General features: G+C 47.2%; 1 protein-coding gene across 2 annotated transcripts; it reads left to right on the top strand.

Annotated features, from left to right (window-relative positions):
* The first annotated feature begins 35,317 nt into the window (after positions 1–35,317).
* SLC15A2 (solute carrier family 15 member 2) lies at positions 35,318–118,447 on the top strand. 2 transcript variants are annotated; one of them, XM_069732627.1, is made up of 23 exons: positions 35,318–35,433; positions 43,416–43,477; positions 69,611–69,698; positions 74,739–74,880; positions 75,044–75,136; positions 75,815–75,914; positions 76,000–76,090; positions 76,185–76,262; positions 78,264–78,346; positions 81,213–81,299; positions 83,111–83,200; positions 83,284–83,328; positions 84,333–84,365; positions 84,687–84,775; positions 84,867–84,948; positions 87,726–87,860; positions 94,175–94,312; positions 113,975–114,021; positions 114,242–114,346; positions 115,087–115,180; positions 115,557–115,709; positions 116,590–116,694; positions 116,779–118,447. In XM_069732627.1, the coding sequence occupies exons 1-23, from the start codon at positions 35,406–35,408 to the stop codon at positions 116,980–116,982; spliced, it is 2,172 nt and encodes a 723-aa protein (XP_069588728.1). In that variant the 5' UTR covers positions 35,318–35,405; the 3' UTR covers positions 116,983–118,447. The 2 variants fall into 2 exon arrangements, with proteins under 2 accessions (XP_069588728.1, XP_069588727.1); XM_069732626.1 differs by lacking the exon at positions 35,318–35,433 and adding an exon at positions 41,059–41,212.
* Positions 118,448–144,179: the final 25,732 nt, after the last annotated feature.

The following is a 144,179-nucleotide window of genomic DNA, read 5'->3' as shown; positions in this document are numbered from 1 at the left end:
CCAAGACGATCGCCAAGGAATTGGTACAAGTGTTTAGTCGGGTGGGAATTCCAAAACAGATACTCACCGACCAGGGGACTCCCTTTATGTCGAGGGTAATGAAGGAGCTCTGCAGGCTCTTACAAATAGACCCGTTGCGTACGTCTGTCTATCACCCTCAAACAGATGGCCTGGTTGAGCGCTTCAACAAAACCTTAAAACAGATGCTCCGGAAGGCGATAGACAAAGATGGGAAGAACTGGGATTACTTGTTACCCTATTTGCTGTTTGCCATTAGGGAAGTTCCCCAGTCTTCCACAGGGTTTTCGCCTTTCGAACTGTTGTACGCCCGTCGTCCCCGGGGACTGCTGGACGTCGCAAAAGAAACCTGGAAGGTCAAGTCACTCCCTTTAAAACGGTGATCGACCATGTAACACAAATGCAGGATCGTATTGCCGCTGTCATGCCCATTGTTAGGGACCATATGTTACAGGCCCAGGGAGCCCAGAGGCAAAGTTATGATAGAGGCGCTAAGGTCCGTACATTTGCACCCGGCGATAGGGTGTTGGTCCTAATCCCTACGGTGGATAGTAAATTCCTGGCGAAATGGCAGGGCCCATTTGAGGTCCGAGAAAGAGTTGGTGAAACATGAGATTGTCACAGAGCCTGGCGTCACTGTTCATGTGAAGCCCTACCGGATTCCGGAAGCCCGCCGTGAAGCCGTCTCCCGGGAAGTGATGGCAATGTTGGACTTAGGAGTCATTGAGGAGTCACACAGCGCCTGGTCCAGTCCAATTGTGTTGATACCTAAACCGGATGGCTCCATCCGGTTTTGTAATGACTTTAGGAAACTGAATGCAGTTTCTAAATTTGATGCGTACCCTATGCCCCGGGTCGATGAGTTGATCGACCGGCTTGGTAAAGCCCGATACATTACGACCCTGGATTTAACAAAGGGGTACTGGCAGATTCCTCTGGCCGAGGCGGCCAGAGAGAAGACGGCATTTGCTACACCGGAAGGTCTGTTCCAGTATGTCTATATGCCGTTTGGACTTCACGGAGCTCCCGCAACGTTCCAGAGATTGATGGATCGAGTCTTGAGGCCTCACAGACAGTACGCTTCTGCCTACCTGGATGACATCGTAATTTACAGCATGGACTGGGAAACTCATCTCCAGAAGGTACAAGCCGTGATTGATGACCTGCGAGATGCAGGTTTAACGGCAAACCCCAAGAAATGCCACATCGGGCTTGAAGACGCCCGATACTTGGGCTACGTGATTGGCCGAGGAGTGGTTAAACCCCAGATCGACAAAATACAGGCAATTCAGGGCTGGCCACAACCAGTGAACAAGAAACAAGTGCAGGCTTTCCTGGGGATTGCCGGCTATTATCGCCGGTTCATACCCAATTTTGCAGCCATGGCTACTCCCTTGACGGATCTTACCAAGGGGAAGGGTTCCGTCATGGTAAAATGGACCTCAGCTGCTGAAGAGGCCTTCCACAGCCTGAAACGGGCTTTGTGCTCTCAGCCCGTACTAGTGACTCCTGATTTCAGCAGCGAGTTTGTGGTACAAACTGATGCCTCTGATACTGGTGTCGGAGCTGTACTTTCCCAGGTGAGGGACGGAGTCGAACACCCGGTCCTCTATCTCAGTCGGAAACTGAATGTACATGAGCAGAGGTATGCGGTGGTTGAAAAAGAGTGCCTAGCCATTAAATGGGCTCTCGACTCCCTCAAGTGTTACCTGGCTGGTAGGAAGTTTAGGCTGGTCACCGACCATGCCCCTCTCAAGTGGATGCACCTCCACAAGGACCGTAATAGTCGGGTAACCCGGTGGTTCCTTGCCCTGCAGGCTTACTCTTTTACGGTGGAGCACCGACCTGGGGTGCAGATGGAGAACGCCGATGCCCTATCCCGAGTGCACTGTTTCAAAAGTGTTCTTGCTCGACCAGAGTGGTCTGAGCAAGGGGGGGGGATATGTAAGACTCATGCTGGTGTGGTAGATGGAGGCAGGTATATCTCGCCCAGGTGTTTGTCCTATGTGAATTAGGCCACTCAGTATCTTCAGGGTGCTAATGGGTTAATGATTGCAGGAATAAAAGATGACCAGCTGGGTGTTTCCAGTGTCTGCCTGGGGCACACAGATTGCCTGCCTGTGTGAGACAAACGTGAGTGAAGAGCTCTGCTCAAGATCTGTGTGATGTTAGCTGGGTGGGAGAAGCCCCCCCAGTTGTTGAGATAGCAACGTATTTGTTTAGTTAGTGCCGGACAGGCTAGGATTTATTTTTATGTTTTGTTTTTTTGTGTTGCTTTCACGTTAATAAATCTGACCTGAGGTCAGCCTGCTCAGAAACCTGCTGTACGCCTCAGATTCAATGCACAAACCACGTGTCCTTTGACCCCAGCAAAGGCGATCCCAGAGTGTTTTGTCACAGCACATACCCTAAACCTCCGTGTGCACGTACCCTAAACATCTGTGTGTAGATACCCTAAACCTCCATGTGCATGTGTCATAAACCTCTGTGTGCATACTGAGGTCAGTAATGTAAAACTAGAGTGTTTTTGCCGCCAGCACGCTAAGTGCTGATTTTAGTGGCCTACATAGAGCAGGTGGGTGGAGGACCACTGTATCTCCACATGCAGAGTCCTGACAGGACCTGTGTGAGGTCAAGGTCATGTGATCATCACATGGGTGTTAAATACCCGGCCATGAGAGTCAGTGTGTGTGGTGTATTGGGAGAGCAGGGACTCCCACATGGCTCCAGGAGGAGCTAAGGACTGTGCGGGATAATTGCAGGTGAACCCTGCAGGGAATGGACTCAGAAGGACTGTGTTTTGTTTGTTTTACCATTATGCCAGCAAGGCTCACTTTATTTTGCTGAACCTGCCAAGGTTTATGTCATCTGCAATAAACCAGCAGGAGATTCTCTACCAGAACGGTTCCTGCGTCTACCTGAGGAACCAGCTAAGTGAGTCAACCTCTCAAAACGCACATACCCTAAACCTCTGTCTGCACGTACCCTAAACCTCCGTGTGCGCATACCCTAAACCTCCGTGTGCGCGTACCCTAAACCTCTGTGTGCACATACCCTAAACCTCTGTCTGCGCGTACCCTAAACCTCCGTGTGCGCGTACCCTAAACCTCCGTGTGCGCGTACCCTAAACCTCCGTGTGCGCGTACCCTAAACCTCCGTGTGCGCGTACCCTAAACCTCCGTGTGCGCGTACCCTAAACCTCCGTGTGCGCGTACCCTAAACCTCCGTGTGCGCGTACCCTAAGAGCTGCTGTCCCTTTAAGATGATAGTCTGCGCCGTCTATTGCAGCAATCACAGAGATGTAGAATCGTAATCGCAGGCTGTTATACGCCGCCCTGCTGACCCCGGGAGAAAGTGCGCACGTAGTGTAAACGTGGATGGCAGCGCTATACTGTGAGTTTGGCAGAGATCTCTGGGAATTGTATTTTCTGACCTGTGATCTCTGAACCCGATGATCCGGGGTTATTATTGTTGATGGTATCGATGCCTCCATTACCACATGTAATAATATGGGCACGAAATGTCGCACGTTATTAGCACCGATAACGCAGACGCCGGATACACACAGAGTTCAATGTTGTAAACTGATAAAACTGACCAAACATTATGGCATATTGTATCAAAATGTGGCCTAGAAAAGTAGAGTGCAAAAGTATTCACTCCCTTCCTCAGGATATCGGGGATGCGGACAGCCGTGTCCTGATCTTCACTTATCGTGTCTGGTCTTCCCTCCGCTCCTTACTGCGCTATAAGGCTATGTGCACACATTGCAGATTCTCTGCGGATCCGCAGCGTTTTTTTGCGGTACAGAAACGCTGCAGATCCGCAATTGATTTACAGTACAATGTAAATCAATGAGAAAAAAAAATGCAATCCATTATAGAAAACTGCAGGGGTAAAAAACGCAGCAAATTAGCAAGAAAACTGCAGCAAAAACGCACAAAAAACGCTGCGGAACCGCACAAAAAAACGCGACAAATCCGCAGGTGCGTTTTCTGCCAGGAGAGGCAGAATCCGCACCAGAAATTCCTAAGGCTAATCTGCAACGTGTGCACAAAGCCTAACCATTTTTTATTTTTATTTTTAACATTACTATTGATAATGCATATGCAGGAGTAAAACCTGCAGCAGAAACCGCAGGACAAAACGTGATAAATCTGCAGGGATAACCGCAGCGGTTTTGCCCTGCAGATTTATCATATCCGCAGGGACTCGAACCTACGTGTGCACAGAGCCTAAATCCTCTCTCTGCACGGACTCCGAGCTTGGGCTTATACACAATATACATCTTGCAGCCGCAGTGTAAAGAATGGGGGATAACTGCGGAGCTCAAATTTTAGACTCCAACAGACAATGTTGAACAACGTAAAGAGGTTGTCCACGTTCAGGAAAGAAAAGAATAATCTCATCAGTAATTCGCACTCTCCGGGTTCAGCGCCATTTCCCTGTCTCATTGATTTCGCTGCAGCGGTGATCTCGGGATATACGGCGCTCCTGATCTCGGGATATACGGCGCTCCTGATCTCGGGATATACGGCGCTCCTGATCTCGGGATATACGGCGCTCCTGATCTCTGGTTATACGGCGCTCCTGATCTCTGGATATACGGCGCTCCTGATCTCGGGATATACGGCGCTCCTGATCTCGGGATATACGGCGCTCCTGATCTCTGGTTATACGGCGCTCCTGATCTCTGGATCCTGATCTCGGGATATACGGCGCTCCTGATCTCGGGATATACGGCGCTCCTGATCTCGGGATATACGGCGCTCCTGATCTCGGGATATACGGCGCTCCTGATCTCGGGATATACGGCGCTCCTGATCTCGGGATATACGGCGCTCCTGATCTCTGGTTATACGGCGCTCCTGATCTCTGGATCCTGATCTCGGGATATACGGCGCTCCTGATCTCGGGATATACGGCGCTCCTGATCTCGGGATATACGGCGCTCCTGATCTCGGGATATACGGCGCTCCTGATCTCGGGATATACGGCGCTCCTGATCTCTGGATATACGGCGCTCCTGATCTCGGGATATACGGCGCTCCTGATCTCGGGATATACGGCGCTCCTGATCTCGGGATATATACGGCGCTCCTGATCTCAGTATATATGGCGCTCCTGATCTCGGGATATACGGCGCTCCTGATCTCGGGATATATGGCGCTCCTGATCTCGGGATATACGGCGCTCCTGATCTCGGGATATACGGCGCTCCTGATCTCGGGATATATACGGCGCTCCTGATCTCGGGATATATACGGCGCTCCTGATCTCGGGATATATGGCGCTCCTGATCTCGGGATATATACGGCGCTCCTGATCTCAGTATATATGGCGCTCCTGATCTCGGGATATACGGCGCTCCTGATCTCTGGATATACGGCGCTCCTGATCTCGGGATATACGGCGCTCCTGATCTCGGGATATACGGCGCTCCTGATCTCGGGATATACGGCGCTCCTGATCTCGGGATATCCATTTTATTCAGGTAGCAGTTCATCATTATCACATTTCCTTCCTACTGACCCAGTAATATCAGTAGTGATTGGTGATAAGACCTGGCTCTGCTCCCGGCCCCAGTAATTATCAGGATTATTAATCACTTTTTGGGCACCGCTCGGTCACGTGGGCGGCCGTGTGGCATTCCTGCCTCAGTGCTGTATACGGAGAGCGCAGGGCGGCACACGGGGCCTCAGAAATGAATTATCGGAACAATTATCAGCCGGAAATCACCGGGCGAAAGAGCAAAACCCCCGATAGTCAGTGGTGAGGAGCTGTAAACCGGCATAAAGTCATCGATAACATGATGGTCTGAGCTCATAGAAGTGCGGACGACCAAACCGCCGCTAAACCACCGCCGCCCGGCAAACACGTAGCCGGAAGAATGTCGGCGAATGGTCCTGGTGGGCATCTCTCCACAGAAGGGGCGTCAGTGATAGTGTGTGATGGAGGAGACGGGCGGTCACCAGATACTGATGATGGAGGAGACGGGCGGTCACCAGATACTGATGATGGAGGGGACGGACGGTCACCAGATACTGATGATGGAGGAGACGGGCGGTCACCAGATACTGATGATGGAGGAGACGGGCGATCACCAGATACTGATGATGGAGGTGAGGGGCGGTCACCAGATACTGATGATGGAGGAGACGGGCGGTCACCAGATACTGATGATGGAGGAGACGGGCGTTCACCAGATACTGATGATGGAGGAGACGGGCGGTCACCAGATACTGATGATGGAGGAGACGGGCGGTCACCAGATACTGATGATGGAGGAGACGGGCGGTCACCAGATACTGATGATGGAGGGGACGGACGGTCACCAGATACTGATGATGGAGGAGACGGGCGGTCACCAGATACTGATGATGGAGGTGAGGGGCGGTCACCAGATACTGATGATGGAGGAGACGGGCGGTCACCAGATACTGATGATGGAGGTGACGGGCCGTCACCAGATACTGATGATGGAGGAGACGGGCGGTCACCAGATACTGATGATGGAGGAGACGGGCGGTCACCAGATACTGATGATGGAGGAGACGGGTGGTCACCAGATACTGATGATGGAGGAGACGGGCGGTCACCAGATACTGATGATGGAGGAGACGGGCGGTCACCAGATACTGATGATGGAGGGGACGGACGGTCACCAGATACTGATGATGGAGGAGACGGGCGGTCACCAGATACTGATGATGGAGGTGAGGGGCGGTCACCAGATACTGATGATGGAGGAGACGGGCGGTCACCAGATACTGATGATGGAGGTGACGGGCCGTCACCAGATACTGATGATGGAGGAGACGGGCGGTCACCAGATACTGATGATGGAGGAGACGGGCGGTCACCAGATACTGATGATGGAGGAGACGGGTGGTCACCAGATACTGATGATGGAGGAGACGGGCGGTCACCAGATACTGATGATGGAGGTGACGGGCCGTCACCAGATACTGATGATGGAGGAGACGGGCGGTCACCAGATACTGATGATGGAGGAGACGGGCGGTCACCAGATACTGATGATGGAGGAGACGGGCGGTCACCAGATACTGATGATGGAGGGGACGGACGGTCACCAGATACTGATGATGGAGGAGACGGGCGGTCACCAGATACTGATGATGGAGGGGACGGACGGTCACCAGATACTGATGATGGAGGAGACGGGCGGTCACCAGATACTGATGATGGAGGTGAGGGGCGGTCACCAGATACTGATGATGGAGGAGACGGGCGGTCACCAGATACTGATGATGGAGGTGACGGGCCGTCACCAGATACTGATGATGGAGGAGACGGGCGGTCACCAGATACTGATGATGGAGGAGACGGGCGGTCACCAGATACTGATGATGGAGGAGACGGGTGGTCACCAGATACTGATGATGGAGGAGACGGGCGGTCACCAGATACTGATGATGGAGGAGACGGGCGGTCACCAGATACTGATGATGGAGGTGACGGGCTGTCACCAGATACTGATGATGGAGGAGACGGGCGGTCACCAGATACTGATGATGGAGGTGACGGGCGGTCACCAGATACTGATGATGGAGGAGACGGGCGGTCACCAGATACTGATGATGGAGGAGACGGGCGGTCACCAGATACTGATGATGGAGGGGACGGGCGGTCACCAGATACTGATGATGGAGGTGACGGGCGGTCACCAGATACTGATGATGGAGGAGACGGGCGGTCACCAGATACTGATGATGGAGGTGACGGGCGGTCACCAGATACTGATGATGGAGGGGACGGGCGGTCACCAGATACTGATGATGGAGGAGACGGGCGGTCACCAGATACTGATGATGGAGGAGACGGGCGGTCACCAGATACTGATGATGGAGGAGACGGGTGGTCACCAGATACTGATGATGGAGGAGACGGGCGGTCACCAGATACTGATGATGGAGGAGACGGGCGGTCACCAGATACTGATGATGGAGGAGACGGGCGGTCACCAGATACTGATGATGGAGGAGACGGGCGGTCACCAGATACTGATGATGGAGGAGACGGGCGGTCACCAGATACTGATGATGGAGGAGACGGGCGGTCACCAGATACTGATGATGGAGGAGACGGGCGGTCACCGGATACTGATGATGGAGGAGACGGGCGGTCACCAGATACTGATGATGGAGGAGACGGGCGGTCACCAGATACTGATGATGGAGGAGACGGGCGGTCACCAGATATTAACAGGATTTACATTTCTCTTTTTGGTGCACATCTATCTATCTACCCATACACGCACCAGTTGGGAAAGTATTCAGATCCCTTTAAATTTTTCACTCTTTTTTTCATTGCAGCCATTTGGTAAATTAAAAAAAAAAAATTCATTTTTTTTCTCATTACTTTGCACCCCATCTTGACTAAAAAAAACAAACAGAAATGTAGAAATTTTTGCAAATATATTAACCCCTTCCCGACCTTTGACGCATACGCTGCGTCATGAAAGTCGGTGCCAATCCGACCCATGACGCAGCATATGCGTCATGGAAAGATCGCGTCCCTGCAGATCGGGTGAAAGGGTTAACTCCCATTTCACCCGATCTGCAGGGACAGGGGGAGTGGTAGTTTAGCCCAGGGGGGGTGGCTTCACCCCCCCCCCGTGGCTACGATCGCTCTGATTGGCTGTTGAAAGTGAAACTGCCAATCAGAGCGATTTGTAATATTTCACCTATTATAACGGGTGAAATATTACAATCCAGCCATGGCCGATGCTGCAATATCATCGGCCATGGCTGGAAACAATAATGAGACCCCACCCCACCGATCGCCCCCCCAGCCCTCCGATCTGGCCGGTACACTGCTCCGGCTCCCCTCCGTCCTGTGCTCCGGCTCCCCCCGTGCTTTTGTCCGCTCCCCCCGTGCTCCAATCACCCCCCCCTGCACTCCGATCCACCCCCCCCGTGCTCCGTTCCACCCCCCCGTGCACCGTTCCACCCCCCCCCCCCGTGCTCCGTTCCACCCCTCCCGCGCTCCGATCCACCCCCCCATGCTCCGATTTCCCCCCCCCCCCGTGCTCTCCCCCACCCCATCATACTTACCGATCCTGCCGGGGTCCGTCCGTCTTCTCCCCGGGCGCCGCCATCTTCCAAAATGGCGGGCGCATGCGCAGTGCGCCCGCCGAATCTGCCGGCCGGCAGATTTGTTCCAAAGTGCATTTTGATCACTGAGATAGATTATATCTCAGTGATCAAAATAAAAAAAATAATACATGACCCCCCCCCCTTTGTCACCCCCATAGGTAGGGACAATAAAAAATAAAGATTTTTTTTTTTTTTCCACTAATCTTAGAATAGGGGTAGGGTTAGGGGTAGGGTTAGGGCTAGGGGTAGGGTTAGGGGTAGGGTTAGGGCTAGGGGTAGGGTTAGGGTTTCGGTATGTGCACACGTATTCTGGTCCTCTGCAGATTTTTCCGCTGCGGATTTGATAAATCCGCAGTGCTAAACCGCTGCGTATTTATGGCGGATTTACCGCGTTTTTTCTGCGCATTTCACTGCGGTTTTACAACTGCGATTTTCTATTTGAGCAGTTGTAAAACCGCTGCGGAATCCGCACAAAGAAGTGACATGCTGCGGAATGTAAACCGCTGCGTTTCCGTGCAGGTTTTCCGCAGCATGTGTACAGAGATTTTTGTTTCCCATAGGTTTACATTGAACTGTAAACTCATGGGAAACTGCTGCGGATCCGCAGCGTTTTCCGCAGCGTTTTCCGCAGCGTGTGCACATACCTTTAGAATTAGGCTATGTGCACACGGTGCGGATTTGGCTGCAGATCCGCAGTGGATTGGCCGCTGCGGATCCGCAGCAGTGTTCCATCAGGTTTACAGTACCATGTAAACATATGGAAAACCAAATCCGCTGTGCCCATGGTGCGGAAAATACCACGCGGAAACGCTGCGTTGTATTTTCCGCAGCATGTCAATTCTTTGTGCGGATTCCGCAGCGTTTTACACCTGTTCCTCAATAGGAATCCGCAGGTGAAATCCGCACAAAAAATACTGGAAATCCGCGGAAAATCCGCAGGTAAAACGCAGTGCCTTTTACCCGCGGATTTTTCAAAAATGATGCTGAAAAATCTCACACGAATCCGCAAAGTGGGCACATAGCCTTAGGGTTAGGGTTTGAATTAGGGTTGTGGTTAGGGGTGTGTTGTGGTTAGGGTTGTGATTAGGGTTATGGCTACAGTTGGCATTAGGGTTAGGGGTGTGTTGGGGTTAGTGTTGGAGGTAGAATTGAGGGGTTTCCACTGTTTAGGCACATCAGGGGTCTCCAAACGCAACATGGCGCCACCATTGATTCCAGCCAATCTCGTATTCAAAAAGTCAAATGGTGCTCCCTCAATTCCGAGCCCCGACGTGTGCCCAAACAGTGGTTTACCCCCACATATGGGGTACCAGCATACTCAGGATAAACTGCGCAACAATTATTGGGGTCCAATTTCTCCTGTTACCCTTGTGAAAATAAAAAAATGCTTGCTAAAACATCATTTTTGAGGAAAGAAAAATGATTTTTTATTTTCACGGCTCTGCGTTGTAAACGTCTGTGAAGCACTTGGGGGTTCAAAGTGCTCACCACATATCTAGATAAGTTCCTTGGGGGGTCTAGTTTCTAAAATGGGGTCTCTTGTGGGGGGTTTCTACTGTTTAGGCACACCAGGGGCTCTGCAAACGCAACGTGACGCCCGCAGACCATTCCATCAAAGTCTGCATTTCAAAAGTCACTACTTCCCTTCTGAGCCCCGACGTGTGCCCAAACAGTGGTTTACCTCCACACATGGGGTATCAGCGTACTCAGGAGAAACTGGACAACAACTTTTGGGGTCCAATTTCTCCTGTAACCCTTGGGAAAATAAAAAATTCTGGGCTAAATAATTATTTTTGAGGAAAGAAAACGTATTTATTATTTTCACGGCTCTGCATTATAAACTTCTGTGAAGCACTTGGGGGTTCAAAGTGCTCACCACACATCTAGATAAGTTCCTTTGGGGGTCTAGTTTCCAAAATGGGGTCACTTGTGGGGGGTTTCTACTGTTAAGCCACATCAGGGGCTCTGCAAACGCAACGTGACGCCCACAGAGCATTCCATCAAAGTCTGCATTTCAAAACGTCACTACTTCACTTCCGAGCCCCGACATGTGCCCAAACAGTAGTTTACCCCCACATATGGGGTATCACCGTACTCAGGAGAAACTGGACAACAACTTTTGGGGTCAAATTTCTCCTGTTACCCTTGGGAAAATAAAAAATTGCAGGCTAAAAGATCATTTTTGAGAAAATAATTTTTTATTTTTTATTTTCATGGCTCTGCGTTATAAACTTCTGTGAAGCACTTGGGGGTTCAAAGTCCTCACCACACATCTAGATTAGTTCTTTTGGTGGACTAGTTTCCAAAATGGGGTCACTTGTGGGGGATCTCCAATGTTTAGGCACACAGGGGCTCTCCAAACGCAACATGGTGTCCGCTAACAATTGGAGCTAATTTTCCATTCAAAAAGTCAAATGGCGCGCCTTCCCTTCCGAGCCCTGCCGAGTGCCCAAACAGTGGTTTACCCCCACATATGAGGTATCAGTGTACTCGGGAGAAATTGCCCAACAAATTTTATGATCCATTTTATCCTATTGCCCATGTGAAAATGAAAAAATTGAGGCGAAAAGAATTTTTTTGTGAAAAAAAAGTACTTTTTCATTTTTACAGATCAATTTGTGAAGCACCTGGGGGTTTAAAGTGCTCACTATGCATCTAGATAAGTTCCTTGGGGCGTCTAGTTTCCAAAATGGGGTCACTTATGGGGGAGCTCCAATTTTTAGGCACACGGGGGCTCTCCAAACGTGACATGGTGTCCGCTAAAGAGTGGAGCCAATTTTTGATTCAAAAAGTCAAATGGCGCTCCTTCCCTTCCAAGCCCTGCCGTGCGCCCAAACAGTGGTTTACTCCCACATATGTGGTATCAGCGTACTCAGGACAAATTGGACAATAACTTTCGTGGTTCAGTTTCTCCTTTTACCATTGGGAAAATAAAAAAATTGTTGCTAAAAGATAATTTTTGTGACTAAAAAGTTAAATGTTCATTTTATCCTTCCATGTTGCTTCTGCTGCTGTGAAGCACCTGAAGGGTTAATAAACTTCTTGAATGTGGTTTTGAGCACCTTGAGGGGTGCAGTTTTTATAATGGTGTCAATTTTGGGTATTTTCAGCCATATAGACCCCTCAAACTGACTTCAAATGTGAGGTGGTCCCTAAAAAAAAATGGTTTTGTAAATTTCGTTGTAAAAATGAGAAATCGCTGGTCAAATTTTAACCCTTATAACTTCCTAGCAAAAAAAAAATTTGTTTCCAAAATTGTGCTGATGTAAAGTAAACATGTGGGAAATGTTATTTATTAACTATTTTGTGTCACATATCTCTCTGGTTTAACAGAATAAAAATTCAAAATGTGAAAATTGCGAAATTTTCAAAATTTTCGCCAAATTTCCGTTTTTATCACAGATAAACGCCGAATTTATTGACCTAAATTTATCACTAACATGAAGCCCAATATGTCACGAAAAAACAATCTCAGAACCGCTAGGATCCGTTGAAGCGTTCCTGAGTTATTACCTCATAAAGGGACACTGGTCAGAATTGCAAAAAACGGCAAGGTCTTTAAGGTCAAAATAGGCTGGGTCATGAAGGGGTTAAAAAAAGAAAAACTGAAATATCACATGGTCATAAGTCTTCAGCCCCTTTGCTCAGACTCTCATATGTAAGTCCCATGCCGTCCATTTCCTTGTGATCCTCCTTGAGATGGTTCTCCTCCTTCATTGGAGTCCAGCTGTGTGTAATTACACTGATAGGATGTGATTTGGAGCGGCGCACACCTGTCTATATAAGACCTCACCGCTCACAGTGCATGTCAGACCAAATGAGAATCATGAGGCCAAAGGAACTGGCCAAGGAGCTCGGAGAGAGAATTATGGCACAGATCTGGCCAAGGTTACAACAGAATTTCTGCAGGACTCAAGGTTCCTAAGAGCACAGTGGCCTCCATAATCCTTACTTGGAAGAAGTTTGGGACCACCAGAAGTCTTCCTAGACCCGGCTGTCCAGCCAAACTGAGCAATCGTAGTAGAAGAGCCTTGGTGAGAGGTAAAGAAGAACCCCAAGATCACTGTGGCTGAGCTCCAGAGATGCAGGAGGGAGATGGGAGAAAGTTCCACAAAGTCAACTATCACTGCAGCCTCCACCAGTCGGGCCTTCATGACAGAGTGGCCGGACGGAAGCCTCTCCTCAGTGTAAGACATATGAAAGCCGCATAGAGTTTGCTAAAAAACACATGATTTACTCCCAGACTATGAGAAATAAGATTCTCTGGTCTGATGAGATGAAGATAGACCTTTATGATGATAATTCTAAGCGGTATGTGTGGAGAAAACCAGGCACTGCTCATCACCTGCCCAATACAATCCCAACAGTGAAGCATGGTGGTGGCAGCATCATGCTATGGGGGTGTTTTTCAGCTGCCGGGACAGGACAACTGGTTGTCATTGAAGGAACCATGAATGCGGCCAAGTACAGAGATATCCTGGATGAAAACCTCTTCCAGAGTGCTCTGGACCTCAGACTTGGCCGAAGGTTCACCTTCCAACAAGACAATGACCCTAAGCACACAGCTAAAATAACAAAGGAGCAGCTTCAGAACAACTCTGTCACCATTCCTGACCGGCCCAGCCAGAGCCCCGACCTAAACCCAATGGAGCTTCTCTGGAGAGACCTGAAAATGGCGTCCACCAACGTTCACCATCCAACCTGACGGAACTGGAGAGGATCTGCAAGGAAGAATGGCCGAGGATCTCCAAATCCAGGGGGGAAAAACTTGTGGCATCATTCCCAAGAAGACTCATGGCTGCACTAGCTCAAAAGGGGCTTCTACTATGATTGCAAACACAAATTCCTTGGTATTATTATCTTTATTTAATTCGTCTTAAATGAAAAAACACAAAAAGAATTGTCCTAAAGCCAAATTGGATATAATTCCACACCAAACATGAAAAAGGGGGTGGACAAAAGTATTGGCACTGTTGGAAAAATCCTGTGATGCTTCTGTAATTAGTGTAATTAACAGCACCTGTAACTTACCTGTGGCACCTAACAGGTGTTGGCAATAACTAAATCACACTTGCAGCCGGTTGACATGGATTAAAGTTGACTCAACCTCTGTCCTGTGTCCTTGTGTGACCACATTGAGCATGGAGAAAAGAAAGAAGACCAAAGAACTGTTTGAGGACTTGAGAAACCAAATTGTGAGGAAGCCTGAGCAATCTCAAGGCTACAAGTTCATCTCCAAAGACCTGAATGTTCCTGTGTCTACCGTGCCCAGTGTCATTAAGAAGTTTACAGCCCATGGCACTGTGGCTAACCTCCCTAGATGTGGACGGAAAAGAAAAATTGACAAGAGATTTCAACGCAAGATTGTGCGGATGTTGGATAAAGAACCTCGACTAACATCCAAACAAGTTCAAGCTGCCCTGCAGTCCGAGGGTACAACAGTGTCAACCCGTACTATCCATTGGCGTCTGAATGAAAAGGGACTGTATGGTAGGAGACCCAGGAAGACCCCACTTCTTACCCCGAGACATAAAAACCCAGGCTGGAATTTGCCAAGAGTTACCTGAAAAAGCCTAAATGTTTTGGAAGAATGTTCTCTGGTCAGATGAGACAAAAGTAGAGCTTTTTGGGCAAAGGCATCAACATAGAGTTTACAGGAGAAAAAAAGAGGCATTCAAAGAAAAGAACACAGTCCCTACAGTCAAACATGGCGGAGGTTCCCTGATGTTTTGGGATTGCTTTGCTGCCTCTGGCACTGGACTGCTTGACCGTGTGCATGGCATTATGAAGTCTGAAGACTACCAACAAATTTTGCAGCATAATGTAGGGCCCAGTGTGAGAAAGCTGGGTCTCCCTCAGAGGTTATGGGTCTTCCAGCAGGACAATGACCCAAAACACACTTCAAAAAGCACTAGAAAATGGTTTGAGAGAAAGCACTGGAGACTTCTAAGGTGGCCAGCAGTGAGTCCAGACCTGAATACCATAGAACAACTGTGGAGAGATCTAAAAATGGCCGTTTGGAGAAGGCGCCTTCAAATATCAGGGACCTGGAGCAGTTTGCCAAAGAAGAATGGTCTAAAATTCCAGCAGAGCATTGTAAGAAACTCATTGATGGTTACCGGAAGCGGTTGGTCGCAGTTATTTTGGCTAAAGGTTGTGCAACCAAGTATTAGGCTGAGGGTGCCAATACTTTTGTCTGGCCCATTTTTGGAGTTTTGTGTGAAATGATCAATTTTTTGCTTCATTCTCTTTTGTGTTTTTTCATTTAAGACAAATTAAATGAAGATAATAATAACAAATAATTTATGATTGCAATCATTGTCAGGAAGAAACGGAGTATTATCTGACAGGATTGCAGGGTGTCAATACTTCTGGCCATGACTGTAGCTGTGTGTGCACATTGGATACATTGTATATATCTGCGTTTAGATAAACACACAATAAACATTTCTATCTTTAGTATATACGGTAATTGTGGCACAAAGTTCACTTTCTTATCTATTTTTCTTAGCAAAAGTGCAAAACAACCAAAGATGCCGGAGAATCGAAAACGTGCGTGGAAAGTCCTGGGACCACCGGCGACTGATCCCTGGTCTCTGATTGGTGGAGCTCAGCCGGAGCCTGCTGATCAGTACGGCTATCGGTCACTACCTAATACTCCTCACAGCTGAGGGATTGTCACCATTGCATCCAGTGTAGACAATCCTCTGTGAGCTAAACACAAGTTTGTTACAATGTATCAGTGTCATGTATCAGTTTTACGTGCAGGCAGTTAAGCTCGCAGAGGATTGTCTGGATTGGATGCAATGTAACAAACTCTCAGCTGTGAGAAGTATTATGTCTCGGGAGTGGAGCGTTAAGTATTTAGGCTCCTCCTCCACACACTTCCAGCTCCTCCCACAGACCTGCAGCTCCTCCCCCGCAATTCTCAAGCCGCATAGATAAGTTCTGACCTCACTCGCGGCTATGACCCTGCTCGGACCGTAGATTGGTCACACTCTATGTATATACCACATGATCCCGCGTAGCCCCCGTATCAGCCTGTGGGGGCTCCGGGTGGGCTGGACTGTATCTGTGAGTCTCTATTGATCTCACTAGACAGGCCCTGTCCATTATCTCACGTTTGTCATCAGCTCTAACCTGTTGGCTGTAAATTAGTCAGATGAATGGTGCGTGTGCACTAATCCCCGGCGATCTTCTCATGTGACGCACTGTGTGCAGGGTATTTATTTATTTTACTCACTTATATAACGCAATTACCGACATCATCACCGCTGTCCCCAGTGGGGCTCACAAGCTGTGCTCCTCATCAGTCTACAAACACGAGGAGAACATACAAAATCTATCCAGATGTTTTCTTAGTGGGATTTAAGCCCATGATCCACGTGCTTAGAAATAACAATGCTAACCACTGAGCCATCATGCTACTCTATATATAATGCAGTGCTAACCACTGAGCCATCATGCTACACTATATATAATGCAGTGCTAACCACTGAGCCATCATGCTACACTATATATAATGCAGTGCTAACCACTGAGCCATCATGCTACACTATATATAATGCAGTGCTAACCACTGAGCCGCTCTGCTGCCCTATATATAGTACAGTGCTAACCACTGGGCCGCTGTGCTGCCCTATATATAGTACAGTGCTAACCACTGAGCCATTGTGGTGCCCTATATATAGTACAGTGCTAACCACTGAGCCACCGTGCTGCTGTTTATATAGTACAGTGCTGACCACTGAGCCACAATACTGAATCATATATAGTACAGTGCTAACCACTGCACCACTGTGCTACCCTATATATAGTACAGTGCTAACCACTGAGCCACAATGCAGAACCATATATAGTACAGTGCTAACCACTGAGCCACAATACTGAATCATATATAGTACAGTGCTAACCACTGCACCACTGTGCTACCCTATATATAGTACAGTGCTAACCACTGAGCCACAATGCAGAACCATATATAGTACAGTGCTAACCACTGAGCCACAATACTGAATCATATATAGTACAGTGCTAACCACTGCACCACTGTGCTACCCTCTATATAGTACAGTGCTAACCACTGAGCCACAATGCAGAACCATATATAGTACAGTGCTGACCACTGAGCCACAATACTGAATCATATATAGTACAGTGCTAACCACTGCACCACTGTGCTGCCCTATATATAGTACAGTGCTAACCACTGAGCCACAATACTGAATCATATATAGTACAGTGCTAACCACTGCACCACTGTGCTGCCCTATATATAGTACAGTGCTAACCACTGAGCCACAATACTGAATCATATATAGTACAGTGCTAACCACTGCACCACTGTGCTGCCCTATATATAGTACAGTGCTAACCACTGAGCCACAATGCAGAACCATATATAGTACAGTGCTAGCCACTGAGCCACCATGATGCCCTATGTACAGTGCTAACCACTGAGCCACTGTATGCTTGGTATGTTTTATATTTGCAGCATCACTAGCTACAGTGAGAAAAAAAAATATTAGTCAGCCCCCAATTGTGCAAGTTCTCCCCCATGCAGATGAGAGGCCGGTAACTGACATCATTGGCAGACCACAACTATGAGGCTCTGTGCACACGGTGCGGATCCGCAGCAGTTTTCCATGCAGTGTACAGTACAATGTAAACCTATGGAAAACCAAATCTGCAGTGCCCATGCTGCGTAAAAAAACGCGCGGAAACGTAGCATTGTTTATTCCGCAGCATGTCAATTCTTTGTGCGGATTCTGCAGCGGTTTACACCTGCTCCACAATAGGAATCCGCAGGTGTAATCCGCACAAAAACCGCGGTAAAACCACGGTAATTCCGCAGGAAATACCACAGTGCGGTTTACCTGCAGATTTACCAAAATCAGTCTGGAAAAATCCGCAGAGTAATCCGCAGCGTGTGCACGTACCTTAGAGCAGTGTTCCCCAACTCCGGTCCTCAAGAGCCACCAAGAGGTCGTGTTTTCAGGATTTCCTTGGTATGGCCCAGATGATGGAATTGTTGCCTTTCTAGATGATGGAATTCTCACCTGGGCAATACTAAGGAAATCCTGAAAACATGACCTGTTGGTGGCTCTTGAGGACCGAACTTGGGAAACATTTCTTTAGAGTCACAATGAGAAAACAAATCCAGAAAATCACCTTGTCTGATTTGGAAGACTTATTTTGCTAAATATGGTAGAAAATAAGGATTTGGTCATTAACAAAATTTCATCTCAATACTTTGTAATATATCCTTTGTTGGCAATGACAGAGGTCAAACGTTTTCTGTAAGTCTTCACAAGGTTGCCACACACTGTTGTTGGTATGTTGGCCCATTCCTCCATGCAGATCTCCTCTAGAGCAGTGATGTTTTTGGCTTTTCGCTTGGCAACACGGACTTTCATCTCCCTCCAAAGGTTTTCTATGGGGTTGAGATCTGGAGACTGGCTAGGCCACTGCAGGACCTTGAAATGCTTCTTACGAAGCCACTCCTTCGTTGCTCTGGTGATGTGCTTGGGATCATTATCGTGCTGAAAGACCCAGCCACGTTTCATCTTCAATGCCCTTTCTGATGGAAGGAGGTTTGCACTCAAAATCTCACGATACATGGGCCCATTCATTCTTTCATGTACACAGATCAGTCGTCCTGGCCCCTTTGCAGAGAAACAGCCCCAAAGCGTGATGTTGCCACCCCCATGCTTCACAGTAGGTATGGTGTTCTTTGGATGCAACTCAGCATTCTGTCTCCTCCAAACACGATGAGTTTTATTTCTACCAAACAGTTCTACTTTGGTTTCATCAGACCATATGACATTCTCCCAATACTCTTCTGGATAATCCAAACGCTCTCTAGCAAACTTCATATGGGCCCGGACATGTACTGGCTTAAGCAGGGGGACACGTCTGGCACTGCAGGATCTGAGTTCCTGGCGGTGTAGTGTGTTAGTGATGGTAGCCTTTGTTACGGTGGTCCCAGCTGTATGCAGTTCCTTCACTATTTTTCCCCCGTGTAGTTCTGGGATTTTTGCTCACCGTTTTAGTGATCATTTTGACTCCACGGGGTGAGATCTTGTGTGTGGGAGCCCCAGATCGAGGGAGATTATCAGTGGTCTTGTATGTCTTCCATTTTGCCTTCCTCTGGATCAACATGTTAGGGCATGTTAGGTTAGGCTATGGGTTGAACTAGATGGACATATAGTCTTCCTTCAACCTTAATAACTATATAACTATATAACTATTTTCTTATTATTGCTCCCACCGTTGATTTCTTCACTCCAAGCTGCTTGCCTATTGCAGATTCAGTCTTCCCAGCCTGGTGCAGGGCTACAATTGTGTTTCTGGTGTCCTCCGACAGCTCTTTGGTCTTCACAATAGTGGAGTTTGGAGTGTGACTGTGGTTGTGGACAGGAGTCTTTATAATGATAACAAGGTCACACAGGTGCCATTACTACAGGTAATCAGTGGAGGACAGAGGAGCCTCTCAAAGAAGAAGTTACAGGTCTGTGAGAGCCAGAAATCTTGCATGTTTTTTAGGTGACCAAAAATAAATCTTCCAAATCAGACAAGGTGATTTTCTGGATTTGTTTTCTCATTGTGACTCTCATAGTTGTGGTCTGCCTATGATGTCAATTACAGACCGCGCTCATCTTTATAAGTGGGAGAACTTGCACAATTGGAGGCTGACTTAATACTTTTTTCCCCACTGTGTATATTCACCACATTTTCAACTTTAATGCCGGATCTTCATCTTATGGCTCAGAAGTTGTTATTGTCAAATGACATTTTCCTGTAAGTTTCATAATTCAAAATGTTGAGGTTCATTGTAAAGGATGGATAATTCTAGCAGCATTCTCAGCCTCTGACTCCAACGATCAATGCCGCTCCAAAATTCCCTGATCATAGTGTAACTGTGAATCCTTAGCCTTATCTATAGTGTAGCTTTTGGATGAGATCAATCATTCACTAGAAGTTGCCGCAAGGAGGACATTATACAGCAGTACTGAGAAGTGTAGATGTGCATACAGTTCAGGGGTGACTTACAATACTTACTAGGAGCAGATGTACAAAGGACATTTGCAGTAGTACTACTGCACAGTGTAGTTGTGATTCTCAGTAGAGATAAAACACTTACAAGAAACAGCGGCTTTGAAGATATTACCCAGCAGTTATGCACAGTGTAGCTGGGAATCCAACAATAGTGTGATTAAAAAAACACTTATTAAAATCAGTAGCCGCATAATATATTATATGGCAGTAATAAGTCTAGCACTGATGTGTTTGGATGTTATTATACAGCAGTATTAAGCAGTGTACATGTAAACCAGCACCAGGGTAAGATTAAACAATTATTAAAAGCAGCAGCATGAAGGGCATTATACAGCAGTACTGAACAGTATAGCTGTGAATCTAGCACAGGTCAGATAAAACATTTACTACAAGCTGCAGCAGAATGGAAAACAATTTACAACAGTGTTAAGCGCACTAGCTATGAATCCATTATTAAACTAAAATGAAACTGTTACTAAAAGCAGTGGTATAAAGGACAGCACATACTAATACTGAGCAGTGTAAATGGTAATCCAGCACGAAACTGAGATGTAAAACTTTATAAAAGCAGCAGCATGGTGTGCATGATATAGCAGAATTGAGCAGTATAGCTGTGAAACTAGCACTGATGTAGCATAAGTGTCACGGGTGAGTCAGAGGCTGCAGTCACGCTTCATCTGGCTTCAGAAGGTCTTAGCAATTTGCTTTGCTGACTTCTTCCTGGTCCTTCTGACTCTGACCCAGTAGCAGCCCCCCCCCCCCCTTCCTGCACCCCTGGACCTGGGTGTTTATAACTCCCAGCTTGCTGCTGGGAGTTACTGGTGATATTTCCATTTCCCCCTGTTGAGGCTTGGAGCTATAACAGTCGGCTATCTTCCTCCTTGGTGTTGCTGGAGGACGTCTGTGTTACATCTGTGTGTCTACTCAAGTTAAGTGTTCTCCTTGTTCGTCTATCCTCTTCTGTCTTTAGTTGTAGTGGGGAGTAACTAGAGCACATCCTATTCTTCCCTTTGCAGGGCTTACTGCTGGGCCAGGCAGGGATTAGGTGCAGAACCTATATAAGGATGTTAGGGCAGACAGGGTGACGTTAGATCTGCCAAGGGGTCTCCACTCCCCCCTTCTCTAGTGTTGGATTCCCGTCCCCTTATCCCTTCAGTATTGAACAGTTCAGCTATAAATCAAGCACCATAGTGAAATGAAACATTTACCAGAAGCAGCTGCATGGGTCATATTACACAGTAGCACTGATTAGTGTAGATGGGAAATCATCCCTGAGGTGAGATAAAACACTTACTAGAAGCAGCAAGGGAGGTAGTATACAGCATTATCGAGCAGTGTAGATGGGAAATCAACACTGATGTGAGGTAAGACGTACTAGAAGCATGAAGAGCTGCATAGATGACATTATACAACAGTATAAATAAAATTACAAGAATGCTAATAGGGTAATATACAACACTAAAAGCAGCAACATAAAGGACAGCACACAGCAGTTATGATCATTGTAGATGGGAATTCAGCACATGAAATAAAATGTATCTCGAAGCAGCTGCATGGAGGGCATGACATAACAGAATTGAGCAGTGCAGCTGTGATTCTAACAGTGAGGTAGGATAAAACACTTACTAGAAGCAGCATCAGCATGGAGGACTTTATACAGTAGTATTGAGCAGTGTAGCTATGAATCCAGCACTAGAGTGAAGTAAAACACTGGAAGAACAGTCTGTCTACCTATTTCTCTGTCAAATTATGTTCCTTTCCTTCCTCCCTTGCCATCTCTATAAACTTTAAAGGGGTTGTCACTCTGTGTGACTGCAGACTTATGAATCCCCCCCAGCGCGCGCACTGTTTCTGAGCGGACCGGAGGGTGTGTATGAGTTATACATGCTCCCGACACTGAACGGCGTGTTGTCACGCGGGTCCTCCCATGTCACTGCTGACGGCCTCTGACACTTTGTGACAAGCTGTAATATTGGTGAACATGTCACTTTGTACCACCCTCCTCTCACCGCAGAATCAGGACACATCCGGGGCTGGCACTGCAAGAGTTAACTGTCATTAGCATCCGCAGGGACTTTGCTTTATGTCTGCAGTAATCATAAATGTTGTTCTTAAAAATTAACAGTCCCATATAAAGTAACTGCAGCCAGATGCTAAGAAAACACCCAGAAAACACAGTGAGCCTGACGAGCGGACTCCGCCACCACCGCTATAAAGGGACGGGTGATTATAAAGGGACTGGTGATTATAAAGGGACAGCTGATTACAAAGGGACAGGTGATTACAAAGGGACAGGTGATTATAAAGGGACAGGTGATTATAAAGGGACAGGTGATTATAAAGGGACAGGTGATTATAAAGGGACAGGTGATTATAAAGGGACAGCTGATTATAAAGGGACAGGTGATTATAAAGGGATAGCTGATTATAAAGGGACTGGTGATTATAAAGGGACAGCTGATTATAAAGGGACAGGTGATTATAAAGGGACAGGTGATTACAAAGGGACAGGTGATTATAAAGGGACAGGTGATTATAAAGGGACAGGTGATTATAAAGGGACAGGTGATTATAAAGGGACAGCTGATTACAAAGGGACAGCTGATTACAAAGGGACAGGTGATTATAAAGGGACGGGTGATTATAAAGGGACGGGTGATTATAAAGGGACAGCTGATTATAAAGTGACAGCTGATTATAAAGGGACGGGTGATTATAAAGGGATAGCTGATTATAAAGGGATAGCTGATTATAAAGGGACAGGTGATTATAAAGGGACAGGTGATTATAAAGGGACAGGTGATTATAAAGGGACAGGTGATTATAAAGGGACAGGTGATTATAAAGGGACAGCTGATTATAAAGGGAAGGGTGATTATTAAGTGACAGGTGATTATAAAGGAACAGCTGATTATAAAGGGACAGCTGATTATAAAGGGATAGCTGATTATAAAGGGATAGCTGATTATAAAGGGACTGGTGATTATAAAGGGACTGGTGATTATAAAGGGACTGGTGATTATAAAGGGACAGCTGATTATAAAGGGACAGCTGTTTATAAAGGGACGGGTGATTATAAAGGGACGGGTGATTATAAAGGGACAGGTGCTTATAAAGGGACAGGTGCTTATAAAGGGACAGGTGATTATCAAGAGACAGGTGATTATAATTAGAGATGAGCGAATTTGCTCGGGTTCCCTCTTATTTGGCAAGCTGCAGAGAGAACCCGGCCTCCTGGAGCGCACATAGAGAACCCGGCCTCCTGGAGCACGCTGATCAGCTGTTCGGCTCCGCAGCTCATGTGTCGCGGGTGTGTGACAGCACATACATGGAGAGCCCAACACACAGACTCTCACTGTCACACGGCCGCGACACATGAGCTGCGGAGCCGAACAGATGATCAGGCGGTGCACTCCAGGAGGCCGGGTTCTCTCTGCGCGCTCCAGGAGGCCGGGTTCTCTCTGCGCGCTCCAGGAGGCCGGGTTCTCTCTGCGCGCTCCAGGAGGCCGGGTTCTCTCTGCGCACTCCAGGAGGCCGGGTTCTCTCTGCGTGCTCCAGGAGGCCGGGTTCTCTCTGCGCGCTCCAGGAGGCCGGGTTCTCTCTGCGCGCTCCAGGAGGCCGGGTTCTCTCTGCGCGCTCCAGGAGGCCGGGTTCTCTCTGCGCGCTCCAGGAGGCCGGGTTCTCTCTGCGCGCTCCAGGAGGCCGGGTTCTCTCTGCGCGCTCCAGGAGGCCGGGTTCTCTCTGCGCGCTCCAGGAGGCCGGGTTCTCTCTGCGCGCTCCAGGAGGCCGGGTTCTCTCTGCGCGCTCCAGGAGGCCGGGTTCTCTCTGCGCGCTCCAGGAGGCCGGGTTCTCTCTGCGCGCTCCAGGAGGCCGGGTTCTCTCTGCGCGCTCCAGGAGGCCGGGTTCTCTCTGCGCGCTCCAGGAGGCCGGGTTCTCTCTGCGCGCTCCAGGAGGCCGGGTTCTCTCTGCGCGCTCCAGGAGGCCGGGTTCTCTCTGCAGCTTGCCGAATAAGAGGGAACCCGAGCAAATTCGCTCATCTCCAGTTATAATGATGCAGTTGCCGGGGGTCCGTTCTGTAACTCCTCGGTGCGGAGGATGGTGAGAGTCTCGGTCCAGCATTGCAGCGGGTCATGCTCCTCCTGGCGGTGCGGCTCTTGCAATGATGTCCTGTGCGGGGCCATTTTATAATGCATCATATGGTTCCCGGGTAGATGACAGTGCGATGTCCCGGAGCCAGGGAGGAATAATCCGTACTTATAATATTATTATTATTATTATTATTATTATTAATCCGTACTTATATATTATTATTATTATTAATCCGTACTTATATAGTATTATTATTATTAATAATAATAATACGTACTTATATATTATTATTATTATTATTATTATTATTAATAATAATAATCCGTACTTATACAGAATCGGGGTATCGCGTTCTATAGAGAAACTTCCCGCGGTGTCTCCATCTCTGACAAGTGCTGCACGTTTCCATTTTGGGCTCCAAGTCTTTCTGTAATTCAGCGGCTGCTTTTGTCTGGAGTCTAGAACTCCTCCTGACCTGGTCCTGCTCACACAGCTGAGGGCGGAAACCCCTCTGAGAGCGGCAGCACACGGGGGGCAGCACACGGGGGGCAGCACACGTGAGCAACACACAGGAGGCAGCACACGGGGGGCAGCACACAGGGGGCAGCACATAGGGGCAACACACAGGGGGCAGCACACGGGAGTGCAGCGCCCCAGAGTCCTGGTCGTTGCAGTAATGTTATTCTTCCACCAGGGGGAGTGATGTTACGTTGAAGGCAATGAAGGAGATCTTCTGTCCAGATATCACAACCACAATACACACTTCACAATCCAGGCCGCCAGGGGGAGCCATGCTTCTATATATTAGGGCACTCCTCACAATTAGGTAAAACTGGTAGTCTGGGCAGAAAGTGAGGAGGAGAGGAGAGCAGACGGAGGTCTGTGGGAGAACGAGGGTTCACGGAGCTGCGCCTGCCCCACGTGCGGCAGCATCCAAAGAAAGAGACATTGAAAGGAATTGTGTTGCAGTGAGTGAGAAACGAAGTCATAACAAAAGGAGAGGAACATCAGGGGGAGACCAGCTAGAAGCAGGCTGCCTCCTTCTGAAGCGCAGTACCGGTAGCCAGAACACCGAGGGAGTAAGGATCTCTATGCTTTACTTCAGAGATTGGCAGGACAGTTGATTCCACGTTGGCTGCCTGACCATACACCCAGGAGGCACTGTGGCAACTTGTGGGGGCCAGGGCGTCTCTAGGGCACCTGTAAAAAGCCTCAGGCCACCAGTCATACGGGTTTGTCCTATCCTATCCATCAGGGGGACAGAGAGAAAGAGACATTACATCTACGATAGTTGTGAGGACCTCACCGAGGAGCTCAGCAGGGAGGAACTACAACACTCAGGCGCTAGAGGAAGGCTACTGATTTCCACCTGGATAAGAGGACTCTGGATTTGCCTTCAGACCGGCCAAACTCTGCCTGTCCTGTGGTCCCTACCCTGGACTGTGGACGCTGAAGTCTTCAGTAAAGGTAAAGAGACTGCAACCTTGTGTCTTCGTTATTCACTGCACCTTACATCATCCACCATCCACCATCTACACTCTGGGAAGCCCTGAGGACATACTTCACCTGTGGGAAGGTATACCATCTAGCTGCCATAACATCACCCCAGCGGACCCTTAAGCAGCGTCGGTCACCCTGACTGAATACCACAGGTGGCATCACAAACATTATCCCTTTAAAGACCTTTTCCCCTATTTATCAACGGACATCCCCTAGGGCCACGGACCGGGTCAGCCACAGTGACATCCCCAACAAGAACCTAAGGGCCCGGCTCCGAGTACCCCATTGCCCTAACGTGGGGGCGAACCAGGAGCAACACACAGGGGGCAGCACATGGGGGCAGCACACAGGGGGCAGCACACGGGGGCAACACATGGGCAGCACACAGGGGGCAGTACACAGGGGGCAGCACATGGGGCAACATACAGGGCGCAGCACATGGAGGCAACACAGGGGGCAGCACTCGGGGCAACACACAGGGGGCAGCACATGGCAACACACAGGGGGCAGCACATGGGGGGTTGCTGCACACGGAGCTGCACAGTATTGAGGAGAAACACCTTTTCAGCTCGTACAGCCATGAGTCTTCTTGGGAATGATGCCACAAGTTTTTCACCCCAGGATTTGGGGATCCTCGGCCATTCTTCCTTGCAGATCTTCTCCAGTTCTGTCGCCCAAGTTGGTCGCATACAGCACACAAGCTGTTCCACACAGGTTCCACTCTGGCATCCAGGCAACGTCATTCTCTCCGGGAATACTAATACACTACAAGATTCCTATATGTGGAATATTGAAACTCATCTAGTCTACTGAACCAGCTAGTTCTGATGAAGGTCCTCCTGTGGACCAAAAATGTTTAACGTGTTTTTTTTGGATGCACAATAAATGGAACTTTCTTTTTCTCACTTCAATTGCTCCCTGAGTGCCGAGTTTTTTGAACAATAGATACAATGGCTTGGATACCCTACTTGTGCACCGATGATTTTTGTATAAGAGCCGTGTTTTTGCTTGATTCAGAAGGGCCTGTTTGGTCGTGGGACTTGTCTGCTACGTTGTTAACAGAATCTGTGTTCTCAAGAAATCCATACTGTAACGAGTTCTGAGGGCGCAGAAAGCTGCTGACTCCGTCACTTACCCCAGCAGCCACGGGTATCATTAGTATATTGGTCTTGTAGTAAATCTCCCTTTTCTCCAACCAGGGTAATATTAGAAATATATGACATCTGGTTCTTGGGGATGGGGAAAACATGGCCCTGTGTGATTGCAAATGCCAGGACTGAATTTCAGCCCCAGCCCGTACCCGGGCTGCGCCCATGGTCTAGGAGCACTAGCTGTGATTGCTGCAATGTGAGGGGCTGTGCCCATAGTCTAGGAGCACTAGCTGTGATTGCTGCCATGTGAGAGGCTGTGCCCATGGTCTAGGAGCACTAACTGTGATTGCTGCCATGTGAGAGGCTGCGCCCATGGTCTATGAGCACTAGCTGTGATTGCTGCCATGTGAGGGGCTGTGCCCATGGTCTATAAGCACTAACTGTGATTGCTGCCATGTGAGAGGCTGCGCCCATGGTCTATGAGCACTAACTGTGATTGCTGCCATGTGAGAGGCTGCGCCCATGGTCTATGAGCACTAGCTGTGATTGCTGCCATTTGAGGGGCTGCGCCCATGGTCTAGGAGCACTAGCTGTGATTGCTGCCATGTGAGGGGCTGCGCCCATGGTCTATGGGCACTAGCTGTGATTGCTGCCATGTGAGGGGCTAAGCCTAAGGTCTAGAAGCACTAACTGTGATTGCTGCCATGTGAGAGGCTGCGCCCATGGTCTAGGAGCACTAGCTGGGATTGCTGCCATGTGAGGGGCTGCGCCCATGGTCTAGGAGCACTAGCTGTGATTGCTGCCATGTGAGGGGCTGCACCCATGGTCTAGGAGCACTGTTGAGGAGAGCCATAAGATCAAATACTTAATTAACCTCAAGACATAAGAGGCTGAGAGAAGTGACCCATAACGTGTATTGTTTAACCTTACGTAAGCTTTCTCAGATCAAAGTGAGACCCTAAATATGGCTGCCATTTCCTGTATCAGCAGACCATGTGCTGATATCCAAGATAACGCCCACCTTGATGACCTCATGGACCAACCCACACTGATGACCTCATGGATCCGCCCATGGACTTGCTCATTGCCCAACCCACTAACCAATGGAATGCATCTGATCACTCCCATATTAAAGCTAACCGAGCCCCCCTTACAGGGGATATATAAACTTGTGTCCTGACTGAATAAAGCCCCTTGGAGCTGAGCCATAGATTGATCAAGGAGAATTTATATCTGACTGTGTGTGTCATATGTTTATTTCTTTAGTGCGCACCTGATCCATATCCATTAGGCCAGGAGTAGGCAACTAGAGAGTGAACATCAACCCAACATATTTGGCGCCCAACGTGGGGCCAGCAGAGGAAAAGCCCTGAACCCTGAGGACTGGCGAGTGGAACAGCAGGACGCGCTGAATACCCCGAACCTGGCGACTGATCACCTCCTTATCAGAACACGGTAAGTCTGCTGATTTTTATAATCTGTAGTCTTTACCTGTGTCCTTTGGGGTAAACTGTGCAGATTGCCTGACCGTGTCCGGTTTTCACGGTATCTAAGATGGCAGAAGGGTCTCTCCGCTGCTGGTCATTTAATTGCAAGAACCGTCACATGTTTAATTCCCTACTGCCTGTTACGTGTTGTGAAGAGGGGAGATGACTAGTAGTTAAGAGAGCAAGCGGATTTTTCAGCATTTAAAAAAAAAAAAAAAGTTATTGTCTGTGGTACAGTACATGGTTTGTCGCCTGTGATACGATTTTCAGTTCTGTATAGGAGAGACTAGGACCTGGAGTGAATTGACTCAGCCTAGGAGGGGCCCGTTAAACTTGGAGTGAGATTACTCAGTTTGGCGCCTAATAAATTGTGTAGTGGCTCGTTAAACTTGGAGTGAGATGACTCAGTTCGAGCCAAATATATAAATGTAGTTTTGTCTTGTGACTTCGAGTGAAATGACTCAGCACGGGGCCTGGTAATTTAGGAATAATTTGATTAAGTAGGGAATAATTGGTTGCAAAGTACAGAAAACGGAAGTCAGACAGGGACCACATGACAAGAAGGAATAGGAACTGAGCGCTGCAGACTCAGTTCTCTTTAGAATCTCAGGTTTGAGTCATCTCCCCGTCTTATTGTTTGTTTGGTGTTTGTTATCTTGATAGAGATATAGATATCTATAGAAAGATGGAGGAATTAATGCAGTTTTGCCGTATTTTCACTAAGCCAAATTCAGATGGCAAGTTAGACCCGTGTACATTAGTAGCGACTCGTGAAGTGAAGTCATGATAAACAGCACGGCAGCACGGTGGCGCAGTGGTTAGCACTGCAGCCTTGCAGCGCTGGGGTCCTGGGTTCTAATCCCACCCAGGACAACATCTGCAAAGAGTTTGTATGTTCTCTCCGTGTTTGCGTGGGTTTCCTCCAGGCACTCCGGTTTCCTCCCACATTCCAAAGACATATTGATAGGGATTCTAGATTGTGAGCCCCATCGGGGACAGCGATGATAATGTGTGTAAAGCGCTGAGGAATATGTTAGCGCTATATAAAAATAAAGATTATTATAAAAAACAATGTAAAAAGCTTATGAAGTTGTGTGGAATGTCAGAAGGGGGAGGTTACAGCCCCTGGAGTGGAAGATTGTCTTAAAAAAAAAAAAAAAAAGGTATCCTAGAAGATAATGGATTGTTGTCTATTGCTAGGGCAGGGGAAAGAGTCTCTGAAAGTTTGTATAGAGAAAATTGGGTAGCTCTTCTACCCAAATAATAATAAAAAGAAGAGTTTTGAGTTATGTGTATTACAAAAATATATCCTGTGAGCGGCCACCACCGTATAATGGTGGCCCAGAGCCATGTGCTAACTCTGGCGGCAGCCATTTTGTTGATGGGCCATGTGCTAATTCTAATGGCAGCCATTTTGTTGATGGGCCATGTGCTAATTCTAATAGCAGCCATTTTGTTGATGGGCCATGTGCTTATTCTGATGCAGCAGCCATTTTGTGGATGGCAAATGTGGTAATGATGGCAGCAGCCATTTTGTGGATGTGAAATGTGCTAATTCTGGCAGTAGCCATTTTGTGGATGGCAAAAGTGTTAATTCTAATGGTGGCCATTTTGTGGATGTCAAATGTAATTCTGATGGCGGCCATTTTGTGGATGGCAAATGTGTTAGTTCTAAAGGTGGCCATTTTGTGGATGGCAAATGTAATTCTGGCGGTAGCCATTTTGTGGATGGCAAAAGTGCTAATGCTGGCAGCAGCCATTTTGTGGATGGCAAATGTGTTAATGCTGGCAGCAGCCACTTTGTGGATGTCAAATGTGCTAATTCTGGCGGTAGCCATTTTGTGGATGGCAAATGTGTTAATGCTGGCAGCAGCCATTTTGTGGATGGCAAAATGTGTTAATGCTGGCAGCAGCCATTATGTGGATGGCAAATGTGTTAATGCTGGCAGCAGCCATTTTGTGGATGGCAAATGTGTTAATTCTAATAGCAGCCATTTTGTGGATGGCAAATGTGTTAATTCTAATAGCGGCCATTTTGTGGATGGCAACTGTAATTCTGACTGCGGCCATTTTGTGGATGAGAAATGTGCTGCTCCTGGTGGTGAACATCTTAGACTAAGGCTACACACCACATCACTAAATCCTTGTTACCCAGTAATGACCACTAACGGCCAATACTATATTCCTTCGGGAAGTGAACAGGCTTTACCCTTGTTTCCTGTCTCAGTGGTTTCTAATGGGGCACCGACCCTTTCCCCAATCACTCCTGTCGTGAATCCAGTTATCATCCGACCTGGATCGTTCCCGGAACCGACACTTTCTATTGTCACTTCCACTGCCGCACGCCCATATGAGATGCTCCAAGCAACGACCTCTCCTCCCAATGCTTTTAGTGCAACAGCATTCTCACGCAGTCTACCTAACCCTATACCCGATACCACACAGGCTCTCTCGCAGCCAAGCGCACACCTGTATGGGACGGTGGCAACTGTAACAAGGGGGGGCTCAATCTGGGAGGGGGATACCAATAGCACAGGAAGCACAAAGGGGAGGGAATGTTGGCAACCTATTTTTGAACAAGAACTTCCTGAGGGACCCTTGTTAGTGGTGGGAAAGGGTGACATAACAACAATGGAGACAGACACCATTGTTAATGCTGCCAATTCTCGATTAGAGCATAATGAAGGTGTAGCTAGAGTTATAGTGTAAGTAGGAGGGGCGACTATTTAAGCTGACAGTCGAATCATTGTTGAGTCACGTGGTCAGATAGCTGTTGGGGACATAGCGGTGACTAAAGCTGGCAATCTTCCGTGTAGAATGATCATACACGCTGTGACCTCTACTTTTGACCCTATTCATCAAGACATTACTGCTCAACATCTTCGTGCAGCAATAACTCGCATTTTAGAGTATGCGAATATTAGTTAGCAGATTGAGACCTTGAAAATTCCCGCCATTGGTGTTGGCATTTTCCCTGTTTCCCTGGTTTCCCTGTTCATGCATGTACAAGGGAAATCGTTGGAATTATAATGAACAAGTGTAGTCCCCCAAGAATTTGCTGCCTCTCTGAAATCAGGTTAATTAGTAATGAGGACAGGACTGTTTAAAGCTTTTAAGACTGCCTGCGTCACCTGGACCCCACACCATGATACTGGAGCTGCTTAAATAGAGCCCCTCATTCCAGGACTGTTACCTCCTCCTGCGCCTCATACACAAGGGATTACATCTGTACTCCCGGTGCCATCTCTACTCCCGCCTCAGGTGCCACCACCAACAGTGCCAATGCTCATGTCTGAGGAGCCCACCCTCTATGTCAAGTTTACACCCCAGCAAGGTGCTACTCTGTTGAACCAACTTCCAGATCCAGAAAAACATCCGATGCCTTTCTACAGAAGCATGCTTCAAATCCAAAGGAATTACTCAGCCACGTGGCAAGATCTCATTTCCCTGGCAAATCTTAAAGCAGGGAATGCATATTGTCCTGTTATGGAGATCGCGTTCAATGATGCCTCACTTGCCAGTGACACCACATGGGACTCTGGTGTTGAGTTCTGCCAACAATCTGACTGTGTGTGTCATATGTTTATTTTTTTAGTGCACACCTGATCAATATCCATTAGGCCAGGAGTAGGCAACTAGAGAGTGAACATTTTTATTAATTGTTCAACCCAACAGCACTAGCTGTGATTGCTGCCATGTGAGGGGCTGTGCCCATGGTCTAGGAGCACTGGCTGTGATTGCTGCCATGTGAGGGGCTGCGCCCATGGTCTAGGAGCACTGGCTGTGATTGCTGCCATGTTAGGGGCTGTGCCCATGATCTAGGAGCACTAGCTGTGATTGCTGCCATGTGAGGGGCTGCGCCCATGGTCTATGAGCATTAGCTGTGATTGCTGCCATGTGAGGGGCTGCGCCCATGGTCTAGGAGCACTAGCTGTGATAGCTGCCATGTGAGGGGCTGCGCCCATGGTCTAGGAGCACTAGCTGTGATTGCTGCCATGTGAGGGGCTGCGCCCATGGTCTAGGAGCACTAGCTGTGATTGCTGTCATGTGAGGGGCTGTGCCCATCGTCTAAGAGCACTAGCTGTGATTGCTGCCATTTGAGGGGCTGCGCCCATGGTGTAGGAGCACTAGCTGTGATTGCTGCCATGTGAGGGGCTGCGCCCATGGTCTAGGAGCACTAGCTGTGATTGCTGCCATGTGAGGGGCTGTGCCGATGGTCTAGGAGCACTGGCTGTGATTGCTGCCATATGAGGGGCTGCGCCCATGGTCTAGGAGCACTGGCTGTGATTGCTGCCATGTTAGGGGCTGCGCCCATGATCTAAGAGCACTAGCTGTGATTGCTGCCATGTGAGGGGCTGCGCCCATGGTCTAGGAGCTCTAGCTGTGATTGCTGCCATGTGAGGAGCTGCGCCCATGGTCTAGGAGCACTACCTGTGATAGCTGCCATGTGAGGGGCTGCGCCCATGGTCTAGGAGCACTAGCTGTGATTGCTGTCATGTGAGGGGCTGCGCCCATGGTCTATGAGCATTAGCTGTGATTGCTGCCATGTGAGGGGCTGCGCCCATGGTCTAGGAGCACTAGCTGTGATTGCTGCCATGTGAGGGGCTGCGCCCATGGTCTAGGAGCACTAGCTGTGATTGCTGTCATGTGAGGGGCTGTGCCCATGGTCTAGGAAAATTAGCTGTGATTGCTGCCATGTGAGGGGCTGCCCATGGTCTAGGAGCATTAGCTGTGATTGCTGTCATGTGAGGGGCTGCGCCCATGGTCTAGGAGCACTGGCTGTGATTGCCATGTTAGGGGCTGCGCCCATGATCTAAGAGCACTAGCTGTGATTGCTGCCATGTGAGGGGCTGCGCCCATGGTCTAGGAGCTCTAGCTGTGATTGCTGCCATGTGAGGAGCTGCGCCCATGGTCTAGGAGCACTACCTGTGATAGCTGCCATGTGAGGGGCTGCGCCCATGGTCTAGGAGCACTAGCTGTGATTGCTGTCATGTGAGGGGCTGCGCCCATGGTCTATGAGCATTAGCTGTGATTGCTGCCATGTGAGGGGCTGCGCCCATGGTCTAGGAGCACTAGCTGTGATTGCTGCCATGTGAGGGGCTGCGCCCATGGTCTAGGAGCACTAGCTGTGATTGCTGTCATGTGAGGGGCTGTGCCCATGGTCTAGGAAAATTAGCTGTGATTGCTGCCATGTGAGGGGCTGCCCATGGTCTAGGAGCATTAGCTGTGATTGCTGTCATGTGAGGGGCTGCGCCCATGGTCTAGGAGCATTAGCTGTGATTGCTTCCATGTGAGGGGCTGCCCATGGTCTAGGAGCATTAGCTGTGAATCCCTGTACTGCCAGTGATTTTGCAGTGATGTTGAATTGTAGTTCTTATGATGACTCATGCAAAGAAAATGTACCTCCTGTTTTTAGATAGAGCTTAGAAGGATTTAACTTGATGTCTTAGACGTAATGTAAAAGAGAACAATTAGCTGGGTAGAAAAGCAAAATGAGCAATTGTAAGTGCAAGTGCACAGTGCTGTATAATATTGCCATATACTAAGATGATAAAAGCTTTGATGGGGAGGATGGTGAGAAGGAGGAGGACGGTGAGGAGGAGGAGGGCTTCTACAGTGAATGATTTGATGTTGCCGGCCTGGAAGGTTTTTAAACTCTGTTTCTCCATTTCTTCTTATGCTGTGACTAAGGGCCAGTTGTGCCTGAAATGCGTCAGTGATATTTATCTCCTGTCAGTGGAAACTTACTGGATATATAATGACTGATAGAATAATTCTAAAGGTTTTATCGGTTTTGGACGCTGCTTTCAGTGTTCCCTTTTTTACTTGCCTAAAAAGTAGGTGTCCGTTATCAGGAGGGAGCGGCCCAACAAATTCAGGATTCTGCTGTGAGAAGTTGGCAGTAATTAATCTGACCCATTTTGTAGCTTCATGAACCTCTGTCCCTTCCAATGTGCAAGAAAAGTCTCCAGCGACCACAGGAGATAGGATTCTTAAAACTTGACGTTTATTGATCATTATATTAAAAAGCACCGATGTGCAGATATGAGCAATCCAAAATTTCATTGAGTCAGGGCTCTGACTAATTAACTCCAATTAATTATCTTACCTCTCCCTTTGACCTTCTGCTTTGCATATATGTCTGTCTGTCACTAGATGTAATCCATGAATAAGACCGTCCAGGCTCGGACTGGCCCATAGGATAACAAGGGAATCCCCCGGTGGGCCCCTGTGTAGATCTGGCCCCCCAACCCCACTGTATGAGCAGTACTTGGCATAATTCAATTGATTCTGTACAGAAAAAAGCAACATCTCATCATTCATTAACCAAACTACCCAGTTTATTATTATATGTAGGTAAATTTGTGAACGAGGGTAGTGTAATATTTGCATGCAGGTGAACAGTGGCCCCCCAAAGTCAATGTTACTGGTGGACCCTTGGCATCCCAGTCCGACACTGAGACCGTGTAGGTGAAAACATGTAGGATTCATTCATTGCACTGGGATTGCTCATATCGGTGCTTTTTAATTTGATGATAAATGTCAAGTTTTAGAATCCTATCTCCTGTTGTCGCTGGAGACTTTTCTTGCACATTGGATTTCGGGACCAGCCAAGAACCTGCACATAACGATGTGAGCTGAACTTTTTTCTTTTTATTTATGTCCCTTTATAACTCATTTGCTGAGGTTCCTTTTGGGGCTTTTTATTGATGCATTCGTTTCCTGGTTGATGTCGAGATAGTCGCGATCACATGTGATCAGACACTTTGTATCTGCACATCATTAAGATCCTCAGATGTCACAGGTTCCTCCAGGTTCTCCTGACCTTCATCCTTTACATCTGGGCCAGTCTAAAGGTTCCTGATAATTACCCCTCACATCTCCTCTAATGAGTGGAAGCCTCCTGGGGTTGGTATTGGCCCCTGGTGGAGGGCAGGACCCTGCGGGTGAATCATTCACCAGAATTTGGGTGCTGAAAAGTGTGGTGATCGGTGGGGTCGGGGCACATTCTGCCAGGAGATCGCAGCGCACAGGATCCAGCCATGGGTGAAGGAGGCGACGTGTCCTCAGGTAGATCCCTCTCCTTCTCCTCCCTCCCCCGCGCAGTCAGCCTTAGGACTCTCATGATTTAGACTTTGGGACAAACTTCCCAGAACTTTCTGCGTCTTTGCTGACGATTGTCACATCGGATATGTGTAGGGGGTGTTGGTTGCTGAGCGCATTGTAATAAGTTCATGTGTTGATTTGGGGGTGTTCTATTGACTGGGGGGTCTCTGACTCTTTATTTTTTTACAATATATTGAGAAATATTGTGAATTTTTTGCAGATTTTGTTCATGTCAGTCGGCTATGTCTCTGCCCAGAAGCAGTTGTCATTCAGCTTTCCCAGGCTTCTGACATACAAGACCCAGGGAAGGATTAGTCATAGTCACACATGATCCCCAGTGCCCCCAGTTCCAGGGTGGCATTGGTGGGGTCTTCCTGACACTGGTGGTGACCTGGGATGAGGGGTTGCTTCCATTAGTCTGGAGCTGTAGAATATCATTACAATCTTATTCCATATCTGGGTTCATCCTAATGGACGATCAGCGCCAAGAGCCGGGGCCAGGAAAGTGTCTGATTATCAGGGGGCACCTGAGCGTTCGCACCCCTCATACAGACAGGAGTCTCCGGGCAGAAACGCTACAAATTGTGATGTGAGACCCTGATCCCCCAGCGGCCTTCTCATAGCTTTGCCTGGTTTTGGTGATATTGGGGGGCTACTGATCCAGATCGTTAGGGTGTTCATGCTCCTTTGTCAGTTGTCTGAATGGCAGATTTGACAGTGAGATGCCCCCATATTCCTTCGTCACCAGGAGGGGCTTCCATATCCACAGACTATGTCAGAAATGCCTGACAGGTGCCACCCCCAACAGGAAGCACGGGGGTCTGGGGCGACCACCCCCCATTTACTTACTCTTTATTTAAGAGCTGAGTCCTGCTTGTGCCGGACCCCCGTCCTCTCATTAGTGAGGGTCCTAGATGCGTCACACGTGTCAGTATAGGGGGTGACCCGCACGATAAAAGCCAATATTTAATAAAGTAATTTGCCCGACGATCTCCCCCCCCCCCCCCTGTAATCTGTAACGTACGTCTGATCCCCTCCTGGGACCACACACGGGGGTTATGGGGAGATTTATGCGCCTGATTCACAGCTTTTGCCCACGTACAGAGCACATTAATGGTCGTTCAATTCCTGGTTTACAACCTGATAAACTGCAGATTATGGATTATTCTGTATAACCGCTCCATAACCTGTTATTATAGGTCGCCGTCAGTACACTCTCCCAGCAGCAGGGGGCGATCACAGGCGACTGCAAATACACAGGGGGCTCCCAGGGGATAAGGAACCATTAAGGGTCATGCAGACGTCTGTATTTTCGGGCATAACATCAGATTGCACTCGGACCAATGTTATTCTATGTGACCGCGCACCGGACCGAGTCTCCCCGGGGATGGGAAATCGCAGCGTGCACAATTTGCATCTGTAAATCGGATCGCACTCGACCGTGCAAGTCAATGGGTCAAACAAATCAGACTTCACTCTGATGACATCGGAGAACAGTCTGATATTTACGGGCTGGCGGAATGGAGAAGATGCAGAAAACGTTGTTCCATGTTCTCCTCGGCTGAGAAAATCGGATCACACGGTGATTAGCATAATCGTCCCGATTCTCTCGCACCGCTGTGCCCCGGCCTTAGTACACTGGACCCTCATTATCTGCTGCCGCAAAGATCATCCGCTCCTCGTGCTCCAGCGACAACGATGGGAAATCCTGGTGGATTCGGGGCAGATCGACCCCAGAATATTTGATGTCTGTAGGGGCTCGTGCCCACCATCGTTCTCTCTGTATAAATACTGACGTCACGCCAACAACTGTCGGCAATGTTATCCTATGGGGCACATGACTTGTTTATCACAGACGAAATCTGAACCCATTTGAGTCTATGGGACTGCAGAAAAAAACGGATCCCACCCGGATGACACGTATAAGATCCAGTGTATGACAGATACATTGCAATTCTACATGGGAAATGGTACTTGGTCTTATAAGCGTTAACTAGAAAGAGATTGTGCGCGGATTGTATCCTGACCACTGTATGGATGGTAATCAGACATACATACGTTCGTGTGAACCCATCCTGAGATCCAAATTACTACAATAAGATACAATATGCGCAAATATATACAGATAGATACAATGTAGATACAATATAGACAGATACAATGTAGATACAATATACACAGATACAATGTAGATACAATATACACAGATAGATACAATATACACAGATAGATACAATGTAGATACAATATACACAGATACAATGTAGATACAATATACACAGATAGATACCATATATACAGATAGATACAATAAAAACAAATAGATACAATGTAGATACCATATATACAGATAGATAAAATGTAGATACAATATATTCTGATGATACAATGTAGATACAATATACACAGATATCATATATATACAGATAGATACAATATAGATACAATAAAAACAAATAGATACAATGTAGATACCATATATACAGATAGATACAATGTAGATACAATATACACAGATACAACGTAGATACAATATATTCTGATGATACAATATACACAGATAGATTCAATGTTGATACAATGTATACAGATAGGTACAATGTGAATAAAATATATAAATATATACAATGTAGATACAATATCTTCAGATAGATATACAGTAATATAGATACAATATATATACAGATAGATACAATATATACACACACACAATGCAATATAGATACAATATACAGATAGATACAATGTAGATACATTACAGATTGATACAATTTATACAGATAGATACAATGTCGATACAACATAGTTAGATACTTTGTATATACAATATATTCAGATAGATACAATATACAGATATATACAGATAGATACAGTGCAATATAGATACAATATATACACATAGATACAATAAAATCAGATTGATGCAATATATACAGATTGATGCAATATATACAGGTAGATACAATGCAATAGAGATACAATATATTCAGATTGATACAATATATACAAATAGATACAATGTTGATACAATATACACAGATGGATACAATGTAGATACAATATAGTTAGACTGTGGAGACCTGGGTGTCGTAACCAGTGCCTTCCCCCCTCCCATCAGTCCCGTAATCAAACACACACAGTCCTAGGTGGGTTGAACAGGTCGGTTACAGTTTATTAATTAAATAAGCAGAGAAAGGGCAATTACATATCGTAACGAGCGGCTCGCGCCGAGCTCCTGTCCGTGATCGACAGGGGAATTGGCCCAACGAGCGGTTACGACCTTTGCCCTCCTCTGCTTCTTCCGCTGTGACTTAATAAAGGTTACCAGGGTTAGTTATATCGCATACGTAACGTATATAGAATTTTTTTTAAATATTACAACATAATTCACACATTTACATTATCCTGCGGGTTAGTTTCATCATTAGCCTTTAAAAGGGAGGGTGGGTGGGACAAAAGCTTCCAGGTGTCCGCCGAGAGGAAAACAGAAAGTTCCCGGCCGGACACCTGGATTTAACCCCTGTAGGAGCGTCCGTAGGACCCTCCCCTCTAGTGCCCACTGGCCGGCTGGGGGTCTTCTAATTAGTGCATCACTAAAGGGGGAGTGATGCTAGGGGGGATCTGGCACTGACAACCTTTATGTGCAGCTCTCTATGTGCTCCCCAGTCAGAGACGCGCACCTTACACAGTACCGCGTCTGCCAGATACTATGTAGATACAATATATACAGATAGATAAAATGTAGATACAATATACACAGATAGATACAATGAAACTTATAGAAAGAACACGTATTTATGAACAAGTAGCAAACTTTATTAAATTGTATAAAAACAGACAATTAAAAATAGCCAACAGTGCTACAAGTGAGCCAAGAAAAAACAAACAGGCATTACCAATAGATGGGTAAATTGATCGCTAAAGTAACAGACTGCAGGTCAATTCCTCAGTACATAAATCATGGGCACCGGGGTATAGTATAACACTATGCATAAACAATAATATACTATTACAAAACCCTAATCCTCGGATCCCTTGGTCCCCAGTACAAAAATATATCTATGGGTGAACAACTACAGGGTTAAAGTAAATAACAAGCTACATACATGCACTAGTGCCGTCAGTAGGGCCACAGGAGACCCATAATGCTGAAACCCCTAAATCATTAGTATATACCCAAGAAGATATATGCAGAAGGTTGTAAAGTTACATCAAATAACACTTACCAACATCCAAATGGTGATGCCACATGGAAAAAACTGACTGTCACATCCAGAGCAGTGTGAACAGGAGCAAACCAGGAGCGGCCGCCTCCATATACAATATACCAGAGAGGCTGCCCTCTGCCAGCATGTCAATATGAATACACAGTGGCATAAACTCCCGGGCCCCCATGTGAAAGCTCCAACGGGCCCCCAAATATTTTCAATCTTTAATAGCAATAGTCTTTTCTATAGGCCAAAGGGACATTTAGGGCCCCCTAGGCTCCAGGGCCCGGGTGCGATGGCGACCCCTGCACCTGCTGTAGTTACACCCCTGGCAATACGGCTTCTGAATATTAGGAAAAAAATGAGACGCTTAGCTTAAAATTTGGCCAAATTATATCAGATATTCATCCGTGTCATCGTCTCGCCAAATATTTATTATGGGCAATTTGCGCCGCAGTACAAGAAGGGCGTGAACGCGGAATAAGTCCAATGTGACCTTCTCCTGTCTCTTATCTCTGAACCTGAAGAAGCCTCAGCGATATGGAGAGGTCACAGGACATTATCTCTTAAAGGAGCCACGCACTATAAAATGAGTCACCCCCAAGTCAACAGCTGAGCCTCATCTCATTTACCTGTGTCAGAAATGTCAGAATCTTCACTACATCTGGGTGGGAAGGACGGTTCTTATTTCTGTAAGATTTACATGTGGCCTCTAGGGGGCGCAAAATCACTGGAGAGAGAGATTTAAAGGGCCAGGAGACTGAGGTTTATCAGCTGATATCTGTGCTCTGTATGGAGCCTGGAAATCCAGCTGTCAGCTGTAGGACACAGACATACAAGCTGTTGTTCTGTGTTATCAGCCCTGTGGCCATCACATCTCTGAATCCCGCTGCACATGTGAGACACAGGAGCTGCAGGGGTTAACAGTGGGGTATAGCATCTAATGTGGGACAACTGGTCCATGATGGGAGGCCTGCAGCACCAGATATTATGTGTCGCAGGTCCTCACAGACGATCCTAGGAGATAGTACTAAATCTTCAAGACCCCTGACAGCCGATATTGGGGGTCCACCAGCAGCTGTAACTGTTCGGCTACATTCCCACCATGAGCTTTTGGTGAGTTTTTGATGTTGCAAATTTTCTGCACCTATGAAGTACAACAGGTTACTTGCAACTTGTGAACGTAGCCTTAGTACTGTCAGACATCTGCAATCTCCTGTCTGGGGTCAGCATGCCTAAAATAGAGGCAGCAGGGAGGAGGTGGAGGCCTGAAGGGTTAATGGTGCAGGACCCAGGAGGTGAGGCAGCAGGGAGGAAGAGGAGACCTGAAGGGTTAATGGTGCAGGACCCAGGAGGTGAGGCAGCAGAGAGGAGGAGGAGGAGACCTGAAGAGTTAATGGTGCAGGACCCAGGAGGTGAGGCAGCAGGGAGGAAGAGGAGGAGACCTGAAGAGTTAATGGTGCAGGACCCAGGAGGTGAGGCAGCAGAGAGGAGGAGGAGGAGACCTGAAGAGTTAATGGTGCAGGACCCAGGAGGTGAGGTAGCAGGGAGGAGGAGACCTGAAGGGTTAATGGTGTAGGACCCAGGAGGTTAGGTAGCAGGGAGGAGGAGACCTGAAGGGTTAATGGTGCAGGACCCTGGAGGTGAGGTAGCAGGGAGGAGGATACCTGAAGGGTTAATGGTGCAGGACCCAGGAGGTGAGGTAGCAGGGAGGAGGAGACCTGAAGGGTTAATGGTGCAGGACCCAGGAGGTGAGGTAGCAGGGAGGAGGAGACCTGAAGGGTTAATGGTGTAGGACCCAGGAGGTGAGGCAGCAGGGAGGAGGAGACCTGAAGGGTTAATGGTGCAGGACCCTGGAGGTGAGGCAGCAGGGAGGAGACCTGAAGGGTTAATGGTGCAGGACCCAGGAGGACCCAGGAGGTGAGGCAGCAGGGAGGAGACTTGAAGGGTTAATGATGCAGGACCCTGGAGGTGAGGCAGCAGAGAGGAGGAGGAGACCTGAAGGGTTAATGGTGCAGGACCCAGGAGGTGAGGTAGCAGGGAGGAGGAGACCTGAAGGGTTAATAGTGCAGGACCCAGGAGGTGAGGCAGCAGGGAGGAGGAGGAGACCTGAAGGGTTAATGGTGCAGGACCCAGGAGGTGAGGCAGCAGGGAGGAGGAGGAGACCTGAAGGGTTAATGGTGCAGGACCCTGGAGGTGAGGCAGCAGAGAGGAGGAGGAGGAGACCTGAAGGGTTAATGGTGCAGGACCCAGGAGGTGAGGCAGCAGGGAGGAGGAGGAGACCTGAAGGGTTAATGGTGCAGGACCCTGGAGGTGAGGCAGCAGGGAGGAGGAGGAGACCTGAAGGGTTAATGGTGCAGGACCCTGGAGGTGAGGCAGCAGGGAGAAAGAGGAGACCTGAAGGGTTAATGGTGCAGGACCCTGGAGGTGAGGCAGCAGGGAGGAAGAGGAGACCTGAAGGGTTAATGGTGCAGGACCCTGGAGGTGAGGCAGCAGGGAGGAAGAGGAGACCTGAAGGGTTAATGGTGCAGGACCCTGGAGGTGAGGCAGCAGGGAGGAGGAGGAGACCTGAAGGGTTAATGGTGCAGGACCCTGGAGGTGAGGCAGGAGGGAGGAGGAGGAAACCTGAAGGGTTAATGGTGCAGGACCCTGGAGGTGAGGCAGCAGGGAGGAGGAGGAGACCTGAAGGGTTAATGGTGCAGGACCCTGGAGGTGAGGCAGCAGGGAGGAAGAAGAGACCTGAAGGGTTAATGGTGCAGGGCCCTGGAGGTGAGGCAGCAGGGAGAAAGAGGAGACCTGAAGGGTTAATGGTGTAGGACCCAGGAGGTGAGGCAGCAGGGAGGAGGAGGAGACCTGAAGGGTTAATGGTGCAGGGCCCTGGAGGTGAGGCAGCAGGGAGGAAGAGGAGACCTGAAGGGTTAATGGTGCAGGGCCCTGGAGGTGAGGCAGCAGGGAGGAAGAGGAGACCTGAAGGGTTAATGGTGCAGGACCCTGGAGGTGAGGCAGCAGGGAGGAGGAGGAGACCTGAAGGGTTAATGGTGCAGGACCCTGGAGGTGAGGCAGCAGGGAGGAGGAGGAGACCTGAAGGGTTAATGGTGCAGGACCCTGGAGGTGAGGCAGCAGGGAGGAAGAGGAGACCTGAAGGGTTAATGGTGCAGGGCCCTGGAGGTGAGGCAGCAGGGAGGAAGAGGAGACCTGAAGGGTTAATGGTGCAGGACCCTGGAGGTGAGGCAGCAGGGAGGAGGAGGAGACCTGAAGGGTTAATGGTGCAGGACCCTGGAGGTGAGGCAGCAGGGAGGAGGAGGAGACCTGAAGGGTTAATGGTGCAGGACCCTGGAGGTGAGGCAGCAGGGAGGAGGAGGAGACCTGAAGGGTTAATGGTGCAGGACCCTGGAGGTGAGGCAGCAGGGAGGAAGAGGAGACCTGAAGGGTTAATGGTGCAGGACCCTGGAGGTGAGGCAGCAGGGAGGAGGAGGAGACCTGAAGGGTTAATAGTGCAGGACCCTGGAGGTGAGGCAGCAGGGAGGAGGAGGAGACCTGAAGGGTTAATGGTGCAGGACCCTGGAGGTGAGGCGGCAGGGAGGAGGAGGAGACCTGAAGGGTTAATGGTGCAGGACCCTGGAGGTGAGGCAGCAGGGAGGAGGAGGAGACCTGAGGATGAAGTTGGAGGAGTTTGGAGAGCGCAGCTCCGCACCATGTCTGGCCACATAGATGACTTGTTCCTTCTTTCACCCCCAGGACAAAAGAGCGGAGTGAAGAAGTTCTTCTCCAAAGAGTCCAGTCCCACCAAGAAAGTTCCGGTAAGTGGTTGACTGATGTCCAGAGAGTATGAGAGCATTCAAGGGTTAAACTGTAGTTGCCCCTAAACTGTGACCCCCGAGAGTGGACACCCTGCTGCGCCCGGACCACCACACATTTCTGCCTTTACTTCCTATATCTGATTCATCACAAAGAGTAAGAGGATAAAGGGATCAAATACAGAGAATGTCTGAAAACCGAGAGAACAGAACGTTCTCCATCTGCTACTCCTGGGAGCGCACTCATCATTGCATCTACTACTACTCCTAGGAGTACTCTCATCATTGTATCTACTACTACTCCTGGGAGTACTCTCATCATTGCATCTACTACTACTCCTAGGAGTACTCTCATCATTGCATCTACTACTACTCCTGGGAGTACTCTCATCATTGCATCTACTACTACTCCTGGGAGTACTCTCATCATTGTATCTACTACTACTCCTGGGAGTACTCTCATCATTACATCGACTACTACTACTACTACTACTCCTGGGAGTACTCTTATCATTGCATCTACTACTACTCCTAGGAGTACTCTCATCATTACATCGACTACTACTACTACTACTCCTGGGAGCACTCTCATCATTGCATCTACTACTACTCCTAGGAGTACTCTCATCATTGTATCTACTACTACTCCTAGGAGTACTCTCATCATTGCATTGACTACTACTACTACTCCTGGGAGCACTCTCATCATTGTATCTATTACTACTCCTGGGAGTACTCTCATCATTGTATCAGCTACTACTCCTGGGAGTACTCTCATCATTGTATCTACTACTCCTGGGAGTACTCTCATCATTGTATCTACTCCTACTACTCCTGGGAGTACTCTCATCATTGCATTGACTACTACTACTACTCCTGGGAGCACTCTCATCATTGTATCTATTACTACTCCTGGGAGTACTCTCATCATTGTATCAGCTACTACTCCTGGGAGTACTCTCATCATTGTATCTACTACTCCTGGGAGTACTCTCATCATTGTATCTACTCCTACTACTCCTGGGAGTACTCTCATCATTGCATCTACTACTCCTGGGAGTACTCTCATCATTGTATCTACTACTACTACTCCTGGGAGTACTCTCATCATTGTATCTACTACTCCTGGGAGTACTCTCATTGTTGTATCTACTACTCCTGGGAGCACTCTCATCATTGTATCTACTACTACTCCTGGGAGCACTCTCATCATTGTATCTACTACTACTCCTGGGAGCACTCTCATCATTGTATCTACTACTACTCCTGGGAGCACTCTCATCATTGTATCTACTACTACTCCTGGGAGTACTCTCATCATTGTATCTACTACTCATGGGAGCACTCTCATTATTGTATCTACTACTACGCCTGGGAGCACTCTCATCATTGTATCTACTACTCCTGGGAGCACTCTCATTATTGTATCTACTACTACTCCTGGGAGCACTCTCATCATTGTATCTACTACTACTCCTGGGAGCACTCTCATCATTGTATCTACTACTCCTGGGAGTACTCTCATCATTGTATCTACTACTCATGGGAGCACTCTCATCATTGTATCTGCTACTACTCCTGGGAGTACTCTCATCATTGTATCTACTACTCCTGGGAGTACTCTCATCATTGTATCTACTCCTACTACTCCTGGGAGTACTCTCATCATTGTATCTACTACTACTACTCCTGGGAGTACTCTCATCATTGTATCTATTACTACTCCTGGGAGTACTCTCATCATTGTATCTATTACTACTCCTGGGAGTACTCTCATCATTGTATCTACTACTCCTGGGAGTACTCTCATCATTGTATCTACTACTCCTGGGAGTACTCTCATCATTGTATCTACTCCTACTACTCCTGGGAGTACTCTCATCATTGTATCTACTACTACTACTCCTGGGAGTACTCTCATCATTGTATCTACTCCTACTACTCCTGGGAGTACTCTCATCATTGTATCTATTACTACTCCTGGGAGTACTCTCATCATTGTATCTACTACTCCTGGGAGTACTCTCATCATTGTGTCTACTACTCATGGGAGCACTCTCATCATTGTATCTGCTACTACTCCTGGGAGTACTCTCATCATTGTATCTACTACTCCTGGGAGCACTCTCATCATTGTATCTACTACTCCTGGGAGTACTCTCATCATTGTATCTACTACTCATGGGAGCACTCTCATCATTGTATCTACTACTACTCCTGGGAGTACTCTCATTATTGTATCTACTACTACTCCTGGGAGCACTCTCATCATTGTATCTACTACTACTCCTGGGAGCACTCTCATCATTGTATCTACTACTACTCCTGGGAGTACTCTCATCATTGTATCTACTACTCCTGGGAGCACTCTCATTATTGTATCTACTACTACTCCTGGGAGTACTCTCATCATTGTATCTACTACTCATGGGAGCACTCTCATCATTGTATCTGCTACTACTCCTGGGAGTACTCTCATCATTGTATCTACTACTCCTGGGAGTACTCTCATCATTGTATCTACTACTACTCCTGGGAGCACTCTCATCATTATTTCTACTACTACTCCTGGGAGTACTCTCATCATTGTATCTACTACTCATGGGAGCACTCTCATCATTGTATCTACTACTCCTGGGAGCACTCTCATTATTGTATCTACTACTACTCCTGGGAGTACTCTCATCATTGTATCTACTACTCATGGGAGCACTCTCATCATTGTATCTGCTACTACTCCTGGGAGTACTCTCATCATTGCATCTACTACTCCTGGGAGTACTCTCATCATTGTATCTACTACTACTACTCCTGGGAGTACTCTCATCATTGTATCTACTACTCCTGGGAGTACTCTCATCATTGTATCTACTACTCCTGGGAGCACTCTCATTATTGTATCTACTGCTACTCCTGGGAGCACTCTCATCATTGTATCTACTACTACTCCTGGGAGCACTCTCATCATTGTATCTACTACTACTCCTGGGAGCACTCTCATCATTGTTTCTACTACTACTCCTGGGAGTACTCTCATCATTGTATCTACTACTCCTGGGAGCACTCTCATCATTGTATCTACTACTCCTGGGAGTACTCTCATCATTGTATCTACTACTCCTGGGAGCACTCTCATCATTGTATCTACTACTACTCCTGGGAGCACTCTCATCATTGTATCTACTACTACTCCTGGGAGCACTCTCATCATTGTATCTACTACTCCTAGGAGTGCTCTCATCATTGTGTCTACTACTCCTACTCCTGGGAGTACTCTCATCAGTGTATCTACTACTCCTGGGAGTACTCTCATCATTGTATCTACTACTACTCCTGGGAGTACTCTCATCATTGTATCTACTACTACTCCTGGGAGTACTCTCATCATTGTATCTACTACTCCTACTCCTAGAAGTACTCTCATCATTGTATCTACTTCTACTACTACTACTACTACTACTACTATTACTACTGGGAGTACTCTCATCATTCTATCTACGCTACTCATACTGTACAGCTCAGGTGGGACAGTCTGTCCATAGGACAACAATCAGTCGTACGCTGCACAAATCTGGCCTTTATGGAAGAGTGGCAAGAAGAAAGCTATTTCTCACAGATATCCATGAAAGGTGTTGTTTAAAGTTTGCAACAAGCCACCTGGGAGACACCAAACATGTGGAAGAAGGTGCTCTGGTCAGATGAAACCAAAATCAAACTTTTTGGCAACAATGCCAAACGATATGTTTGGTGTAAAGGCAACACAGCTCATCACCCTGAACACACCATCCCCACTGTCAAACATGGTGGTGGCAGCATCATGGTTTGGGCCTGCTTTTCTTCAGCAGGGACAGGGAAGATGGTTAAAATTGATGGGAAGATGGATGGAGCCAAATACAGGACCATTCTTGAAGAAAACTTGTTGGAGTCTGCAAAAGACCTGAGACTGGGACGGAGATTTGTCTTCCAACAACACAATGATCCCAAACATAAAGCAAAATCTACAATGGAATGGTTCACAAATAAACGTATCCAGGTGTTAGAATGGACAAGTCACAGTCCAGACCTCAATCCAACCGAGAATCTGTGGAAAGAGCTGAAAACTGCTGTTCACAAACGATCTCCATCAAACCTCACTGAGCTCGAGCTGTTTGTCAAGGAAGAACGGGCAAGAATTTCAGTCTCTCCATGTACAAAACTGATAGAGACAAACCCCAAGAGTGTTATCTAGGATGTGGGATTTTAGTGTTCCCTTTATTTTTTTGAGCAGTATATATATATATATAGTCAGTATATAGTATATATAATCAGTATATAGTATATTTAATCAGTATACAGTATATATAGTCAGTATATAGTCAATATATAGTATATATAATCAGTATACAGTATATATAATCAGTATATAGTCAGTATACAGTATATATAATCAGTATATAGTATATATTGTCGGTATATAGTGTATATATAGACAATATGTATAGTCAGTATATAGTGTATATATAGTCAGTATACAGTATATATAGTCAGTATATAGTGTATATAGTGTATATAATCAGTATACAGTATATATAGTCAGTATATAGTATGTATAGTCAGTATACAGTATATATAATCAGTATATAGTATATATAGTCAGTATATAGTATGTATAGTCAGTATATAGTATATATTGTCAGTATATAGTGTATATATATATAGACAGTATATAAAGTCAGTATATAGTATATATATATATATAGTCAGTATACAGTATATATAGTCAGTATATAGTGTATATAATCAGTATATAGTGTATATAATTAGTATACAGTATATATAATCAGTATATAGTATGTATAGTCAGTATACAGTATATATAATCAGTATATAGTATATATTGTCGGTATATAGTGTATATATAGACAATATGTATAGTCAGTATATAGTGTATATATAGTCAGTATACAGTATATATAGTCAGTATATAGTGTATATAATCAGTATATAGTGTATATAATCAGTATACAGTATATATAGTCAGAATAAAGATAGGAGAACCCGGAGCATAATATAAACAATTGCTTTATTAATACAAACATTAAAAACAACATACATCAGTAATATTTAAGGTGCAGATATTTCCACGATTAACATAGACAAGGGGAGAACCACCCCTCTAGAGTCCCTAAATCGCACATAAAGAACATGGAAGAAAAAGAATGTAGAGAGCCTTCCTATGCAATGTGACCTAGTGCAAAGCGGCAGGCTGACCAGTAATACGATGCCAATCCAAATAGCCAAAGTGCAAGTATAGTAGGTCAACGCAAGTCAGCTTACCGGCTCAAAGGGGCAACAGAGGAGGGGAATCCCGCCAGGATAACGTCCCCGACGCGCGTTTCGCGGCTAAAACACGCCGCTTCTTCAAGGGAGTACTGAGTGAAGGGCGACCAGGACCTGCTAATAACCTAGCTGACCTCCGTCACATGTCCATATCCGGCCAATGATGGCGGCACCAGCGGCGCATGCGCACGGCGACGGACAGGTCTCCCATGGGGGCTGGGCGTCAGGTCCAGGGCGCACGCGCCGGGAAACATCCCGGAGCGCCCGCACAAAGCACACAGACGCCCGCCCACATGGGAGAGCCGCCCATCAGCCGGGCGATGCGCACGGCTGCCAAGAGAGGACAGCAATAGCTGCCACAAATACTGGCCGGCAATGGGAGCATAATAACCCCAAATGTCATAAAGAAGTGAGACGAGAGGGGGTGCGGCAAAGTATTACCAGACCCCAGGTAGAGAGGTGCCGCTGGTATGTACTATATGATGCTAAAGTGCTAGTGACAAATGGATAGATATCCGAAGAAAAAAAGGGGTCATGGCTTAAAGAGGGTTGCAATGCATGGACACATACATTTTGCAAATATGGAAAATACAACTGAAATTCATATCGTATAATACAGCAGTGTGCACATATGTAAATACCATCCTACAGTTATATACCATAATACAAAGAAAAAAAGGTCCATTAATAGTAATCAGATAGCACACATCCAGCTTCAGTTCACATAGGCATTAACGTCTCAATAGATGATGTAAGTAATGACGTGATGAATCCAAACGACCAGAGGGGGAAGGAGGCAGCGGTCAGTAGAGAGCCCACAGGTAGAAACAATTACTGATAATAGAAACGAAAAAACAAAGATTAAAAATAGAGACAAAACTTTAAAAACAGAAAAATTAATCCGGCAGGTAAATGATGGAAACCCATATATACAGAGCCTAAAAGATGACAAATGGCTAGAGATACGGAGCAAAGCTCAAGGACTCGTTGAGACCTCTAGGAGTCATACAATCCAGCATAACAATCCATTTTGTTTCGATCTGTGCGAGCCGTTTTTTATTATCCCCGCCCCTCACGCCCAGATGTAATGCATCAATCCCCCGAACAGAAAGTAATTTTGAGTTACAATTGTGATGCAACTGAAAATGTCGGGGGAGCGTTTTTAATTCAGTCCCTGTGGGCACCGTCCTGGCCGCGTCAATGTCCCGCACATGCTCACGTACTCGAACCCTAAATTCACGTGTAGTGAGACCCACGTAAATCTTCGGGCAAGGACAGGTGGCATAATATATGATGTTCGTAGTCCCGCAAGAGATGCGTTGTCTGATTTGGAAGATTCTAGAGCCATCACTAGACTTAAAATCGGAGCAGCGCAGGACATTGGCGCAGGCAAGACAGCGCCCACACGGGATGCAACCTGGGCGCGGACCAGTGGTACCAAAAGGGTTTGCCAGAGTGGGGATGTAATGGCTCCTGACCAACATGTCACCAAGATTCATCCCCCTTCTTGGAGTCATAGAGGGTAGGTCACCCAGGGCGACACGCAGGGACGGTTCAGTCTTAAGGACAGGCCAGTGCTTTATGAGGATTGAACGCATGCTCTCCCACTCATGATTGAAGGTGGAAATGAATCTAATTTGTCCACCTCCATCTTCAGCCCGACGTCGAGTGGTACAGTGCAATAGGTCACTCCGTGGGGTTCTGCGGGCACGATCATAGCCGGCTTTAATAGATCTGCGGCTATAGCCACGAGCTAAAAACCTGTTTTAGATCGTTCGCCTGTGATTCGAATTTAACCTCAGAGGAGCAAATTCGCCGCATCCTGAGGAACTGTCCGACCGGGACGGCCCTCACGGTGGCAGGATAGTGAGCAGAAGTAGCGTGCAATAAAGAGTTGACAGAGGTGGACTTCCTGAAGACATCCGTCTGGATGCGCCGGTCGGAATCGATCTCCAGACGGACATCCAGGAAGTCCACCGCAACCTTACTAGAAGTATATGTAAGCCGTATATTTAATCTGTTGTTGTTTAAAGTCTGCATAAAATCCCCGAGCTGGCGGGCAGACCCCCCCCCACAAAAACAAAATATCGTCAATATAACGATACCAGCACAGCACATGGGCTGCGGCAGGTGGGCCCTCGTCACCAAAAATCCCCCTCTCCCAGGCGCCAAGGAAGAGGTTGGCGTACGAGGGCGCACAAGCCGCGCCCATGGCCGTGCCACGTATCTGTAAATAAAAATTATCCTTAAAGACGAAAAAATTGTGGGTGAGGATGTACTCCACCAGCTCGAGGATAAGCTCACACAGAGGGCCGCCCAGGTCGGAGGCCCCCAGAAAGCGGCGAACAGCATCTAGCCCATGGGAGTGATCTATGCACGTATATAAACCCTCGACGTCGGCTGTAACTAGAATTGTATCATGATCCACAAGGATGCCATCAACCCTCGACAGGACGTCCGTAGTGTCTTTAATGTATGACGGTAGAGTTTCAACGAATGGTTTGAGATAAAAGTCGATGAATTGACACACAGGATCACAAATGCCATCAATACCTGACACAATTGGACGTCCCGGAGGGTTAAGGGCATCCTTGTGGATCTTAGGCAATAAATAGAATGTGGGGACCCTAGGTGACTTGACGGTTAATCCGTCAAGTACCTGTTTGGTAATGATGTTGGCTTCAAAGGCCCCCACCAATATTTTTTGTAGCTCCCGTGAGAAAGAGACCATGGGATTGGAGGAGAGCTTGAGGTAAGTATTAGAGTCCTTAAGTTGTTGGAAAACTTCCCGCTCGTATTTCACACAAGGCCAAACCACCACGTTCCCCCCCTTGTCCGCCGGTTTAAATACTACGTCTTTCATTTCTTTCAATTGTTTGATGGCATGGCGTTGTTGTGACGTTAGATTATCATATGTACGCCGTGAAGATAGTTTTTTGAAATCATCACCCACCAGTTTGGTGAAGATTTCAATCGCTGGCGACAAGGACAAGGGGGGGAACCTGGCGGATTTAGGATGAGTGGAAGGTGGAAACTTACTTGGGCTAGATATTCGTTGTTCCTCAAGCAAATCCTCCAAATCACGAAGGGTCTCTCTCTCACTTTCGCTCATCTCAACGTCGCTGTATCTACTAGTATGAAGTTTCTTGAGAATCAGCTTACGTGAGAACAAATGAAGATCTTTTAATGCTGAAAAATAATTAAAAGTATTAGTGGGGGAGAATGTCAAGCCTCTACTGAGAACATCCACCTGGTTCACTGAAAGAATATGTGTAGACAAATTCACTACCTGCAATTGCCCCTGCGTATTTACCTGGGCGGCCCTCCCTCCAGTAGTCTTGGTTTTGGCAAGTTGTCTTGTAGCCATTCTTTTATTATCAATAGATCCCACAGGGGTTGAACCACTGGGTTGCGGCATGATGGTTAGATCATCATCACAAGTGGATCTATTGGACCGTGTGGAGGTGGATCTAGATCTGGACTGATAGTTATTCCTAGATCTGACACGAGACCGTCCAAAGGAGTTCTGCCATCTATATACTCGGCATAGTTGTTTGTCCTGGGCATCTCGCTGAAATTTCTTGGCCTTGGTAGACTGAATATCACTAGCCCATCTCTGAAGCTCGATGTCAACCTCATCATTCAACTTTTTGAGAGACTCCCCTGTCATGTCTTTATGTAGGGTGGCTTGTAAGCCATCAATCTCAGCCTCCATACTTTCCAATGATTTCTGGTTCATTTGTTTGAGAAGAATCATAAAGCCCTTAGAGCAATTATTGGTTAGATCCTCCCATTTCCCCTTGAATTCCTCATCCTCTATAGGAAATGAGGGGAACACCTGTATCCGGAGTCCCCTTGGAATGAGATCTTTTTGGATGTATTTATCCAGGAATTCGTGGTTCCACCAGATGCGCGTTCTTTTGCGCAGAAGTATATATAGTCAGTATATAGTATGTATAGTCAGTATACAGTATATATAATCAGTATATAGTATATAGTGTATATAGTATATATAGTCAGTATATAGTATGTATAGTCAGTATATAGTATATATAGTCAGTATATAGTATGTATAGTCAGTATATAGTATATATTGTCAGTATATGGTATATATATAGACAGTATATAAAGTCAGTATATAGTATATATATATATATATATATATATATATATATATATAGTCAGTATACAGTATATATAGTCAGTATATAGTGTATATAATCAGTATATAATGTATATAATTAGTATACAGTATATATAATCAGTATATAGTATGTATAGTCAGTATACAGTACTGTTGTGAATTCTGTGGCAGAGCTCCCTCCTGTGGTCACAAGTGGTGCTTCGGCTGATTCTCTCTGGGAGCTTCCGTTTGTGGAGGAAAGTGGTACTGCGGCTTCTGAGTTTCCTCCGTCAGGTGATCTGGTGAGGTCGTTAGGTGCTTCTCTACTTAACTCCACCTAATGCTTTGATCCATGTGTGACGCCCAAGAGACCGGGGTACCCAGCACCGGACCAATGGGGTCTGTCTCTTGAGGGGGGTGTCACGGGTGGCTTGACCCGGTGCTGTGGCCTCAGGCAATGCACAGTGTAAAGGGTATCGTGAGGGAACAGGCACTTACTTGATCAGCAGCAGGTTCTCCCAGCGGCGATGATCCCAATCCTGGATAGATGGCTATTGTCCAAATGAAAGACTGAGGCACTGAAACGTTTAACCAGTTTACTTTAACAAAAAAGGATTTACAACCAGTCCTGTCACCGGAGTCTGTATGGGAACTCTGAGTTACTTTGACCCTGCCGGGGTCTTCGCCTCTTATTGTACGCAATATCTGTGTGGCCCTGCTGCTGTATGTGAACTGGCTGCCGGCCCAATCTGTCCCCTCCGGGTCCTGGTTCGACGGGCAACCCGAGTCCTTTTATCGGCTTACCCCCTCCAGGAGTACCGCTGAACTCTGTGTCTGTTGCTGCGTCCGACCCTAGTGAAGCTGATATCACCTCACGTTTTTCCGGTTGCTGTATTATATGTAATGAATACAGCCACGGATCCGGTATCCGTCTTTGCGCCTGTTCTGGGTAGTGATTAATGCTACCCGGTTCTCACAATGTCCTTTTTCTCTATCCCTCTTCTCCTCAGGCCGGTGATTTAGGCCTGGTAACAGTCACAGGGCTGTTAGAGATTCAACTGTATGACCTCTCACTTTCAGCTCCTTAGCCCAACTGCCAGTTCTTCTCTCAGACCAGAATGGATCAAGGGGAGTCTCTGGAGCTCCCCCTTCTGGCCGGAGGTGGTAGTGCAGTCTTGCTATTTTAGTATTTGCTTTTACTGTCAGTAACTATTTTTGTGGCAAATACCCCTAGGGGTGCCACATTCCCCCTTAGTTAAGAACAGTACTCCGGGACTGTGGGACAATAACATTTTGAAATAACAATTAATATGTACAGAGTCTTAAAAATGAAAAGTTACAAAAACCACTCAAGGAAACAAAAATAGAGTTCTGTAAAAAGTCACTTCAAATAGCGTCCATTAATACAGTTCTATCCTTGAAGGTATTAGGAACGGCACTGTACTTAGTGTCCAGGAATTTAGTTCCATTTTTCCAACGGAGTTATCAATATAAAGTCTAAAGAAAGTTCAAAAAGAGCAAAAAGCAAAGTTCAAAAAGCAGTCTTTCCGGAGCTTTGATTTAGTGCCTCCGGGCTGATAAAAAGTTCAAGAATATGCAATAAGTTCATACAGACAAGTCTCTGTAGGCACTGGGCTTAAACGTTGCAGACTGATAGCAATGACTATACTACATTTTCTGTTTAACTATATACGGCATAACATATATACAATTCACATTATGAGCTTTATAGTTGGTAATCTGCATACCTGGCCGGTAATTGACCCTGGGTACTACGCTGTGATCTACGTAATAGCGGTGTCTCTTCATGTGGTGTACTACTGTCTACTGCGGATGTAGTATCTGCCCGCTCTGCTAAAGATAATTCCACGACTATGGAGTTGGCAAGTCCACCGTGAATGGGATTACTCTGACCAGGAATCTGTTCTTCCTGGCCTGGAACCTCCTGTAGTACGGGGTCAGCCTCTTCCTGTCTTGGGACTTCTGGTATTGGGTTCGGTGTTGGGTAAAAGGCCACCATGGGAACCACTACTGCACCATGGTATGTTAGTAGGGTTTTGGGAAAGTCTCCTATACAGGTGTGATACACTTCCTCTTCTTTTTCCTTTACTGGTTGAACCTGTATGGGTTGAATAACTTCTGGTTCTGGCTGGACAACGTCTGGCTCTTTCAATGCTTCCGGACATAATTTAAGTTTGTCTCTTGACACTAGTACAGATGTTAAGCCTCCGTTTTTGCTAATGAGACACATTTTAGGATTATCCACTCTTGTTGGTAAAACTGTGTAGGGTACGGCTTCCCACTGATTGTCCAGTTTATTGGTTCGACGATTTCTCTTGAGCACTTGGTCACCTGGTCTTAATGGGGTCGCTAGAGCATTCTGGTTGAAAGTTCGCTCTTGTCTTTCTCTAGTTTGCTGAAGGCTTCTTTCCACACTCTCTTGCACTTGGCGATACTGCTTTTGCCGTATGATATCCCAATTGGAGTCTTGGACTTCTGCGTCTGGTTTCAGAATTCCCATTTCTAGATCGATTGGTAATTGGCCGGGTCTTGCACGCATAAGGTAAGCTGGGGTGCAGTTGGTGGAGCTCACCGGGACATGATTATACAGATCCACCAAGTCAGGCAATTTCTCTGGCCATTGATTCCTTTCTGCCTCAGGTAAAGTCTTTAGTAGTTCTATTACAATATACAATAACCAAGAAAAATTATCTTTCACAATTGGTGCAGAATCCAACCAGAGGAGCAGCACTTTTAGACCTAATACTATCTAATAGACCTGACAGAATAACAAATCTGCAGGTGGTTGGGCATTTAGGAAATAGCGACCACAATATTGTGCAGTTTCACCTGTCTTTCACTAGGGGGACTTGTCAGGGAGTCACAAAAACATTGAACTTTAGGAAGGCAAAGTTTGAACAGCTTAGAGATGCCCTTAATCTGGTAGACTGGGACAATATCCTCAGAAATGAGAATACAGATAATAAATGGGAAATGTTTAAGAACATCCTAAATAGGCAGTGTAAGCGGTTTATACCTTGTGGGAATAAAAGGACTAGAAATAGGAAAAACCCAATGTGGCTAAACAAAGAAGTAAGACAGGCAATTAACAGTAAAAAGAAAGCATTTGCACTACTAAAGCAGGATGGCACCATTGAAGCTCTAAAAAACTATAGGGAGAAAAATACTTTATCTAAAAAACTAATTAAAGCTGCCAAAAAGGAAACAGGGAAGCACATTGCTAAGGAGAGTAAAACTAATCCCAAACTGTTCTTCAACTATATCAATAGTAAAAGAATAAAAACTGAAAATGTAGGCCCCTTAAAAAATGGTGAGGAAAGAATGGTTGTAGATGACGAGGAAAAAGCTAACATATTAAACACCTTCTTCTCCACGGTATTCACGGTGGAAAATGAAATGCTAGGTGAAATCCCAAGAAACAATGAAAACCCTATATTAAGGGTCACCAATCTAACCCAAGAAGAGGTGCGAAACCGGCTAAATAAGATTAAAATAGATAAATCTCCGGGTCCGGATGGCATACACCCACGAGTACTAAGAGAACTAAGTAATGTAGTAGATAAACCATTATTTCTTATTTTTAGTGACTCTATAGCGACAGGGTCTGTTCCGCAGGATTGGCGCATAGCAAATGTGGTGCCAATATTCAAAAAGGGCTCTAAAAGTGAACCTGGAAATTATAGGCCAGTAAGTCTAACCTCTATTGTTGGTAAAATATTTGAAGGGTTTCTGAGGGATGTTATTCTGGATTATCTCAATGAGAATAACTGTTTAACTCCATATCAGCATGGGTTCATGAGAAATCGCTCCTGTCAAACCAATCTAATCAGTTTTTATGAAGAGGTAAGCTATAGACTGGACCACGGTGAGTCATTGGACGTGGTATATCTCAATTTTTCCAAAGCGTTTGATACCGTGCCGCACAAGAGGTTGGTACACAAAATGAGAATGCTTGGTCTGGGGGAAAATGTGTGTAAATGGGTTAGTAACTGGCTTAGTGATAGAAAGCAGAGGGTGGTTATAAATGGTATAGTCTCTAACTGGGTCGCTGTGACCAGTGGGGTACCGCAGGGGTCAGTATTGGGACCTGTTCTCTTCAACATATTCATTAATGATCTGGTAGAAGGTTTACACAGTAAAATATCGATATTTGCAGATGATACAAAACTATGTAAAGCAGTTAATACAAGAGAAGATAGTATTCTGCTACAGATGGATCTGGATAAGTTGGAAACTTGGGCTGAAAGGTGGCAGATGAGGTTTAACAATGATAAATGTAAGGTTATACACATGGGAAGAGGGAATCAATATCACCATTACACACTGAACGGGAAACCACTGGGTAAATCTGACAGGGAGAAGGACTTGGGGATCCTAGTTAATGATAAACTTACCTGGAGCAGCCAGTGCCAGGCAGCAGCTGCCAAGGCAAACAGGATCATGGGGTGCATTAAAAGAGGTCTGGATACACATGATGAGAGCATTATACTGCCTCTGTACAAATCCCTAGTTAGACCGCACATGGAGTACTGTGTCCAGTTTTGGGCACCGGTGCTCAGGAAGGATATAATGGAACTAGAGAGAGTACAAAGGAGGGCAACAAAATTAATAAAGGGGATGGGAGAACTACAATACCCAGATAGATTAGCGAAATTAGGATTATTTAGTCTAGAAAAAAGACGACTGAGGGGCGATCTAATAACCATGTATAAGTATATAAGGGGACAATACAAATATCTCGCTGAGGCTCTGTTTATACCAAGGAAGGTGACGGGCACAAGGGGGCATTCTTTGCGTCTGGAGGAGAGAAGGTTTTTCCACCAACATAGAAGAGGATTCTTTCCTGTTAGGGCAGTGAGAATCTGGAATTGCTTGCCTGAGGAGGTGGTGATGGCGAACTCAGTCGAGGGGTTCAAGAGAGGCCTGGATGTCTTCCTGGAGCAGAACAATATTGTATCATACAATTATTAGGTTCTGTAGAAGGACGTAGATATGGGTATTTATTATGATGGAATATAGGCTGAACTGGATGGACAAATGTCTTTTTTCGGCCTTACTAACTATGTTACTATGTTACTATGTTAATATGGTTCATCTTCTCGCATAAGCCGTTTGTTTGTGGATGATAGGCCGTCGTCTGGATCTTTTTGCAACCATACATATTACAGAATTCTCTGAAGATCTCTGATTCAAAGGCTGTACCTTGGTCGGTGAGAACCTGTTCCGGATATCCATGGGGTCTACAAAAGTACGTTTGGAACGCTTTGGCTGCTGTTTTTGCTGTCAGATCTTTTATGGGTACTACTACCAAGAAGCGTGAATAATGGTCCACGATGGTCAAGGCATAGACATAGCCAGACCGGCTTGGTGTCAACTTCACGTGGTCCATGGCTACAAGTTCAAGTGGTTGTTTGGTGATTATGGGCTGCAGTGGTGCTCTTTGGTTCTTTTGATCGTTTCTTCTGAGGTTGCACGGGCCACAATTTCTGCACCACTATTCGATTGATTTTCTCATCCCGACCCAATAAAATCTTTCTCTTAGAAGTACTTCTAACTTTTTCCAACCAAAGTGACCAGCACCATTATGGTAAGCTTCGAGGACCATCTTGACATCTTGTTTAGGCACGATAATCTGCCAACCCAATTCATGTGTTTTCGGATTGGTGTACCTTCTACAGAGCTTCCCTTGATACAGGAACATTTTGCCTCTCTCTTTCCAGAGTTGATGCGTCTCTTCTGGGGCATCCTCATCGGGATATGCACTTTGCTCAGTTAACAGTTCCTTCACCAACTTCACAGCCGGATTGCTGTCTTGGGTGTCAGCCCATCTATGGTGTGCTAACGGATTTAAATTCACCTCTTGTTGTTTCTGATAGGTACTTGACTGATGATGTTTTGCCTTGGGATGATGGAAGGCTGGTAGTTCAATTTCTTCAAGCTCCCCCATTTCTTCTTCTACATCTCTCAAGTGTGGCATCCGGGATAGGGCATCGGCATTTCCATTCTTGCGACCTGCTCGATACTTGATCTTGAAGTTGTAATTAGATAACCGGGCTATCCATCGCTGTTCTAACGCACCTAATTTGGCTGTGTCCAGGTGGGTCAACGGATTGTTGTCAGTATAGACAATAAATTCTGCAGCGGCCAGATAGTGTTTGAAACGTTCAGTCACAGCCCAAACTACTGCCAGTAGTTCCAATTTGAAGGAGCTGTAATTTTCTGAATTTCTTTCAGTAGGCCGGAGCTTTCTACTTGCAAAGGCGATGACTTTCTCCCGACCTTCTTGCTTTTGTGACAGCACCGCTCCTAGTCCCACATTACTGGCATCGGTGTAGAGGATGAAAGGTTTATGGTAATCTGGGTATGCCAGAACCTCTTCTCCGGTTAGTGCCTTCTTTAGTTGTTCAAAGGAGTCTTCCCTTTCGTCGTTCCACTGAAAAGGAGGGTTTCGGTTTGAAGGTTTCTTCGTCTGCCCTACCAAGGTGTCTTGCAAGGGTGCTGCCAACTTGGTAAATCCTTTTATAAATCTGCGATAGTAACCCACCAATCCCAGGAATTGTCTCACTTCTTTTGCGCTGGTAGGTCTTGGCCAATCCCTTATGGCGCTTATTTTCTCGGGATCTGGTGCTACTCCCTCCGAACTCACGATGTGTCCCAGGTACTGTACCTTTGGCTTGAGAAGGTGACATTTGGATGGCTTGACTTTCATGCCATACCTGGATAAGGCTTCGAACACTTCTGCCAGGTCTATTAAGTGTTGTTCGTAAGTCTTTGAGTAGACGATCACATCATCTAGGTACAGGAGGACGGTCTCGAAGTTCTTGTGTCCGAGGCAGCATTCCATCAGCCGCTGGAAGGTACCGGATGCGTTGCAGAGTCCGAACGGCATGCGATTAAATTCACATAGACCCATTGGTGTGGTGAATGCCGTCTTTTCCTTATCTCGCTCAGCCACAGGGACTTGCCAATACCCGCTTGTTAAGTCTAAGGTGGAAAAATAATTAGCAGATTTCAAAGCAGTTAAGGACTCTTCTATCCTAGGCAAGGGGTAGGCGTCTTTATGGGTGATGTTATTAATCTTCCGGTAGTCTACGCACATTCTCATGGTTCCGTCCTTTTTTTTGACAATCACTAGAGGGGCCGCCCAGGGGCTACAGCTGTCTCTTATTACCCCGGCCTGTTTCATCTCCCTCAGCATATCTTTTGCACATTGATAGTGAGCGGGCGGTATGGGTCTATATCTTTCTTTTATTGGGGGATGGTCACTGGTGGGGATTGTGTGTTCTACCCCTTCTATCCGTCCGAAGTCCAATGGGTGTTTACTGAAGACTTGTTCATATTCCGTCACTAGCCTATACACCCCTTGTTTTTGATGGGTAGGTGTTGAATTTATGCCCACGTGTAGCTGTTGGCACCAATCCTCCATTTCTCCATCTGAGCCATTGCCTTCCACCTGACAGGTTGGTTCTAAGGGCTCAATGGTTGTGATGGCATTGTTGTCAACAGTATATAGCTTTGCCATTGTAGCATACCTTGGCAAAGTGACCTCTTCCTCTCCACAGTTCAAAAGTCGTACCGGCACTCGTCCCCGGTGTACCTCGACTATCCCTCGTGCTGTGAGTATAGTGGGCCTGCTGTCGGTGTACACTGGTTCTATTAAGGCTTGATAATCTCGTCCCTTAGTACCAATGGCTGCTCTACACCATACCAGCATTTCTGTTTTTGGTGGGATTACAATAGATGTTGGATCACTTACCCTCACACTGCCGATTTCTCCACCTGCAACTTCTACCTGTTGCCTTAACATCAATACTTTTATTTCCCTCCGGAGAACTCTCTGCTGGCAGGATTGGGCAGTTTCAGCAATTTGCTGTAAGACAGAAATGACTTCGGAAAAGCAGTTCTCTAACACATTCATTCCTATCAATACAGTTGGTTCACAGTTCCGCCGGTCAACATCAACAACAATTATACCCTGTTTCTTCAATTCTACTTTACCAATCTTTATGGTCATCTCCCTGAATCCTAGTTTCGGTACCAACTTACCATTACTGGCCCATATATCTAGTTCAACATCAGAGGGCCCTTTATCAATATCTGCATCAGCCCAGTACCTCTTATAAAGGATATACGGTATAGATGAAATCTGGGAACCTGTGTCCAGCAAAGCGTTGAGGGGAATTCCGTCCAGCACGATAGGGATAATGGGTCGTCCTCCGATGTACCTGTCGTGCCAGGGTGTTGGGCCTTGAAAGTTCATTCCTGCGAAGCGGCCCGCATTCCCAGGGGATTCCCGTTTAAATCACAATCTCGTGCAAAGTGGCCTGGCTGCTGGCAACGGCGGCAAATGGGCTGTCCATCCGGTTGGTAGCGGTCGCGGGGTCGTCCTCTCCATGTCGGGTATCTCCGGGGTCTCATCCATGGAACACCTTCTCTACGGTTTGACAACTCCATCTTGGGTCCTCTCATCTCCTGCATGGTTTTAGCCATTGAAGCAACAACATCAGTTAAAGAGTCAAGCTTTTGTTGAAGAGCCTCATTAGTACTGGGCCCCAGGGGCTTAGCAATGGCCCCAGACATAGCTGATGTCACTGGCACTCCATGTTGTTGAGGAGCCTCTGCCATGAGTTGCGCAGGATCCTGATCCCGAGGTGCCTCTGCCAGCTGGAGACGTATAGCGCTCTCCTTTAATTGGGCAAATGTCAATTCAGGGTTCTTAAAAACAAGCATGCTCACATGCCCCCGGTGAGAAGGGGTGTAGAGTCCCTCAATAAATTGATCTCTTAGCAGTTTATCGGCTCCGGTGTTAAAAATGGGTTCAGCCAGTGTAAGTGATTTAAGGGCTTCCTGCAGGTTTAAGGCAAAGTCTCTCACGCCCTCATTAACTTTTTGTTTGCAATTAAAGAATCGTACTTTAGCTTTGCTGCTGGCCGTGGTTTCAAATGTAGCTTTTAATCCAGCAAATATGCGTTCAACAGTGCCTTTTAGATCAGCTGCCCATGCTGTGACTTCTCGCTTAGCATGGCCACTTAACTGCATCATCAGGAGACTAACACGCTGAACTTCACCCACAGGGAACATGTCAAAATGGGCCAGCATCTTTTCTCTGAAATCGTCAAGGGTATTAGGCTCACCTTCATACATTGGAAGCCATGGGCCACCCGGGGTATATGGCATCAGCACCGGCATGATGGGCGCCACTCCTTGCACCGCTGCGCTACCGGACTCTCTATCGACACTCTGTCTTTCAGCTGCATTAGCGTCGCCGGGTGCTGCGGCGTCTCCGTGCTGCGACATACTGTGCCCCCTTAGTTAATCCGGACCCTTCCGGTCCTCCGCTTCCGTCGGGATAGTGTAGATTCGTTCCGCTGTGCAGCAGGATCGATTTTCCCCTTGCTCTGATGTCAGAGCGCTCAGCTTGGTGCCGCCCACAATGACACGCCCCCTGCTGCTCCCACCCACCGCGCTCTGTAATGGCGGATTCTGAAGTTTTTCAGTTAGACTGGGGCTCAGGTGATGGCGTAGCTCAATTAACAGTCTCGTGCCTAACGGTTATGAAGTGATTACCTCAGGGGATGGCGGCCATCTTTACTCCATTATAACCAATGGGGAAAAGTCACTTTCAATAGTTTTCAATGGAGAATGGATTTTTCTTTAATAAAGTCAATTTTCAAGATTTTTCATCCAAGTTTTCACAGTTTTGGGCTCCAATCACGGCACACAATACCCGGTATACGGGCTGGCTAGATCCTGTTCGTGACGCCAATTGTGACGCCCAAGAGACCGGGGTACCCAGCACCGGACCAATGGGGTCTGTCTCTTGAGGGGGGTGTCACGGGTGGCTTGACCCGGTGCTGTGGCCTCAGGCAATGCACAGTGTAAAGGGTATCGTGAGGGAACAGGCACTTACTTGATCAGCAGCAGGTTCTCCCAGCGGCGATGATCCCAATCCTGGATAGATGGCTATTGTCCAAATGAAAGACTGAGGCACTGAAACGTTTAACCAGTTTACTTTAACAAAAAAGGATTTACAACCAGTCCTGTCACCGGAGTCTGTATGGGAACTCTGAGTTACTTTGACCCTGCCGGGGTCTTCGCCTCTTATTGTACGCAATATCTGTGTGGCCCTGCTGCTGTATGTGAACTGGCTGCCGGCCCAATCTGTCCCCTCCGGGTCCTGGTTCGACGGGCAACCCGAGTCCTTTTATCGGCTTACCCCCTCCAGGAGTACCGCTGAACTCTGTGTCTGTTGCTGCGTCCGACCCTAGTGAAGCTGATATCACCTCACGTTTTTCCGGTTGCTGTATTATATGTAATGAATACAGCCACGGATCCGGTATCCGTCTTTGCGCCTGTTCTGGGTAGTGATTAATGCTACCCGGTTCTCACAATGTCCTTTTTCTCTATCCCTCTTCTCCTCAGGCCGGTGATTTAGGCCTGGTAACAGTCACAGGGCTGTTAGAGATTCAACTGTATGACCTCTCACTTTCAGCTCCTTAGCCCAACTGCCAGTTCTTCTCTCAGACCAGAATGGATCAAGGGGAGTCTCTGGAGCTCCCCCTTCTGGCCGGAGGTGGTAGTGCAGTCTTGCTATTTTAGTATTTGCTTTTACTGTCAGTAACTATTTTTGTGGCAAATACCCCTAGGGGTGCCACACATGCTTCCTGTCAATGTTCCAGTGTTGGACTTGTTTTTCCTGGATCATTCCTGTGGCCTGCTGCTCTGCATAGCTAAGTTCTTCTTTGCTATTTGTTTGCTATTTTTTCTGTCAAGCTTGTCTAATTGTTTTGCTGGAAGCTCTGGGACGGAAAGGGTGTACCTCCGTGCCGTTAGTTCGGTACGGAGGGTCTTTTTGCCCCCTTTGCGTGGTTTTCTTTAGGGTTTTGTGTAGACCGCAAAGTTATCTTTCCTATCCTCGCTCTGTTAAGAAAGTCGGGCCTCACTTTGCTGAATCTATTTCATCCCTACGTTTGTCTTTTCATCTTAACTCACAGTCATTATATGTGGGGGGCTGCCTTTTCCTTTGGGGTATTTCTCTGAGGCAAGGTAGGCTTATTTTCTATCTTCAGGCTAGTTAGTTTCTCAGGCTGTGCCGAGTTGCATAGGTAGAGTTAGGCGCAATCCACGGCTGCCTCTAGTGTTGTTTGGAGAGGATTAGGGATTGCGGTCTGCATAGTTCCCACGTCTCAGAGCTCGTTCTATTATTTTGGGTTATTGTCAGATCACTGTATGTGCTCTGACCTCCATGTCCATTGTGATATTGAATTGCCTATCACAACAGTACAGGAAGCCAAAAGTGCTAATGGTTCTCAATAGAGGGAAAAAAAAAGTTCTGAGACCATTTTTTTTCCTTTGCACTGTGTTTTGCCTTTTTTTTCCCCTAGACATTTGGGTGGTTCAGGACAGAGGTGTAGCAATGGACATTAAAGGTCTGTCTTCATGTGTGGATCAGCTCACGGCAAGAGTTCAAAATATTCATGATTTTGTGGTTCAGAATTCTTTGTTAGAACCGAGAATTCCTATTCCAGATTTGTTTTTTGGAGATAGAACTAAATTTCTGAGTTTCAAAAATAATTGTAAACTATTTCTGGCTTTGAAACCTCGCTCCTCTGGTGACCCAGTTCAACAGGTTAGGATCGTCATTTCTTTTTTGCGTGGCGACCCTCAGGACTGGGCATTTTCTCTTGTGTCAGGAGATCCTGCATTGAGTAATATCGATGCGTTTTTCCTGGCGCTTGGATTGCTGTACGATGAGCCTAATTCAGTGGATCAGGCAGAAAAAAATTTGCTGGCTCGTTGTCAGGCTCAGGATGAGATAGAGGTATATTGCCAGAAATTTAGAAAGTGGTCCGTGCTCACTCAATGGAATGAATCTGCGCTGGCAGCTATGTTCAGAAAGGGTCTCTCTGAAGCCCTTAAGGATGTCATGGTGGGATTTCCTATGCCTGCTGGTTTGAATGAGTCTATGTCTTTGGCCATTCAGATCGGTCGACGCTTGCGTGAGCGTAAATCTGTGCACCATTTGGCGGTATTACCTGAGATTAAACCTGAGCCTATGCAGTGCGATAGGACTATGACCAGAGTTGAACGGCTAGAACACAGACGTCTGAATGGTCTGTGTTTCTACTGTGGTGATTCCACTCATGCTATCTCTGATTGTCCTAAGCGCACTAAGCGGTTCGCTAGGTCTGCCACCATTGGTACGGTACAGTCAAAATTTCTTCTGTCCGTTACCTTGATCTGCTCTTTGTCATCGTATTCTGTCATGGCGTTTGTGGATTCAGGCGCTGCCCTGAATTTGATGGACTTGGAGTATGCTAGGCGTTGTGGGTTTTTCTTGGAGCCCTTGCAGTGTCTTATTCCATTGAGAGGAATTGATGCTACGCCTTTGGCCAAGAATAAGCCTCAATACTGGACCCAGCTGACCATGTGCATGGCTCCTGCACATCAGGAGGTTATTCGCTTTCTGGTGTTGCATAATCTGCATGATGTGGTCGTGTTGGGGTTGCCATGGCTACAAGCCCATAATCCAGTATTAGATCGGAAATCCATGTCTGTGTCCAGCTGGGGTTGTCAGGGGGTACATGGTGATGTTCCATTTCTGTCAATTTCGTCATCCACCCCTTCTGAGGTTCCAGACTTCTTGTCTGATTACCGGGATGTATTTGATGAGCCCAAGTCCGATGCCCTACCTCCGCATAGGGATTGTGATTGTGCTATCAATTTGATTCCTGGTAGTAAATTCCCAAAAGGTCGACTGTTTAATTTGTCCGTGCCTGAGCACACCGCTATGCGCAGTTATGTGAAGGAATCCCTGGAGAAGGGGCATATTCGCCCGTCATCGTCGCCATTAGGAGCAGGGTTCTTTTTTGTAGCCAAGAAGGATGGTTCGCTGAGACCTTGTATAGATTACCGCCTTCTTAATAAGATCACTGTTAAATTTCAGTACCCCTTGCCATTGTTATCTGATTTGTTTGCTCGGATTAAGGGGGCTAGTTGGTTCACCAAGATAGATCTTCGTGGTGCGTATAATCTGGTGCGAATCAGGCGAGGCGATGAATGGAAAACTGCATTTAATACGCCCGAGGGTCATTTTGAGTATCTAGTGATGCCGTTCGGACTTGCCAATGCTCCATCAGTATTTCAGTCTTTTATGCATGACATCTTCCGAGAGTACCTGGATAAATTCCTGATTGTGTACTTGGATGACATTTTGATCTTCTCGGATGATTGGGAGTCTCATGTGAAGCAGGTCAGAACGGTTTTTCAGGTCCTGCGTGCTAATTCTTTATTTGTGAAGGGATCAAAGTGTCTCTTTGGTGTGCAGAAGGTTTCATTTTTGGGGTTCATCTTTTCCCCTTCTACTATCGAGATGGATCCTGTTAAGGTCCAAGCCATCCATGATTGGACTCAGCCGACATCTCTGAAAAGTCTGCAAAAGTTCCTGGGCTTTGCTAATTTTTATCGTCGCTTCATCTGCAATTTTTCTAGTATTGCTAAACCATTGACCGATTTGACCAAGAAGGGTGCTGATGTGGTCAATTGGTCTTCTTCTGCTGTGGAAGCTTTTCAAGAGTTGAAGCGTCGTTTTTCTTCTGCCCCTGTGTTGTGTCAACCAGATGTTTCTCTTCCGTTCCAGGTCGAGGTTGATGCTTCTGAGATTGGAGCAGGGGCTGTTTTGTCGCAGAGAGGTTCTGATTGCTCAGTGATGAAACCATGCGCTTTTTTTTCCAGGAAGTTTTCGCCTGCTGAGCGAAATTATGATGTGGGCAACCGAGAGTTGCTGGCCATGAAGTGGGCATTCGAGGAGTGGCGTCATTGGCTTGAAGGAGCTAAGCATCGCGTGGTGGTATTGACTGATCATAAGAACTTGACTTATCTCGAGTCTGCTAAGCGTTTGAATCCTAGACAGGCTCGTTGGTCGCTGTTTTTTGCCCGTTTTGACTTTGTGATTTCGTACCTTCCGGGCTCTAAAAATGTGAAGGCAGATGCTCTGTCTAGGTGTTTTGTGCCCGACTCTCCGGGTTTATCTGAGCCGGCGGGTATCCTCAAGGAAGGAGTAATTGTGTCTGCCATCTCCCCTGATTTGCGGCGGGTGCTGCAAAAATTTCAGGCTAATAAACCTGATCGTTGTCCAGCGGAGAAACTGTTTGTCCCTGATAGGTGGACGAATAAAGTTATCTCTGAGGTTCATTGTTGGGTGTTGGCTGGTCATCCTGGAATCTTTGGTACCAGAGAGTTAGTGGCTAGATCCTTTTGGTGGCCATCTCTGTCGCGGGATGTGCGTACTTTTGTGCAGTCCTGTGGGATTTGTGCTCGGGCTAAGCCCTGCTGTTCTCGTGCCAGTGGGTTGCTTTTGCCCTTGCCGGTCCCGAAGAGGCCTTGGACACATATCTCTATGGATTTTATTTCAGATCTTCCCGTTTCTCAAAAGATGTCAGTCATTTGGGTGGTCTGTGATCGCTTTTCTAAGATAGTCCATCTGGTACCCTTGTCTAAATTGCCTTCCTCCTCTGATTTGGTGCCATTGTTCTTCCAGCATGTGGTTCGTTTGCATGGCATTCCAGAGAATATCGTTTCTGACAGAGGTTCCCAGTTTGTTTCGAGGTTTTGGCGAGCCTTTTGTGGTAGGATGGGCATTGACTTGTCTTTTTCCTCGGCTTTCCATCCTCAGACTAATGGCCAGACCGAACGAACCAATCAGACCTTGGAAACCTATCTGAGATGCTTTGTTTCTGCCGATCAGGATGACTGGGTGTCCTTTTTGCCTTTGGCTGAGTTCGCCCTTAATAATCGGGCCAGCTCGGCTACCTTGGTTTCGCCGTTTTTCTGCAATTCTGGGTTCCATCCTCGTTTCTCTTCAGGACAGGTTGAGTCTTCGGACTGTCCTGGTGTGGATACTGTGGTGGACAGGTTGCAGCAGATTTGGACTCATGTAGTGGACAATTTGACCTTGTCCCAGGAGAAGGCTCAACGTTTCGCTAATCGCAGACGCCGTGTGGGTCCCCGACTTCGTGTTGGGGATCTGGTTTGGTTATCTTCTCGTCATATTCCTATGAAGGTTTCCTCTCCTAAGTTTAAACCTCGTTACATTGGTCCGTATAGGATTTCTGAGGTTCTTAATCCTGTGTCTTTTCGTCTGACCCTTCCAGATTCTTTTTCCATACATAACGTATTCCATAGGTCATTGTTGCGGAGATACGTGGCACCTATGGTTCCATCTGTTGACCCTCCTGCCCCGGTTTTGGTGGAGGGGGAATTGGAGTATATTGTGGAGAAGATTTTGGATTCTCGTGTTTCAAGACGGAAACTCCAGTATCTGGTTAAATGGATGGGTTATGCTCAGGAAGATAATTCCTGGGTTTTTGCCTCTGATGTTCATGCTCCCGATCTTGTTCGTGCCTTTCATATGGCTCATCCTGGTCGTCCTGGGGGCTCTGGTGAGGGTTCGGTGACCCCTCCTCAAGGGGGGGTACTGTTGTGAATTCTGTGGCAGAGCTCCCTCCTGCGGTCACAAGTGGTACTTCGGCTGATTCTCTCTGGGAGCTTCCGTTTGTGGAGGAAAGTGGTACTGCGGCTTCTGAGTTTCCTCCCTCAGGTGATCTGGTGAGGTCGTTAGGTGCTTCTCTACTTAACTCCACCTAATGCTTTGATCCATGCTTCCTGTCAATGTTCCAGTGTTGGACTTGTTTTTCCCTGGATCATTCCTGTGGCCTGCTGCTCTGCATAGCTAAGTTCTTCTTTGCTATTTGTTTGCTATTTTTTCTGTCCAGCTTGTCTAATTGTTTTGCTGGAAGCTCTGGGACGCAAAGGGTGTACCTCCGTGCCGTTAGTTCAGTACGGAGGGTCTTTTTGCCCCCTTTGCGTGGTTTTCTTTAGGGTTTTGTGTAGACCGCAAAGTTATCTTTCCTATCCTCGCTCTGTTAAGAAAGTCGGGCCTCACTTTGCTGAATCTATTTCATCCCTACGTTTGTCTTTTCATCTTAACTCACAGTCATTATATGTGGGGGGCTGCCTTTTCCTTTGGGGTATTTCTCTGAGGCAAGGTAGGCTTATTTTCTATCTTCAGGCTAGTTAGTTTCTCAGGCTGTGCCGAGTTGCATAGGCAGAGTTAGGCGCAATCCACGGCTGCCTCTAGTGTTGTTTGGAGAGGATTAGGGATTGCGGTCTGCAGAGTTCCCACGTCTCAGAGCTCGTTCTATTATTTTGGGTTATTGTCAGATCACTGTATGTGCTCTGACCGCTATGTCCATTGTGATACTGAATTGCCTATCACAACACAGTACATATAATCAGTATATATAGTCAGTATATAGTATGTATAGTCAGTATACAGTATATAGTCAGTATACAGTATATATAGTCAGTATACAGTATATATAGTCAGTATATAGTATATATAGTCAGTATACAGTACATATAATCAGTATATATAGTCAGTATACAGTATATATAGTCAGTATATAGTGTATATATAGTCAGTATACAGTATATATAGTCAGTATACAGTATATATAGTCAGTATATAGTGTATATATAGTCAGTATACAGTATATATAGTCAGTATATAGTGTATATATAGTCAGTATACAGTATATATAGTCAGTATATAGTATATATAGTCAGTCTGTTTCCATCCTATAGAGATGTTCACTGTCTCTTGCTCTTTGCAGACATTATGTGGCACCAACTACCCGCTGAGTATTCTCTTCATCATCGTGAACGAGTTTTGCGAGCGATTCTCGTTTTACGGCATGAAAGGTGAGTGTTGCCCTAGAATGAGCCCCGTCCTCTCCTCCCGGGGCCGCAGCCTCCGATCACCTCCCATCACCCATGGGACAATAAGGAGAAGATTCCTCCAAAGTTCCATAAACTGGGTGATGTTCTCAGCAGCCGCCTCCTCCTCTGTCAATTCAGTGGTTAAAAAAATCCGAACGCAGCAGCAGATACTTCATCACCACCTGGGGGCAAAGCTTCTGGAGCCATGAAACATTATATATATATATACACAGTACAGACCAAAAGTTTGGACACACCTTCTCATTTAAATATTTTTTGCATTTTCATTAGTATGAAAATTGTACATTCACACTGAAGGCATCAAAACTATGAATTAACACATGTGGAATTATATACTTAACAAAAAAGTGTGAAACAACTGAAATTACGTCTTATATTCTAGGTTCTTCAAAGTAGCCACCTTTTGCTTTGATGACTGCTTTGCACACTCTTGGCATTCTCTTGATGTGATGTGATAATTCATAGTTTTGATGCCTTCAGTGTGAATGTACAATTTTCATAGTCATGAAAATACAGAAAAATCTTTAAATGAGAAGGTGTGTCCAAACTTTTGGTCTGTACTGTATATGTATATATAATGTAAGGTCTGATCATCCCTATAATATCTGGAGATTTATTTATTTAATTTATTTATTTTACTCATTTCTATAGCGCCATTAATTCCACAGCGCTGTACACACATTATTGGCGCTGTCCCCAAAGCGGCTCACAATTCCCCCGGTCCTGTAACCCCATACTGTCTTTGGAATGTGGGAGGAAACCGGAGAACCCGGAGGAAACCCACGCAAACACGGAGAGAACATACAAACTCCCTGCAGATGTTGTCCTTGGTGGGGTTTGAACCCAGGACCCCAGCGGTGCAAGGCTGCTGTGCTAACCACTGAGATCACTGCCCGGGTGCTAACCGCTGTGCTGCCCGGGATCCTTATAATGTCTGGTCACCAGACTGGGGGCCCAGAGGAGTCACAGGACACATAAAACGTTTACAGAAAGTAGAGCTATAAACTTTTTGTGACATCTTCATCGCCCCCAAGTTGCGCCCCCCTCGGTACATGATGTTCCCCACAGCCCCGGCTTTGTACTGACTTTTTTCATTAGCAGAATGTCCTTGTGCGACCTCTGAGATGATCGCAGTTCTCAGCCAGATCCTGCATCCATGTACACTGTGCACACAGCACCGCACCCCCCCTGCACACTGCACCCCCTTGTGCACATTCCCCCCATTCACACAGCACCGTGCCCCCCGTGCACATTACCCCCATGCACACTGCATCGCACCCCCCCATGCACACAGCACCACACCCCCATGCACACTGCACCGAGCCCCCCGTGCACATTACCCCCATGCACACTGCACCGCGCCCCCATGCACGTTCCCCCCCTGTGCACACAGCATCGCACCCCCCCATGCACACTGCACTGCGCCCCCCATGCACGTTCCCCCCTGTGCACACAGCATCGCACCCCCCCATGCACACTGCACCGAGCCCCCCATGCACGTTCCCCCCTGTGCACACAGCATCGCACCCCCCCATGCACACTGCACCGAGCCCCCCATGCACGTTCCCCCCTGTGCGCACAGCACCGCACCCCCCATGCACACTGCTCTGTGCCCCCCCTGCACACAACGGGGAGGGCTGAGATGTCGGTATGTAGGTTAATAATGTCTTTCTCCCAGAATCGAGGTCAGCAGAGTCTCATTATCCACCAGGAATGTTCTGCGACTTCCCCCCAGACTTTGGGCCGATTCATTAAGACCAGCGGCACGTGCAGTAATGTGAACGGTGGACGTGTGACGCCAATGGAAGATTGAGGCCGTGCGCACACGTTGCGGATTTTGATGCTTTTCTACAGCATTTTTGGACGCACTGAATTGCATCAAATCCGCAGTGTAATGCACAACGAATGTTAGTAAATGGGAAATCCAGAATTGTTGAGCACATGCTGCGGAAAAATCCACGCGGAATTGCAGCATTTTATTTTCCGCAGCATGTCAATTCTTTTTGCGGAACTGCAGCGTTTCTGCAGCCATTGACTTCCATTGTGTCAGGCCAATCCGCAGCAAAACCGCAGGTTAAAAAAGATCAGCGGGTTTGCTGCAGAGTTGGGTGCGATAAACGCTGCAGATTGGGAGGGGGAAGAGTGTGTGCGGGGGTCTGCATGTGTGTGTGTGGGGGTCTGCATGTATGTGTGTGTGCGGGGGTCTGCATGTATGTGTGTGTGCGGGGGTCTGCATGTATGTGTGTGTGCGGGGGTCTGCATGTATGTGTGTGTGCGGGGGTCTGCATGTATGTGTGTGTCTGTGTGTGTGCGGGGGTCTGCATGTATGTGTGTGTCTGTGTGTGTGCGGGGGTCTGCATGTATGTGTGTATCTGTGTGTGTGCGGGGGTCTGCATGTATGTGTGTCTGTGTGTGCGGGGGTCTGCATGTATGTGTGTGTCACTGTGTGTGTGCGGGGGTCTGCATGTATGTGTCTGTGTGTGCGGGGGTCTGCATGTATGTGTGTGTGCGGGGGTCTGCATGTATGTGTGTCTGTGTGTGTGCGGGGGTCTGCATGTATGTGTGTGTCTGTGTGTGTGTGCACGGGGGTCTGCATGTATGTGTGTGTCTGTGTGTGCACGGGGGTCTGCATGTATGTGTGTGTCTGTGTGTGGGGGTCTGTGTAACCAGGCATCATCTGATAGGACTACTGCTCCCATCCGGCTATGAATGCTGTCACATATAATAGTGACAGCAGTAGCCGATGATGGGTTACAGGACCCGGGGTCTCTCGCCCTGTGGGGTTACAGGACCCGGGGTCTCTCGCACTGTGGGGTTACAGGACCCGGGGTCTCTCACCCTGTGGGGTTACAGGACCCGGGGTCTCACCCTGTGGGGTTACAGGACCCGGGGTCTCACCCTGTGGGGTTACAGGACCCGGGGTCTCTCACACTGTGGGGTTACAGAACCCGGGGTCTCTCGCCCTGTGGGGTTACAGGACCCGGGGTCTCTCGCCCTGTGGGGTTACAGGACCCGGGGTCTCTCGCCCTGTGGGGTTACAGGACCCGGGGTCTCTCGCCCTGTGGGGTTACAGGACCCGGGGTCTCTCGCCCTGTGGGGTTACAGGACCCGGGGTCTCTCGCCCTGTGGGGTTACAGGACCCGGGGTCTCTCGCACTGTGGGGTTACAGGACCCGGGGTCTCTCGCCCTGTGGGGTTACAGGACCCGGGGTCTCTCGCCCTGTGGGGTTACAGGACCCGGGGTCTCTCGCCCTGTGGGGTTACAGGACCCGGGGTCTCTTGCACTGTGGGGTTACAGGACCCGGGGTCTCTCGCCCTGTGGGGTTACAGGACCCGGGGTCTCTCGCACTGTGGGGTTACAGGACCCGGGGTCTCTCGCACTGTGGGGTTACAGGACCCGGGGTCTCTCGCCCTGTGGGGTTACAGGACCCGGGGTCTCTCGCCCTGTGGGGTTACAGGACCCGGGGTCTCTCGCCCTGTGGGGTTACAGGACCCGGGGTCTCTTGCACTGTGGGGTTACAGGACCCGGGGTCTCTCGCCCTGTGGGGTTACAGGACCCGGGGTCTCTCGCCCTGTGGGGTTACAGGACCCGGGGTCTCACCCTGTGGGGTTACAGGACCCGGGGTCTCTCGCACTGTGGGGTTACAGAACCCGGGGTCTCTCGCCCTGTGGGGTTACAGGACCCGGGGTCTCTCGCCCTGTGGGGTTACAGGACCCGGGGTCTCTCGCCCTGTGGGGTTACAGGACCCGGGGTCTCTCGCCCTGTGGGGTTACAGGACCCGGGGTCTCTCGCCCTGTGGGGTTACAGGACCCGGGGTCTCTCGCCCTGTGGGGTTACAGGACCCGGGGTCTCTTGCACTGTGGGGTTACAGGACCCGGGGTCTCTCGCCCTGTGGGGTTACAGGACCTGGGGTCTCTCGCCCGGTGGGGTCACAGGACCCGGGGTCTCTCGCACTGTGGGGTTACAGGACCCGGGGTCTCTCGCCCGGTGGGGTCACAGGACCCGGGGTCTCTCGCACTGTGGGGTTACAGGACCCGGGGTCTCTCGCCCTGTGGGGTTACAGGACCCGGGGTCTCACCCTGTGGGGTTACAGGACCCGGGGTCTCGCACTGTGGGGTTACAGGACCCGGGGTCTCGCACTGTGGGGTTACAGGACCCGGGGTCTCGCACTGTGGGGTTACAGGACCCGGGGTCTCTCGCACTGTGGGGTTACAGGACCCGGGGTCTCTTGCACTGTGGGGTTACAGGACCCGGGGTCTCTCGCCCTGTGGGGTTACAGGACCCGGGGTCTCTCGCACTGTGGGGTTACAGGACCCGGGGTCTCTCGCACTGTGGGGTTACAGGACCCGAGTTGCAGGAGACGCTTCCATTTTTGCATCTGTCTTGTGTTCTGTCATCCAGGACATTTTGGCTTCGGTTTCTCTCCTGCAGGAGCGAGGATCAGGCATGTGGAAAGCCGACATGCCCGCTCCTGCTTTCCTCAGCATGTACATGAGTGGTGTCTGTGTCCCAGCGCCGGCCCGGACACGTCCTCCACCCGCCTCGCACACATTGTAAACCGCACTTGGCAGCTTCGGTGATAAATTTCATCCATGGCGACTGCTGCGCTCGGGAACAGAATCACCGCTGGAAAGTTTCCCAGAATCTCCGCTCCCCAGAAAGAAAAGCAGAAAAATGTAACAAACAAAACAACAGATTCTGCGCTGAGATACAACGGGGGGCCGACCAGAGAAGCCCCCCGGGAACATGAGGAGCTGCCTGGAAATTATAGGGCTGGCGTCAGTGAAACACAAAATGGGGCAATTCACTGACAGCAAGCAGAGGTTAGGGCATCAGAAAATAATAACCCCACCGTCACCGTTCTTTAAGGTGTTTCGGCACAATATCGTCTGATAACTTTCTAATATGAAGACGTTGACTTTTGCCATTTTCCTGCAGCTTGGCTCGGCTGAGCCTCTGCCTTTGGGGGGCTCCATTCATCTGTCCATCTTTCCCTTCCAGCCGTCCTCACTCTGTATTTCCTGAATTACCTGCACTGGGATGAGAACTTGTCCACCACGGTCTACCACGCCTTCACCAGTCTCTGCTACTTCACCCCCATTATCGGCGCCCCCATTGCTGACGCCTGGTTGGGAAAATTCAAGTAAGACTCCTGTGCACGTCCTGGTGTCGGCGATGTTCTGGGATCGGGCCAGGCTGATGTCGCTGTGTGCATGCTGGGTGAATGATGGGAGTGATCCCCTGATCGGAGGATTGGTCGCCTTCTCCATCACCGGATGATCGTGACCTGTTGTCTGTTCTTGCAGCACCATTTTCTGGCTTTCCATCGTGTACGTCATTGGTCATGTGATCAAGTCAGTGGGCGCCATCCCGTCGGTGGGGAGCACAGAGGTGCACGTGTAAGTACTCCATGAGCTCCAGGTAATGGTGACTCGCGGTCCGTCACGGGCCTCATCTCCAGGTAATGGTGGCTCGTGGTCCGTCACGGGCCTCATCTCCAGGTAATGGTGGCTCGCGGTCCGTCACGGGCCTCATCTCCAGGTAATGGTGGCTCGCGGTCCGTCACGGGCCTCATCTCCAGGTAATGGTGGCTCGCGGTCCGTCACGGGCCTCATCTCCAGGTAATGGTGGCTCGCGGTCCGTCACGGGCCTCATCTCCAGGTAATGGTGGCTCGCGGTCCGTCACGGGCCTCATCTCCAGGTAATGGTGGCTCGTGGTCCGTCACGGGCCTCATCTCCAGGTAATGGTGGCTCGTGGTCCGTCACGGGCCTCATCTCCAGGTAATGGTGGCTCGTGGTCCGTCACGGGCCTCATCTCCAGGTAATGGTGGCTCGTGGTCCGTCACGGGCCTCATCTCCAGGTAATGGTGGCTCGTGGTCCGTCACGGGCCTCATCTCCAGGTAATGGTGGCTCGTGGTCCGTCACGGGCCTCATCTCCAGGTAATGGTGGCTCGTGGTCCGTCACGGGCCTCATCTCCAGGTAATGGTGGCTCGTGGTCCGTCACGGGCCTCATCTCCAGGTAATGGTGGCTCGTGGTCCGTCACGGGCCTCATCACTGTGATCCGTTCCTTCCAGGGCGCTCTCTATGATTGGTCTGATCGCCATCGCCTTCGGTACCGGCGGCATTAAGCCGTGCGTCTCCGCCTTTGGAGGTGACCAGTTTGGTGAAGAACATGTAAGTTGTGATTCCCTTGGGGGCACTTGGACTTTGTCATCGTCCTGGAGGGTGTTTCTCACCAAGATGTTTGGATTCTTTTTAGGCCCAAGAACGAGGGAAGTTCTTCTCCATCTTCTACTTGTCCATCAATGCTGGGAGCCTCATCTCCACCTTCGTGACCCCGGTGCTGCGAGGTGGGCGCTGACATCACATCTGCCCCGGGGTCCTGCGTTATCACCCGCCGCCATCTTTGGGGCCAGTCTCTGACTCTCTGCTCTTCCTTTGTAGGAGACGTTCAGTGTTTCGGCACGGATTGTTACGCGTTGGCGTTCGGGGTCCCGGCTGCGCTGATGTTTTTCGCACTCAGTAAGTAGATTGGAAGTTTCTTCAGTCCCTAAAACTGCAAAATTCCCGGAAATAATAATCGCGTCATCCAAACCCCCGAACGACAGATGTGACCAGGTACAAAGCAATGACGGATGTATCGCTGTGTATCCGATCGGCCGCTCAGCTACTCGTGAAATGAATGCGTCCTACATAGAGCGAAGGTTTCCGATCAGATCGTGTGCGACAGTAGCGGCCTCTGTGGACTCCGTCAGACATGGCTGCCGCCAGCCCAGACATAAGGGGGAGATTAGCAACTTCCACTCAACACTGACGTTACTGCACCAGAAGTGGTGGATGATGGAGGTCCGCGTCGGAGATGTCACCGATCTGCACATGGTGGAAACAATATTATCACATCCTCTGGATTCTCCTGTCCGGGGTCTGATCCTCGAGCAGAAATCCCAGCACCTCCGGCCTCGGCTGGTGTCACTGAGGTTATTAATGGTCGTCTGAGGAAGGTCACATGTTCCTTGTAATACTGTGAGCGCCTGCGTGGTCCAAACCTGCTCCCGCGGGTGCAGCGTCTCCAGACTTGTCTCCATCGGGCACATAGGGGACGTCATTGGTCGGTGATTACACAGGAGCTGCCGGCAGCGTCTCCAGACTTGTCTCCATCGGGCACATAGGGAACATCATTGGTCGGTGATTACACAGGAGCTACCGGCAGCGGATCCTGATGATTTGTACATTCGGCGGCAGAACCTTCCTCAGACGACCATTAATAACCTCACTGACAGCAGCCGAGGCCGGAGGTGCCGGGATTTCTGCACGAGGCTCAGACTCCGGACTGGAGAATCTACAGGATGTGATAATATTATTTCCATATTTCCACCATTTGCAGATCGCTGACGTTTCTGTCCGGTGCTCTCCATCATCCACCACTTCTTCTTGTGGTGTAAGTTTTGTGTTGTGTTCACACCATAAGGCAGATTTATTGTCTTCAAATGTTTTCACACTTTCCTAGAAAACTTTACAAAGTGTTTAGAAAAGTGGGAGTGGCTAAAAGGCCTAAACTGTGCCCTTTCCACAACCCCTTCTGCAGCCCCTTGAGTTGCCACCTCTCCAGTCACTTGCACAGCCCCTTGCACAGCCCCTTGTGCAGCTCCTTCCGCAGCCCCCTTGCACAGCCCCCTTGCGCAGCCCTTTGCACAAACCGTTCCACAGCCCCTTGCGCAGCTCCTTCGCAGCTCCTTTCACAGCCCCTTCCGCAGTCCCTTGCATAGTCCCTTGCACAGCTCCTTCCGCAGCCCCTTGCACAGCCCCTTCCACAGTCCCTTGCATAGTCCCTTGCACAGCTCCTTCCGCAGCCCCTTGCACAGCCCCTTCCGCAGTCCCTTGCATAGTCCCTTGCACAGCTCCTTCCGCAGTCCCTTGCATAGTCCCTTTCACAGCTCTTTCCACAGTCCCTTGCAGAGCCCTTTGCACAACCCGTTCCACAGCCCCTTGCGCAGCTCCTTCGCAGCCCCTTTCACAGCCCCATCGCAGCTCCTTCCGCAGTCCCTTGCACAAGCCCTTCCGCAGTCCCTTGCACAGCCCCTTCGCAGCCCCTTCCGCAGTCCCTTGCACAGTCCCTTCCGCAGTCCCTTGCAAAAGCTCCTTCCGCAGTCCCTTGCACAGCCCCTTCGCAGCCCCTTCCGTAGTCCCTTGCACAGCCCCTTCCGCAGTCCCTTGGACAGCCCCTTCCATAGTCCCTTCTGCAGTCTCTTGCATAGTCCCTTGCACAGCCCCTTTGGCAGTCCCTTGCATAGTCCCTTCTGCAGTCTCTTGCATAGTCTCTTTGCAAAGCCCCTTCCACAGCCTATTCCGCAGCCCCTTGCACAGCCCCATGCACGATGCGGATGAACGTGTCCTCTGTGTGTTTATCACGTGTGACCCATGCTCTTCACGGAGACATCTTGTCTCAGGTCACCTCAGGACACTTTGGAACTTTGCCCGTGTGCCCCCTCCCTGCTGACACTTGTTTTTTCTCGTTCCTTCTAGTCGTATTTGTCTCTGGCAGCGGCATGTACAAGAAATATCCGCCGCAGGGGAACATCCTGGCCTCCGTCTTCAAGTGCATTGGAGTAAGTTCTGGCGGAGAATTTGATGCAGAAAACGTATCAAAAAGTTTCGAAAACAAAATGCCATCTGAGGATCCGGATGATTCCAAACTTCATGATGACTCATGAATGCAGGCGACCCACGGAAACAGCGCGTCACGCTTCCTTCTCATGGAAGTGTCAATTTCCAGCCATAATTGCACTTTTAATGTGACATGTCATGTGACTGCACCATCCGTGGCGCTCAGTGGGCAGTCACTAGTGATCTGAGATGTGGTCATGTGACTGCACCGTCCGTGGCGCTCAGTGGGCAGTCACTAGTGATCTGAGATGTGGTCATGTGACTGCACCGTCCGTGGCGCTCAGTGGGCAGTCACTAGTGATCTGAGATGTGGTCATGTGACTGCACCGTCCGTGGCGCTCAGTGGGCAGTCACTAGTGATCTGAGATGTGGTCATGTGACTGCACCGTCCGTGGCGCTCAGTGGGCAGTCACTAGTGATCTGAGATGTGGTCATGTGACTGCACCGTCCGTGGCGCTCAGTGGGCAGTCACTAGTGATCTGAGATGTGGTCATGTGACTGCACCGTCCGTGGCGCTCAGTGGACAGTCACTAGTGATCTGAGATGTGGTCATGTGACTGCACCGTCCGTGGCGCTCAGTGGGCAGTCACTAGTGATCTGAGATGTGGTCATGTGACTGCACCGTCCGTGGCGCTCAGTGGGCAGTCACTAGTGATCTGAGATGTGGTCATGTGACTGCACCGTCCGTGGTGCTCAGTGGACAGTCACTAGTGATCTGAGATGTGGTCATGTGACTGCACTGTCCGTGGCGCTCAGTGGGCAGTCACTAGTGATCTGAGATGTGGTCATGTGACTGCACCGTCCGTGGCGCTCAGTGGACAGTCACTAGTGATCTGAGATGTGGTCATGTGACTGCACCGTCCGTGGCGCTCAGTGGGCAGTCACTAGTGATCTGAGATGTGGTCATGTGACTGCACCGTCCGTGGTGCTCAGTGGACAGTCACTAGTGATCTGAGATGTGGTCATGTGACTGCACCGTCCGTGGCGCTCAGTGGGCAGTCACTAGTGATCTGAGATGTGGTCATGTGACTGCACCGTCCGTGGCGCTCAGTGGGCAGTCACTAGTGATCTGAGATGTGGTCATGTGACTGCACCGTCCGTGGTGCTCAGTGGACAGTCACTAGTGATCTGAGATGTGGTCATGTGACTGCACTGTCCGTGGCGCTCAGTGGGCAGTCACCAGTGATCTGAGATGTGGTCATGTGACTGCACCGTCCGTGGCGCTCAGTGGACAGTCACTAGTGATCTGAGATGTGGTCATGTGACTGCACCGTCCGTGGCGCTCAGTGGGCAGTCACTAGTGATCTGAGATGTGGTCATGTGACTGCACCGTCCGTGGTGCTCAGTGGACAGTCACTAGTGATCTGAGATGTGGTCATGTGACTGCACTGTCCGTGGCGCTCAGTGGGCAGTAACTAGTGATCTGAGATGTGGTCATGTGACTGCACCGTCCGTGGCGCTCAGTGGACAGTCACTAGTGATCTGAGATGTGGTCATGTGACTGCACCGTCCGTGGTGCTCAGATGCTCCTTTTTTTTGCATTTTTTAGGAGTAAAGCGTCACCTGAGTTCTTATAATAAAGCATGTTAGTCCTCAGCAGTGCAAAGAAAAAAACCAAATTGGAGCAGTTTTGGGTCCACTGGAGAACTGTGCCAAAGAAAAGTTTTCTTACATTTCAAAAAGTCGTTGATAATTCCAGATCAAACATCCGGATGAGGAAAGCTGCAGCCAAAACAGCAAAAGACAAAACTGAGTAACGTAAAGATGCAAATGCAATAATGAACAAAGGGCAAACCCAAAAGCCATTATCAGACGATGAAGCGGGGTCCTGGGGTCTCTGCTCTCATCCAGTTTTCCTTGCTGTCAGTGAATACAAACTCTCTTGATCTTGTTACAGTTGTATCCAGTGCAGACAATCCTGTGTGAGCGGAGCGTCCCGGATACAATGTCATGAACCATCAGAGGAGTTTTCTGTGTTTATCTCCCTCATGATTGTCTCGGCTGATACATTGTAACAAACCACCAGGGCAGGAGGGAGATTTGAGCTGTTTAATTCTGCTCCCAAAAAATGTTTCCATTCAATGACCGCAAAGAGAGATTTGGAAAATGGATGAACTACCGGCAGCAGAACTGGCTTCATCCGCACTTTGCATTTATTACTGCGCTGTTATTATAGTGGTTACAGAGGCCACAAGCCACCCTGGAGGCTGCAGACCCATCATAGTGGCTGCAGACCACCTTGGGGGCCACAGACCCACCCTGGAGGCCGCAGACCCATTGTAGTGGCTGCAGACCACCTTGGGGGCCACAGACCCACCCTGGAGGCTGCAGACCCATCATAGTGGCTGCAGACCACCTTGGGGGCCACAGACCCACCCTGGAGGCCGCAGACCCATTGTAGTGGCTGCAGACCACCTTGGGGGCCACAGACCCACCCTGGAGGCTGCAGACCCATCATAGTGGCTGCAGACCACCTTGGGGGCCACAGACCACCCTTGGGGCTGCAGACCCACCCTTTGGGCCACAGACCACCCTTGGGGCCGCAGACCCACCCTGGGGGCCACAGACCACCCTGGGGGCCACAGAGCACCCTGGGAGCTTCAGACCCACCCTGGGGGCCAGAGACACCCTGGCACAAGTGTTGGTGTTCTTTGCGACAGGGTGCAGCTGATTCACAGATCCCCTGTTGTCACATATTGAGGGGCCCGTTTGTCTCCTATCCTGGGGCCCTGGGGCTTTGCGCTCTGCCTCTGGCGTTCCTCGGAGTGGCCCTGTTGGTGATCTTCTCATGTTGCTGGTTTATTTTAGTTCGCCATCAAGAACCGCTGGAACCATCGCTCCAAGCAACATCCCAAGAGGGATCACTGGCTGGACTGGGCCTCCGAGAAGCATTCGGTGAGTACACGGCGTCGACCGTGGAGGACGAGGATCAATCACCGACCAGGAAATGCATCTGATTGGACAGGAGAGTAGACAGTGGATCAGGGTGAATGAGGGTTATAGTCCAGTAATGATGGCGTTCCCCGCGGAGCGCGCCGTCCTGCGAATAATAACAATAATCCATTCATCAGCGTCCGGTCACATCACATCGTACGAGCAAAATGTTCACCTGTCTGACTGCAGATCTGCAAATAGGAAACCTGCGGCAAGTACATAAAGTAACGGAAATGGGGAAACACCCAAACCGGGAGACATAAAGCACGAACACCACCGATCACCGTGCTGGAAACACGTCCTGGTATCCGACTCCCCAGATCAGTCTGATTACGGCCATACCAAACTCATAAAGTCGTATTTTATATTTTATTCCCCATTTTCTGAGACCTGTAGATTGTACTGGTGCTGCTCTGACATATTCACCACATGGAGACACCAAGAAACACCGGCTACCACAGCAGAATAGTGAGCGCAGCTCTGGGGTATAATACAGGATCAGTAATGTATGTACACAGTGACTGCACCAGCAGAATAGTGAGCGCAGCTCTGGGGTATAATACAGGAGGTAACTCAGGATCAGTAATGTAATGTATGTACACAGTGACTGCACCAGCAGAATAGTGAGTGCAGCTCTGGGGTATAATGCAGGATGTAACTCAGGATCAGTAATGTAATGTATGTACACAGTGACTGCACCAGCAGAATAGTGAGTGCAGCTCTGGGGTATAATACAGGATGTAACTCAGGATCAGTAATGTATGTACACAGTGACTGCACCAGCAGAATAGGGAGTACAGCTCTGGAGTATAATACAGGACGTAACTCAGGATCAGTAATGTAATGTATGTACACAGTGACTGCACCAGCAGAATAGTGAGTGCAGCTCTGGAGTATAATACAGGACGTAACTCAGGATCAGTAATGTAATGTATGTACACAGTGACTGCACCAGCAGAATAGGGAGTACAGCTCTGGGGTATAATACAGGATGTAACTCAGGATCAGTAATGTAATGTATGTACACAGTGACTGCACCAGCAGAATAGTGAGTGCAGCTCTGGAGTATAATACAGGAGGTAACTCAGGATCAGTAATGTAATGTATGTACACAGTGACTGCACCAGCAGAATAGGGAGTACAGCTCTGGGGTATAATACAGGATGTAACTCAGGATCAGTAATGTAATGTATGTACACAGTGACTGCACCAGCAGAATAGTGAGTGCAGCTCTGGAGTATAATACAGGATGTAACTCAGGATCAGTAATGTAATGTATGTACACAGTGACTGCATCAGCAGAATAGTGAGTGCAGCTCTGGGGTATAATACAGGATGTAACTCAGGATCAGTAATGTAATGTATGTACACAGTGACTACACCAGCAGAATAGTGAGGGCAGCTCTGGAGTATAATACAGGATGTAACTCAGGATCAGTAATGTAATGTATGTACACAGTGACTCCACCAGCAGAATAGTGAGTGCAGCTCTGGAGTATAATACAGGATGTAACTCAGGATCAGTAATGTAATGTATGTACACAGTGACTCCACCAGCAGAATAGTGAGTGCAGCTCTGGAGTATAATACAGGATGTAACTCAGGATCAGTAATGTAATGTATGTACACAGTGACTCCACCAGCAGAATAGTGAGTTCAGCTCTGGAGCATAATACTGGACCTATTCAGAATCGGTATAGCGCATGTATTCCTTTCATATCTTGTCTTTTGCTTTTCTGCTTTGTACATTTTATCTTTGATTTTCATTTCAGAAAAAGCTGATCACAGAGGTGAAGATGGTGACTAAAGTGCTGTTCTTGTACATCCCGCTGCCGATGTTCTGGGCGCTTTTTGACCAGCAGGTAAGTAACTGGAAATATTGAGGAATATACGGAGGAAACTGTCAGCAGGGAGGTCTGTGCAGTGACATGATTTCTCGTTTTAGGGATCTCGCTGGACTCTACAAGCCACGAGAATGAACGCAGATTTTGTGAGTTCTTGTCCTCTGCGATTCCTTCTTTCTTGCTCGTCGCCCGCGGAGTCTCCAGGCAGCGTCGGATTTTGCTCCTTGCAGTTTGTGGTCGGACATTTCCTTCTTCATCTGCAACGGGGCCCAAAGAGGAAAGCGTAGTGGGGTCCCGGATCAGGGGTCTCCTGAGGGCCCCGGGGTCATGCTGACTGTTCAGATGCACAGTATCGGGGGCGCTGACCGCAGCTCATGTGCTCAGGAGGGTCCTCTTCTCGGCCGCTCCTGGTCACACGGACGACGCGTTTATCACCATTGTTTCCGCGGTGGAGCGTCAGCGGCGCTCGTTTAGCCGGGATCCATCATTAGCAGCCCTCCATCCCCCTCCAGTAAAGAAGAGCTGCAGCAGCTGGTCCCTCTCTCCTACTGGCCTTGTGGGGGGATCACCTCAAGCCCCCTGTGCCAGGGTTGGATGTGCGAGCTCCAGCAGGGGGCGCTGTGGGCTGTGCAATCGGACTGCACATTGATACAATCACTTCAGCGCCTCCGAGCTTTGGGCATGCTGGGACTTGTAGTGTTGCTGGAGATCCTGCTCTATAGGAATCAGGCACGGTGACTTTTGCCTTCAGTTTCTGACTCTTTTGGCCGTAGAATCTGAAATGTGAAATAATTAATTCTTACAACCAGGCCCATCTGGCAATTCTGCCAAATGCCAGAAGGGCCTGTCTGGTTATGGCCCGCCTTATCTGCAGCGTTGTTAACAGAATTGGTGTCCTCAGGACCCCCATACTGGTAAGAGTCGTGATGGAGCAGAAAGTCGCTGACGCCGTCACTTCCCCCAGCAGCCGCGGGGATCATTAGAAATATTGGTCTTGTAGTAAATCTTCCTTTCCTGCATCCAGGGTAATATTAGTGGTTGGGGACGGGGACAGCATGGGCCCGTGTAATTTAAAATGCCAGGGCTGAATTACATCCCCAGTCCGTACCTGCTTACAACCTGAGAATCGCTGATTTCTGTTTATTTTCAGGGAGGATTTGTCATTCAGCCGGACCAGATGCAGGTAAGAGTATATAGTATACGGCCAGTTGTGTCGCTCCGCCGTGCATGCGTGTATACCGCATAGGTGACCGCGATCGAGGATCCAGGAACGCCACCTGTTACACTCCACTCACAGCCAAAGCTGCGGTCACTATGCTGTTTTAATAAACTCTGATTAGTTTGCAAGTGCAACATTTTGACAGCAGCTCTGGAGGTGATTGGAGGATAAGATGTAACAACAGAATACTGAGTGCAGCTCTGGAGGTGACTGGAGGATAAGGCAGGATGTACAGTACCTCTGGTACATGATGAGGACAATGAATCTTGCCTTCCTCTTTCTCAGATCTTGAATCCTCTGCTCATTCTTATCCTGATCCCGATCTTCGACCTCGGCATCTACCCGCTGATCAAACTCTGCAAGATCAATTTTAAGTGAGCAGCGACCGAGTAAATCATCTGTTCTTATGGGGGGGGAGGGGGGAATTATGATACAAGGAGTAATAATCACTCTCATCATCCTCAGGCCTATTCCCAAAATGACAATTGGTATGATCCTGGCAGCCCTGGCCTTCGCAGTGGCCACAGTTGTAGAGATAAAGACAAATGTAAGTGAAAGACCGCCATGTATCTAAGCCTATCCCTGTACGATACTGACTGCTGAGCCGTGTATCTAATAATCTCCTCTGTGATACTGTCTGCTGAGCCGTGTATCTAATCCTCTCCTGTGTGATACTGTCTGCTGAGCCGTGTATCTAATCCTATCCTGTGTGATACTGTCTGCTGAGCCGTGTATCTAATAATCTCCTCTGTGATACTGTCTGCTGAGCCGTGTATCTAATCCTATCCTGTGTGATACTGTCTGCTGAGCCGTGTATCTAATCCTATCCTGTGTGATACTGACTGCTGAGCCGTGTATCTAATAATCTCCTCTGTGATACTGTCTGCTGAGCCGTGTATCTAATCCTCTCCTGTGTGATACTGTCTGCTGAGCCGTGTATCTAATCCTATCCTGTGTGATACTGTCTGCTGAGCCGTGTATCTAATCCTATCCTGTGTGATACTGTCTGCTGAGCTGTGTATCTAAACCTCTCCTGTGTGATACTGTCTGCTGAGCTGTGTATCTAATCCTCTCCTGTGTGATACTGTCTGCTGAGCTGTGTATCTAATCCTATCCTGTGTGATACTGACTGCTGAGCTGTGTATCTAATCCTCTCCTGTGTGATACTGTCTGCTGAGCTGTGTATCTAATCCTATCCTGTGTGATACTGACTGCTGAGCTGTGTATCTAATCCTCTCCTGTGTGATACTGTCTGCTGAGCAGTGTATCTAATCCTCTCCTGTCTGATACTGTCTGCTGAGCAGTGTATCTAATCCTATCCTGTGTGATACTGTCTGCTGAGCCGTGTATCTAATCCTATCCTGTGTGATACTGTCTGCTGAGCCGTGTATCTAATCCTCTCCTGTGTGATACTGTCTGCTGAGCCGTGTATCTAATCCTATCCTGTGTGATACTGACTGCTGAGCGGTGAATCTAATCCTCTCCTGTGTGATACTGTCTGCTGAGCCGTGTATCTAATCCTCTCCTGTGTGATACTGTCTGCTGAGCCGTGTATCTAATCCTATCCTGTGTGATAATGTCTGCTGAGCCGTGTATCTAATCCTATCCTGTGTGATAATGTCTGCTGAGCCGTGTATCTAATCCTATCCTGTGTGATACTGACTGTTGAGCCGTGTATCTAATCCTATCCTGTGTGATAATGTCTGCTGAGCCGTGTATCTAATCCTATCCTGTGTGATAATGTCTGCTGAGCCGTGTATCTAATCCTATCCTGTGTGATAATGTCTGCTGAGCCGTGTATCTAATCCTATCCTGTGTGATACTGACTGCTGAGCCGTGTATCTAATCCTATCCTGTGTGATACTGACTGCTGAGCCGTGTATCTAATCCTCTCCTGTGTGATACTGTCTGCTGAGCCGTGTATCTAATCCTATCCTGTGTGATACTGTCTGCTGAGCCGTGTATCTAATAATCTCCTCTGTGATACTGTCTGCTGAGCCGTGTATCTAATCCTCTCCTGTGTGATACTGTCTGCTGAGCCGTGTATCTAATCCTATCCTGTGTGATACTGTCTGCTGAGCTGTGTATCTAAACCTCTCCTGTGTGATACTGTCTGCTGAGCTGTGTATCTAATCCTCTCCTGTGTGATACTGTCTGCTGAGCTGTGTATCTAATCCTATCCTGTGTGATACTGACTGCTGAGCTGTGTATCTAATCCTCTCCTGTGTGATACTGTCTGCTGAGCTGTGTATCTAATCCTATCCTGTGTGATACTGACTGCTGAGCTGTGTATCTAATCCTCTCCTGTGTGATACTGTCTGCTGAGCAGTGTATCTAATCCTCTCCTGTCTGATACTGTCTGCTGAGCAGTGTATCTAATCCTATCCTGTGTGATACTGTCTGCTGAGCCGTGTATCTAATCCTATCCTGTGTGATACTGTCTGCTGAGCCGTGTATCTAATCCTCTCCTGTGTGATACTGTCTGCTGAGCCGTGTATCTAATCCTATCCTGTGTGATACTGACTGCTGAGCGGTGAATCTAATCCTCTCCTGTGTGATACTGTCTGCTGAGCCGTGTATCTAATCCTCTCCTGTGTGATACTGTCTGCTGAGCCGTGTATCTAATCCTATCCTGTGTGATAATGTCTGCTGAGCCGTGTATCTAATCCTATCCTGTGTGATAATGTCTGCTGAGCCGTGTATCTAATCCTATCCTGTGTGATACTGACTGTTGAGCTGTGTATCTAATCCTATCCTGTGTGATACTGACTGCTGAGCTGTGTATCTAATCCTCTCCTGTGTGATACTGTCTGCTGAGCCGTGTATCTAATCCTCTCCTGTGTGATACTGTCTGCTGAGCCGTGTATCTAATCCTCTCCTGTGTGATACTGTCTGCTGAGCCGTGTATCTAATCCTATCCTGTGTGATACTGTCTGCTGAGCCGTGTATCTAATCCTCTCCTGTGTGATACTGACTGCTGAGCCGTGTATCTAATCCTCTCCTGTGTGATACTGACTGCTGAGCCATGTATCTAATCCTATCCTGTGTGATACTGTCTGCTGAGCTGTGTATCTAATCCTCCCTGTACGATACTGTCTGCTGAGCCGTGTATCTAATCCTCTCCTGTGTGATACTGTCTGCTGAGCCGTGTATCTAATCCTATCCTGTGTGATACTGTCTGCTGTATCTAAGCTTTGCAGTTTCTTGGAGGCTTCAGGTGTCAGTCACTTCCCTGGATCGTCTAAGTGCGACTTGTCGTTTTATAGAAAAATTAAAAAAAAAAAAAAAAAGTGAAGAGTCACCAAAAAGTTCTGTCATCCTCAGGAAACGAATCCAGTTGTTCCAAAAACAGGAGAAACTTTCCTGCAGGTCCTGAATTTTGAAAATCAGGAAGTCATAATTAAAGCTCCAGGCAACAATGAATTGAAGCAGCCGGTGCTGAACCTTGAGGACTTCCAGGTAAGAAGTATACACAGCTGCAGAGGAGATACCCGCGTTATACCAGCTGTCAGGGTCAGACCGGGGTGTCAGGCCCACAGGGGGCATGGACCATAGGGGCCACACTACAGCTATATGCAAATATCTGTTACCCGTTATACCCGATATAGTAGGATTGTCGGAAGAGGTGGGTCTTCAGGGTCTTTTTGAAGGTTTCGATGGTAGGTGAGAGTCTGATATGGGGTAGAGGGTTCCAGAGTAGGGGGGAAGCACGGGAGAAGTCTTGGATGCGGTTATGGGAAGAAGAGATGAGAGGGGAGTAGAGAAGGAGATCTTGGGAGGATCGGAGGTTGCGTGTAGGTAAGTACCGGGAGACGAGGTCACAGATGTATTGAGGACACAGGTTGTGGATGGCTTTGTACGTCATGGTTAGGGTTTTGTAGTGGAGTCTCTGGGTAATGGGGAGCCAGTGAAGGGATTGACAGAGGGGAGAGGCCGGGGAATAGCACTCCATATAGTGATAGTGTAGAGGTAATATAGTGATCACTGATGACATTATACACAGAAGCTCTGTATATAGTGTATACTGCACAGGTAATACAGGGATCACCAGTGACATTACATACAGGATCTCTGTATATAGTGTAGAGGTAATACAGTGATCACTGATGACATTATACACAGAAGCTCTGTATATAGTGTATACTGCACAGGTAATACAGGGATCACCAGTGACATTACATACAGGAGCTCTGTATATACTGTAGTATATGGTATACAGGTAATACAGGGATCACTGGTGACACTATACATAGAAGCTCTGTACACTGTGTGTCAAAGCTTAATATTTTTGGAAGTTGCAGTGTTTTTTTTTAGATGTGGCTATCTTAGGAGGATATCTGTTTGTGCAGGTAACTATTACTGTGCAGAATTATTAGGCAACTTAATAAAAACCCAATATTTTCCCATCTCACTTGTTTATTTTCACCAGGTAAACCAATATAACTGCACAAAATGTAGAAATAAACATCGGACATGCAAAAACAAACCCCCCAAAAATTAATGCCCAACATAGCCGCCTTTCTTTATGATGACACTTAGCCGCCTCCATCCATAGATTCTGTCAGTTGCTTGATCTGTTTACGGCCAACATTGGTGCAGCGGCCACCACAGCCTCCAGACACTGCTCCCAGAGGTGGACTGTTCTCCCTCCCTGTAGATCTCACATTGTATGAGGGACCACAGGTTTTCTATGGGGTTCAGATCAGGTGAACAAGGGGGCCATGTCATTATTTTCTCTTCTTTGAGACCTTTACTGGCCAGTCACGCTGTGGAGTAGTTGGAGGCATGTGATGGAGCATTGTCCTGCATGAAAATCATGTTTTTCTTGAACGATACCGACTTCTTCCTGTACCACTGCTTGAAGAAGTCTTCCAGAAACTGGCAGTAGGTCTGGGAGTTGAGCTTCACTCCATCCTCAACCCGAAAAGGTCCCACAAGTCCATCTTTGATGGTCCCGGCCCATACCAGTCCCCACCTCCACCTTGCTGGCGTCTGAGTCGGAGTGGCGCTCTCTGCCCTTTACTGATCCAGCCTCTGGCCCGTCCATCCGGCCCATCAAGAGTCACTCTCATTTCATCAGTCCATAAAACCTTTGAGAAGTCAGTCTTCAGATATTTCTTGGCCCAGTCTTGACGTTTTATCTTATGTTTCTCGTTTTTCAGCCTTCCTTACCTTGGCCATGTCCCCGAGTATCGCACACCTTGTGCTTTTTGTTACTCCAGTAACGTTACAGCTCTGAAATATGGCACAACTGGTGGCAAATGGCATCTTGGCAGCTTCACGCTTCATTTTCCTCAATTCATGGGCAGTTATTTTGCGCCTTTTTTGCCCAACACGCTTCTTGCCACCCTGTTGGCTATTTGCCATGAAATGCTTTATTGTTCGGGGATCACTCTTCAAAACTTTGGCAATTTCCAGACTGCTGTATCCCTCTGCAAGACATCTCACAATTTTGGACTTTTCAGAGCCGTCAAATCTCTTCTGACCCATTTTGCCAAAGGAAAGGAAGTTGCCTAATAATTAAGCACACATTATAAAGGGTTTTATGTCATTAGATAACACCCCTCCTCATTACAGAGATGCACATCACCGGATTTACTTAATTGGTAGTTGGCTCTCAAGCCCGAACAGCTTGGAGTAGGACAGCATGTATAAGAAGTATCATGTGATTAAAATACAACTTGCCTAATAATTCTGCACACAGTGTATATAGTGTCAGTGTACAGGTAATACAGTGATCACCAGTAACATTATATACAGGATCTCTGTATATAGTATATGGTGTACAGGTAATACAGTGATCACAGGTGACAATATACACAGAAGCTCTGTATATAGTGTCAGTGTACAGGTAAAACTGTGATCACCTGTGATAATATCACTGGTGATCGTTGTTTTACCTGTACAGTATATAGTATATACTGTACAGGTAAAACAGTGATCACCAGTGACATTATACACAGGAGATCTGTATATAGTGTCAGTGTACAAGTAATACATTGATCACTGGTAACATTATACACAGGAGATCTGTATATAGTATACAATGTACAGGTAATACAGTGATCACAGGTGACATTATACACCGGAGCTCTGTATATAATGTCAGTGTACAGGTAATATAGTGATCACCGGTGACAATATACACAGAAGCTCTGTATATAGTGTCTGTGTACAGGTATTACAGTGATCACCGCTGACATACACCGGAGCTCTGTATATAGTGTACAAGTAATACAGTGATTACCAGTGACATTATACACAGGAGCTCTGTATATAGTGTATAGTGCACAGGTAATATAGGGATCACCGCTGACATTATACATAGGAGCTCTGTGTATAGTGGTAAAGTAATAGTCATCACCAGTGACATTATATACAGGAGATATGTATATAGTGTACAGGTAATATATGGATCGCCGGTGACATTATACCCAGGAGCTCTGTATTTAGTGTCAGTGTACAGGTAATACAGTGATCACCATTGACATTATGCACAGGAGCTCTGTATATAGTGTCAGTGTACAGGTAATACAGTGATCACCGGTGACATTATACACAGGAGCTCAGTATATAGTGTCAGTGTACAGGAATTACAGTGATCACCAGTGACATTATACACATGAGCTCTGTGTATAGTATATACTTGCCTGCATAAATAATGTACATTCCTCATTCTGGCCCCTATACCGTAAATGTCACCCATCCTGAGCCCATTTATTTAATAATGTCTGCCATCCTAGGCCCCTATGTCGCCCTGTCCTGGGCTCCTATTTATCCCCCTCTCATCCTGGACCCCTATATATATCCCCCATCCTGGGCCCTATGTATCGTCCCTGTCACTGATCCCTCTCCGTGCTGCTACCAATAAAATAAACAGGAGAAAACTTACAGAAACAGCTAAATTGTAGTCTGCTTCTGCTCCCTGAGGGTAGGATGAATATAGACTGGATCACATCAGCTCGGCTGCCCCCATTATGGGAACAATTTTGTATGTATACAAGCCAAATTTCTAGAGTCACCCTGGACGTCAGATTTCTAGACCAGCCCCTCAAGTTGATATTCCAATTGCTTGTTTTTGATTGGACCATGGCCGCGACCCCAATGAATATATTATTTGCTCTGAGATCTTTTGTGTAAAGCTTCCCACAGATACTGTCAGGCTGTAATTGACATCTCTCTTCAAAGAGCTAGGAGGTGTCAAATGTTCCCTTTCTTCTTGGTTCCCAGCACGACCCCCTGGTAAGATTGGAGACAGTAGACTGCCTTCTCAAGACACATGTGTTGTGACCTCCTGTGAGACCTGCAGCTTTCAGGACAGAAGTTAAATTACTGCTAGTCACACAATAGACCTGTACATATTTCACTACACACACACAATATATATATATATATATATATATATATATATATATATATATATATATATATATATATATATATATATATATATATATATATATATATAAATATGTCTCACTATACTCCCCATCCTGGGCCCCTATGTATCCCTCCATCCTGGGCCCTTATGTATGCCCCCCATCCTGGGCCTCTATATATCCCCCGGCATCCTGTTGTCGCTTCATATCCATCGTGGTTGTTAACATTGCCACTGACCCATCAGATACCACCCACTGACGTCAGGGTATGGCGCATAGCAATGACCTTCAATGACAGTTACACGCGTGACCTTTAAACATCTCTGCTATGCGCCGCACAATGACGTCAGCACGCAGTTCATAGCAGTGACATTCCCGGTGGCCATGTTAACATTAGTAGTATTTGCCACTCTAAGCGCATGGCCTCTGACAGACCCGTGGTTGTTCTAACATCCATGGTTACCAGCTAGCCCTCTCTTTATCTGCCACGGGGGCCCACCGAGGATCGTTTGATATCCCGGCGGGCCAGTCCGGTGCTGCCAACTGTACATATATAATTATACAGGAGATGCCCAGGTTATACCAGCTGTACATATATCATTATACACAGGAGACGCCCAGGTTATACCAGCTGTACATATATAATTATATACAGGAGATGCCCAGGTTATACCAGCTGTACATATATAATTATATGCAGGAGATCTCCAGGTTATACCAGCTGTACATATATAATTATATGCAGGAGATGCCCAGGTTATATCAGCTGTACATATATAATTATACACAGGAGCTGCCCAGGTTATACCAGCTGTACATATATAATTATATACAGGAGATGCCCAGGTTACACCAACTGTACATATATAATTATATACAGGAGATACCCAGGTTATACCGGCTGTACATATATAATTATATACAGGAGATGCCCAGGTTATACCAGCTGTACATATATAATTATATACAGGAGATGCCCAGGTTATACCAGCTGTACATATATAATTATATACAGGAGATGCCTAGGTTATACCAGCAGTACATATATAATTATATACAGGAGATGCCCAGGTTATACCGGCTGTAAGTATATAATTATATACAGGAGATACCCAGGTTATACCAGCTATATATATTACATACAGGAGAAGCCCAGGTTATACCAGCTGTACATATATAATTATATACAGGAGATACCCAGGTTATACACAGCTGTACATATATAATTATATACAGGAGATGCCCAGGTTATACCAGCAGTACATATATAATTATATACAGGAGATGCCCAGGTTATACTGGCTGTACATATATAATTATATACAGGAGATACCCAGGTTATACCAGCTGTATATATTACATACAGGAGAAGCCCAGGTTATACCAGCTGTACATATACATATAGTACAGTCCCCTCTATAATTTGTAAAGCGCTGCGGAATATGTTGGCGCTATATAAATAAAATTATTATTATTATTATATAATTATATGCAGGAGATCTCCAGGTTATAACAGCTGTACATATATAATTATATGCAGGAGATGCCCAGGTTATATCAGCTGTACATATATAATTATACACAGGAGCTGCCCAGGTTATACCAGCTGTACATATATAATTATATACAGGAGATGCCCAGGTTACACCAGCTGTACATATATAATTATATACAGGAGATACCCAGGTTATACCGGCTGTACATATATAATTATATACAGGAGATACCCAGGTTATACCAGCTGTACATTTATAATTATATACAGGAGATGCCCAGGTTATACCGGCTGTACATATATAATTACATACAGGAGATACCCAGGTTACACATAAGAGAGAAAATATGCGACACTCACCCCAATTCAGCAGTGAAAAGCGTGAATTTTAATGGAAAACATAGACAGATAAAAATCCGTTACAACATCAGGTAAGCAGGAGGGTGCGGTATTGGAGCTTGGACGACGGCCAATTCGCACAGCAGGTGCCTGGACCCGTCGAAACACCTGCTGTGCGAAACGGCCGTCGTCCAAGCTCCAATACCGCACCCTCCTGCTTACCTGATGTTGTAACGGATTTTTATCTGTCTGTTTTCCATTAAAATTCACGCTTTTCACTGCTGAATTGGGGTGAGTGTCGCATATTTTCTCTCTTATGTGTATATACGAACTATTGGATTTCATTTAGTATGCTGAGCACCAATACCCCCTAGCATGCGTGACGCCTAGCACTCTGGATCCTATATTTTTCGTCCTGGTTTCTGAAAGCGGTATCGCTCTAGTGCCGTCCTGTTCTACAGTTCTATGCGATACCCAGGTTATACCGGCTGTACATACACAATTATATACAGGAGAAGCCCAGGTGATACCGTATGTTAATGTTATGCTTTTCTCTGCAGGATCCTGAATACTTGAAGTTGAATATCACAGATACACAGAAAGTTGTCATCGAACTGAGAGGAACCCAGATCTGCGACATGGATCTTACATCAAAAAGCGCTTATTCAGTAGCTGTAGAAAATGGCAAGTGCATAACAGTAAGTGGAAGAATATGTGGTGCACAGGTGCTAAACTGAATATACAGAGATGCTACATGAGCGATACACTGATTATACACAGGTGATACACAGGTGATATACTGATTATATACAGGTGATATACTGATTATACACAGGTGATACACAGGTGATATACTGATTATATACAGGTGATATACTGATTATACACAGGTGATACACAGGTGATATACTGATTATATACAGGTGATACACAGGTGATATACTGATTATATACAGGTGATATACTGATTATACACAGGTGATATACTGATTATATACAGGTGATATACTGATTATACACAGGTGATACACAGGTGATATACTGATTATATACAGGTGATATACTGATTATACACAGGTGATATACTGATTATATACAGGTGATATACTGGTTATATACAGGTGATATACTGATTATATACAGGTGATATACTGATTATATACAGGTGATATACTGATTATACACAGGTGATATACTGATTATACACAGGTGATATACTGATTATATACAGGTGATACACAGGTGATATACTGATTATATACAGGTGATATACTGATTATACACAGGTGATATACTGATTATATACAGATGATATACTGATTATACACAGGTGATACACAGGTGATATACTGATTATACACAGGTGATATACTGATTATACACAGGTGATATACTGATTATACACAGGTGATATACTGATTATATACAGGTGATATACTGATTATACACAGGTGATACACAGGTGATATACTGATTATATACAGGTGATATACTGATTATACACAGGTGATATACTGATTATATACAGGTGATATACTGGTTATATACAGGTGATATACTGATTATATACAGGTGATATACTGATTATATACAGGTGATATACTGATTATACACAGATGATATACTGATTATACACAGGTGATATACTGATTATACACAGGTGATACACAGGTGATATACTGATTATATACAGGTGATATACTGATTATACACAGGTGATATACTGATTATATACAGATGATATACTGATTATACACAGGTGATACACAGGTGATATACTGATTATACACAGGTGATATACTGATTATACACAGGTGATATACTGATTATACACAGGTGATATACTGATAATATACAGGTGATATACTGGTTATACACAGGTGATATACTGATTATATACAGATGATATACTGATTATACACAGGTGATATACTGATTATACACAGGTCATACACAGGTGATATACTGATTATACACAGGTGATATACTGATTATACACAGGTGATATACTGATTATACACAGGTGATATACTGATTATACACAGGTGATATACTGATTATACACAGGTGATATACTGATTATATACAGGTGATATACTGGTTATACACAGGTGATATACTGATTATATACAGATGATATACTGATTATACACAGGTGATATACTGATTATACACAGGTGATATACTGATTATACACAGGTGATATACTGATTATATACAGATGATATACTGATTATACACAGGTGATATACTGATTATACACAGGTGATATACTGATTATACACAGGTGATACACAGGTGATATACTGATTATATACAGGTGATATACTGATTATACACAGGTGATATACTGATTATACACAGGTGATACACAGGTGATATACTGATTATATACAGGTGATATACTGATTATACACAGGTGATATACTGATTATACACAGGTGATACACAGGTGATATACTGATTATATACAGGTGATATACTGATTATACACAGGTGATATACTGATTATACACAGGTGATACACAGGTGATATACTGATTATATACAGGTGATATACTGATTATACACAGGTGATATACTGATTATACACAGGTGATATACTGATTATACACAGGTGATATACTGATTATATACAGATGATATACTGATTATACACAGGTGATATACTGATTATATACAGGTGATATACTGATTATACACAGGTGATACACAGGTGATATACTGATTATACACAGGTGATATACTGATTATACACAGGTGATATACTGATTATACACAGGTGATATACTGATTATACACAGGTGATATACTGATTATATACAGGTGATATACTGATTATACACAGGTGATATACTGATTATACACAGGTGATACACAGGTGATATACTGATTATACACAGGTGATATACTGATTATACACAGGTGATATACTGATTATACACAGGTGATACACAGGTGATATACTGATTATACACAGGTGATACACTGATTATACACAGGTGATATACTGATTATACACAGGTGATATACTGATTATACACAGGTGATATACTGATTATACACAGGTGATACAATGATTATACACAGGTGAGATACTGATTATATACAGGTGAGATACTGATTATACACAGGTGATATACTGGTTATACACAGGTGATATACTGATTATATACAGGTGATATACTGATTATACACAGGTGAGATACTGATTATATACAGGTGAGATACTGATTATACACAGGTGATATACTGATTATATACAGGTGATATACTGATTATATACAGGTGATATACTGATTATATACTGGTGATACACAGGTGATATACTGATTATACACGGGTGATATACTGGTTATATACAGGTGATATACTGTTTATATACTGGTGATACACAGGTGATATACTGATTATATACTGGTGATACACAGGTGATATACTGATTATACACAGGTGATACACTGGTTATATACAGGTGATATACTGATTAAATACAGGTGATATACTGATTATATACAGGTGATATACTGATTATATACTGGTGATACACAGGTGATATACTGATTATACACAGGTGATATACTGATTATACACAGGTGATATACTGATTATACACAGGTGATATACTGATTATACACAGGTGATACACTGGTTATATACAGGTGATATACTGATTATATACAGGTGATATACTGATTATATACAGGTGATATACTGATTATATACTGGTGATACACTGATTATATACAGGTGATATACTGGTTATATACTGATTATATACAGGTGATATACTGGTTATACAGGTGATATACTGATTATATACAGGTGATATACTGGTTATATACAGGTGATATACTGATTATATACTGGTGATATACTGATTATATACAGGTGATATACTGGTTATATACAGGTGATATACTGGTTATATACAGGTGATATACTGATTATATACAGGTGATATACTGATTATATACTGGTGATATACTGATTATACACGGGTGATATACTGGTTATATACAGGTGAGATACTGGTTATATACAGGTGATATACTGATTATATACAGGTGATATACTGGTTATATACAGGTGATATACTGGTTATATACAGGTGATATACTGGTTATATACAGGTGATATACTGATTATATACAGGTGATATACTGGTTATATACAGGTGATATACTGGTTATATACAGGTGATATACTGATTATATACTGGTGATATACTGATTATATACAGGTGATATACTGGTTATATACAGGTGATATACTGGTTATATACAGGTGATATACTGATTATATACAGGTGATATACTGATTATATACTGGTGATATACTGATTATACACGGGTGATATACTGGTTATATACAGGTGAGATACTGGTTATATACAGGTGATATACTGATTATATACAGGTGATATACTGGTTATATACAGGTGATATACTGGTTATATACAGGTGATATACTGGTTATATACAGGTGATATACTGATTATATACAGGTGATATACTGGTTATATACAGGTGATATACTGGTTATATACAGGTGATATACTGATTATATACTGGTGATATACTGATTATATACAGGTGATATACTGATTATATACAGGTGATATACTGGTTATATACAGGTGATATACTGGTTATATACAGGTGATATACTGTTTATATACTGGTGATACACAGGTGATATAGTGATTATACACAGGTGATATACTGATTATATACTGGTGATACACAGGTGATATACTGATTATACACGGGTGATATACTGGTTATATACGGGTGATATACTGATTATATACACGTGATATACTGATTATATACTGGTGATATACTGATTATATACAGGTGATATACTGATTATATACACGTGATATACTGATTATATACTGGTGATATACTGATTATATACTGGTGATATACTGATTATATACTGGTGATATACTGATTATATACTGGTGATATACTGATTATATACTGGTGATATACTGATTATATACTGGTGATATACTGATTATATACAGGTGATATACTGATTATATACAGGTGATATACTGATTATATACAGGTGATATACTGGTTATATACAGGTGATATACTGGTTATATACAGGTGATATACTGATTATATACTGGTGATACACTGATTATATACAGGTGATATACTGGTTATATACAGGTGATATACTGATTATATACAGGTGATATACTGGTTATACAGGTGATATACTGGTTATACACAGGTGATATACTGATTATATACTGGTGATATACTGATTATATACTGGTGATATACTGATTATATACAGGTGATATACTGATTATATACAGGTGATATACTGATTATATACAGGTGATATACTGGTTATATACAGGTGATATACTGGTTATATACAGGTGATATACTGGTTATATACAGGTGATATACTGGTTATATACAGGTGATATACTGGTTATATACAGGTGATATACTGATTATACACAGGTGATATACTGATTATATACAGGTGATATACTGGTTATATACAGGTGATATACTGGTTATATACAGGTGATATACTGGTTATATACAGGTGATATACTGGTTATATACAGGTGATATACTGGTTATATACAGGTGATATACTGATTATACACAGGTGATATACTGGTTATATACAGGTGATATACTGATTATATACAGGTGATATACTGATTATATACTGGTGATATACTGATTATATACAGGTGATATACTGGTTATATACAGGTGATATACTGGTTATATACAGGTGATATACTGGTTATATACAGGTGATATACTGATTATATACAGGTGATATACTGGTTATATACAGGTGATATACTGGTTATATACAGGTGATATACTGATTATATACAGGTGATACACAGGTGATATACTGATTATACACAGGTGATATACTGATTATATACAGGTGATACACAGGTGATATACTGGTTATATACAGGTGATATACTGATTATATACAGGTGATATACTGGTTATATACAGGTGATATACTGATTATATACAGGTGATATACTGATTATATACTGGTGATACACAGGTGATATACTGATTATACACAGGTGATATACTGATTATATACTGGTGATACACAGGTGATATACTGATTATACACAGGTGATATACTGGTTATATACAGGTGATATACTGTTTATATACTGGTGATACACAGGTGATATAGTGATTATACACAGGTGATATACTGATTATATACAGGTGATATACTGATTATATACTGGTGATATACTGATTATATACTGGTGATATACTGATTATATACTGGTGATATACTGATTATATACTGGTGATACACAGGTGATATACTGATTATACACAGGTGATATACTGATTATACACAGGTGATATACTGATTATACACAGGTGATACACTGGTTATACACAGGTGATATACTGATTATACACAGGTGATATACTGATTATACACAGGTGATATACTGATTATACACAGGTGATATACTGATTATTCACAGGTGATATACTGATTATATACTGGTGATATACTGATTATATACTGGTGATATACTGATTATACACAGGTGATATACTGATTATACACAGGTGATACACTGGTTATATACAGGTAATACACAGGTGATATACTGATTATACACAGGTGATATACTGATTATATACTGGTGATATACTGATTATATACTGGTGATATACTGATTATATACTGGTGATATACTGATTATATACTGGTGATACACAGGTGATATACTGATTATACACAGGTGATATACTGATTATACACAGGTGATATACTGATTATACACAGGTGATATACTGATTATATACTGGTGATACACAGGTGATATACTGATTATACACAGGTGATATACTGATTATACACAGGTGATATACTGATTATACACAGGTGATACACTGGTTATACACAGGTGATATACTGATTATACACAGGTGATATACTGATTATTCACAGGTGATATACTGATTATATACTGGTGATATACTGATTATATACTGGTGATATACTGATTATATACTGGTGATATACTGATTATATACTGGTGATACACAGGTGATATACTGATTATACACAGGTGATATACTGATTATACACAGGTGATATACTGATTATACACAGGTGATACACTGGTTATATACAGGTGATATACTGATTATACACAGGTGATATACTGATTATACACAGGTGATATACTGATTATACACAGGTGATATACTGATTATATACTGGTGATACACAGGTGATATACTGATTATACACAGGTGATATACTGATTATACACAGGTGATATACTGCTTATACACAGGTGATACACTGGTTATATACAGGTGATATACTGATTATATACAGGTGATATACTGATTATATACAGGTGATATACTGATTATATACTGGTGATACACAGGTGATATACTGATTATTCACAGGTGATATACTGATTATACACAGGTGATATACTGATTATATACAGGTGATATACTGATTATATACAGGTGATATACTGATTATATACAGGTGATATACTGATTATATACTGGTGATACACAGGTGATATACTGATTATACACAGGTGATATACTGATTATACACAGGTGATATACTGATTATATACTGGTGATACACAGGTGATATACTGATTATACACAGGTGATATACTGATTATATACAGGTGATATACTGATTATACACAGGTGATATACTGATTATATACTGGTGATACACAGGTGATATACTGATTATACACAGGTGATATACTGATTATATACTGGTGATATACTGATTATATACTGGTGATACACAGGTGATATAGTGATTATACACAGGTGATATACTGATTATATACTGGTGATATACTGATTATACACAGGTGATATACTGATTATATACTGATTATAAACAGGTGAGATACTGATTATACACAGGTGATATACTGATTATATACTGGTTATACACAGGTGATATACTGATTATACACAGGTGATATACTGGTTATACACAGGTGATATACTGATTATACACAGGTGATATACTAATTATACACAGGTGATATACTGATTATACACAGGTGATTGTTATGCTGTGCTATCAGGCAACACAGTGTGCAGTAATCAGCGCACATACAGAGATCTGGCAATAACCCAAAAACAATAGTACGAGCTCTGAGACGTGGAATCTCTGTAGACTGCAGTACCTGATCTATCCTCACACAACTAAAAGCAGCCGTGGATTGCGCCTAACACTACCTATGCAACTCGGCACAGCCTGAGGAGCTGACTAGCCTGAAGATAGAAATACAAGCCTGACTTGCCTCAGAGAAATACCCCAAAGGAATAGGCAGCCCCCCACATATAATGACTGTTAGCAAGATGAAAAGACAAAACGTAGGAATGAAATAGATTCAGCAAAGTGAGGCCCGATATTCTAGACAGAGCGAGGATAGCAAAGAGAACTATGCAGTCTACAAAAAACCCTAAAGCAGAACCACGCAAAGGGGGGCAAAAAGACCCACCGTGCCGAACTAACGGCACGGCGGTGCACCCTTTGCGTCTCAGAGCTTCCAGCAAAAGAGAATAGCACAGCTGGACAGAAAAAACGGAAACAAAAACAAAGTAACACTTATCTAGCAGAGCAGCAGGCCACAGGAAAGATGCAGTAGCTCAGATCCAACACTGGAACATTGACAAGGAGCAAGGAAGACAGACTCAGGTGGAGTTAAATAGCAAGGCAGCCAACGAGCTCACCAAAACTCCTGAGGGAGGAAGCCCAGAGACTGCAATACCACTTGTGACCACAGGAGTGAATTCAGCCACAGAATTCACAACAGTACCCCCCCCTTGAGGAGGGGTCACTGAACCCTCACCAGAACCCCCAGGCCGACCAGGATGAGCCACATGAAAGGCACGAACAAGATCTGGGGCATGGACATCAGAGGCAAAAACCCAGGAATTATCCTCCAGAGCATAACCCTTCCATTTGACCAGATACTGGAGTTTCCGTCTAGAGACACGAGAATCCAAAATTTTCTCCACAATATACTCCAATTCCCCCTCCACCAAAACAGGGGCAGGAGGCTCCACAGATGGAACCATAGGTGCCACGTATCTTCTCAACAACGACCTATGGAATACATTATGTATGGAAAAGGAGTCTGGGAGGGTCAGACGAAAAGACACCGGATTGAGAATCTCAGAAATCCTATACGGACCAATAAAACGAGGTTTAAATTTAGGAGAGGAAACCTTCATAGGAATATGACGAGAAGATAACCAAACCAGATCCCCAACACGAAGTCGGGGACCCACACGGCGTCTACGATTAGCGAAAAGCTGAGCCTTCTCCTGGGACAAGGTCAAATTGTCCACTACCTGAGTCCAGATCTGCTGCAACCTGTCCACCACAGAATCCACACCAGGACAGTCCGAAGACTCAACCTGTCCTGAAGAGAAACGAGGATGGAACCCAGAATTGCAGAAAAATGGAGAGACCAAGGTAGCCGAGCTGGCCCGATTATTAAGGGCGAACTCAGCCAACGGCAAATAGGACACCCAATCATCCTGGTCAGCAGAAACAAAACATCTCAGATATGTTTCCAAGGTCTGATTGGTTCGTTCGGTCTGGCCATTAGTCTGAGGATGGAAGGCCGAGGAAAAAGATAGGTCAATGCCCATCCTACCACAAAAGGCTCGCCAAAACCTCGAAACAAACTGGGAACCTCTGTCAGAAACAATATTCTCAGGAATGCCATGCAAACGAACCACATGCTGGAAGAACAAAGGAACCAAATCAGAGGAGGAAGGCAATTTAACCAAGGGCACCAGATGGACCATTTTAGAAAAGCGATCACAGACCACCCAAATGACCGACATCTTTTGAGAAACGGGAAGGTCAGAAATGAAATCCATCGAAATATGTGTCCAAGGCCTCTTCGGGACCGGCAAGGGCAAAAGCAACCCACTGGCACGTGAACAGCAGGGCTTAGCCCTAGCACAAATCCCACAGGACTGCACAAAAGTACGTACATCCCGTGACAGAGATGGCCACCAGAAGGATCTAGCCACTAACTCTCTGGTACCAAAGATTCCTGGATGACCAGCCAGCACCGAACAATGAAGTTCAGAGATAACTTTACTAGTCCACCTATCAGGGACAAACAGTTTCTCGGCCGGACAACGATCAGGTTTATTAGCCTGAAATTTCTGCAACACCCGCCGCAAATCAGGAGAGATGGCAGACACAATGACTCCTTCCTTGAGGATACTCGCCGGCTCAGATAACCCCGGAGAGTCGGGCACAAAACTCCTAGACAGAGCATCCGCCTTCACATTTTTAGAGCCCGGAAGGTACGAAATCACAAAATCAAAACGAGCAAAAAATAACGACCAACGGGCCTGTCTAGGATTCAAGCGCTTGGCAGACTCGAGATAAGTAAGATTCTTATGATCAGTCAATACCACCACGCGATGCTTAGCTCCCTCAAGCCAATGACGCCACTCCTCGAATGCCCACTTCATGGCCAGCAACTCTCGGTTGCCCACATCATAATTACGCTCAGCAGCAGAAAATTTCCTGGAAAAGAAAGCACATGGTTTCATCACTGAGCAATCAGAACCTCTCTGTGACAAAACCGCCCCTGCTCCAATCTCAGAAGCATCAACCTCGACCTGGAACGGAAGAGAAACATCTGGCTGACACAACACAGGGGCAGAACAAAAACGACGCTTCAACTCCTGAAAAGCTTCCACGGCAGCAGAAGACCAATTAACCAAATCAGCACCCTTCTTGGTCAAATCGGTCAATGGTCTGGCAATGCTAGAAAAATTACAGATGAAGCGACGATAAAAATTAGCAAAGCCCAGGAATTTCTGCAGACTTTTCAGAGATGTCGGCTGAGTCCAATCCTGGATGGCCTGGACCTTAACCGGATCCATCTCGATAGTAGAAGGGGAAAAGATGAACCCCAAAAATGAAACTTTCTGCACACCGAAGAGACACTTTGATCCCTTCACGAACAAGGAATTAGCACGCAGTACCTGGAAAACCATTCTGACTTGCTTCACATGAGACTCCCAATCATCAGAGAAGATCAAAATGTCATCCAAGTAAACAATCAGGAATTTATCCAGATACTCACGGAAAATGTCATGCATAAAAGACTGAAAAACAGATGGAGCATTGGCAAGTCCGAACGGCATCACCAGATACTCAAAATGACCCTCGGGCGTATTAAATGCCGTTTTCCATTCATCTCCCTGCCTGATTCTCACCAGATTATACGCACCACGAAGATCAATCTTAGTAAACCAACTAGCCCCCTTAATCCGAGCAAACAAGTCAGATAACAATGGCAAGGGATACTGAAATTTAACAGTGATCTTATTAAGAAGGCGATAATCAATACACGGTCTTAGCGAACCATCCTTCTTGGCTACAAAGAAGAACCCTGCTCCCAATGGTGATGACGATGGGCGAATATGTCCCTTCTCCAGGGATTCTTTCACATAACTGCGCATAGCGGTGTGTTCAGGCACGGACAAATTAAATAAACGACCCTTAGGGAATTTACTACCAGGAATCAAATTGATAGCACAATCACAATTCCTATGCGGAGGTAGGGCATCGGACTTGGGCTCTTCAAATACATCCTGATAATCAGACAAGAACTCTGGGACCTCAGAAGGGGTGGATGACGAAATAGACAAAAATGGAACATCACCATGTACCCCCTGACAACCCCAGCTGGATACCGACATGGAATTCCAATCCAATACTGGATTATGGGTTTGTAGCCATGGCAACCCTAACACGACCACATCATGCAGATTATGCAACACCAGAAAGCGAATAACTTCCTGATGTGCAGGAGCCATGCACATGGTCAGCTGGGCCCAGTACTGAGGCTTATTCATGGCCAAAGGTGTAGCATCAATTCCTCTCAACGGAATAGGACACCGCAAAGGCTCCAAGAAAAATCCACAACGTTTAGCATAATCCAAATCCATCAGATTCAGGGCAGCGCCTGAATCCACAAACGCCATGACAGAATACGATGACAAAGAGCATATCAAGGTAATGGACAGAAGGAATTTGGACTGTACAGTACCAATGACGGCAGAGCTATCGAACCGCTTAGTGCGCTTAGGACAATTAGAAATAGCATGAGTGGAATCACCACAGTAGAAACACAGCCTGTTCAGACGTCTGTGTTCTTGCCGTTCAACTTTAGTCATAGTCCTGTCGCACTGCATAGGCTCAGGTTTACTCTCAGACAATACCGCCAGATGGTGCACAGATTTACGCTCGCGCAAGCGACGACCGATCTGAATGGCCAAGGACATAGACTCATTCAAACCTGCAGGCATAGGAAATCCCACCATGACATCCTTAAGAGCTTCAGAGAGACCCTTTCTGAACCAAGCCGCCAGTGCAGATTCATTCCACAGAGTGAGTACTGACCACTTCCTAAATTTCTGACAATATACTTCTACATCATCCTGACCCTGGCATAAAGCCAGCAAATTTTTCTCAGCCTGATCCACTGAATTAGGCTCATCGTAAAGCAATCCAAGCGCCTGGAAAAACGCATCAACATTACTCAATGCAGGGTCTCCTGGCGCAAGAGAAAACGCCCAGTCCTGTGGGTCGCCGCGCAAAAAAGAAATAATAATCAAAACCTGTTGAATAGGATTACCAGAAGAATGAGGTTTCAAGGCCAGAAATAGCTTACAATTATTTTTGAAGCTCAGGAACTTAGTTCTGTCACCAAAAAACAAATCTGGAATAGGAATTCTTGGTTCTAGCATAGATTTCTGATCAATTGTATCTTGAATCTTTTGTACATTTATAACGAGATTATCCATTGAGGAGCACAGACCCTGAATATCCATGTCCACACCTGTGTCCTGAAGCACTCTAATGTCTAGGGGAAAAAAAAACAAAAAAAAACTGAAGACAGAGCTGAGGAAAAAAAAAAATGATGTCAGGACTTCTTTTTTCCCTCTATTGAGAATCATTGGTTTGGCTCCTTGTACTGTTATGCTGTGCTATCAGGCAACACAGTGTGCAGTAATCAGCGCACATACAGTGATATGGCAATAACCCAAAAACAATAGAACAAGCTCTGAGACGTGGAATCTCTGCAGACTGCAATACCTGAACCTATCCTCACACAACTAAAAGCAGCAGTGGATTGCGCCTAACACTACCTATGCAACTCGGCACTGCCTGAGGAGCTGACTAGCCTGAAGATAGAAATACAAGCCTGACTTGCCTCAGAGAAATACCCCAAAGGAAAAGGCAGCCCCCCACATATAATGACTGTTAGCAAGATGAAAAGACAAACGTAGGAATGAAATAGATTCAGCAAAGTGAGGCCCGATATTCTAGACAGAGCGAGGATAGCAAAGAGAACTATGCAGTCTACAAAAAACCCTAAAGCAGAACCACGCAAAGGGGGGCAAAAAGACCCACCGTGCCGAACTAACGGCACGGCGGTGCACCCTTTGCGTCTCAGAGCTTCCAGCAAAAGAGAATAGCACAGCTGGACAGAAAAAACGGAAACAAAAACAAAGTAACACTTATCTAGCAGAGCAGCAGGCCACAGGAAAGATCCAAGAGCTCAGATCCAACACTGGAACATTGACAAGGAGCAAGGAAGACAGACTCAGGTGGAGTTAAATAGCAAGGCAGCCAACGAGCTCACCAAAACACCTGAGGGAGGAAGCCCAGAGGCTGCAATACCACTTGTGACCACAGGAGTGAATTCAGCCACAGAATTCACAACAGTACCCCCCCCTTGAGGAGGGGTCACTGAACCCTCACCAGAACCCCCAGGCCGACCAGGATGAGCCACATGAAAGGCACGAACAAGATCTGGGGCATGGACATCAGAGGCAAAAACCCAGGAATTATCCTCCTGAGCATAACCCTTCCATTTGACCAGATACTGGAGTTTCCGTCTAGAGACACGAGAATCCAAAATTTTCTCCACAATATACTCCAATTCCCCCTCCACCAAAACAGGGGCAGGAGGCTCCACAGATGGAACCATAGGTGCCACGTATCTTCTCAACAACGACCTATGGAATACATTATGTATGGAAAAGGAGTCTGGGAGGGTCAGACGAAAAGACACCGGATTGAGAATCTCAGAAATCCTATACGGACCAATAAAACGAGGTTTAAATTTAGGAGAGGAAACCTTCATAGGAATATGACGAGAAGATAACCAAACCAGATCCCCAACACGAAGTCGGGGACCCACACGGCGTCTACGATTAGCGAAAAGCTGAGCCTTCTCCTGGGACAAGGTCAAATTGTCCACTACCTGAGTCCAGATCTGCTGCAACCTGTCCACCACAGAATCCACACCAGGACAGTCCGAAGACTCAACCTGTCCTGAAGAGAAACGAGGATGGAACCCAGAATTGCAGAAAAATGGAGAGACCAAGGTAGCCGAGCTGGCCCGATTATTAAGGGCGAACTCAGCCAACGGCAAATAGGACACCCAATCATCCTGGTCTGCAGAAACAAAACATCTCAGATATGTTTCCAAGGTCTGATTGGTTCGTTCGGTCTGGCCATTAGTCTGAGGATGGAAGGCCGAGGAAAAAGATAGGTCAATGCCCATCCTACCACAAAAGGCTCGCCAGAACCTTGAGACAAACTGGGAACCTCTGTCAGAAACAATATTCTCAGGAATGCCATGCAAACGAACCACATGCTGGAAGAACAAAGGCACCAAATCAGAGGAGGAAGGCAATTTAACCAAGGGCACCAGATGGACCATTTTAGAAAAGCGATCACAGACCACCCAAATGACCAACATCTTTTGAGAAACGGGAAGGTCAGAAATGAAATCCATCGAAATATGTGTCCAAGGCCTCTTCGGGACCGGCAAGGGCAAAAGCAACCCACTGGCACGTGAACAGCAGGGCTTAGCCCTAGCACAAATCCCACAGGACTGCACAAAAGTACGTACATCCCGTGACAGAGATGGCCACCAGAAGGATCTAGCCACTAACTCTCTGGTACCAAAGATTCCTGGATGACCAGCCAGCACCGAACAATGAAGTTCAGAGATAACTTTACTAGTCCACCTATCAGGGACGAACAGTTTCTCGGCCGGACAACGATCAGGTTTATTAGCCTGAAATTTCTGCAACACTCTCCGCAAATCAGGAGAGATGGCAGACACAATGACTCCTTCCTTGAGGATACTCGCCGGCTCAGATAACCCCGGAGAGTCGGGCACAAAACTCCTAGACAGAGCATCCGCCTTCACATTTTTAGAGCCCGGAAGGTACGAAATCACAAAATCAAAACGAGCAAAAAATAACGACCAACGGGCCTGTCTAGGATTCAAGCGCTTGGCAGACTCGAGATAAGTAAGATTCTTATGATCAGTCAATACCACCACGCGATGCTTAGCTCCCTCAAGCCAATGACGCCATTCCTCGAATGCCCACTTCATGGCCAGCAACTCTCAGAGGCTGCAATACCACTTGTGACCACAGGAGTGAATTCAGCCACAGAATTCACAACAGGTGATATACTGGTTATACACAGGTGATATACTGGTTATACACAGGTGATATACTGGTTATACACAGGTGATATACTGGTTATACACAGGTGATATACTGGTTATACACAGGTGATATACTGGTTATACACAGGTGATATACTGGTTATACACAGGTGATATACTGATTATAAACAGGTGAGATACTGATTATACACAGGTGATATACTGATTATATACTGATTATACACAGGTGATATACTGATTATAAACAGGTGAGATACTGATTATACACAGGTGATACACTGATTATACACAGGTGATATACTGGTTATACACAGGTGATATACTGGTTATACACAGGTGATATACTGGTTATACACAGGTGATATACTGGTTATACACAGGTGATATACTGATTATATACTGATTATACACAGGTGATATACTGATTACACACAGGTGAGATACTGATTATAAACAGGTGAGATACTGATTATACACAGGTGATATACTGATTATATACTGATTATACACAGGTGATATACTGATTATACACAGGTGATATACTGATTATAAACAGGTGAGATACTGATTATACACAGGTGATATACTGATTATATACAGGTGATACACTGATTATACACAGGTGATATACTGGTTATACACAGGTGATATACTGGTTATACACAGGTGATATACTGGTTATACACAGGTGATATACTGGTTATACACAGGTGATATACTGGTTATACACAGGTGATATACTGGTTATACACAGGTGATATACTGGTTATACACAGGTGATATACTGGTTATAAACAGGTGAGATACTGATTATACACAGGTGATATACTGATTATATACAGGTGATACACTGATTATACACAGGTGATATACTGGTTATACACAGGTGATATACTGGTTATACACAGGTGATATACTGGTTATACACAGGTGATATACTGATTATATACTGATTATACACAGGTGATATACTGATTATACACAGGTGAGATACTGATTATAAACAGGTGAGATACTGATTATACACAGGTGATATACTGATTATATACTGATTATACACAGGTGATATACTGATTATACACAGGTGATACACTGATTATACACAGGTGATATACTGATTATATACTGATTATACACAGGTGAGATACTGATAATACACAGGTGATATACTGATTATATACAGGTGATACACTGATTATACACAGGTGATATACTGGTTATACACAGGTGATATACTGGTTATACACAGGTGATATACTGGTTATACACAGGTGATATACTGGTTATACACAGGTGATATACTGGTTATACACGGGTGATATACTGGTTATAAACAGGTGAGATACTGATTATACACAGGTGATATACTGATTATATACTGATTATACACAGGTGATATACTGATTATACACAGGTGATATACTGATTATAAAGAGGTGAGATACTGATTATATACAGGTGATACACTGATTATACACAGGTGATATACTGGTTATACACAGGTGATATACTGGTTATACACAGGTGATATACTGGTTATACACAGGTGATATACTGATTATACACAGGTGATATACTGATTATATACAGGTGATATACTGATTATACACAGGTGATATACTGATTATATACTGATTATACACAGGTGATATACTGATTATACACAGGTGATATACTGATTATACACAGATGATATACTGATTATACACAGGTGATATACTGATTATACACAGGTGATATACTGATTATATACAGGTGATATACTGATTATATACTGGTTATACACAGGTGAGATACTGATTATACACAGGTGAGATACTGATTATATACAGGTGATATACTGATTATACACAGGTGAGATACTGATTATACACAGGTGATATACTGATTATACACAGGTGAGATACTGATTATATACAGGTGATATACTGATTATACACAGGTGAGATACTGATTATACACAGGTGATATACTGATTATACACAGGTGATATACTGATTATATACAGGTGATATACTGATTATAAACAGGTGATATACTGATTATACACAGGTGATATACTGATTATACACAGGTGATATACTGATTATACACAGGTGATATACTGATTATATACAGGTGATATACTGATTATAAACAGGTGAGATACTGATTATACACAGGTGATATACTGATTATATACTGGTTATACACAGGTGATATACTGATTATATACAGGTGATATACTGATTATATGCAGGTGATATACTGATTATACGCAGGTGATATACTGATTATACACAGGTGATACACTGATTATACACAGGTGATACACTGATTATATACAGGTGATACACTGATTATATACAGGTGATATACTGATTATAAACAGGTGAGATACTGATTATACACAGGTGATATACTGATTATATACTGGTTATACACAGGTGATATACTGATTATATACAGGTGATACACAGGTGATACACTGATTATATACAGGTGATACACTGATTATATACAGGTGATATACTGATTATACACAGGTGATATACTGATTATATACTGGTTATACACAGTTGATATACTGATTATACACAGGTGATATACTGATTATATACAGGTGATATACTGATTATACACAGGTGATATACTGATTATATACAGGTGATATACTGATTATATACAGGTGATATACTGATTATATACAGGTGATACACAGGTGATATACTGATTATATACAGGTGATACACTGATTATATACAGGTGATATACTGATTATACACAGGTGATATACTGATTATACACAGGTGATATACTGATTATATACTGGTTATACACAGGTGATATACTGATTATACACAGGTGATATACTGATTATATACAGGTGATATACTGATTATATACAGGTGATATACTGATTATACACAGGTGATATACTGATTATACACAGGTGATATACTGATTATATACAGGTGATATACTGATTATAAACAGGTGAGATACTGATTATACACAGGTGATATACTGATTATATACTGGTTATACACAGGTGATATACTGATTATATACAGGTGATATACTGATTATATGCAGGTGATATACTGATTATACACAGGTGATATACTGATTATACACAGGTGATACACTGATTATACACAGGTGATACACTGATTATATACAGGTGATACACTGATTATATACAGGTGATATACTGATTATAAACAGGTGAGATACTGATTATACACAGGTGATATACTGATTATATACTGGTTATACACAGGTGATATACTGATTATATACAGGTGATACACAGGTGATACACTGATTATATACAGGTGATACACTGATTATATACAGGTAATATACTGATTATACACAGGTGATATACTGATTATACACAGGTGATATACTGGTTATACACAGGTGATATACTGATTATACACAGGTGATATACTGATTATATACAGGTGATATACTGATTATACACAGGTGATATACTGATTATATACAGGTGATATACTGATTATATACAGGTGATACACAGGTGATATACTGATTATATACAGGTGATACACTGATTATATACAGGTGATATACTGATTATACACAGGTGATATACTGATTATACACAGGTGATATACTGATTATATACTGGTTATACACAGGTGATATACTGATTATACACAGGTGATATACTGATTATATACAGGTGATATACTGATTATATACAGGTGATATACTGATTATATACAGGTGATATACTGATTATATACAGGTGATATACTGATTATACACAGGTGATATACTGATTATATACAGGTGATATACTGATTATATACAGGTGATATACTGATTATATACAGGTGATATACTGATTATACACAGGTGATATACTGATTATATACAGGTGATATACTGATTATATACAGGTGATATACTGATTATACACAGGTGATATACTGATTATATACAGGTGATATACTGATTATATACAGGTGATATACTGATTATATACAGGTGATATACTGATTATATACAGGTGATATACTGATTATATACAGGTGATATACTGATTATACACAGGTGATATACTGATTATATACAGGTGATATACTGATTATATACAGGTGATATACTGATTATACACAGGTGATATACTGATTATACACAGGTGATATACTGATTATATACAGGTGATATACTGATTATATACAGGTGATATACTGATTATACACAGGTGATATACTGATTATATACAGGTGATATACTGATTATATACAGGTGATATACTGATTATATACAGGTGATATACTGATTATATACAGGTGATATACTGATTATATACAGGTGATACACTGATTATATACAGGTGATATACTGATTATACACAGGTGATATACTGATTATACACAGGTGATATACTGATTATATACTGGTTATACACAGGTGATATACTGATTATACACAGGTGATATACTGATTATATACAGGTGATATACTGATTATATACAGGTGATATACTGATTATACACAGGTGATATACTGATTATACACAGGTGATATACTGATTATATACAGGTGATATACTGATTATATACAGGTGATATACTGATTATACAGAGTAGAGACCCAGAGGGAAGCAGCCACACATTTTGCATATCATGACCTCAGGACTCTGAACTACCATTTGGCTTCGGATCTGATCGTCTGCAGACGTGGGTGTAGGGGGAGTAGATTTTAAGACAGTTACAACCAATCACTGGATAAGATTCTTCTTTTTTAGACCGACGATCGCAATGAAAAGCCACCAAATGGTCAAGCCTCGGTGAGGTAGGTGCATCCAGAAACATTCCATATATTGTATCCGCGTATACACACCATGTATTCATCTGCTCAATGCTCTGCATCTGCTCATTCTAAGCCTCAAGTCAGGAATACAATGTCAGAGCTGCAGTAAAGACTGACACAGGGGTAGCGGGAATAAATGTGACTGCAATCGGGGGAGGACACATGGGATTATCGTTCCTGACCACGTCATTACTTCCTGCAGATTCATCAATATGCTCGATGCATCAGTCAACATTTCAATTGGAGGAAACAATGTCATAGTTAATCCGGGCCTTGTGTCAGGAGAAACCCTACTGAAGAGAACAAAGTAAGTGCCCCGAGGGTCAGCACCCGGTGCCAGTTGGGGTCTGGGATTAATTCTCCATAATGGATCGTCCGGACCCTCCCCAGTTATATGCTGTGAAATCTGCAGAGATTCACAGTCTGAGGGTCCGGATGATCTCTGACTGCAGAGACTTCTGTGCCCAGTGTAGCGTTATGAATGCGCCCATGGCGGTCCCTGATGTCCCCTGAGAGTCACCTCATCCATGTGTCACATTGTTGTCTCTCAGCCCTTATTCTTAAAGGGTTGATTGACTTTAACAGGGAAATTAGGTAAAATACAACGTGACTTGGTCCCTGCATTATGGTCAGGGGTCTTATGTTGGGACCATCCCCTCACTAATGACACCAGGCAACAAGGAGGCATCCTGATGACATTCTTATTCTTCATCTCCTGGTCAGAGAAAGCTCCGAGCTGATGGAGATATTCCTAATGCCATTACTACTTATTAAAGGTTATTTTTAAAGTGAACCATCCCTTTAAGAAACCAATACACATAACTGCTGAATAAAGTTGGGGGGCACAGGCGATTGTTGACCCACCCAGGTAGAATCTAATCTAAGTAAAGCACTGTACTGTTCCCAAGTCTCACTTTCTGGCTGTTGTAAAATCCCCTATCTTTAATTTGAAGCCGTAAAGTGAGATCCTACTGCTGTGATAGCGGCGGGAGAGGAAGTCCCGGTATCTGGGCTGTGCAGCCCCTCATTATCTGCTCCTCTCTACAGGATCAATGCTCTGGGTCGGATTGGAAACACAAACTACTCCATTAACTTGGGACTGCTGGATTTCGGAGGCGCGTACACGGCCGTACTAAGAAGCGTAAGTGACCTTTCTGTTTGGTCTCCAGACTTCTCGATCCACCACTGTATGTAGCAGGGTGGCCATGACAAGCAGAATTTATTAACCCTTCCATTGCCTGCACAATATTTTGCTTTGTTGGAGCAGCAGTTTGTGCTTTAGAGCTGCTCTTCCATTTTGGATTCTCTGTCCAGTTAATGTAGTAGACGGAGGCAGGGGCGGCCGTACGACAGCCCACATGGGCGCTGAGTCTTCATCTACGGCTCTTTTTCACTGCTGCTGGCACATCCTGGGAGGAGACGAACGTGAGGATATTCCGAGCCTCCACAGTCCCCGCTCGGGTATACGTCATCCTCATTCCTGTGCTAGACGTTTATTTTTTTTTTCTTGTTTTCAGAGGGACGAAGTTGAGAAAGAGATTAAAGTCGCCAAGATAGAAGACGTGGCAGCAAACAGCTTCCATGTGGCCTGGCAGGTGCCGCAGTACTTCCTGATCAGCGCCGGGGAAGTCATGTTTTCCGTCACCGGCCTGGAGTTCTCGTATTCCCAGGTAATGGCCCGAAAGAGCGGTTGTGTGCAGGGCTGGACTGGGGCGTAGCGGGCTGGACTTGGGCGTAATGGGCTGGACTGGGGCATAGTGGGCTGGACTGGGGCGTAACGGGCTGGTCTGGGGCGTAACGGGCTGGACTGGGGCTTAATGGGCTGGACTGGGGCGTAACGGGCTGGACTGGGGCGTAACGGGCTGGACTGGGGCGTAACGGGCTGGACTGGGGCGTAACGGGCTGGACTGGGGCGTAACGGGCTGGACTGGGGCGTAATGGGCTGGTCTGTGGCGTAACGGGCTGGTCTGGGGCGTAACGGGCTGGACTGGAGCTTAACGGGCTCGACTGGGGCGTAACGGGCTGGTCTGGGGCGTAACGGGCTGGTCTGGGGCGTAACGGGCTGGTCTGGGGCGTAACGGGCTGGTCTGTGGCGTAACGGGCTGGTCTGGGGCGTAACGGGCTGGACTGGAGCTTAACGGGCTCGACTGGGGCGTAACGGGCTGGTCTGGGGCGTAACGGGCTGGACTGGGGCATAACGAGCCCTCGGGTGGAAGTGATTGGGGGCCCCTGCATCAGATTAGATGGGTGCACTCTCAGGTCTGGAGGGGGGGCTGTATTATGGGTGGTCTGGCGCCAGTCCACCCAGTATCCTTAACACTGTTCGTCATTGACTCTCAGGATAGGAGTAGTAGTTGTTGTGGTCATTCATCAGCGGTCTTGACACGTCAGATTGACACTAGACGGGGTGAGAGGTGAGCGGGGCGCAGACGTCCCATGTAATGGGAGGAGCTGCACATTTGGGGGATTACGTCTCTGTTATTACTGGTCCAGATGTCTCTAGAATATTCCGTAAACAGACTTGTGAGCCCTACATCTCCCCCTCCGCAGGCTCCCACCAGCATGAAGTCCGTCCTCCAGGCCGGCTGGCTGCTGACCGTCGCTTTCGGGAACGTGATCGTGCTGATTGTCGCCCAGGCGGGATCCTTGGAACAGGTATGAGGATATAACTCATAGGGCCCCAGCACCCGAGCATAGGAGACCCCAGCGCACTGACACCGCTTGTTTCTCACCCCGCAGTGGGCGGAGTTCATCCTCTTCGGGGCTCTTCTGGTCGCCGTCAGCATCATCTTCTCCATTATGGGCTATTTCTACGTCCCTGTAAATCCTGACGACCTGAAGGACGAGGACGAGAAGGACGAGAAGGAGGAGAAGAAGAGGATCCCCGACTTCTTCGAAATGAGTCCAGATATCAACATGGAGGAGAAGAAGACGAAGATCTAGAGGGCGGAGGCGGCACGCTGCGATCTCGGGGCTCATTATACGTGTTGTGGGGCGCTGTTTATTACTACGTCCCCCCGGCCTTGGAGATTCTCCTTCTATTCTTCCTTATGATGAACTTTGGCAATGAACTGACGCTTCTCCGGGACGCTACGCCACTTTACAAGCACAAACAATCAGGGCACGTGGGCCGATTGCTGCACTTTGGACAGTCTCATGTCATCACCTATAATCAGAGGAGCGCGGGGGTCCGGGCCACGGTCGGGGGGGCCGTGCTGCTGTGATTCATGTACATTACCAGAAATACTGTGATACATTATATTGTATATAAAGGCAAAAAATTAAATGGAGAAATGAACATTATCTCGTTTTGGAAAAGTGCATCTGATAACAAATGATTCGCTTCTCCCGAATATTGTATCCTCTGCAAACTCGACCCTTAATGCTGAACCGTTGAGCTCTTGTCAGATTCCTGCAGGTGAAAGACTAGGAATCTCTTGTAATAAAATGTCTGCAGAAATCAGGAGGGGGACAGATGCCCCCATTAGGGCCCATGATTCATCCGCCCGAACGGGACACATCAGGGACTGGGAGAATGCGACTATTTCTCATTACACCAATCGTCCGCGCCGCCGACATCCAAATGTTTCTACACACAGAATTCCCAACACACGAGAAACTCCGTAGATTATGAAAAGACGCAGTAGATACACAGAGACCTAAGAGAAGCGTACAAGCTCCAGTCTCTGTGTCCAAGTATATCCTGACATTGAAGGATCCAGCAGAAGGGAATTCAGAGGCTGGAAGATTAAAGCCTGAAGAAGGCGACCGACGAATGGGCCGGAATTAGGAAATCACCAAATTCTGCAAATCTAACCTGTTATTAACGACCTGTAATAAGGAATCTCCGATTTGTGAGCGGAAGAAAAGAGGTCAATTAGCTTTATTGACCGGTGAAGGCTCCAGATATGATTCTTTATCAGCTATTGGCTGCAATCAAGTGCCGTTGGTGCGGAAAGAAGGAAGATTCTCTAGTTGGAAAGTATCTACTTCATATATAGAAAGAATTTGGAAAGTTAAGTTCCCCAAACCCCACAGAGGAAAGTATGGGAAAAGTGTTTGTCCCCAACATGATTCATTATGGATTCTTAGAAATCGGTTAGAAAAAAAAAAAACTCGTCAGATATCGGAAATAATTGGCACAAAAAAAACCTTGGATGATTCATTAGATAGAAGATAGAAACTGAGAAACAAAGAAAAACAACAAAGTTTCTTTATGGAGCAGAAGTTGCACAATCAGAAGGTCACAGATGATGGAGGCGAATCATTATATGTCAATATTTAGGATATAATAAAGGGGTTATGAAAGCGAAGGAACAGATAAGGTCTGGGGTCTTCATTGGGTTTTATTTGATTATATGTTCAGATAACGGCTGTAACAATAAAAAGACAATTACAACAATGCTAATCCTGATTTATTGCTGATTCTTCAGTGTTTGATATCATGTTGTTGACTAATCAGCTGTAAATATTCTGACTCGTCAAATAAACTTTATTAAAAGCGGGAAAAAAAGGCAGAAAATCATAAAAAGTCCAAGATGTGCGATCATACGGGATCGGAAAATGGATCCGTGTGAAGTGGGGGAAGGTCAATATTTGGTGAAGATGAAGCCTCGGTCCATTCCATAGGCGGCCTCGGCCCACTCCCAGCACGGCCTCGGCCCACTCCCAGCACGGCCTCGACCCACTCCCAGCACAGCCTCGGCCCACTCCCAGCACAGCCTCGGCCCACTCCCAGCACGCCCTTATCCCACTCCATACACGACCTCTTCCCACTCCCAGTATGCCCGTATCCCACTCCATACGTGGCCTCAGCCCACTCCCAGCACGGCCTTATCCCACTCCATACACAACCTCGGCCCACTCCCAGTACGCCCTTATCCCACTCCATACGTGGCCTCAGCCCACTCCCAGCACGGCCTTATCCCACTCCATACGCGACCTCGGCCCACTCCCAGTACGTCCTTATCCCACTCCATATGTGGCCTCGGCCCACTCCCAGCACAGCCTTGGCCCACTCCCAGCACGCCCTTATCCCACTCCATATGTGGCCTCGGCCCACTCCCAGCACGCCCTTTTCCCACTCCATACACAACCTCGGCCCCCTCCCAGTACGTCCTTATCCCACTCCATACGTAGCCTCAGCCCACTCCCAGCACGGCTTATCCCACTCCATACGTGGCCTCAGCCCACTCCCAGCACGGCCTTATCCCACTCCATACACGACCTCTTTCCACTCCCAGAATGGCCTCAGCCCACTCCATATGCGACCTTGGCCCACTCCCAGCACGGCCTCGACCCACTCCCAGCACGCCCTTATCCCACTCCATACACGACCTCTTCCCACTCCCAGAATGGCCTCAGCTCACTCCATATGCGACCTTGGCCCACTCCCAGTACGCCCTTATCCCACTCCATACGTGGCCTCAGCCCACTCCCAGCACGGCTTATCCCACTCCATAAGTGGCCTCAGCCCACTCCCAGCACGGCTTATCCCACTCCATACGTGGCCTCGGCCCACTCCCAGCACAGCCTCGGCCCACTCCCAGCACGCCCTTATCCCACTCCATACACGACCTTGGCCCACTCCCAGTATGTCCTTATCCCACTCCATACGTGGCCTCGGCCCACTCCCAGCACGGCTTATCCCACTCCATACGTGGCCTCGGCCCACTCCCAGCACGGCCTCGGCCCACTCCATACGCGACCTTGGCCCACTCCCAGTACGCCCTTATCCCACTCCATACGTGGCCTCAGCCCACTCCCAGCATGGCTTATCCCACTCCATAAGTGGCCTCAGCCCACTCCCAGCACGGCTTATCCCACTCCATACGTGGCCTCGGCCCACTCCCAGCACAGCCTCGGCCCACTCCCAGCACGCCCTTATCCCACTCCATACACGACCTTGGCCCACTCCCAGTATGTCCTTATCCCACTCCATACGTGGCCTCGGCCCACTCCCAGCACGGCTTATCCCACTCCATACGTGGCCTCGGCCCACTCCCAGCACGGCCTCGGCCCACTCCATACGCGACCTCGGCCCACTCCCAGTACATCCTTATCCTACTCCATATGTGGCCTCGGCCCACTCCCAGCACGGCTTATCCCCCTCCATGCGTGGCCTCAGCCCACTCCCAGCACGGACTTATCCCACTCCATACGTGGCCTCGGCCCACTCCATACGCGACCTCGGCCCACTTCCAGCACGCCCTTATTCCACTCCCAGCACACCCTTATCCCACTCCATACGCGACCTCGGCCCTTTCCATATGCAGCCTCGGCCCACTCCTAGCACGGCCTCTTCCCACTTCCAGCACGGCCTTTTCCCACTCTATACGCGACCCCGGCCCACTCCCAGCACAGCCTCTTCCCACTCCCAGCACGGCCTCTTCCCACTCCATACGTGGCCTCGACCCACTCCCAGCACGGCCTTTTCCCACTCCATACGTGGCCTCGGCCCACTCCCAGCACGGCCTCTTCCCACTCCATACGCGACCTCGGCTCACTCCCAGCACGGCCTCTTCCCACTCCATACGCGACCTCGGCTCACTCCCAGCACGGCCTTTTCCCACTCCATACGTGGCCTCGACCCACTCCCAGCACGGCCTCTTCCCACTCCATACATGGCCTCGGCCCACTCCCAGCACGGCCTTTTCCCACTCCATACGCGGCCTCGGCCCACTCCCAGCACGGCCTCTTCCCACTCCATACGTGGCCTCGGCCCACTCCCAGCACGGCCTTTTCCCACTCCATACGCGGCCTCGGCCCACTCCCAGCACGGCCTCTTCCCACTCCATACGTGGCCTTGGCCCACTCCCAGCACGGCCTTTTCCCACTCCATATGTGGCCTCGACCCACTCCCAGCACGGCCTTTTCCCACTCCATACGTGGCCTCGACCCACTCCCAGCACGGCCTTTTCCCACTCCATACGTGGCCTTGGCCCACTCCCAGCACGGCCTCTTCCCACTCCATACGTGGCCTTGGCCCACTCCCAGCACGGCCTTTTCCCACTCCATACGTGGCCTCGGCCCACTCCATATGTGGCCTCTTCCCACTCCATACGTGGCCTCGACCCACTCCCAGCACGGCCTTTTCCCACTCCATACGTGGCCTCGGCCCACTCCCAGCACGGCCTCTTCCCACTCCATACGTGGCCTTGGCCCACTCCCAGCACGGCCTTTTCCCACTCCATACGTGGCCTCGGCCCACTCCCAGCACGGCCTCTTCCCACTCCATATGCGACCTCGGCCCACTCCCAGCACGGCCTTTTCCCACTCCATATGTGGCCTCTTCCCACTCCATACGTGGCCTCGACCCACTCCCAGCACGGCCTTTTCCCACTCCATACGTGGCCTCGGCCCACTCCCAGCACGGCCTCTTCCCACTCCATACGTGGCCTCGGCCCACTCCCAGCACGGCCTTTTCCCACTCCATACGTGGCCTCGGCCCACTCCCAGCACGGCCTTTTCCCACTCCATACGTGGCCTCGGCCCACTCCCAGCACGGCCTTTTCCCACTCCATACGTGGCCTCGGCCCACTCCCAGCACGGCCTTTTCCCACTCCATACGCGGCCTCGGCTCACTCCCATCACGGCCTCTTCCCACTCCATACGTGGCCTTGGCCCACTCCCAGCACGGCCTTTTCCCACTCCATACGTGGCCTCGGCCCACTCCCAGCACGGCCTTTTCCCACTCCATATGCGGCCTCGGCCCACTCCCAGCACGGCCTTTTCCCACTCCATACGCGGCCTCGGCCCACTCCCAGCACGGCCTCTTCCCACTCCATACGTGGCCTTGGCCCACTCCCAGCACGGCCTTTTCCCACTCCATATGTGGCCTCTTCCCACTCCATACGTGGCCTCGACCCACTCCCAGCACGGCCTTTTCCCACTCCATACGTGGCCTCGGCCCACTCCCAGCACGGCCTCTTCCCACTCCATACGTGGCCTTGGCCCACTCCCAGCACGGCCTCTTCCCACTCCATACGTGGCCTTGGCCCACTCCCAGCACGGCCTCTTCCCACTCCATACGTGGCCTTGGCCCACTCCCAGCACGGCCTTTTCCCACTCCATACGTGGCCTCGGCCCACTCCCAGCACGGCCTCTTCCCACTCCATACGCGACCTCGGCCCACTCCCAGCACGGCCTCTTCCCACTCCATACGTGGCCTCGGCCCACTCCCAGCACGGCCTCTTCCCACTCCATACGCGATCTCGGCCCACTCCCAATGTGGCTTCTGGAGTGTCAGGATTTACGTTTGGTTGCCAGGAAAAGCGAGGAGAATTTTAGCCTCATAAATCTGCTTGAGGCTCCGTAATATTCTGATAAATCGCAGTGACCGCACGGAAAGGTCGGGTATAACTGCTGTCAGCAGCAAACAAAGGAACAAACCCTCAGCGATTAATGAGAGCGACGCTGCGCTGTGCAGAGAGAAGACGTTTTGGAGGAATTGCCTCCTGTCCGATCCCTGTGATGGAACAAACAACGGAGCAAAATCTATGATTAAATATTGACTGCGGCGTTCAGCTCTGAGGCTGCGATGCTCCCAGCGTTATATACATCATCCCGCTCCCTGCAAAATCCCTTCATCATTCTCAACATCTCTGCTTGATGACAATGAATTGATTCAGGTTTATATCATCGGTAGGACAGGCCAGTTGATGCAAATTTCCCAGCTTTCTAAAAACCCAGCCTCTTCTAACCTTGTGCCAAAAAACAGCAGCCATTGGTTTTTCTAAGCCGCTGTCGAGCACTCGGAAAATGGTGGCAGCCCAGAAAGCAGGATAAGGCTGTAAGAAGATATCAAAGTGTTTTCAAGTTGTCCTTTTCCCATTTCCAAATGTAATTAAGAAATGGCCGTTACCAGGAACAGTGGAGGTCAAGACAAGTTCTGGAAGATCAAGCAACATTTCAGTGAGAGCTGCTCGTAGGATTGCTAGAGAGGAAATCCGAACCCCCTCCCCTGTCTGACTTCAAGAGACCTTCAGAAAGATTTATCAGACTCTGGAGTTGTGGTACATTGTTCTACTGTTCAGAGACACCTGCACAAATATGGCCTTCATGGAAGAGTCATCAGAAGAAAACCTCTCCTGTGTCCTCACCATAACATTCAGCATCAGAAGTATGAAAAATACTGTACCTAAACAAGCCTGATACTTTGTGGAAACAAGTCCTGTGGACCGATGAGATTAAAATAGATCTCCGTGGTCACAATGATCAAAGGTATGTGTGGCGGGAAAAAAGGGCACAGAATTACAGGACAAGAACATCTCTCCAACCATTAAGCATGGAGGGGGAATCAATCATGCCTTCCTCTCCCTTTTCCTTCCCGTCATAGTTGTGTGCTGTGTCATCCGTTGGACTCACTAGTGTCTGAGCATGACAGGGTACTACTAGGTACTAACGATGCAGGGTGCCCAAACTTTTGCATTGCCCCATTTTCCTTTTTAGAATTTTTAAAATGTAAAAGATATAAATATATATATATATATATATATATTTTTTTTTTTTTTTCTTAAAATACAAAGTAAATGTGTCATCTGTAACTTTAACCCTTTTAGAGATCATTTCAGCTTCAACTTGCTGAACTGTTTACAATAACGGTAATTTTTACCGGGGGTGCACAAACTTTTACATGCTATTGAATATAGCGAATAGAGCAAAGTCCGCAGCAGCAGCACAGAGTATTTCAGGAGATAGCCAATGACACAGGAAAGTAAAAGTGTTCATACCTGGAGAATCCAAACCCTTGATTATCGGTCTCTTGCTGCTTGCAGGGTGAGTGGAGCCTGTGCAGACGGTGCGGGTACCTGCGTGGTGGCGAGCACTGTGCCCGCTGGCTCCGGACCAGCGTCAGGTAATGGATTCTGAGGAAACAAAATTGATCGATTTTGTCAGGAGACGATGCGTAAAACAGCCGAGGCATAAATTACCCTCCGCGTCCGCGCCATGAAGGCGTCATAAATCAGAAAACAAGCGAAGATGGCAGCGACCCATTGAGAGCTGCACGTACCCATCCAGGGGGCACAATGGCGCCGGACCTCACCCAACACTGCAACTACTGACAACTACGGACTCCTGACACGGAGATACAGGCTTACAGTGGCTTACGAAATAATTCCCCCCCCCCCCCTCCCGGCTTTTATCTGTTTTGTTACATTACAACCTGTGTATAAATATTTTTATGATCTGACTTGTGTGTGATGTATCAGCACTAAATACTGGTGAAGTGAGAAAAATATAAGCCTAAATTAAATTGATGGGATCAAATAACTAAAAATTGGCAGATGCATATGTATTCACCCCTTTTGTGATGAAGCCCTTAAAATTTTCTGGTGCAAGCAATTCCCTTCATAAGTCCCATACTTAAAGACAGGATGTCCACCTGTGTGCAATCTAAGTGTCACACGTCTGTCAGTATATAGACTTTACCTTTACTGAAAGGTCACAGAGGCTGCAACTCCATTAACGAGGTCCATAAACACCATGGAGACCAAACAGATCTCCAAACAACACCATGGAGATATCAAAACACCATGCAGACCACATAGATCTCCAAATAACACCACGAAGATGAAGATCTCCAAACAACACCACGAATACCAAGGAGATGTCCAATCACCACCACGAAGACCAAGCAGATCTCCAAACACCACCATAAAGACCAAGGAGATCTCCTAACATCACCATGAAGACCAGGGAGATCTCCTAACATCACCATGAAGACCAAGGAGATCTCCTAACATCACCATGAAGACCAAGGAGATCTCCAAACACCACCATGAAGACTCAGGAGATCTTCAAACAACACAATGAAGACCAAGGTGATCTGCAAACACCACCATGAAGACCAAGGAGATCTCCAAACAACACCATGAAGATCAAGGTGATCTTCAAACACCACCATGAAGACCCAGGAGATCTTCAAACAACAATACGAAGACCAAGGAGATCTAAAACCACCACGAAGACCAAGGAGATCTCCAAACAACCCCATGAGGACCAAGGTGATCTGCAAACACCACCATGAAGACCAAGGAGATCTCCAAACAAGTCAGGGACATAGTTGAGAAGTACAAGTCGAAGTTAGGTTATGAAAAATCTCCCATTCTCTGATGATCCCCCAGAGCACCATCAAATCTATTGTCATGAAATGGAAGGAACATGGAACCACAACAAACCTGCCAAGATAGGGCGCTCACCAAAACTCTCAGCCCGGGCAAGGACGGCATTAGTCAGAAAGGCAGCACAGACACCAAGGGTAGCCCTGTAGGAGCTGCAGAGTTCCCAAGCTCAGACTGGAGCATCTCTCCATACAACCACAATAAGCCGTACACTCCATAGAGGTGGCCTTTATGGAAGAGTGGGCAGAAAAAAACCTTTACTTACACACAAAAGTTATAAGGTTTGTTTTGAGTTGATCAAAAGACATGTGGGAGACTCGAAAATGTATCGAGGAAGGTGCTGTGGTAAACGCCGTGTCTGGTGCCAAACCAACAGAGCTCATCACCCCAAGAACAGCATGCCCACAGTGAAACATGGTGGTGGCAGCATCTTGCTGGGGGATGTTTTCAGCAGCAGGAACAGGATAAATGGTAATGGAAAGTATGTGCCCCCCACATCCTCCTCCGGGGGCTTCTCTGTCCTCATCAACATCCATAGACATTAATATGGAGACAGTATGTGCCCCCCACATCCTCCTCCGGGGGCTTCTCTGTCCTCATCTACATCCATAGACATTAATATGGAGACAGTATGTGCCCCCCACATCCACCTCCGGGGGCTTCTCTGTCCTCATCCACATCCATAGACATTAATATGGAGAAAGTATGTGCCCCCCACATCCTCCTCCGGGGGCTTCTCTGTCCTCATCCACATCCATAGACATTAATATGGAGAAAGTATGTGCCCCCCACATCCTCCTCCGGGGGCTTCACTGTCCTCATCTACATCCATAGACATTAATATGGAGAAAGTATGTGCCCCCCACATCCACCTCCAGGGGCTTCACTGTCCTCATCTACATCCATAGACATTAATATGGAGACAGTATGTGCCCCCCCCCACATCCACCTCCAGGGGCTTCTCTGTCCTCATCTACATCCATAGACATTAATATGGAGAAAGTATGTGCCCCCCACATCCTCCTCCGGGGGCTTCACTGTCCTCATCTACATCCATAGACATTAATATGGAGAAAGTATGTGCCCCCCACATCCACCTCCGGGGGCTTCACTGTCCTCATCTACATCCATAGACATTAATATGGAGAAAGTATGTGCCCCCACATCCTCCTCCGGGGGCTTCACTGTCCTCATCTACATCCATAGACATTAATATGGAGAAAGTATGTGCCCCCCACATCCTCCTCCGGGGGCTTCACTGTCCTCATCTACATCCATAGACATTAATATGGAGAAAGTATGTGCCCCCCACATCCACCTCCGGGGGCTTCACTGTCCTCATCTACATCCATAGACATTAATATGGAGAAAGTATGTGCCCCCCACATCCACCTCCGGGGGCTTCACTGTCCTCATCTACATCCATAGACATTAATATGGAGAAAGTATGTGCCCCCCACATCCACCTCCGGGGGCTTCACTGTCCTCATCTACATCCATAGACATTAATATGGAGACAGTATGTGCCCCCACATCCACCTCCGGGGGCTTCACTGTCCTCATCTACATCCATAGACATTAATATGGAGAAAGTATGTGCCCCCCACATCCTCCTCCGGGGGCTTCACTGTCCTCATCTACATCCATAGACATTAATATGGAGACAGTATGTGCCCCCCACATCCTCCTCCGGGGGCTTCTCTGTCCTCATCTACATCCATAGACATTAATATGGAGACAGTATGTGCCCCCCACATCCTCCTCCGGGGGCTTCTCTGTCCTCATCTACATCCATAGACATTAATATGGAGACAGTATGTGCCCCCCACATCCTCCTCCGGGGGCTTCTCTGTCCTCATCTACATCCATAGACATTAATATGGAGACAGTATGTGCCCCCCACATCCTCCTCCGGGGGCTTCTCTGTACTCATCTACATCTATAGACATTAATATGGAGACAGTATGTGCCCCCCACATCCTCCTCCGGGGGCTTCACTGTCCTCATCTACATCCATAGACATTAATATGGAGACAGTATGTGCCCCCCACATCCTCCTCCGGGGGCTTCACTGTCCTCATCTACATCCATAGACATTAATATGGAGAAAGTATGTGCCCCCCACATCCTCCTCCGGGGGCTTCTCTGTCCTCATCTACATCCATAGACATTAATATGGAGACAGTATGCCTCCCCCACATCCTCCTCCGGGGGCTTCTCTGTCCTCATCTACATCCATAGACATTAATATGGAGACAGTATGTGCCCCCCACATCCTCCTCCGGGGGCTTCTCTGTCCTCATCTACATCCATAGACATTAATATGGAGACAGTATGTGCCCCCCACATCCACCTCCGGGGGCTTCACTGTCCTCATCTACATCCATAGACATTAATATGGAGAAAGTATGTGCCCCCCACATCCTCCTCCGGGGGCTTCTCTGTCCTCATCTACATCCATAGACATTAATATGGAGACAGTATGTGCCCCCCACATCCTCCTCCGGGGGCTTCTCTGTCCTCATCTACATCCATAGACATTAATATGGAGACAGTATGTGCCCCCCACATCCTCCTCCGGGGGCTTCACTGTCCTCATCTACATCCATAGACATTAATATGGAGAAAGTATGTGCCCCCCACATCCACCTCCAGGGGCTTCACTGTCCTCATCTACATCTATAGACATTAATATGGAGACAGTATGTGCCCCCCACATCCACCTCCGGGGGCTTCACTGTCCTCATCTACATCCATAGACATTAATATGGAGAAAGTATGTGCCCCCCACATCCTCCTCCGGGGGCTTCACTGTCCTCATCTATATCCATAGACATTAATATGGAGAAAGTATGTGCCCCCCACATCCACCTCCGGGGGCTTCTCTGTCCTCATCTACATCCATAGACATTAATATGGAGACAGTATGTGCCCCCCCCCACATCCACCTCCAGGGGCTTCACTGTCCTCATCTACATCCATAGACATTAATATGGAGAAAGTATGTGCCCCCCACATCCTCCTCCGGGGGCTTCTCTGTCCTCATCTACATCCATAGACATTAATATGGAGAAAGTATGTGCCCCCCACATCCACCTCCAGGGGCTTCACTGTCCTCATCTACATCCATAGACATTAATATGGAGAAAGTACGTGCCCCCCACATCCTCCTCCGGGGGCTTCTCTGTCCTCATCTACATCCATAGACATTAATATGGAGAAAGTATGTGCCCCCCACATCCACCTCCGGGGGCTTCACTGTCCTCATCTACATCCATAGACATTAATATGGAGACAGTATGTGCCCCCCACATCCACCTCCAGGGGCTTCACTGTCCTCATCTACATCCATAGACATTAATATGGAGAAAGTATGTGCCCCCCACATCCTCCTCCGGGGGCTTCTCTGTCCTCATCTACATCCATAGACATTAATATGGAGAAAGTATGTGCCCCCCACATCCTCCTCCGGGGGCTTCACTGTCCTCATCTACATCCATAGACATTAATATGGAGAAAGTATGTGCCCCCCACATCCACCTCCGGGGGCTTCACTGTCCTCATCTACATCCATAGACATTAATATGGAGAAAGTATGTGCCCCCCACATCCTCCTCCGGGGGCTTCACTGTCCTCATCTACATCCATAGACATTAATATGGAGAAAGTATGTGCCCCCCACATCCACCTCCGGGGGCTTCACTGTCCTCATCTACATCCATAGACATTAATATGGAGACAATATGTGCCCCCCACATCCACCTCCAGGGGCTTCACTGTCCTCATCTACATCCATAGACATTAATATGGAGAAAGTATGTGCCCCCCACATCCTCCTCCGGGGGCTTCTCTGTCCTCATCTACATCCATAGACATTAATATGGAGACAGTATGTGCCCCCCACATCCTCCTCCGGGGGCTTCACTGTCCTCATCTACATCCATAGACATTAATATGGAGACAGTATGTGCCCCCCACATCCTCCTCCGGGGGCTTCACTGTCCTCATCTACATCCATAGACATTAATATGGAGAAAGTATGTGCCCCCCACATCCACCTCCGGGGCTTCTCTGTCCTCATCTACATCCATAGACATTAATATGGAGAAAGTATGTGCCCCCCACATCCTCCTCCGGGGGCTTCACTGTCCTCATCTACATCCATAGACATTAATATGGAGAAAGTATGTGCCCCCCACATCCTCCTCCGGGGGCTTCACTGTCCTCATCTACATCCATAGACATTAATATGGAGAAAGTATGTGCCCCCCACATCCACCTCCGGGGGCTTCACTGTCCTCATCTACATCCATAGACATTAATATGGAGAAAGTATGTGCCCCCCACATCCACCTCCGGGGGCTTCACTGTCCTCATCTACATCCATAGACATTAATATGGAGAAAGTATGTGCCCCCCACATCCACCTCCAGGGGGCTTCTCTGTCCTCATCTACATCCATAGACATTAATATGGAGACAGTATGTGCCCCCCACATCCTCCTCCGGGGGCTTCTCTGTCCTCATCTACATCCATAGACATTAATATGGAGACAGTATGTGCCCCCCACATCCTCCTCCGGGGGCTTCACTGTCCTCATCTACATCCATAGACATTAATATGGAGAAAGTATGTGCCCCCCACATCCACCTCCGGGGGCTTCACTGTCCTCATCTACATCCATAGACATTAATATGGAGAAAGTATGTGCCCCCCACATCCTCCTCCGGGGGCTTCACTGTCCTCATCTACATCCATAGACATTAATATGGAGAAAGTATGTGCCCCCCACATCCTCCTCCGGGGGCTTCACTGTCCTCATCTACATCCATAGACATTAATATGGAGAAAGTATGTGCCCCCCACATCCACCTCCGGGGGCTTCACTGTCCTCATCTACATCCATAGACATTAATATGGAGACAGTATGTGCCCCCCACATCCACCTCCGGGGGCTTCACTGTCCTCATCTACATCCATAGACATTAATATGGAGAAAGTATGTGCCCCCCACATCCTCCTCCGGGGGCTTCACTGTCCTCATCTACATCCATAGACATTAATATGGAGAAAGTATGTGCCCCCCACATCCTCCTCCGGGGGCTTCACTGTCCTCATTTACATCCATAGACATTAATATGGAGAAAGTATGTGCCCCCCACATCCTCCTCCGGGGGCTTCTCTGTCCTCATCTACATCCATAGACATTAATATGGAGAAAGTATGTGCCCCCCACATCCACCTCCGGGGGCTTCACTGTCCTCATCTACATCCATAGACATTAATATGGAGAAAGTATGTGCCCCCCACATCCACCTCCGGGGGCTTCACTGTCCTCATCTACATCCATAGACATTAATATGGAGAAAGTATGTGCCCCCCACATCCACCTCCGGGGGCTTCTCTGTCCTCATCTACATCCATAGACATTAATATGGAGACAGTATGTGCCCCCCACATCCACCTCCAGGGGGCTTCTCTGTCCTCATCTACATCCATAGACATTAATATGGAGACAGTATGTGCCCCCCACATCCACCTCCGGGGGCTTCTCTGTCCTCATCTACATCCATAGACATTAATATGGAGACAGTATGTGCCCCCCACATCCTCCTCCGGGGGCTTCTCTGTCCTCATCTACATCCATAGACATTAATATGGAGAAAGTATGTGCCCCCCACATCCTCCTCCGGGGGCTTCTCTGTCCTCATCTACATCCATAGACATTAATATGGAGAAAGTATGTGCCCCCCACATCCTCCTCCGGGGGCTTCACTGTCCTCATCTACATCCATAGACATTAATATGGAGAAAGTATGTGCCCCCCACATCCTCCTCCGGGGGCTTCACTGTCCTCCTCTACATCCATAGACATTAATATGGAGAAAGTATGTGCCCCCCACATCCACCTCCGGGGGCTTCACTGTCCTCATCTACATCCATAGACATTTATATGGAGACAGTATGTGCCCCCCACATCCACCTCCGGGGGCTTCTCTGTCCTCATCTACATCCATAGACATTAATATGGAGACAGTATGTGCCCCCCACATCCTCCTCCGGGGGCTTCTCTGTCCTCATCTACATCCATAGACATTAATATGGAGACAGTATGTGCCCCCCACATCCACCTCCGGGGGCTTCTCTGTCCTCATCTACATCCATAGACATTAATATGGAGAAAGTATGTGCCCCCCACATCCTCCTCCGGGGGCTTCTCTGTCCTCATCTACATCCATAGACATTAATATGGAGACAGTATGTGCCCCCCACATCCTCCTCCGGGGGCTTCTGTGTCCTCATCTACATCCATAGACATTAATATGGAGAAAGTATGTGCCCCCCACATCCTCCTCCGGGGGCTTCTCTGTCCTCATCTACATCCATAGACATTAATATGGAGAAAGTATGTGCCCCCCACATCCACCTCCGGGGGCTTCTCTGTCCTCATCTACATCCATAGACATTAATATGGAGAAAGTATGTGCCCCCCACATCCTCCTCCGGGGGCTTCACTGTCCTCCTCTACATCCATAGACATTAATATGGAGAAAGTATGTGCCCCCCACATCCACCTCCGGGGGCTTCACTGTCCTCATCTACATCCATAGACATTAATATGGAGAAAGTATGTGCCCCCCACATCCACCTCCGGGGGCTTCACTGTCCTCATCTACATCCATAGACATTAATATGGAGAAAGTATGTGCCCCCCACATCCACCTCCGGGGGCTTCTCTGTCCTCATCTACATCCATAGACATTAATATGGAGAAAGTATGTGCCCCCCACATCCACCTCCGGGGGCTTCACTGTCCTCATCTACATCCATAGACATTAATATGGAGAAAGTATGTGCCCCCCACATCCTCCTCCGGGGGCTTCTCTGTCCTCATCTACATCCATAGACATTAATATGGAGAAAGTATGTGCCCCCCACATCCTCCTCCGGGGGCTTCTCTGTCCTCATCTACATCCATAGACATTAATATGGAGACAGTATGTGCCCCCCACATCCTCCTCCGGGGGCTTCACTGTCCTCATCTACATCCATAGACATTAATATGGAGACAGTATGTGCCCCCCACATCCTCCTCCGGGGGCTTCACTGTCCTCATCTACATCCATAGACATTAATATGGAGACAGTATGTGCCCCCCACATCCTCCTCCGGGGGCTTCTCTGTCCTCATCTACATCCATAGACATTAATATGGAGACAGTATGTGCCCCCCACATCCTCCTCCGGGGGCTTCACTGTCCTCATCTACATCCATAGACATTAATATGGAGAAAGTATGTGCCCCCCACATCCTCCTCCGGGGGCTTCTCTGTCCTCATCTACATCCATAGACATTAATATGGAGACAGTATGTGCCCCCCACATCCTCCTCCGGGGGCTTCACTGTCCTCATCTACATCCATAGACATTAATATGGAGGAAGTATGTGCCCCCCACATCCTCCTCCGGGGGCTTCACTGTCCTCATCTACATCCATAGACATTAATATGGAGACAGTATGTGCCCCCCACATCCTCCTCCGGGGGCTTCACTGTCCTCATCTACATCCATAGACATTAATATGGAGACAGTATGTGCCCCCCACATCCTCCTCCGGGGGCTTCACTGTCCTCATCTACATCCATAGACATTAATATGGAGGAAGTATGTGCCCCCCACATCCACCTCCGGGGGCTTCTCTGTCCTCATCTACATCCATAGACATTAATATGGAGAAAGTATGTGCCCCCCACATCCTCCTCCGGGGGCTTCTCTGTCCTCATCTACATCCATAGACATTAATATGGAGAAAGTATGTGTCCCCCACATCCACCTCCGGGGGCTTCTCTGTCCTCATCTACATCCATAGACATTAATATGGAGACAGTATGTGCCCCCCACATCCTCCTCCGGGGGCTTCACTGTCCTCATCTACATCCATAGACATTAATATGGAGACAGTATGTGTCCCCCACATCCACCTCCGGGGGCTTCTCTGTCCTCATCTACATCCATAGACATTAATATGGAGAAAGTATGTGCCCCCCACATCCACCTCCGGGGGCTTCTCTGTCCTCATCTACATCCATAGACATTAATATGGAGACAGTATGTGCCCCCCACATCCACCTCCGGGGGCTTCTCTGTCCTCATCTACATCCATAGACATTAATATGGAGACAGTATGTGCCCCCCACATCCTCCTCCGGGGGCTTCACTGTCCTCATCTACATCCATAGACATTAATATGGAGACAGTATGTGCCCCCCACATCCTCCTCCGGGGGCTTCACTGTCCTCATCTACATCCATAGACATTAATATGGAGGAAGTATGTGCCCCCCACATCCTCCTCCGGGGGCTTCACTGTCCTCATCTACATCCATAGACATTAATATGGAGACAGTATGTGCCCCCCCCACATCCTCCTCCGGGGGCTTCTCTGTCCTCATCCACATCCATAGACATTAATATGGAGAAAGTATGTGTCCCCCACATCCTCCTCCGGGGGCTTCTCTGTCCTCATCTACATCCATAGACATTAATATGGAGAAAGTATGTGCCCCCCACATCCACCTCCGGGGGCTTCTCTGTCCTCATCTACATCCATAGACATTAATATGGAGACAGTATGTGCCCCCCACATCCACCTCCGGGGGCTTCACTGTCCTCATCTACATCCATAGACATTAATATGGAGAAAGTATGTGCCCCCCACATCCTCCTCCGGGGGCTTCTCTGTCCTCATCTACATCCATAGACATTAATATGGAGAAAGTATGTGCCCCCCACATCCTCCTCCGGGGGCTTCTCTGTCCTCATCTACATCCATAGACATTAATATGGAGACAGTATGTGCCCCCCACATCCTCCTCCGGGGGCTTCACTGTCCTCATCTACATCCATAGACATTAATATGGAGACAGTATGTGTCCCCCACATCCACCTCCGGGGGCTTCTCTGTCCTCATCTACATCCATAGACATTAATATGGAGAAAGTATGTGCCCCCCACATCCACCTCCGGGGGCTTCTCTGTCCTCATCTACATCCATAGACATTAATATGGAGACAGTATGTGCCCCCCACATCCACCTCCGGGGGCTTCTCTGTCCTCATCTACATCCATAGACATTAATATGGAGACAGTATGTGCCCCCCACATCCACCTCCGGGGGCTTCACTGTCCTCATCTACATCCATAGACATTAATATGGAGACAGTATGTGCCCCCCACATCCTCCTCCGGGGGCTTCTCTGTCCTCATCTACATCCATAGACATTAATATGGAGACAGTATGTGCCCCCCACACATCCACCTCCGGGGGCTTCACTGTCCTCATCTACATCCATAGACATTAATATGGAGACAGTATGTGCCCCCCACATCCTCCTCCGGGGGCTTCACTGTCCTCATCAACATCCAATCCATAGACATTAATATGGAGAAAGTATGTGCCCCCCACATCCTCCTCCGGGGGCTTCTCTGTCCTCATCTACATCCATAGACATTAATATGGAGAAAGTATGTGCCCCCCACATCCACCTCCGGGGGCTTCTCTGTCCTCATCTACATCCATAGACATTAATATGGAGAAAGTATGTGCCCCCCACATCCTCCTCCGGGGGCTTCACTGTCCTCATCTACATCCATAGACATTAATATGGAGAAAGTATGTGCCCCCCACATCCTCCTCCGGGGGCTTCACTGTCCTCATCTACATCCATAGACATTAATATGGAGAAAGTATGTGCCCCCCACATCCTCCTCGGGGGGCTTCTCTGTCCTCATCTACATCCATAGACATGTGTGTATGTCCTTGTGCACAGTCATGGGGGAGCAGATAAGAGTCTTCCCCAAACTGTCCCAACAAAGCTGAAGCTACAATTGTCCATAATGTTTTGTGCTGAAAATTAAGATTTCCCATCACTGGAGCATTATCCTCCTCCACCATCAGTACAGGGGGCACAATGCAGTCGGGGGTAGCGTCCTCCTGGAATCACCAAACCCAGCCTCCTCCATCAGACATGGTCAGCATACTACTACCCGACCCTGAAAGCCTACACAGGATTGGGCCACACTTCATAGCAAGATACAGAACGATCCTCACGTGGTTCACAACAATAAGACCAAGAACTGTTTCCAAACACTATTTTTTTTTTAAAAACAAATCAATTTATTTCTTCAAACATAGATAACCAAACAGTAAAAACAGATGGTGCCTGAGACCAAGCAAAAAACGAAGCCAAGCGAGCAAAGTGGAACTTAGCAGATACTATATACTGGGAGAAAAGTCCCCCCCCCCTTTTTTTCTTCCCCAGGAAGAAGTAACCGCGAAACGTGCGTTGGGGTCCGGAGGCGCCGCCTGTCACTCGGCAGTGGATTCGTTGTGGAACGCGCTTAGAGGTCATATGTTGAGGAACTGACCTTGTGCAATCTCTATATGTGGCTATTGGAGGAATGATACAATGGTATTTGATCAGGGGTGAATTGCGCCCTCAGCACTTGTCCTGAAATTGTGAATATGATTTCCGTTTTTTCTCCTTCTTTCCACTGATTATGTGGATAATTTGTCCGGTGCAAGTATTATACTACTAATGTTTAATGAAAAGTATTGCAACGTATCATTCACTAAATATACACCTATATTATTATTATTTATTATTATAGCGCCATTTATTCCATGGCGCTTTACATGTGAGGAGGGGTATACATAATAAACAAGTACAATATATATATATATATACCTCTGCTAGCTATTGTACCCGTTCTACACCTAGGTGGCGAGCGTTTATATTAGTATATGGTCCCCGTCCTGTCATGTGCTGCTCCCATCCTGCGCCCCCGTTTTAATCAGTGATGGCGGCAGACACTGTGGCGGTGTTGAGTCGTGGCTGCCTTGTTCCACAGACGTGTGTTATATATTCTGTAGAAAGTTACTTGGCAGCTTTGCTGACGTGTTGTATAGCGCAGATATTCTTACAAACGCTCCTGATATCTGTAACGAAATCATTAATGTGGGCGGAAATACCACGACATCATGCGAGGGCGGGATTGTGACGCAGTAATCGGCGCCTGCGCAGTCCGCGCAGCAGTGTCTCTTCAGATGTATGTAAGTAACGTCATGAGGGCGGGATCGTGTCCACCGTGTCCCCACGGCCCCCCGATTCCAGCCCATAAATGTCCCCCTGCTCCCGGAATCGGCGCATGCGCAGTCCGCGCTTTCTGGCGCCATTTTCTTGAAGGCAGCACGGTGGCGCAGTGGTTAGCACTGCAGCCTTGCAGCGCTGGGGTCCTGGGTTCTAATCCCACCTAGGACAACATCTGCAAAGAGTTTGCATGTTCTCTCCGTGTTTGCGTGGGTTTCCTCCGGGTTCTCCGGTTTCCTCCCACATTCCAAAGATATACTGATAGGGATTCTAGATTGTGAGCCCCATTGGGGACAGTGATGACAATGTGTGCAATACTGTAAAGCGCTGCGGAATATGTTAGCGCTATATAAAAATAAAGATTATTATTATTAAGACACACTGCAGTATCCAAGAAAATGGTGCCAGAAAGCGCGGACTGCGCAGGCGCCAATTCCAGGAGCAGGGGGACATTCATGCCCTGGAATCAGGGGGCCTAAGTAAGTAATTGCTGTGGCATGAACTGACACAACATCATGATGGAGGGATCGTGTCTACCGTGTCCCCACGACCCCTGATTCCGGGAGCAGGGGGACATTTATGGGCCAGAATCAGGGGCTTGGGGACACTGTGGGGTGGAAACTAAGTGATATGGGCGAGATTGTGACACAGATTTTGGCGCCAGCGCAGTCTGCGCTTTCCGGCACCATTTTTTCTTGAATACAGACACTGTCTATAATCTAACGCTAGGAGCGTCGCGCTTGCGCAGTCTATAAAGGCTTCGGACAGAGTGACGCTCCCAGCGTTATATTATAGATAATTAGAAGATCTCAAATTGTAAAAAAAGGGGGGGGGGGGGGGGAGTTCTTTTCTCCCAGTATATAGTATCTGCTAAGTTCCACTTTGCTCGCTTGGCCTTCGCTTTTTGCTTGGTCTCAGGCACCATCTGTTTTTACTGTTTGGTTATCTATGTTTGAATAAATAAATTGCTTTGTTTTACAAAAAAAAATTGTGTTTGGAAACACTTCTTGGTCTTATTGTTGTGAACCACATGAGGACCGTTATGTTTAAATCCTCCATCAGACGCGGATAGAGAAGTGCGATCCGTCCCTGCACAGAACACGTCTCCTCCAGAGTCCAGTGATGGCGGCTTTACACCGCTCCATCCGACGCTCAGCATTGTGCTTGGTGATGTACGGCTGTGTGCAGCTGCTTGGCCATGAAGCTCCCGGCAGGTGCAGGGTTTGTGCTGATACCAGTGGAGGTCTGGACTTGGCCATTATGGGGTCAGCAGAGCCGTGGCGGCTTTACACCACTCCATCCGACGCTCAGCATTGTGCTTGGTGATGTACGGCTGCATGCAGCTGCTCGGCCATGAAGCTCCCGGCAGGTGCAGGGTTTGTGCTGATACCAGTGGAGGTCTGGACTTGGCCATTATGGGGTCAGCAGAGCCGTGGCGGCTTTACACCACTCCATCCGACGCTCGGCATTGTGCTTGGTGATGTACGGCTGCATGCAGCTGCTCGGCCCTGAAGCTCCCGGCGGGCGCAGGGTTTGTGCTGATACCAGAGAAGGTCTGGACTCGGCTGTTATGGGGTCAGCAGAGCCGCGGTGGCTTTACACCACTCCATCCGATGTTCAGCATTGTGCTTGGTGACGTACGGCTGCATGCAGCTGCTCGGCCCTGAAGCTCCCGGCGGGCGCAGGGTTTGTGCTGATACCAGAGAAGGTCAGGACTCGGCTGTTATGGGGTCAGCAGAGCCACAGTGGCTTTTCCGCCCCCAGCTGACATCATTCGATAACCTGTACATTCCCAGGAACAGATGAGATAAACCAGGAGAGTTTCGTTCGCGTTGCCGCAATGGTGCAGCTGTACGATAAATGTCAGCAATATCCGCTCGGCACATTAATAGTCTGGTGGGGTCCAATGCACAGGATGCCCCCCGGCTTTGTACCGTGTCAGTGAGGATTCTCCCGGATCGCGCTGTACCTTGTGCTGTGACCGCTCGGCAGCGGGGGATTGGAATGTCACATTTTATTTTAAGCTTTTCTGGGATTTTTCCGCTGTCTACGTGAGCGACATAAACCATAAAATGATAATTACACTCACCGATAATCTGATTTTCCAGAACCAATGATGATTCCAGGGAAGGAGCTGATTGGCCTATGGATAACAGGGGGGTCTTCTCCGGACCCCTGGGGGAAGCGCATACACGCCAGTTACTGTGTAATTACAGGGAACAGAATTACCATAAAACTCTACAACATTTTCTCCTCTTTTCTATGTGAAGAAAGAAAACACCTGGAACTGAGAGCCGGACACGGAGAATTAGGAGTCCGCGTCCACGGCTCCAGAAAATCAAGTTACTGCTGAGAGTAATGAGCAGTTGTTGGTTCCCCGTGACAGCACCAGAGAGGAGCAGGGCGTCACACTATCCGGAGGGGCCACAGCACACTGTTCTCCAAAAGCCAAGACCCCACGTGCCACCGATGGGAACTCACTTCTGCCCAATAGTAATGGTGAGATCCAGGTGGAGCGAGCGGTCACAGCAGAACCAGTGATGGAAGTCTCACTCCACCTAGGAAGGGGCTCTAAAGGGCCAGCGCCTCATATTACACCTCAGATCATCGCAGATTAAATCCTCGAGACCAATGAAGTTTTGTTCACTTTGTGCAGGAAGATCCGGTCCGGTTTAGTCATCGTCTACCAGAATTGTAGAAAAAGAAGGTTTCACCAATATGACCTGTAGGCCCAACCCTCCTGCTGAGGTCAGAGCCAGGAGGATGGTCTCAAGAATAAGGCCCATATGGAAACCCGGCACAAAGGTGCAGAAGGGGCATCAACTACTAGACTCAGTGCTTGGACCCATCACTCTACATCCCAAAGAAGCTTTTGGGAACCTCACTAGCTGAGGACAAGCTGCTGATATGGTTAAACCCAAGTCCCCAAAGCTTAGACCTTTAACGCACAGGAGGACAGGTCCAATCTCTACAATATCCACAAAGATGTTCTGCACCTGTTCCTCCAAACCCTGGTGCAGATGGAGGCTCCTCACCAGCCGAGGACAAGCTGCTGGTCTATGGTTATACCCAAATCACCAAAGCTTAGGCCTTTAACGCACAGGAGGACAGGTCCAAACTCTACAATATCCACAAAGATGTTCTGCACCTGTTCCTCCAAACGTTGGAGCAGATGGCGGCTCCTCACCAGCCAACGGAGGCTGAACATTTGGGGGATGTAAAACTGGTCCTTTAGATAAGAGATTCTAAGCTTCTGGAAGAATCCTGTGGTCTGACACCGAGAAGGGTCCAAGCCGAGTGGACCAGGCTGAGTCTGCGCGATCAGAAGAGCCGTCGCCCGATGTGAAGCCAGAGACCATTCCTTTCTGCAAACATTAGAATCTATTTCAGCCATCAATGGTTCTGGTCTTCTGTGCCAGCCGGCGGAGGGGCGCCAGGTGTATCCTGAAGTATATGCGACCAACCATGAGCCGCCCCAACCGGATGGGCCGACGTGGGTAGTGATGTCCATGGGAGGGAGGGCTCAAAGCTCAGGGGTAGCACTATGTCAGGGCAGATGTAGATATCCTCCGCTATAAGACCCTAACTGCGAGAATCTTCAACTGAGGACCCTCGTGTGACCCCACAGGTCTGCAGGCAGGATGCTCACTAGAATAAAGGTCCTACGTGATTGTGGGGTCTGGGGGCACTTCTGTATGTGTGGCCAGGGTCTGGGGGCACTTCTGTATGTGTGGCCAGGGTCTGGGGGCACTTCTGTATGTGCGGCCAGGGTCTGGGGGCACTTCTGTATGTGCGGCCAGGGTCTGGGGGGCACTTCTGTATGTGCGGCCAGGGTCTGGAGGGCACTTCTGTATGTGCGGCCAGGGTCTGGGGGGCACTTCTGTATGTTCGGCCAGGGTCTGGGGGGCACTTCTGTATGTGCGGCCAGGGTCTGGAGGGCACTTCTGTATGTGCGGCCAGGGTCTGGGGGGCACTTCAGTATGTGCGGCCATGGTCTGGGGGGCACTTCTGTATGTGCGGCCAGGGTCTGGGGGGCACTTCTGTATGTGCGGCCAGGGTCTGGGGGGCACTTCTGTATGTGCGGCCAGGGTCTGGGGGCACTTCTGTATGTGCGGCCAGGGTCTGGGGGCACTTCTGTATGTGCGGCCAGGGTCTGGGGGGCACTTCTGTATGTGCGGCCAGGGTCTGGGGGGCACTTCTGTATGTGCGGCCAGGGTCTGGGGGGCACTTCTGTATGTGCGGCCAGGGTCTGGGGGGCACTTCTGTATGTGCGGCCAGGGTCTGGGGGGCACTTCTGTATGTGCGGCCAGGGTCTGGGGGGCACTTCTGTATGTGCGGCCAGGGTCTGGGGAGCACTTCTGTATGTGCGGCCAGGGTCTGGGGGGCACTTCTGTATGTGCGGCCAGGGTCTGGGGGGCACTTCTGTATGTGCGGCCAGGGTCTGGGGGGCACTTCTGTATGTGCGGCCAGGGTCTGGGGGGCACTTCTGTATGTGCGGCCAGGGTCTGGGGAGCACTTCTGTATGTGCGGCCAGGGTCTGGGGGGCACTTCTGTATGTGCGGCCAGGGTCTGGGGAGCACTTCTGTATGTGCGGCCAGGGTCTGGGGGGCACTTCTGTATGTGCGGCCAGGGTCTGGGGGGCACTTCTGTATGTGCGGCCAGGGTCTGGGGGGCACTTCTGTATGTGCGGCCAGGGTCTGGGGAGCACTTCTGTATGTGCGGCCAGGGTCTGGGGGGCACTTCTGTATGTGCGGCCAGGGTCTGGGGGGGCACTTCTGTATGTGCGGCCAGGGTCTGGGGGGCACTTCTGTATGTGCGGCCAGGGTCTGGGGGGCACTTCTGTATGTGCGGCCAGGGTCTGGGGGGCACTTCTGTATGTGCGGCCAGGGTCTGGGGGGGCACTTCAGTATGTGCGGCCAGGGTCTGGGGGGGCACTTCTGAATGTGCGGCCAGGGTCTGGGGGGCACTTCTGAATGTGCGGCCAGGGTCTGGGGGGCACTTCTGAATGTGCGGCCAGGGTCTGGGGGGCACTTCTGAATGTGCGGCCAGGGTCTCCTGATCCTTAAAAATGATCCTGATCCATTATCAACCAGCACAGAAAATGCTGCTCTTATTAGGGGAGCAGTGAACGTCCGTTGGGGGGGTCTCAGCGATTCTTGTGTTTCAGCCGGAAGCCCCTGAGGCACAAACACATTACAATGCGGCAGTAATAATAGCGGCGCTGGCTGCCCGGCCCCCCGGCCCCCTGTCCTCGCAGGCCCTAAGAATCCTTCATCCAGACACAAATTGGGTTTTCTATTACTCCGGCCCGATCCGCAGCAGCCATCAATGAATCAGGTAATAAACAGAATTACTACACAATGAGGTGAGGTCTCTACGGCGAAACACTGTCACAAATCTCCAGCAGAGGTGAAGGAAGGATCACAACCATCTCCGCACAAACCCTGAAACCGCTCATGAAATCACAAAGTGCTGAACTATTCTGCAAAGGATGATACAGCGCCTCCATCAGTGCAGGATATAAGGGGTACTGCACCCTGCCCTCTGTACAAGGTAATACAGCGCCCCCATCAGTGCAGGATATAAGGGGTACTGCACCCTGCTCTCTGTACAAGGTGATACAGCGCCTCCATCAGTGCAGGATATAAGGGGTACTGCACCCTGCTCTCTGCACAAGGTGATACAGCGCCTCCATCAGTGCAGGATATAAGAGGTACTGCACAAGGTGATACAGCGCCTCCATCAGTGCAGGATATAAGAGGTACTGCACCCTGCTCTCTGTACAAGGTGATACAGCGCCCCCATCAGTGCAGGATATAAGGGGTACTGCATCCTGCCCTCTGTACAAGGTAATACAGCGCCCCCATCAGTGCAGGATATAAGGGGTACTGCACCCTGCCCTCTGTACAAGGTGATACAGCGCCCCCATCAGTGCAGGATATAAGGGGTACTGCACCCTGCCCTCTGTACAAGGTGATACAGCGCCTCCATCAGTGCAGGATATAAGAGGTACTGCACCCTGCTCTCTGTACAAGGTGATACAGCGCCTCCATCAGTGCAGGATATAAGAGGTACTGCACCCTGCTCTCTGTACAAGGTGATACAGTGCCTCCATCAGTGCAGGATATAAGGGGTACTGCACCCTGCTCTGTGTACAAGGTGATACAGTGCCTCCATCAGTGCAGGATATAAGGGGTACTGCACCCTGCTCTCTGTACAAGGTGATACAGCGCCCCCATCAGTGCAGGATATAAGGGGTACTGCATCCTGCCCTCTGTACAAGGTGATACAGTGCCTCCATCAGTGCAGGATATAAGGGGTACTGCACCCTGCCCTCTGTACAAGGTGATACAGCGCCCCCATCAGTGCAGGATATAAGAGGTACTGCACCCTGCTCTCTGTACAAGGTGATACAGTGCCTCCATCAGTGCAGGATATAAGAGGTACTGCACCCTGCTCTCTGTACAAGGTGATACAGTGCCTCCATCAGTGCAGGATATAAGAGGTACTGCACCCTGCTCTCTGTACAAGGTGATACAGCGCCCCCATCAGTGCAGGATATAAGTAGTACTGCACCCTGCTCTGTGTACAAGGTGATACAGCGCCCCCATCAGTGCATGATATAAGTAGTACTGCACCCTGCTCTCTGTACAAGGTGATACAGCGCCTCCATCAGTGCAGGATATAAGGGGTACTGCACCCTGCCCTCTGTACAAGGTAATACAGCGCCTCCATCAGTGCAGGATATAAGGGGTACTGCACCCTGCCCTCTGTACAAGGTAATACAGCGCCCCCATCAGTGCAGGATATAAGGGGTACTGCATCCTGCCCTCTGTACAAGGTAATACAGCGCCCCCATCAGTGCAGGATATAAGGGGTACTGCATCCTGCCCTCTGTACAAGGTGATACAGCGCCTCCATCAGTGCAGGATATAAGGGGTACTGCATCCTGCCCTCTGTACAAGGTGATACAGCGCCTCCATCAGTGCAGGATATAAGGGGTACTGCACCCTGCTCTGTACAAGGTGATACAGCGCCCCCATCAGTGCAGGATATAAGGGGTACTGCACCCTGCTCTGTACAAGGTGATACAGCGCCTCCATCAGTGCATGATATAAGGGGTACTGCACCCTGCTCTCTGTACAAGGTGATACAGCGCCCCCATCAGTGCAGGATATAAGGGGTACTGCACCCTGCTCTCTGTACAAGGTGATACAGCGCCCCCATCAGTGCAGGATATAAGGGGTACTGCACCCTGCTCTCTGTACAAGGTGATACAGCGCCCCCATCAGTGCAGGATATAAGGGGTACTGCACCCTGCCCTCTGTACAAGGTGATACAGCGCCTCCATCAGTGCAGGATATAAGGGGTACTGCATCCTGCCCTCTGTACAAGGTGATACAGCGCCCCCATCAGTGCAGGATATAAGGGGTACTGCACCCTGCCCTCTGTACAAGGTGATACAGCGCCTCCATCAGTGCAGGATATAAGGGGTACTGCACCCTGCTCTCTGTACAAGGTGATACAGCGCCCCCATCAGTGCAGGATATAAGAGGTACTGCACCCTGCTCTCTGTACAAGGTGATACAGCGCCCCCATCAGTGCAGGATATAAGGGGTACTGCACCCTGCCCTCTGTACAAGGTGATACAGCGCCTCCATCAGTGCAGGATATAAGGGGTACTGCATCCTGCCCTCTGTACAAGGTGATACAGCGCCCCCATCAGTGCAGGATATAAGGGGTACTGCACCCTGCCCTCTGTACAAGGTGATACAGCGCCTCCATCAGTGCAGGATATAAGGGGTACTGCACCCTGCTCTCTGTACAAGGTGATACAGCGCCTCCATCAGTGCAGGATATAAGGGGTAC

This window comes from Ranitomeya imitator, chromosome 7 (genome assembly GCF_032444005.1).
Source record: "Ranitomeya imitator isolate aRanImi1 chromosome 7, aRanImi1.pri, whole genome shotgun sequence".
NCBI classification, from domain to species: domain Eukaryota; kingdom Metazoa; phylum Chordata; class Amphibia; order Anura; family Dendrobatidae; genus Ranitomeya; species Ranitomeya imitator.
The sequence above is the reverse complement of the archived record's forward strand: the minus strand, read 5'-3'. Positions and strand labels throughout refer to the sequence as shown.

What these genes read in the sequence shown, in the direction of transcription:
- SLC15A2 (XM_069732626.1), top strand. Translation starts at nt 41,074, where the DNA reads ATGGTGCAGGACCCAGGAGGTGAGGCAGCAGGGAGGAAGAGGAGGAGA. An exon ending in TTCAGCCGGACCAGATGCAG is followed by an intron (nt 84,366 to 84,686) that starts GTAAGAGTATAT and finishes CCTCTTTCTCAG; the next exon opens with ATCTTGAATCCTCTGCTCAT. An exon ending in CTCTGCAAGATCAATTTTAA is followed by an intron (nt 84,776 to 84,866) that starts GTGAGCAGCGAC and finishes CATCATCCTCAG; the next exon opens with GCCTATTCCCAAAATGACAA.